The following is a 126,809-nucleotide window of genomic DNA, read 5'->3' as shown; positions in this document are numbered from 1 at the left end:
GTCTGTGCTTCTCAGCTGGATATGGAAATAATGTAAAGGTGTTGTTTTGACATATGTGTTTAAGGTGTGTAATGCCTTTTTTCTACCCATGTGGAGATGTTTGTTATCTTCATGGTATTTGAGAAGTCAGGTTTGTGTCATATGGGAGTATGTTCAGTTAATTGGAGTGGTTTTATAAAATGTCCACCAAACGGTTAAAGTCACTGCAATCATTGGGTTCTTTAGAAGGAGGGGATGGCTTTTGATAGCTGTGCTGATGAATGGTAGATCAGAGATTGTGAATTCTTTGCATAGTGCTTGTTCAGTATCTAGCCATATCTCATTTGTCCAACTGGGTTTTATCTATTTGATTATATGTTGGAGTTGGTTAGTTTGGGGCATCAAGTCCTCCATGACATTTGGGTCTTTGTATGGTGGTTTGTTTTTCAAATAAAATTTAGCGATTTGAACCAGGAAGGGGGAGGTTGAGCTGGGATCATTGAAAATAAGTAATTTATTTTGGGTAGTATTGTCATTTTTATGGATGCTATTCTGCCAATAAGAGAGAGGGGAAGATTTATCCAGCATTGGAGATCATTATTTATGGTGTTCAGTAATGTGTTAAAATTGAGTTTATGCAGGTCTGACAGCTTGCAGAGATTTTGACACCAAGATAGTGATGTAGCCAGTGCTTATGTGGATGGGTAGAGATTGTACTGTAGTTTCTGAGAGTTTCATGTTGAGAGGGAGCATAGTGGAAGTTATAAAGTATAGTAAGTACAAATTTTCAGTTAACTTTGTCAAAGGTTTTCTCTCCATCAAGTGTTACTATTGCTGATTCTGGATTTTTATGTGTAATGTGTCAGGTTGAGGAGTCTACGCATGTTGGTGGCTGACTGTCTGCTTTTAATGAATCTGGTTTATCTGGATTAATTATTGAAGGAATTACTGTCTCAATTCTAGCAGCTAGAGTCTTGCTTATTATTTTTGTGCCTGTGTTGATCAGTGATAATGGACAGTAACTGGAGGGTAAAGTGGGGTCTTTGTTGGGTTTTAGGTGATATTCTAGTGGTATTCATGTCTTCTTGGCTAGGGTGTCTTTGGGAGCCCATAGAACCATCTGGTAAAAAATTGTGAAACTTGGCACACTGATTGGGGAGGGTCCAAGGAACATTCTGACCAAATTTGGGCCAAGTGTTGCCAACACTCTAGTGCCACCATTGAGATGAGTGTGTTAGAATATCTTAGCAATGCATCTACATATCATCAAGAAACTTGATAAGTATCTTCAAGACCATGCCCTGAATGTACCCAAGACATTTTTGACTCTGCCACTTGTGGTCAAGAACTGTAACAACTTTTTTTTTTTTTCTTATATCATTTGAAGAGTTTGTGATAAATTTACAGTTCACATTTCCTATAATTCCCTGGAGTATGCTGAATTGAACATACATCAACATCTGAAATTCAAGTGTACTTCCTGTTGACCATTTTTGATTGTGTTAAAAACTCTTTTTTTGGCTACTCCTGTTACAAATTTTCTCCAATCACCACCAAATTTGGCACACATCATCTTCAGAGTAAGCCTCACAAAAATCATCAAAAGAATTTTGAATATTCTAAATGATTTGTCCATAATGGGCCAACGAATCTGATGGCAAAGCCGCCAAACAGGAATTGAGGCTGCATCTTAGCAACAACTTTGCGACATAAAACTTGGTAGGCATATTCAGAACCATGACTTGAGGCTATGCAACAAATTTTGTGCCAGCACCACCTACTGGTCAAAAGTAACAATAATATGCTAAAAAATGCTTACATCTAACTGCCATTTTTGCTACTTCTCCTCCAAATTTTGTCTAATCTTCACCAAATTTGGCTCACATCATCTTGACACCTGTCTAAACAATGCTGCAGCAATGCCACCCTGCTGCCCATTTGTTCATCTAGACCTTTCCTCCTACAGTCAGAGAATTCCACCACTGTTCATGGTCAAAACATACACATCATAAGTGAAACTAGAAATCACTCTTGAATCCCTTTGCCTAAATTTATGGCTCTGCTAGGGGCATGCCAGCTCTCTTGAACCTCCTTAGGAAATACAGGTGCTGTTGTTCCTTCTTTACTAGGAAGGAGGTGTTCAGTGACCATGTCAGTTCATTGGAGATTTGAAGTTCTTCCTTGTTTCAATTTCTGTGCCGGTGATGAATAGTGGCTGATGAGGAGCTTTGGTGCCGCTGAAGTCAATGATCATCTCCTTTGCCTTGTTGACATTCAGGGAGAGATTGTTGGAATCACACCAGGCTATGAGTTGGTTCACCTCATCCCTGTATGCTGTCTCATCATTGTTGCTGATGAGCCTCACAACTGTGGTGTCATCTGCAAACTTTATGATGCTATTGCTTTTGGTGCTTTGCAATGCAATCAAGTGTCAGCAGGGTGTATAACAGTACACAGCCCTGTGGTGCACCAGTGCTCAGTGTGATGGGTTGAGAGGTATGTGTGTTGATTCTGACAACCTGTGGTCTGTTGCTCAGGAAGTCAAATGTTCAGTTGCACATTGGTGTGCTTAGTCCAAGTGCTGACAGTATTTCAATTAGCATCTGTTGAATGATTGTATTGAATGCTGAGCTGAAGTCAACAGCATTTTAACATATGTGAGAGGGCCAGGTGAATTGTGAATGCGATTTCATCATCTGTGTAGTTGTTTGTCTGTATGTATATTGTTGAGGGTCCAGTGTTGGTGGGTTGAATGCTTTGAGGTGAGCCATGACCAGTCTTTCAAAACACTTCATGATCACAGGGGTGAGTGTGACAGGGCAGTAGTCATTGAGGCATCACACTGTAGATTTCTTAGGCACTGGGGTGATGGAGGTGGATTTGAAGCACACAGTGACGACCACCTGCTTAAGGGCTTAAAATAAATAATTACGGAGAAGAAGCTAGCACCCTGGTATAGCGATCACACACAAACTTTAAAACAGACCACTCGAAAACTAGAATGTAAATGGCTTCAAACTAAATTGGTAGTATTTCAAATAGCATGGAAGGAGAGCCTTTTGAGCTATAAGAAAGCTCTTAGTGCTGCTAGATCAATGTATCTCTCCACCCTAATTGAAGATAACAGAAATAATCCTAGATTCTTATTTAATACTGTAGCAAAATTAACCAGGAATAAGACCACAATAGAAACACGCACACAATCATTATATAGCAGCAATGACTTCAAGAATTTTTTCAATGGGAAAATTGAAAATATCAGGCAAGAAATTCAGATTATTAATTTAAAACCAGACAGTTTTATAACTAATTCTTTAGATGATGATATAATAATATCAGATCAACAATTACAATGTTTTACTCCCCTTGAAGCGACTGAACTAATTTCACTAATTTCATCATCAAAAACAACCTGTATACTAGATCCTTTACCTACTTGTTTCCTCAAACAGATAATTCCTGAAACAATCAAACCTCTTTTAAAGATAATCAATTCTTCCCTTAGCATTGGCTATGTACCTAAATCTTTTAAATTAGCAGTTATCAAGCCCTTGATTAAAAAACCTGACCTTGACCCCTGTCAGGTATAGGCCAACTATAGGCCAATATCAAACCTCCCCTTTATCTCCAAGGTCCTAGAAAAGGTTGTAGCACAGCAGCTATGCTCATACTTACATAGGAATAACATTCATGAAATGTATCAGTCAGGATTTAGGCCTCATCATAGCACAGAGACAGCACTGGTAAAAGTTGCAAATGACTTACTACTGGCCTCTGATCAGGGTTGTGTCTCCTTGCTTGTGCTGCTTGACCTTAGTGCAGCTTTTGATACCATTGATCATGCTATTCTCCTCAATAGACTGGAAAATGTAGTAGGCATTAAGGGAACGGCCCTTTCCTGGCTCAGGTCTTATTTGACTGATCGTTATCAGTTTGTAAACATAAATGGTGACTTCTCTTCTCATACTAAGGTATGAGTTTGGTGTTCCACAAGGTTCTGTTTTAGGCCCATTGCTCTTTTCTTTATATATGCTACCTCTGGGTGAAATTATCCGTAAACATGGTATTAGCTTCCACTGTTACGCTGATGACACACAGTTGTATGTTTCAGCAAAGCCAGATGACAGACACCAGCTTCATAAAGTTGAGGAATGTGTACAGAAGTACTTGTACTAGGACCACATGCAGCTAGAAGTAAGCTTTCTGATTACATAATAACTCTGGATGGCCTTTCTGTTTCATCATGTGCAGCAGTAAAAGACCTTGGTGTGATTATCGACTCTAGTCTTTCTTTTGAAGCTCATGTAGATAATATCACTAGGACTGCTTTCTGTCATCTCAGAAATATCGCTAAAATAAGAAATATATTGTCACTACACGATGCAGAAAAATTAGTTCATGCTTTTGTTACCTCTAGGTTGGATTATTGTAATGCCTTGCTGTCTGGATGCTCCAGTAGATGCATAAACAAGCTCCAGTTAGTCCAGAATGCAGCAGCAAGAATCCTTACTAGAATCAGATGATATGACCACATCATCCCTATCTTATCCACACTGCATTGGCTCCCAATCAAATTTCGCATTGATTATAAAATACTACTATTGACCTATAAAGCACTAAATGGTCTTGCGCCACAGTACCTGAGCGAACTTTTGGTCTTTTATGATCCGCCACGCCTACTCAGATCATAAGGTGCAGGCTATTTGTTGGTACCTCGAATAGTGCGTGCTACAGCTGGGGGTAGAGCTATCTTTTACAAAGCCCCACAGTTATGGAACAGCCTTCCACTTAGTGTTCATGGCTCAAACACAGTCTCTGTGTTTAAGTCTAGGCTGAAAACATATTTGTTTAGTCAAGCCTTTAGTGAATAGTTTTTTCTTAGGTACAGGGGCAGGTCTGAAGGGTTCACAGGCATAGAGTGTTGTGGTGAACTGGGATGTTTGGATGCTGTAGCCACCCCACTCTCACGCGTTCACTCAGCTTAGCTTCTGGCTCTCCCTTTTAGTTATGCTGTCATAGCTAGTCTTGCCGGAGTCCCTGTTTGCACTCTGCACATCTGCTAGTTGGTGGGCACTTGAGTACGCTTTGTATACCATCTGGCTCGCCAGCTTTGTGGGGTTTCACCCTGAGTAGAGTCCTCCTAACATTGCTCATAGGAACAGAGAGCACTTGGTCACCTGGTGGAGGGGTAGACTTGACCACCTTCCTGGAGTTAGTTGCTTCAAATCGTGCATAGAATTCATTCAGTGTGTCTGTTAGAGAGGTGTCATACAGGTCAGGTGACTTTTCCGCCTATCATAAGTGACATGGTGAAAGCCTCTCCACATCCCCTGTGGGTCACTGTTATTGAAGTGTTCTTTTATTCTGGAGGTATTTGAGTTTTTGGCTGCCACGGGTGAGAATAATCCTGGCTGCTCTGAGTGCCACTCTGTCACCCGATCTGAAGGCTTCATCATGGCCTTTGAGCAGTGAGCAGACTTTAGCATTTAGCCAGGGCCTCCGGTTGGGATGTTCAGCGATTGTCCTAGTGAGTACAACATCATCCACACACTTACTGATGAATCCAGTGACGGATACTGCGTATTCGTCTAGGTCAGTGTGGCCGCTGTGTGTAGCAGCCTCCTTGAACATGTTCCAGTCAGTACGGTCAAAGCAGTCTTGAAGAGCTGAGCTTGCCCCCTCTGGCCAAACTTTGATGTTCTTGGTGGTTGGTTTCACATGTATAGTTATGTGCTGGTGAAACTTTGGTAATATGTTCCTGAGATTCGCTTGATTTAAATCCCCAGCAACAATTAAAAACCCTACAGGGTGGCTGTTCTGAGTGCATCTGATGGCGTTGTGTAACTCTCTCAGTGCATTCTTTACATTCGCACTCGGCGGAATTTACATGGAATGATGGTAAACTCCTTCAGCAAGTAGTGCAGTTGACACTTAATCAATAAATATTCCACATTCGTAGAACAGTAACTATTTATGATCTGAATGTTCATGCACCAACCTGTGTAAACGCACAATTCTCCTCCTTTGATCTTCTCGGACGCGGAGGTGAGCTCATCCAGTTGAACAGCCGAGTCAGGAATGTTGTAAGAAGCCACGTTTCAGTCAAAATCAGAGCACAGCATTCCCTTATTTCCCTTTGAGTATTCAGTCTGAGTCTTAGTAAATCCATTTTATTGTCCAGTGACCTCACACTGAATAAAAATAGTGACGGGACAGCTGGGTTGATGGGATTAGCCTTTAGCCTGGCCTGGATGCCACCTCGCTTGCCGCATTTCTGTTTGAACAGTGTGTTTGCTCAGGTGAGGCCGCGGACCAGGGCCTGCTAATCACTGAATGACGTGCTTGACTAGCTCCGCTATCAGTACTGGTGCCAGTTTATCCTGTAACAAACTGCAATTCTTGCCCATGTACAAAGTTTCTATGCTGTATGTAAGCATTGTGATGGTTTGTTTATGAACAAAGAAAGCAGAGAAAAACTTTTTTACTGTATTTTATACAATGTAAGACTGCATGTTCTACTGTATCTGTTACCCAAGTCCAATCAAGTGGGACATTGGAACAAAATGTTGTTTCTTCAGAACTATGGTGCAAGACATAACAGTATGCAAGAACACATAAAGTGTAAATACACAACAGTGTGAGATGAGTGCAGGACAAAAAATACACAGAACAAAAAATACACAGAACATGGGCTGTAAACTGTAAACTATTTGTAGTGTATCAGCAATAAGTATATTTTATTGCAGCAATAAGTACAGCATTCCATAAAGTGTCTTACAAAGGCAGCTTTGTAAAGTGCAGTGTGCAGTGGTATTGAGTCATACTGGGTTAGGTGTTTGACTAGCCCTAGTTGGGAGGCAGCGTGTTGCTGAGTAATCTGACTTCCTCAGGGAAGAAACTGTTATGGGGTCTGCTGGTGGTGGCACAGATGCTCCTGTACCTTCTGACAAATGGCAGCAGGGTGAAGAGTCTATGAGATGGGTGAGAGGGGTCGTCCGCTATGCTGGTTGCTTCGCGGATGCAGTGATTGTTATAAGTGATGTTGATTGTTATAAGTGACGTTGAGCAGTTGATCCTTTCAACTGTACCCAATCCACTGTAGGGTTTTGCAGTTATAGACTGTGCAGTTCCCTTTCCACACGGTGAGACAGCTGGTCAGGATGCTCTCTACTGTCCCTCTGTAGAAGGTGGTGAGGATGGGAGGGGGGGAGTTTGGTTGTCTTCAGTCTCTGCAGGAAGTGGAAGTGCTGCTGGGCCTTCTTGGCCAGGCAAGTAGTGTTGAGAGTCCAGGAGAGGTCCTCTGTCATGTGCACGCCAAGAAACTTGGAGCTTTTCACTCTCTCCACAGCTGTTCCATTGATGTGCAGTGGTGAGTGGTCTACTTGGGTCCTCATGAAGTCGACTATCATCACTTTAGTCTTATCAATATTAAGAGATAGATTGTTGTCTCCATGCCATTCTGTGAGCTGGTTCAACTCCTTTCTGTATCCTGACTCATCATTGTTGTTAATAAGACCCACAACTCTAGTGTCATTAGCACACTTGATGATGTGATTTGAATTGTACTTTGCAGCACAGTCATGAGTCAGCAGGGTAAACAGCAGTGGACTGAGCACAGAGCCCTAGGGAGCACCGGTGTTCAGTGTGCTGGAGTTGCTGTTGCCCATCCTGTTAAACTGGGGTCTCCCAGACAAAAAAGTCCAGGATCCAGTTGCAGAGGGGGGTGGTCAGACCCAGCAAGCTCAGCTTTATCAGTTGTTGTGGGTTGGTTGTGTTGAATGCTGAACTGAAGTCTATGAACAGCATCCTTACATAGTTGTCCTTTTTGTCCAGGTGAGTTAGAGAAAGGTGGATAGTAGCAGATACTGTATGGCATCCTCTGTTGAACAGTTGGGATGGTAGGTGTACTGAAATTACTGCTTGTTGAAGATATAGCTGATCAGTGTATTCCCTGAGCAACTGGCCAGGTATGTTGTCAGGACCAGCAGCTTTCTGTGGGTTAACTCTGGACAGAGTCTTCCTGACGTCTACTGCAGACAGACAAAGTACTTGGTCGGTGGGAGTTGGGGTGGTCATCCCTGCTGGCATGTTGTTCTGTGCTGTGATCCGTGCATAGAAATCATTCAGTGAGTCAAGTGGGAGCAAGGCATCACCATCATAGACAAGTGGTGTACAACTACTGGCAAAAATTATGGAATCACCACACTTAGAGGATGTTCACCCAGCTTTTTTACTTTATAGCAAACAAATCACAGATATGACCCAAAAAAGGTTTTGTTCAATAGCTTAACATTCTGGCTTTGTGAAACATACATCAAAAAATTCAATGACATTTTTTTAATTAATGGCATGTCTTTTTCCACATTAAGTAGAGGAAAAAATTATGGAATCACTCAATGTTGAGGAAAAAATTATGGAATCATCTTTTAATTTCCATTTCTAAAACAAATATTGGGACAAGTCTAAAAATGCTAATTAGTCAGCAGTTAAAACGGAGTGCTTACACACCTTAACGGGCTGTTGGACTTGGCTAATTGAAAGGAAACATGGCTCCAACGAGAGAGTTGTCAGTTGAAACAATGGATAGGATTATAAAACTCCTTCAGCAAGGAATTTCAACACGGAGTGTGGCCAAAGAAGTTGGTTGCTCCCAGTCAGCTGTGTCTAAAATTTGTTGCAAGTATAAACTTAACGGGAAGGTTATAAAAGGAAAACATACAGGCAGACTAAGGAAGACGTCAAAGCATCACGATAGAAAACTCAGAGCAATATGCCTTGAAAATAGAAAATGCACGACAAAACAAAAGAAAAACAAATGAAAAACAAATGGGCGGAAACAGGAGTCAATGTTTGTGACAGAACTGTAAGAAACCGGCTGAATGAAATGAGATTTATATATAGAAAAGCCAAAAGAAAACCAGCACTAACACCAAAACAGAAGAAAACAAGGCTACAGTGGGCTAAGGAGAAGCAATCATGGAGTGTGGATGATTGGATGAAAGTGATATTCAGAGATGAATCACAAATCTTCATTGGCCAAGGAGATGATGCTGGAACTTTTGTCTGGTGCCATTCTAACGAAACATATGAAGATGACTGCCTGAAGAAAACAATCAAATTTCCCAACTCATTTACGATATTGAGTTGCATGTCAGGTAAAGGACCAGGGGAGATGGCAGTCATTACCTCAGCAGTCAATGCACAGTTGTACAGTGAAATTTTGGACACTTTTCTCATTCCATCCATAGAAAATAGGTTTGGTGATGATGAAGTAATTTTTCAGGATGACAATGCATCTTGCCACAGAGCAAACAGTTTTAAAGCTTTTTTTCAGGAAAGGTATATCAACTCAATACAGTCCGCATCGCAATCCAATTGAAAATTTATGGGGGAAATTAAAAAAACTGGTCCATGATAAGGCTCCATCCTGCAAAGCTGATCTGTCAACTGCTATTCGAGAAAGTTGGAACCAGTCTATGCCTCAAAGAATTCAGGCTGAAAGACAATAAAAAAATGTCAGTGAATTTTTTTATGTATGTTTTTTTTATGTCACAAAGCCAGAATGTTAAGCTATAGAACAAAACGTTTTTGTGTCATATCTGTGATTTGTTTGTTTGCTATAAAGTAAAAAAGCTGGGTGAATATCCTCTAAGTGTGATGATTCCATAATTTTTGCCAGGGTATGTAGCTTTGTAGTCAGTGATGGCATGAACACCTTGCCACATATGCCATGTGTCCTTGGTGTTTACGAAATGACTGTGGATTCTTTCTGCATAGTTGTACTTTGCCTCTAATGATAGCCCAGGACAGATTGGTCCTTGCTGTACAGAGGGCTGCCTTGTCAACAGACCTGAAGGCAGTGTGCGCACTTTCAGCAGTCATCCACAGTTTCTAGTTTGCACGTGTGGTGATGTCCTTGAAGGAAGCCACATCATCTATGGTGTCCCCGGTGACAATGAAAAATCCGTCAGGGTGAGCTGTCTGTAAGTTACTGATTGCCTGTTCAAGTTCACTTAGTGCTTCCCTTGAATTAGTGCCAGGTGGAATGTACACTGTGACAATATTAAGAGATGGTGGTAAACACTCGTGGAGGTAGAATTGCCGGCACTTTACTATCATAAACTCCACTAGCAGTAGCTTGAGACCACAAGGAGTTTCTGCATTTGTTGTTTGTGTAAACATACAGACCACCACTGCGAGTCTTTCTAGACAGCGGTGTGATATGCGGTTAGCCTGGCTAGCTGAATGGCTGTGTCCGGAATGCTGCCGTTGAGCCACGTTCCCATAAGAACAAAGACAGTTCTGAAGAAGTCCAGTTTATTGTCAAGGGAGCAAACACTGGAGAGGAGGTTAGCTTTTAGCCTAGCACGTTTGCCAGCTCACTTACCACACATCGTTTCTGGTGCCCTCTATCCTGGCCGGCGATATCAGGCAATATCACAGTCCTGGGGACTGGTTCGTGTAGCAGCCTGAGGCTGCATAGCTCTTCCCACAGTCCATTGTTTATTTCTCCTTTGCAGAAATATACAAATTCCAGATATAAATTTTAGATTTATTAATTTATTTCTAATGATCATGCCAGAGGTGACAGTGGCAAGGAAACGATAGTTAGTCCAGGTGAGTCAGTCAGAGAAATGTGGATAGAAGCAGATATGGCATCCTCTATTGAGTGGTTGGGATGGTAGGCCTACTGAAATGGGTAGTGGGAAGATTGCTCTTTATGTATTTCATGATTAGCTGCTCAAAGCACTTCATGATGATATGTGGGAGTACAATGGGCTGGTAGTCATTCAGGCAGGATACAGATGATTTCTTCAGCACAGGGATGATGGTGGTCATCTTAAAGCACAAAGGGAGCCACAGTTGAGTCATGTTTCCAAAAGAATGAAGACACAGCAGTCCCTGAGTTCACACTGGGTAGCTAACTGTAGTCTGAAGAAGTCTAGTTTATTGTCAAGGGATCAAACATTGGAGAGGAGAATGGATGGTAGAGCCGGACGGCTAGGGTTAGCCTTTAGCCTAGCATGGATGCCAGCTCACGTACTGCGCTTCCGCCTCCTCGCACACCGTTTCTGGTGCCCTCTATCCTGACCAGTAGTATCAGGCAATACTACAGTCCTGGTTGTTTTGCAGCTCCAGAGCAATGTATTGCCAGCACACAAGAAAATACAAGGAATATATGCAGAAGGATGTGGCTACTGTGGAAATAAGTGTCACGCCAATTGATCTCACTGTCTTGCAAGAGGGAAGGCTTGCAAAGTATGTCATAAATTAAACCATTTTGCCAAAGTGTGACGTTCTGTCCGTGAGAAAAGGGTGCATGCTGTAAGAGAAGAAATAACTGAACAGTTTGAAGAAAGTGAAGAGCTGTTTATCAACTCAGTGACACATGACAGTGAGGTCTCTGATGTAGAGCAGGCTTTTGTTAACATAAAAGTAGACCCAAACAAACTGAAATCAAGTTCAACACTGGACATTGGATCATCAGCTAAAGTCATTCCTCTGTATGAGTACACCAGATTGAACCCCCAATACACTCTGCAGGTGACATCTCTCCCCCGTTTGGCTATGGTGGTAAATGCCTAGCTGTAAAAGGCAAATCTGACCTGAAATGTAAGCACAAAAACGATGAGATGGTCATGATATTTTACATAGTTGCCACAAATGCACCTCCAGTTTTAGGTCTAAAAGGCTGCATAGATTTTGGCCTCATCAAGCTTGTTCTGTCAGTCACAGGACCACAGGCCATCTCAAAAAGGAGCTTAAGAGCATGGAGAAGCAAGGTGTGATTGTCAAGGTCATGGAGCCAACTAAATGGGTTAACTCCATGGCGGTGGCTGAAAAACCATGCACATGCAAACTAAGGGTGTGTTTAGACCCGAGAGACCTTAACAAAGCCATCAAGTGGCCTCATTTCCTATTACCCACACTCGAAGATATAACATCCAAGCTAGCTGGAGCCTGCTATTTCACCGTTTTGGATGCTAGGTTGGGCTAGTGAAGTCATCACTACTATATATTGATGGTGTGCATGCTTCTGCATTGGTCTTTTTCCTAGTTAACTTTACTACAGTATTAAAAAAAAATTCTAGGATTCTTTTTGTTGTCTTCTATTATGGTGGAGAGATGTTGCTCTAGCAGCACTAAGAGCCTTTCTATACCCCAGAAGGCTCTCCTTCCATGCAGTTTGGAAAACTCCCAATTTAGTTTGAAGCCATTTCATATGTTAATGGTGCTCAAGAGGACAGCCACAGTGTTTTGACATCTTGTCCTGTGTCTGTCTTTTTGCATATTTTTTTCAAGGGTGATCCAGTTCGGATTCAATATTCAAGGGGCATGCTTCTCAATATGAGGAAAACTACAGGAAGGTCAGTGCTCAGAGTTTTTTTTTTTTTTTAACTCAACCCATGGATTTATTAGCGCTGTTCCTGAAGTGTGCCGCCGCATCTTTCCAAGCTGTGCAAAAAATACTGAGAGGCAAGCGTGCTGAAGCAATGGTGAGATTTAGGACAAGAGGCCTGTGATCTCCGTTCCCGGGAATAATTTTGTCTAACCTGCGCTCAATTTGTAACAAGATCAATGAGCTCATTATACTTGCAAGCACAAAAAGGACTTTTCACTGACTAAAGTTTACTGCTTCATGGAGACATGGCTGAGCGACACAATTCTTGATGCTACAGTGGAATTACCAGGATTTCAACTGTACAGAGTGGATCGAGTCCCTGATCTTTGCAATAAGAAAAAAGTAGGAGGTGTGTGCTTCTATAGTAATCAAGGCTGATGCAAAGACGTATCTGTCATCTGAAAAATACGCTCTATCAATACGAAGGTAATGTTTCTCAAATGCAAGCCTTGTTACTCACCTTGTGAATTTATATCTGTTACATTAGCTGGGATTTAAATCCTCCCATTGGTTAATGCTTACCAGACACAACAAGAATTAGCAGACGTGGTCACAGAGATTGAAAAAGCACACCCAGACTCTGTGGTAATTCTAATGGGTGATTTTAACCATACAACATTTAGTCTAGATCCCCCGTCATTCCACCAGCACATTAAATGTGCCACCAGAAAGGGAAAAACTTTGGACCACTGCTATAGTCCCATTAAGAATGCATACCATGCCACTGCCTGTGTCCCTCTTGGACCATCTGATCATGCTGTGATTTGACACAATCCTGCATATAGACAGAAACTGACAACGGGGGGGGGGGGGGGGGGGGGGGGGAGTCATAAAGACATGGACTATTGAAGCAATTGAATACCTATAACACTGCGTCAGTGCCACAGACTGGGTCATGTTTAAATCAAGTACCCACAGTATGTATGAGTATACGGACACAATCACATCTTACATCAGCTTCTGTCAGGAAAACTGTATCCCCCAAAAAACTATCACCTGCTTCACCAACAACAGACAGTTCAATGCGGAGCTCAGACAGCTGTGCAAGAAAAAAGAAGAGGCTTTCAAGACAGGAGACAAGGGAGAATTCAAAAAGGCAGAACACAAGTTTGAGAAAGCTATCAGTGCAGCCAAACAGCAATACTTTGATAAGCTGAATCAACAACTTTCTGCTAATGATTCCTCCTCATTCTGGGAGGGTCTTCAGGCCATGTAGACAAACTACAAAAAAAAGTAGGGATAAATTCATATATTTACAATATATTTTTTGTGAGTCCATTTATTTCTGTAAAGCTGCTTTGTGACAATGTCCATTGTTAAAAGCGCTATACAAATAAAATTGAATTGAAAGACCACCCCAATACTGTTGACACCCATCTTCCAAACCAGCTAAATGACTTCTACTGCAGATTTGAGGGGCAGATCAGGTGCCTCACCTAATCACCCGGTCCTCTGTCCCAGTCCTGTCAACTCCCTGTTCATCACAGAGCAAGAGGCAAGAAGACAATTTAAAAATCTAAATGTAAAGAGGGCTGCCGGCCCTGATTCTGTTGCTGATCTGCTGCCCTCGTCTTTACGGACATATTCAACTGGTCATTGGAGCTGAATACTGTTCTGACATGCTTCAAGACATCTGTCATGATCCCAGTTCTTAGCCTTAATGATTACAGACCAGTAGCCCTCACCTCTGTTATCATGAAGACATTAGAAAGACTGGTGATGGGATTTCTCAAATCCAGTACTCAGGATTTTCTGGATCCAGTGCATTTTGCCTACAGAAGCAACAGATCTATAGATGATGCAGTTAATATTGGGCTTCACTTTGCATTAAAGCATCTAGACTCTCCAAACGCCAGGATTCTCTTTGCAGATTCCTGCTCGGTCTTCAATACCATCGTCCCTGAGGTCCTACAACATAAACTCATCACCTTGCATGTACCTGATTCCATCTGTATGTGGATCACAAACTTCCTTTCTGACAGGAAGCAGTTTGTGAGAATCAGTCAGAACATTTCTGAACTCCGCTCACACAGCACTGGAGCACCACAAGGTTCTGTCCTCTCACCCCCCTTATATTTGCTCTACACAAATTGACTGTGTTTCCGGTGATGTATCTGTGAAGTTGATCAAATTTGAAGATGACATTACTGTGATTGGTCTCACCGCAGATGGTGACAAGTTACAGTACCACCAGGAGGTTCAACAAGTAGCCTCCTAGTGTAGCTGGAACTACCTTGACCTCAACACTCTTAAAACAACAGAGATGCACATTGGCTTCAGGAAACGCACATCTTCCCCCTCCCCACTTATCCTTAATAATTCATGGGGAGTGAAGGCTATACCGTCTGGTTCGATCCCACAGAAGAGCTACTGTAGCACTGGTCACTTGAGCGTTAGAACTAGACCATGAAGCAGTGGAAGAAGGTGGCCTGGTCTGATGAATCATGTTTTCTTCTACTTCATGTGGATGGCCATGTGTGTGCATAGTTAGCTGGGGAAGAATGCAAGTTGGCGGAGGCAATGTGATGCTCTGGGAAATGTTCTGCTGGGAAACCTTGGGTCCTGGCATTCACATGGATGTTACTTTGCTGCAGACCAAGTATACTCTTTCATGGCAACAGTATTCCCTAATGGCAGTGGCCTCTTTCAGCCCTGCCACACCGCAAAAATTGCTCATGTAATATAAATTACTACTGAGTCTACCATTTCCACTTAAGGTGCAATAATTGTATATTAGGATGGTAATTGTGTTGTGTTGTCTGTGATGTGTGTATTGTAAACTGTGTTGAATGTATCATGTTGTGACCAAACACCAAGAAAAATTTGTAATACATGTAAATGTATATGGCTAATAAAATTCTATGTTCTAATTTTCATGTGAAAATTATAGTTTCAAGTTTAGACTTTTATGTAGGTCTGCTTTTATTGAATTCATGCTTCTTGATTTGGGAATTATTTAGTGTCACTACAATTATTAAACAGTTAGAACAAGCCCTTAATGGTAGACTGATTTTGTGACTAAGAAAACTACTGAAATTTCTATTTCTGTCTGAAGTCAGTGAAAGAGCTTGTTTTAGTTCCCTTCCACAAAATAGCAGAAGTAAGTTAGTGGTTACAACTTGCCTCTGGATTTCAGGCTGGATTAAGCTAAAGAAAGTGCTCATAGAAAATGAGAGAAGATATATGTTGATGGCCAGAAACTTTACCAAAAAGTAGGAGATTGTGAGAATGTGCTACACAGATAACTGGCTTGGAGAATGACAGGAGAGCATGAGCTAAACCACGCGAGTTCTAAAAGCAAGGACAACCAATGTTTAGCAGTGCCTGAATTCACAAAGTAGTGCAGAGTAAGTGTAACATTTTTGAAGCAGCTCTGGATACCAGGACACTGGGCTCAGTCGATGACCAATATAATTCTATATCAACAGATCTATTGTAAAATACACCCTCGTGTGAGAGCCAAGAATACAGAAACTGTGAGATACACTAGATCATTAAGATCATTAAAATCATTATGAAATATTACCATAATAATAATAATAATTATTATTATTATTATTATTATTATTATTATCGTATTATCGTAATTTTACAGCTAAGAAAATGTGGGTATAAGATTGAAAGATAATCACTTAGATCACAGGTTCCCAGCCCTGGTCCTGGAGAACCCCCTGTCCTGCACCTTTTAGTTCTTTCCCTGCACTAACACATCCACTTCAACTCAGCTGGTGCTTGTAATTAGCTGTTTAGTTAAAAATTGTGTGTTTAGCCCCTAATTTAGCCCCTAATTTAGCCCCAAATTTAAATATGCAATTTTAATGGCAACAATATTGTGTACAAAAAATATTTTGGTCCACAGAAGTACTTCAAATTATGTGAAAATTTCATAAGGGAAAAACAATATTTGCTGGCACAAAGATTACAAAATATTAGGTGTGCCATATCTTTCCTTAAAATAAACTAACAAGGTGAAAACAACAATAACAGGGTAGAGCAACCGCATAGGAGTGAACAGATAATATATATTTAGTGAACTGGCAGTGATTTACAACACTAAATGAACCATTAAAGAATGTCATCATACTTAAAAAATAGTTTAGGAGGCTCATCAACCTTTGAGTTTAGGAGGAGGACTGGGGAAAAACTTGCTCAGTCTACTGTATTCCAGTTTGCTGTTTAACAGCAGGAGGTTCTGGCACATAAAAAAACTGTCAGTCATGAGTGATTTCCAGGCTAAATCACAGCTAAATCACACAATCTAGTAGAGATTAATCCATCCAATGGATCCATCCATCCATTATGCCATTGTTAAATCGGTAACAAATGATGCATTGAAACAAAAAGGATTAAGGTCACAATCCTGATATTATTCTGCATACATGTAAAATGCATACATGTGATTACCATCATTACCTTTAAAGTGATGCTTAAATTTGAGCAAATGTTGAAAGCTTGTGCGTCACCTGGTGGTTTATTACTGTTAGTGCACAGAACACAGAAAGATTAAAAGGTACTAATAGCTTTGTATTTTTAAATAATAGTATTTTCACAAATACATATACCAAAATTATTGACAGCCTAAGGAATATTCTAAATGAATGAGAACAATTTGTCATTCTTAAACAACTTGTATTTTTGTTTGCTCTTCCCAGGAACTGTTGTTGTCCTGTCTCCCTGAGGTATAAATATGAAGTTGCACACATGTAAAATCATGTTGTCTTCCATTGCCATGTAGAAACCAAAGAAATTACAACAGAAAAGAGACAAGTGGTTACTAAGCATTTAGTAATCCTTTTATATACTGTTTACAAACATCAGCCTACTCAGAGTCTGATGTCATGTTGTTAGGTTACTAATGCTTCACGAACATAGAGGTGAAGTGAATGATTAGACCGTTATGCTGTCACATAACTTAAAAAAGAAAGAGGAGTCAATAAACATTCATCTTCTCAACTGGGTCAGATTAATAACAAGAACACAATGAAATGAATGTCCAAAAAATAAAATTCTGTCGATTCTTACTCATCGGAACACATTCAACAGAATTTCATTGTTTTTGTTTTTTTCTTTCAAATTCACTCTTTATATGTCTACGAGACAGTTGAGTTACCTGTTTAAGGTAACAATAAAAGCGAATATTGAGCACAATGAACCAGTAGTACAGTTTTACTTTTACAGCTACAAATTTAACGAATTTTGATTGTAAATGTTCCAAGTGCTTAGATTACAATCAACTATGTTAGGTATTTAGCCTGGCCTGCCACATACCCACATACACTAGACAGGACAAGACCATGACAAAGCATGTGTTTTATCTTTTTTTTTTCTTTTGACATTTTTAGCTCAGTAACTTGATGAATGATGAGTAGTGCTGGTGACATCAATGTCCAGTTTTCATGCCAATTTCAAAGCTATATTTCAAAAACTGAAAGCATCCCCTTGTGAACCTATTATGTCAAAAACACTCCTTGTCATCCCTTGAGATAAATGGAAAAGTTGGAGACAAATTTATGAACACTATATATTGGAATTACAATGATAAATGTGTGTAACTGTGCGGTTGAGCCGCCTGTTACAGAGCTGCTTTGTTGATTTAGAGATTTGGTTTTCCAGATGAAAAGCAAGAAAGAAACCACTGCCTTCTGCATATCACCAAGACTACTCAAATAGTCATAATGGATTTGTATGTAGTAATGCATGTTTTATTTTGCATGTGTTGGGTTGGGGAACGGGGCAGTCAGGGCTCTATGCTTTGGTTCATGTGTGACATGGGAAGGAGGCCCTGCTTAGGTATGCCCAGGGGCCAAGGATTTACTAATCTGTCACTGGTTTCAGACCTGACTTAATTGTAGCAGGTTACTTACTGTAGCCTATGTAACTGAACGATAGGTTTATATTAATGTGCTCATTCTAACACGTTATCGCTTATTCACATGGATTTGGAATCTAAACACAGCCAATCGTTGTTACTGGCCCAGGACAGTTTTGCTCACTGAATTTTAATTTAAATCTTGAACCTTTGTCTGCCCTTTTGTTTAACATTTGTCAACATTAGGAGTGTCTGCCATTTCGTCCCAAAAAGCAGCTAAGCTGCTAGCCAAAGATTAAGTAACGGCTAGCTAGCTAGACTTCTAACAAATTTCAGGGTTTTTTCTGCGCACAATGCACCAGTCCACACTCCGTTCGCTCCCGGTGAAGCCGTGCGTCTGGGTGGGACATTGATGCATTGAAAGCCTGTTGTCCAATGAGCGTTAATCGTTGGTCCCAGTAAAACTGCGACTACACGAACACCTGACACACAGTAAGTGTCGCACGGGCTTCAGCAGCTGTGTATTAGCGCTGTGGCGGGGCCTTCAAAGGAGATTTTCACGCAGGCTGCACTGTCTGCTGAATAGAGTTAGAGTTTAATGAATGAACACTACAATTAACACTGCGCTGAGATATTGGATCATTTGATTTGCCTAAATATTGAATTGGGCTAAGATGGATGAATAATATAGACACTTTGGTAAACATTTCATTGCGGCATTTTAATAACATTTTGGGGGAAGCTGGGCTTCTCAGGTAGCCTTAAAGCAATCGTCTGTGGTTCCAGCGGCCCTGAGCAGAATGCCTCTGGCTTTAACCTTTCACGCACACCGCGCGCCCGCTGGCTGTGCACTGGGTGCGGCACGTGAGCACGTTTGGCGTGTGTGTGTGCTGCTTTCATCAATGGGAAGTGTCCTTTGACTCTAGTTTGACTCTCAGTTTCTTTTATTTTGAATTTTAATAGTTATTCCCATTACTGGTTAATATTATTGATGTGACAAACATAACATGGGTAAAAAAAAACAAAACAAAGATCACTACACAAAAAAATCTATACAACAAACAGAATAAGCATGGTGTGAAAGCTCACAGACAAACATTTCATAAAGCATTATCATTAAACTTTCCATAAAATTGTGTTCTAAAAAGTGCAATTCATGTTTAAAAAAATGCTTTGGACAAAACTTTTACATGGCTGGAGGTGTAAGGTCTTAGCCTCTTTCTGCTTCCTCTCTGTCTTTGACTCTTTGACAGGTCACTTGAAGATAACACAGCAATCTTTTAACAGCTTTTTTATTTTCTAAACAATAGTGTACAAATATTGACTGAAAAAACTAGATTGTAAATAGCCCATTTTAAAAGCATGATACATGATAGAGAAGAACAGAAGTTTAAAGTGTTTTCCATATCATGGAAAATCAACATTTTCTTTTTTTTTTTTTTTTTTTTTTTTTTTTTTTTTGAGCAAGAGGTAGATTTGCTGTCTAAAAATTTCAAAGTTTCTTTCACCCCCAATCCATACAGTCCATATATGGGAACTAATCAGTCAGCAAAATAAACCATTTAATTATTCATGGATTTGACTCACATTTAGGCCGCCACTATTAAGTCAATAGCAGTTCAGAGCTGCCCATTTACATTGAAGTTATGAGCAATATTTCATCCTAGATTTATTTTATTTTTTTAATAAAGCACAATACAGGGCAGTCAAGCAGAACAAAGGCCATTTAACATACAGTCAGGTCCATAAATATTTGGACATTGACAAAGTTATTGGTATTTTAGCTGTGTACCACAATATATAGGAATTGAAATTAAATAATGGACTTCATATTGAGAGTTAACAGCAACAGATTCCAAATGCAATAGCCACACATGAAATCAACTCCCAATATTTTATCTATTTATTTGTAAGTGAAATAGTGAGGGAATAACACACACTTGGCCATGGAACAGCTAAGCAGCCAATTGTAAATATATTTTTGGTCCCTTAAAAAGGGAGGGGACCTGAAAGTCTGCAGTTTGAGACATTAGCAATAGCTAATTTCAACTTTAATATATTGTGGTAGACAGATAAATTCACAATATCTTTGTCAATGTCCAAATATTTATGGACCTGTCTGTATATCTGTCAGGCACAGTTTAAAAAACAACCTGTTGAATTCTAGGGGATAAAGAGAAATTGGAAATTGGTAATGAAAAAGTAAATGACTGTTTTTGGTACATAAAACCACACATTACAGCATGATAAGTGGACACTGAGGATAAATGTAGAATGTGGCCACTTTAAACATGCTAAAATTCCTCTACTTAGTGACATAGGAAACAGGTTAAAATGGAGTAATAAATACACAATTAATAAATCAATAAATGAGAATACATTTCCTCATGATATCATAAAAAATATAATCTAAATTTTCATTTTCAAATATCATAGATAGTGGTCGCACCACATGATTTTTGGTTACAGCACAAGTTCATTACAAAATGTAGATATGATTTAATTTTCATTGTTTTCTTGACATCATACCATAAGACAACCTTATTTGGCAAACAGTAATACTTAAACGTGAAAGCTTTTCAAATTTGACAGCTTGGATTAAACATGGGGGGCCAAAAATTATACAATGATTACCCAATCTGACCTTATTCAACAGCCTACCACTAACAACACATGTTGTTTTCGTTCCGAGGCAGGCACTTCTATCAAAGTGAGGTGTGGTAGTATATTAGACTGCAGTATCCCTATAAAAACAAACCACTACCAACTCTCAATTACATACTGTAGCATGTACATACTGTAGCATGTACTGTAATCAATTCAAGATGAGGCTGAGAATTTAAATATTTCAGTTTAAAAATTGAAGGACATTATAGGCTGCTTTTGATGTTTTTGCTTTTTCACGTTATAGTGCAATGGGACAATGGATAATTTTTTACTGAAACATGAATCTATGCTGTTTAATTTTTATTCCAATTTAACTGTACTTCAAAAAAGATAATATGAACAACACAAATGATAACAAAACATCATAGAGCAGATTAGGACTTGAATAATATTAAACATGAATATGAACATGAAGGTCCAGGCATTTAGAGGTAGGCCTAGTGCAAAGCTAAAGGCTTCTTTAATTCAAAACAAGGTGCTTGTTTGTTTTACCTTAAAACTTGGCAGTTGTACTTCTCCAATGTTCACGACCATCAGTAAACTGACTGATGTCAATTTTTTTTGTGTATTTACAGAATAGCCAGGTGGTTCTGTGTACTTGGGCCACATTTAGGTCTGGATCAGAAACTGTTACAACCACTATCTGTTGAGAAATTGCAATAGGTGCCATGTGAAATTTGTGTGCAACTGGCTTTCACTGTGATGCATTGTATATATTTATTTTGAAATGACCAAACGTAAGGTTATGGGTTGGCTAACTAATTTATACTGTTATTCCATGCTTTTTAAAGTAATGTCATAATTCAAAGAAACATACTTAAATTGTGTGTGTGGGGGGGGGGATGTGTGAATGGGCAATTATAGCTGAATATTTTAAAAATTATGATTTTAGGCTGTTTTGTCATAAATCTTTGTCATGATATTGAATTTATTTCAGGGACCTAATTGATTTTTTTATGTTTTGGACTGTTTTGCCATGTGTAGCTTTACCCTTTGCTTAGGACTTGCCCCTCAGCTTTACTTTTTGGGTGCCCATGCTTCTAGACTTTTCCAATGGTCCTTGGTGTGTTGCTGTATGATGCCATTTTTTGTCACTGAATTGTTTTCCATAGGCTGATGCAGTGTTCCTCACAGCTCCAGGGTCCTAGTTATGATCTTGAGCTGAAGTGAATGTCACTGTGGAGTGTTTGTGTGGGTTTCCTCCAGATTATCCCACCTCCCCAAAGCATGCCACTAGGTGCATTGGAATAAATACCCCCTAGGTATGAATGTGTGTATGGACTGGTGTCCCATCCAGGGTGTATTCCCTCTTCCAGCTTATCTGATGGGCTCCAGATCCACTGCGAGCCTGATCGGAATAAAAAGGTTACTGAAAGTGAGTGAGATATAAAAGTATTTTCTTTTCTTTGGACAATTTCTGTTAATACATAATGAAAGAACAAGAAATACAAATGCCTTGCAGTTTTGGTCAGTAATGTAAAATGTTCCCCCTCCCCAATTTTCTCCGGAATTTAGTCCCTAAATTCCAACCCATTAGGCAGCTCTCTCCATCACACGACATCTACCAATCAGAGAGAGCAAAGGCCATCACGTGCTTCCCCAGTCGACTGCATCCTTTCAAACTGCTGCTCATGCAGCGTAACACACTGCGTGACAGTGTGTTACAGACAGTAACACAGGCGGCATAACACACTTGGAGGATAGCTGCCCTTCTGCACGTGTGAGCTCACAGATGCCCATGATTGGCTACTGTCACTGTGACTGACAGGGGAGAGAGAGAGCACGGCCAATTTTGCCCTTCCTGAGAGCACGGCTCTCTTGGACTTGAAATTATGCCAAATATGGCAAAATAAATAGGAGAGAATTTAGAGCAATTTTTTTTTTTCACCAATATTTACATTTTTCAAACAGTTGAAGATTGGCAAAAGATGAGGCGACGTGTTTCCATTCTTCAACTGACCAGTTTCAGTGATCCTGTGCCCACTATTGAAGGTGAATGAAGGGCAGGGTGGTGGCACAGGGGGTAGTGTTGCCAACTCACAGCTCCATGTCTACATGTCTATCTAAAATATACTGTAGAGAACAAAAATGTGAAAGGTCCTGTACTGTGCTTTATTTTTTGGTGTGTTTTGTGTGAATTATGTCTGTTAAAAGAAAGTTTGGGATGAACCAGTAAGCTTAACACTCTGTATACACCATAAGGAAAAAAATACACAGATCATGGGAGCAGAGGGCATGAAGTACTCACTCTTGCCCAATATAACAAAGTTTGAAGTACAAAACTGCAACACCTCTCATAACCCTGCTGAAAATCCAGCTTAGTTTGACCAGCTACCAAAACACAGATTGGCCCGTTCAAACCAGTAGACCATTTTCAGCAGCTGGTAAGTGCTGGTAGAAAGGAAACAGTTTCTGAATTACTGCTTCTAATGCAAAATCATAGAGAAGCAACACTAAGGCAATTATAAAACCAGAAGCATATACTGATCAATTTAGCCAAGTAATACTGAAGCTGGAATATATCATCCTTGCTGGCAAAGAAGGTCTAATAGCTTGACCAGCTTGGCCTGCGTTTTGGCAGCCGGTTGCTGGTCAGTCCAGACTGGATTTTTCAGCAGGGAGGTCATTATCCACCTCTCAAGAGTTCTCTACTTAAGCAACTTCTAATTTGGGTAATGTTAAAAAAAATCAGCTGACTATTATTAATTATTCACTAGCTTCCCACCAAATTAGACGACAAATAAATACTTTACCTGTTCAGCAAGTCCGAGATGTTTTTTTATTTTATTTTATAATTTATTGACTTGTTTCAGCTAGGCCTCACCTTGACTGCTGGCTGCAGTCGTATCCGGTTGCAGTTGGAGAGAAGATGAAAAGACAGCCTTCAAGGTGGACAGATTTTTACATAAACTACTGCCAAAGACTGCAAGCATGAGTCATGGCTGCTATAATCAGTAAAAATAAATGGTAAAAGAAAATGTGACCAGACAAGTCCTTGCCCTTTAGACATTTACATTCTTTAAATGCCTGACTTCCTTGAAATGTTTAGGTCATTAGCTTTATATAAATTTCATAAGTTTGCCAGAGGTGCATAAACTGATAATTAACCATAATAAAAATATGATTAGACAAACTAATGGACACATTCATTTAACATCTGAAGCAGTTAAATAGGAGTTGTGATGACTCCATTGACTGTTCATTAGCATCATTACAGCCCAATCGTTGTGTCACATAACATGTTTTGCACTGAATAACATTTTTGCACAATAACGGCATCATGACTTTTATAAAAGGTATATTTAACGAGCTGCATTCTGAGTTATGTTATCTATCCACAAATAACACTTTGGAACTGGAAAATATTTTGGGGGGTGCCTGAAGTTCAAACTTGAAAAATCCACCCCCCTTGTTATGTAGCTGGTTTCAGTCACTGTTGGACTTGGACTTCTTAACTTGTGCCATGTGTTACCAGGATTGGCTTTGGAGCCACCATGACCCTGACCAGGATAAGGTGTTTGCTGAAGAAGAATGAAATGTTACTAACTATAGAAGCATGCTTAAATGAACGACCAAGACCAAGTCTTGCATCAGTGTTTGCATCACTTTATTCCCATAAATATTCATACACCAGCAACAAATTATGAATAAGAATATGCCATTATAATCCAAAACAATCACACATGTAACATTTTACATAAAAATAAAAAGTCACAATTCCTAGATCTAAAACGTGTCATTTTAAATAACAGTTTTACCTATGCATAAAAAACAGCACAAATAATGGCTTTAACCAGGTAGAGGTTGTGACCATGTTAAACTGGTTAAAGCCAAAAAAAAAAAAACAAAAAAAAAACAACAAAAAAAAAAAAAAATTCTGCAAATGGTTCAGTGCATTTACCCAAAAATCAAAAATCATGTCTGGGGAAAACCCTACATAGAGTGGCTGAGCATAAAACAACCTCCAGCAATTGCCAACAAAAACTTGCATTTTGCTACATTGTTCTGCCAAACTTAAACTGTACAACTTGAAGCTTGGAGAATAGAAAAATAAAATGTACGTTCTAAGATGAGTCATTGAAAGAACCTTAAACAACTTTAAAACATGCATGTCTCCTTGTGCTACCAGAGGTTTATGGCTAAACAGCAAAAACATTTTGTCCCCCTTCTTTGAAAAACTTTGGGGTAGCATGAACAAAAGCATACTGCAATTTCAGACCTTCTGCAAGATAAAACATTGAGTCTTATCTTACAGAAGTTGGGCTTCTCCATGGGTACCAAATACACTGACTCATTTCAATTCACACTGGCAGTGATGACTGCAACACCCCCTAGTGTCAGAGTAAGGATACAAAGTCCTTTAATCGTCTTCCTCATCATCCTCTTCATCTTCCTCCTCCTCATCCTCTTCATCATCATCGTCATCGTCATCATCCCTGGATTTCGCTTTGCCTGCTGACATTCCACCACCCATTTTCCCCTTGCTCTTGTAGTCTGCCATGTCCTGACAAGGAAACACAACTGAGTGTCAAGCCAACTTTTAATCACTGGCTGGAAATTAAAGCTGCATATTCTATACATAGAGGATATTTATATTAATAGTGAAGATGGTCAAAAGAGCCAATGAACTGGCAAGCTTAGGAGACTGGTGGAATACAAACAGGTCTTTCCCAGTTTCCAATCAATACTGTTCAAAACATCATAAACCTTTTCTCTTCCAACCAAAACATGGTAATAAAATTTCAAATACAGCATCTACTTTGAAGCTAATGTTTACACTAAAACACCCCCATCTGTCATTTTGCCAGCATTTCAAAGACACAGCTGGATCAAAATTTCAATATCGTCTGGGAAAAGTTAGTTCCTGAGCTGCAGTCATGTTGACTGGGTTTTCTAATACACAAGATGCTCAACCTTACCTTCTGGTATTTGTCCTTGAGTTTATTGGCCTTTGAAAGGAAGGGTTGCTTCTCAGAGTCTGACAGATTATTCCACATCTCACCAAGTTTCTTTGCCACATCGCCAATGCCCATGCTGGGATTCTGAGCTTTGATACTGGGCCTGTGTTCAGAGCAGAACAGGAAAAATCCAGACCTACAAAGGCAAGAAGAGCTCATTTAAATATTGTACTGCCACAACATTTGGATGTTTGCATATTCAAAAGGCCATTGTGTTAAACAGCCTCTTCATCCTAAAGACTGGCAGGAGTACACATACGGTGGCCTCCTTGGTGCACTGGGGTCCTTCTTTGTCTTTCTGCCCCTTTTGCCTGGATTGTAGTTCATCATTTCTTGGTCATAGCGAGCCTTATCCTGCTTGGCCATCTCCTCAAACTTGGTCTTCTCTTTTGGAGACATAACCTGAAAAGGACAGCAGGAGGAGTACAATTTCTTTGCTTGAAAAACAACATACAGGCGGTCCTTAAAAGTAACAGGTCAGTGATTACACTTTTAAAGAGAGATGGGAGATGAGGTACTAGCAATTAAAGCTTGAAATTAACTTTGTAGCCCACAAGCTACTGCAGATAGACAAATTAACATTCTGCTCTAGTTTGGAAAAATGTTCAACCCATTTAGGGTTCTTGTCTTTCCAGAGTTATGTAACTTTTATTTAGAAGTTACTATTTCAGTATTAAATTCACTTAAATACTTTTCACAGGAAATTCATGTCACATGTCCAACTCATTTGACACTTTGGTAAAATGTGCTTTTAATATATGCTATTCATCTGAACAACATTAGGGAGCCTGATTTACCATAGCTCTAACGGTTCTACAAAGCTTTAATCAAAAATATGGTGTAATACCACAAAATAAATAAATAAATAAATAACGTCAGATTACTGGCTGCTTTGCATAGCTGCCCCATTACTTGTGCGTTAAGCTCAAGGGTTTTGAAGACAGATTTCACCAAGGCGACAGCCCACTCACTTTCCATCTCTCTGAACACTTCTTGGAGAATTCTGAAAAATTCACAGAAACCCCAGGGTTCTTCTTGTTGTGCTCCTCACGACAGGTCTTCACAAAGTAGGCATAAGCAGACATTTTGCCCTTTGGCTTTGCTGGGTCACCTTTTGCCATCCTGAAGGCTGGATGACTTTCACTTATGCAATAAAGTGTGCACTCCTAAAAGGACAAGTAATACAGTAAATATTAAAATATTAGCAGAGTTTTATAAGATTTTAAATACTTTACCACCCCCTTAAATAACTGACAAAAAATAGGCTATAACTTTTCACTCTCTATAAAAATTAAGGCTATAGAGTGTACAGCAAATAAGGCTTAAAATTACACCAACATACAACACAGTGAAAAACGAAAGACTACAAACTAGCCAGCTAAACGCCCAAGACACCTGGTGTCTACAGGGAGTTATTCATCTTCCATTTTGTGAAATTAAAAACTCATTATAGAAACTGGTATTAAAATGACATATGATTGGATTTTCTTTTTTCCAATTTCGGGGGTAAACTTTGCTGAAAAAGGGAACAGAAGAAAAAGAAGACAGACCATGTAAACACTTTTACAACACTTAAAACACCTCCCTCCCTTCCTCTCGCTCTCTCCCTCCCTCCCTCCCTCCAGCAGAAGAGCGACGCTACAATAGGACTCCATTCATTAAAATGGCCTCTCGGCTAAAGAAGGCGGCTTAAGCTAACAAAGCCTCTCACACACGGCTATCATACACGAAGGTCTTCAGGGTTTATTTTTATTTTATTTTATTTTTTTGGTGCGTTTCAGTAATTTAATAAACGTCGAAAAGGTGAAAACTAGCCATATGCAAGTTAAAGATAGAGAAACTTTTGAGCACCGCAGTCTCTAACAAAAGCAGAGGAAACCAGCCATGACCGGCAAGAGAGCTTTCGGGCGCGATTTAACGAATATCTCGGCTTTTTTAAGACAAAGGCGATAGAAAAAATATACAACACAATGTTCTGATACATGTACACCGAGAATACATTAAGAACATCTGAATTTATTTATTTTTTTAAAATCTGTCGTTGTTACCTGGCGTGAGGCAAATGTTTTACACGCCCGGCCATTTTAAAAACACGTCGGACACACGATGTAGTTGACGAGTCTAACGGAAAACCAACCATCCAACTTACCGGAGACGAATGAAATAGTATAGAAGTATACAGGTGGTCCACTGAATACTTATTTCTGATTTTGCTACAAAAGCTACAAATAAACGCACATTTGCGAATACATGCTATAAACACATAAAATAAGCCACCAGACACTACATATAATTCATAAAAGCTTTCTAGAGGTTCATATAAGTACTTTTTGGTGCTGAATCTCGTTTCTACTCACAGAGGTATCTCGCTGAACGATATGGTCTCTCAGGTCGCACTATGGCTACGCGCTTCTTCCCGACAGAAGACTACACACAAGCCTCGCGCTAGCTCACCACGAGAGCGTGCTGATTGGTCAACTCCGGCACGCGTTTAAAACGACCTCTGCAACTGAGGATTGGCTCATAGCCTCATACTTATTCATGACGTGTTTCTGCTATTGGTCGGAAAGGAGAAAGCCACTTGGCCAGCCTTTGAATACAGCGCGGGAAGGCAGGCAAAACCCCGGAGTGTCAATTTAAAGGTCTGTAAGATCCGCATTATAGAGAGGAGGCAACAATAACAGAGACAGTGACACGTTTAACGGCACGAATCACGACGAGCACAAACACTGGACGCAGGTCAGTTATTATAACTATTTAAACTAGTCTACCTAGTAACTCTAATCGAGGACATTCGGAGTCTTTAGCAGAGCAGGACAATGTAAAGCGCTTAACGTGGCCTAATGGACTAAAACAACGACCAGGAAAAACCATTTTCTCTCACATTTCTCTTGTCATAAACACTATCTACTGCTAAGACAACGGCATCGTCATCCAAATATAAAGACAATATTTTTTACATTAAGTTCTTTCTCCCCAAAGAAACCCGTTATAAAGAAAACGCTTAATGTGGATAATGGACTAAGACAGTGATATTAAAGACCAAATTCAGTATACACCTTAATAATAATAATAATAATAATAATAATAATAATAATAATATCCTGGGTTCATCTGCTTGCCTATACATAGTATGTTTTAATAATAAGGTGTATACTGTATTTGGTCTTTTAATATCACTGTCTTAGTCCATTAGGCCACGTTACGCGTTTCAGGTTGTCCCGGGTTAACAAACCCAGTCCAGTTAACAAACCCAGTCCAGTCCTACACATTAAAAAAATTCCCAGACAATGTAGAGTTATCACTGCAAACGCACGCGACAGTGTGACGTCATATATCATTACATACAGTGCCATGGGCCAAGCAACATGGGCCAAGCTTTTAATGGTCTCAGGGACAAATCATTGGTCAGGAAATGAGGAAATACACCTTAAACACATAGATAAAGTAAATTAGTATGGGATAGCTCTTCCCTTTGATTTCTTTAAATGTTGTAGCCTTGTGGGTTTTACAGGATTCAAATCTGGATTCTAAACCAGGCCACAGGATGAACTAGATGGACCTGTTCTCAAGCCACGTCTTGGTGGTCTCTGCAGTGTGGGCAGGAGCATTGTCCTAAATAACACATTTTCAGTTGTGGGAAGCAAGCCTTTTTGCAATATTCTCCTGTACTCAAAAACATTAATAGACTTTTCACAGTGAAGCAGCCCCACCAGTACCAGCAGCTAAAAAGGCTCCCTACACCACTACACATCTTCCTCCATGCTTAACTGTGATAGAGATGCATTCACTATTGTACTTCTCACCAGGTTTTCAAAGACATCTCTCTGGATCATCACCATACAACTCAAACTGGGATTCATCACTTCACACAACTGTGCTGAATCAGTCTGAATCAAACTTTCCATATTCTTCCAAAAACCTAATTCTGTCTTTGATGTTTTCTCAGACAGCAATGTCTTTTCAACACCACATCTAGACACAAAGCCTGCATTACTTTCTGGTAATTGTTGTTCTCTAAAGAATCTCATTTTCTGAGATCTTGAATTCTTCTGACAGTTTTTGTAGGCTTTTCCCCCATCTATAATAAGTGTAAATTACCTGTTGTTTCAAAGTGCTGACTCTTAGTAGCTGATAGAGAAATAGGGATTTTTCCCTATTTTTCGCATTTAGGGTCTAATAAATGTCAGAATAACTACAGTTGGCTGGACGAAGACCGGCTATGAGATTTCTGACAGCAGCCCCTGCATGATATTTTGCTTTTGGAGCAGATTTTCTTACTACTTTACCATGGGTCTCACAACATTTCATATTGTAGATCTCTCCCTGCTCCATCAGTCTTGATTCTATATGTGAGCTCTTTATCAGGCCTTTGATGGGCTGCATCAGGTGGGGCAGATCACCAAACAACAATTTATCTTTTTAGGGAAAAATAAAAAAAACCCAAAATATATTTTTGGAAATCTTTGTATATCTAGACATGAGTTAATTGGAATTTTATATCAAACAACATTTTAATCATTATCATGATTTTACTTTTGTGTACAAGGAGACTATATAAGTGAATTTTCCGTTTCCAGCTTTTAGCTAAACAATTTAACTGTAGTAAAAGTTACCTAGCAAATGGTGACACGGAAGACCAGTAAAAGCTTAAAGTTTTGTGGGGCTTGGGCTTGGCTCCCTGTTTTTGCACAAGGACTGTACAACGACTACACATTATCCTAGTAATAGCTACTACCACAAATAAAGAATAAAGATCATTTGACTTAGTTACTGATGGAGAACATCTTATTTCTGTTGATATAGTTAATTCACTATAATTTAAGCATGTAACCAATACTATAAGCATAATATCCTATATTTTCATTTTCAAAAAATCAGTGTAGACCAGTCAACCAAGTACTACTTTTGGGTCACTGACAGGTTAGTCCTGACTGCTTCATTCAAGGTAGGAGATGTAAGATATCTTGGAAGTACCAGCCTCACCTTCAGTCTGCTCAAGCACAAGCATTTTGTGACAAATGCTGCTCTTTAACTATTATTGATGTCTCAGCTCCATTTCCTGAGTTACTGCCTGTTAAAACATGGTCCAATTAAAGGCTGAGCATTTTTAGCACAATTTAAGGCTAAAATGACTAGACTTAGACTCATAGCTGTTAGCCTGCCATTTTATTAAACAATCATAAAAAATAGGCAAAGTAAAAGCATACATTTACTACCAAATATTTACTATCAGGATCAAAGGAAGTAGGCATTAAAATGCAGATGCAGATTACCTCCCTCATAACGCTGCTGGTAGTGGGAGTGTGTAGTCTTGGTCTTATCCAAAAAAAAAAAAGAATCAGATTGTGAACAGCACCATGTTCAGTTCAGCATTATATATTTAGCAGATAAAACCTGGTTTGGTATACTGCATTTCTTACACTTCTGGTGAATTGTGCTATTAATGAGGTTTTAATACGATTAAAGTTGTATTATTAATATTACGAAATAAAGCAAGATAGCAAGTGCTGTTATTGAAAAATAATCAACGATGTGGTGGTGTGATGCAGCTCAACATGAAGCATGCAAAGTTGAATATTTTCTGATCATGGCACATTCTGAAGTGCTGTATTCCTCTTATACCACACCAGTTTGCCACGGAGTACAACTTTGTATTAAATAAAGAATGAACTGCTGTACTTTATATCGTTTATAGTAACATTTAATACTGTGGAATGTCTTCGATAAGAGTTAGAGTAAGACAGTGTACATTGTCTTTAACCATTATGTGATAATGAGCAATTTAAAATTTATATCCGGAGTTTACATATTTCTGTAAAGCTGCTTTGTGACAATGTCCATTGTTAAAAGCATGATACAAATAAAATTGAAGTTAGTTACTCTGATCACTTATGTAATAAACAGTTGTTCTCTCATCAGTCTCTTTTTTCTTTCTCTTGAAGTTAATAAAATAGAAAATGTAGCTTGTCATGTTACTGAAAAAAAGGCACAAAGTCCTCTGTCTGAAGAATCTCCCATGTCAGAAAAGGTAAAGTTATAGCTTTTCCTCTGACCATTAAAAAATGTCAGTGAAAATGCTAAAAAAAAATTGTCAATGATTATACACATTTTTTAATCCATTTTTTTGTGGAGCAACCACCACCTGGCACTACTGTCAGAGCTGAGAATATTGCAGAGTCAGTCATGTCTCTATGTGTATCAGACAGTGGTTTGCATAGCTGTTCCCCCAAGGTCTGGAGATGAGGAGAGTGACCGAGACGAAGAAGCTTCTCTCTGGAGCTCCTTCACTTTTCTCTGCAACTCTGTCTTCACAACTAGCAGTTCTTTCAGATGCTGGTGAATAGGCACCTGGCAAAAAGAGAGAAAAAGAGGGATTTTATAAATGTAGGTATTTTAAAATAGGGTAACTGGGCCTATTCTGTGAAACCTCTACCATGCAGTTCCCACCTGTGGCATCATGCGAGGGTTCCAGCGTACATAGTAGCTCACCCAGAGTTCCAGGTGCCTTAGACTGGCCATCGGGTACAAAACATGATGTTCATAATTTACATAAAGTGGGTTGGTGAAGTCCTCAGCCTGACTGTTTATGTATGACCACAGTGACACAGTCTTAGTAAACACCCCCTGGAGAGAGACAAAAATGCATTTCTTTGCATAAAGATATACTATATGACCAAAAGTTTGTGGACACCTGACCATCACATCTATATGTGGTTCCTCCTCAAACTTTTGCCACACAGTTGCAAGCACACAATTGTCTAGAATGTCTTTCTTTGCTGTAGCATTAAGATTTCCCTTCACTCAAACGAAGGGGCCTAAACATGTTCCAGCATGATAATGCTGGTATTGAGGTATGGAGGAACTTGAGTGGCCTGCACAGAGCCCTGACCTCAACTCCACTGAACACTTATGGGATGTACTGGAACACTGACTGTGCACCAGGCTTTCTTGCCTGACATCAGTGCCTGACCTCACTAATGCTCTTGTAGTTGAATGGGCAAATCCCCACAGCCATGTTCCAAAATCTAGTGGAAAGTCTTCCCAGAAGAGTGGAGGTTATTATAACAGAAAAGGGGGACCAACTTTGGAATCGGAAGTTCAACAAAACACATATGGTTGTGATGGTCAGGTGTCTACATACTTTTGGCCATATAATATTATAAGTATATAGGGTATAGTACATGAATGTACACTCGCTGGGCACTTTATTAGGAACACCTGTACACCTACTAACTCATGCAATTATCTAATCAGCCAATCATGTGGCAGCAGTGCATAAACTCATGCAGATATGGGCTTCGGATAATGTTCACATCAACCATCAGAATGGGGAAAAAACGTGATCTCAGTGATTTTGACTGTGGCATGATTGTTGGTGCTAGACGGGCTGGTTTGAGTATTTCTGTAACTGCTGAAAATCTGGGATTTTCACGCACAACGGTCTCTAGAGTTTACTCAGAATGGTGCAAAAAAGAAAAACATCCAGTCAGAGGCAGTTCTGCGGACAGAAATGCGTTGTTGATGACAGAAAATGGCCAGACTGGTTCGAGCTGACAGAAAGGCTACAGTAGCTCAGACAAATACTCTGTACAATTGCGGTGAGCAGAAAAGCATCTCAGAATGCACAACAAATGAAACACTGAGGCATGAGGCAGATGGGCTACAACAGCAGAAGACCACATCAAGTTCCACGTCTGTCAGCCAAGAACAGAAAGTTGAGGCTGTAGTGGGCACAGGCTCACCAAAACTGGACAGATGAAGACCGGAAAAATGTAGCCTTGTCTGATGAATCTCAAGGCACACAGATGGTAGGGTCAGAATTTGGCACCAACAGCATGAATCCATGGACCCAACCTGCCTTGTGTCAACAGTCCAGACTGGTGGAGGTGGAATGTTTTCTTGGTATATTTTGGGTCCATTTATACCAATCAATCATCACTTGAATGCCACAGCCTATTTGAGTATTGTCACTGACCATGTGCATCCCTTGATGGCCACTATTTACCCATCTTCTTATGGCTACTTCCAGCATGATAATGCTCCATCTCACAAAGCAAAAGTCATCTTAAACTGGTTTCATGAACATGACACTGAGTTCAGTGTTCTTTAGAGGCCTTCCCAGTCACCGGATCTGAATCCAATAGAACACTTTAGGGATGTGGTAGAACGGGAGATTTGCAGCATGAAAGTGCACATGAAAAATCTGCAGGAGTTGCATGATACAATCACATCAACATGGAGAATAAATTTTTCCATAATCTTGTGGAATCCATGCCACAAATAATTGAAGCTGTTTTGAGAGCAATGGAAGGCTCTACTCATTATTAGTAGAGTGTTCCTAATAAAGTGCTCTGTGAGTGTATGTTTAGGGCATTACTAGCAGGAGCATTAATGAGACACTTCTGATGAGAGTGAGAGTAAGCTGCAGCAGGCAAAGCTTGGTCTATGAATTTCCTAAAGAGAGTCTTTTGTTGTGCTTATTCTTGTAATGCTCTAAAACTTCTCATTTTAGTGTCATCTTTACCAGTGATGTAAATATATTATTCTACTGTTGCAGTCTTTGCACTCTTTTGCATAAAACAGAGCATGACTGTTCCCAATTTTTCAGTGTGTCCAATGACCATAGATGTGTGTATATTCACATGTCATGATATTAAGGTCTAATATAAATAAATTCATGATACAATAATATGATCATATTGCTGTGTGTTGTAAACATGAAAACTGGGAAAAGAACTTGTGTGTGGTCATGGTAAAACCTACATTTGCCAGATATGTGAGTTTTAACACAGAATGTGCATTTTATTACAGATACCATCCTCACTGTGAACAGGTGATAAACTATTCTACTGTTGCATAAAAATCATGATCTCTCATGATCTTGTTGTCAATGCAATTCAATTCAAGAACAGTGTTGATTCTGTAGCCTTTGCACTCTTTTCGCAGAGCATGACTATTCCCAATTTTTCAATGTGTCCAATGACCATAGATGTGTGTACTACATGACCTCGCATATAAACCTGAAGTACTGAGTTTACAGAAGAAAAAGGGGAGAAACAACATCAGAAATCTGTGAGCAAATTTTAAAATGATCTAAATGCCCTCTTTAATGAGAGGGACCAAATATGTCCTAAAATATTTAATATTATATTCTGAATATTCAATTGCAAATTAGTAAACAAACAACAAATAGATGCATAAAATAAATAAATGGAGCACATCTCACTTACAAGTTAGAGCACATTTTTAAGACAGATTTTTATGTCATTATATGTCATTAAATACTATTAAGATATATTTTATATATTCTGTTGAATAAACTCAGAAAAACACAGAAATAAAGGTTAATTGAGGTGAAATTTAACACATTGCATGAAAGCATGACCTGCAGAAGACTAAGACTGACCTGTGATTGCTTCTTTCTGGGGGAAAAAGAACTAAAATGCTATTATTAAATAGAGGTGACATCAGCCATGTTCTTTTGTTATTTGCTCCGCAAGCTTTATTTACCGCACGCATAAGAGTAGAAAACATCCCGGTTAAACCCCACAGAAGAAATCACATATTGCACAGATAGAACTCTGAATGATGGTGGCAGTGAGAGGGCAATCAAAGAAAGCAAGGCCTAAAATACTAAAACTGTTCTGAGTTTTTCACTCAAAAAAGTACAAGTATCATGCACTGCTATGGCCTTTCGTAGCAGCAAGTCAGTGATGCACAAAGATTTAAAACAATAGCTCCTATGTGAAACAGATAGGATAATGGATAATGTTGTATTGCACATTTAATGGAAGGGGCTTGATATTTTTATAATGGTAGGGCAAAAGTAGTAAAGTATGTTGAACACTGGCTTCATATTTTAATGAGATTATGGTTAGGGTATGCCTGTTTCATTTTGGCTTATGTAGAACACCTTGCACTTTGTATATTCACATATGTCATGATATTATGGTTATAGTTTAATATAAATAAAATCGTGATACAATACATGATTCATGATACAATTGCAAACATGAAAACTGGCAAAAGAACTTGTGTGTGGTCATGGTAAAACCTACATTTGCCAGATATGTGAGTTTTAACACAGAATGTGCATTTTATTACAGATACCATCCTCACTGTGAATACGTGATAAACTGATAGTTTTGGAAAGAGTTTTTAAATTCAATACCAGGCATATCACTGAGTGGTGGGGACACTTCCCCAGCATATGCTGGTTTCCTTTTAACAATGGGAGGAAACAATGTACTCTTGGTATCTTTATATGTAAGCTGTGTACTAAATAGCAGTTTTGCTCAGGATACAGGCTACTGCAGTACATATGTGCCAATATTTTTCCTTAAAAAGTAATCAGAGAACTGTGAGTAAGAATGGTGGTCTCAATTCTAATCCACAATATTGCAAATCCTAGTTAATCAAGAATCAAGCAGCCATAGTTGTCATTTTGGCTCCAGATAAAACTGTGAGAATTACTCTGATAAAATTGTGTTTCTTGCCTTTGAGATTCGCTCCTGCTCGCTGTTGTAGAGGAAGGTCCCAAACAAGCAGCTGTAGAGATGATCTAATACAGTAATGAGGAACAGCTCATTGAACTCAAATGCTGAGGGAAACTGAGGAATGAGAGCAAAATAAACATATCAAGGTGACAAGTTCATGTGTTTAGGCACATTTTTAATTGTGATTATGCTTCCTAGCTGACCTCCGCAAAGACATATATTCCACAGATGTAAATACAGCCTATGCTATGTGCATAGAAACCTCTTGTTTTTATTATTATTATTACTATTATTAGTAGTAGTAGTAGTATGCATTAAAATGTGATGGGGATTTTATACTCTATGAACTTCTGAAAACTATGGGTTTTTTTTTTCCTTACTGAAATAATATGTTTCTCCTGTGCAGGCATTTCATCCAGAAGGAAAGTTAGAGTATTTTTAAAAGCAGCTTACCCCCGAAAGCAAAAAAGGTAGAGAATCACATTTAAAGATTCCATTCTGACTCCACAGACACCAAAATACTGTCTAAAAATAACTGCTATTTATTGATTTTATTTAATTTAATATGTAACAAATAAGACAATCTAATTATAATAATGTGCATGAAATCTATGTCTATCTTTATACCAGCCTTTATTCATGGCCGAAAGGCTGTCAGGCTTTTCAGAAGTTCCTCTACATTTGTAGCCTTATCTTCTTAAAGAAAAACATTAGTGACACTTTATCAAATAACTATAACTTTATGATGAGAAATGTATAATCACTTTCACGATCAGCCTCATCCACATTAGTCTCTATTCTTATGACCTGAATTAATATAAAAAACCTTGTGGTGTTAAACACGAGAAATTGACTGAAGCATGACATTTATTCACTGTGTGAGAAAAGCACACTTATCTAGCAAGATCTAAGACATCATTAGAAAGACTAACTGTTTTTGCTACCACATTTGTTAAACAGGCTCCTTACCCAATGTGATCTTTACAGGAAGAGAGCCTAAGCAAGATTAAATGAAATCATTTCCAAATATATATATATATTTTTAAAGAAAGCGAGCAAAGTACAAGTAGATTTTTTTTTTGTCAACCCAATTTTTCATCATTTTTGGTTGTTCACTAGACCTCACCCACAGCAACATCCAACAGGTTCTTCTCAGACTGCCACATATACGTAAACAATATGGCATCCACATGCCAATCAATTCTACTGTGGTGGAGCTTAATTTGCTCAAACAGCTGTAATTCATGATTAGTTGTATGGATTCACATGAAACCTGAAAGCAATGTTCAGAATTTAAATTTATTTTAATCCTCAATTGTTATACAAAGTATGTTGAGATTGGAAATTTAATATGGCTTCCACATGCCAATCAGTCTGTGTGGGATTGATCTTAATTTACTCAAACAGCTGTAACCCATTATGTTGTTCAGGAGAAGATTCTCAGGACATCTGTGAAGTTTGGGGTGTGGTCATCCATAGAGGATGGACTTAACTTCAAATAGTTTAAATCAAGCTGAAATTTGGTGTACTTTTGTAAAGTCAGATTTCATCAGGCATGTGAGGGTTAGCATTGAGCTATGTACCAAAACAACAACAATGTGTTCTTCTATTGTCTCTTTAATGTTCTCTGTAATTTGGAAAGTCCTGGCTACTGAGGGCACAATTTGTGATTGAGGTTCATTCCTAGGAGGAGCAAGGTGGCCAGCCATTGATTTGGTTTGTATTTTAATTGGTAAAACAGAAAAGAAAATGCATAGTGTCGTCTACTTATTATATTACAGTTTCATCAGTAATTTTAACTAACATAGTAATTACCACTAACACTATATTCTGATTATTGCAAGTTTTGTTTTTAAAATGGCCACTTTAAAGCCTTTCTGAAAAGGAAAATTTGCCAAAAGCTCTATACAGTTTTAAAGTCCAGTGCATTTCATTTCATCATGGTTTTGTCACGTATTAGTCAAGACCAGTGGGTGGACTGAAACATATAACCATGGGGAAAAAGAAAGTATACCCTCCTACAATTCTGGGTTTTATTTATCAGGGCCCACTCCTTGGAAGATCGGCAACTATCTTCAAGGCTGTCCATTTGTAAACAGTCCTTCTCTCTGTAGAATGGTGAATTTCAAATTGTTCGGAGATGGCCTAATAACCCTTCTTAGATTGATGAGTAGCAACAATTGCTTCTCTGAGGTCATAGCTGATGTCTTTTTTTTCTTCTTAGCATGATGTAGACACACACCTGAGTGCTCCAGAACACCAAACTGCCAAAGGTTCTGCTTTTATAGAGGTAGTTTTATAGAGGAAACATAGAATTGAAGTAGGGTGTACTTTCTTTTTCCCATGACTGTATTTACACCAAAGCAACAGCACAGTCACTTTCACTAAATACCAGTAATATTGCCTGGATATGGTTTGAGTCAAAGCGCAAAAATAGTTAAGCGCATGGCTAGTCTGCATAAATCTCTCCAAATAATTTAATGCCACAGTTTGACAGCGTAGTATACTTTGGTATAAGAATAACAACCATGAAAGGTGATGTCAAAAATTCACATTATTCAAAGTAATTGTGTTAGCAGAATATTGTACTAATTATTTTTCAGTAAATATGAGCTAACACTAGAAAGGAAGTAGAACTAGAAGCAGGGATGTTTGGTCCTGTAAGTTTAGCACTGAAATATTCTTCTTTAGGCATACGAGATATATATATATATATATATATATATATATATATATATATATATATATATATATATATATATATATATATATATATATAAAATGTGTGATTTTATTAACAGAAAAATGCAAAAAAAAAAAAAATCATTTATCCATCCATTACATTCTAACCTTAATTTCCCTACATTACCCAGTTTTTAATCACACTTACCCAGCATTCCCCTGAAGTCAACATTCTCCACATTTCTCATTTTAATTGCCCCAATTTCATTGTCCCAAACTGATTCAGAAAATTAGCATAGCAAACAGGGGTGTAACAATGCACAAAATACATGACACAATACCATATGGTGTTTTTGAATCCTTCATTCACCACTATACTGAGTGGAGTCTCATATATGCAGCTATGTCCCTCAGCTCTGTGTGCAAGGCTACCATGATTAATGTTGTGATTTTTTTAAAACACTTTTTACAGCTGTAGTCTTTCAGTTTAAAGCTACAGTGCCTAGGATTCTTTGGTTAAAAAGTGAGTCAGAGAAGGACACAGCCCAGGCTATGTTACAAAGTACAACCCCTGGCAAAAATTATGGAATCACCACACTTAGAGGATGTTCACCCAGCTTTTTTACTTTATAGCAAACAAACAAATCACAGATATGACACAAAAAAGGTTTTGTTCAATAGCTTAACATTCTGGTTTGTGAAATATACATAAAAAAATTCAAGGACATTTTTTTTTATTAATGGCATGTCTTTTTCCAAATCAAGTAGAGGAAAAAATTATGGAATGAAAATGAAATGAAATGAAAAACAATACTCCCCATCAATCTGGTTCCAACTTTCTCGAATAGCAGTTGACAGATCAGCTTTGCAGGGTGGAGCCTTAACATGGACCAGTTTTTTTTACTTTCCACCATAAATTTTCAATTGGATTGAGATCCGGACTGTTTGCTGGCCATGTCATTGAGTTGATATGCCTTTCCTGAAAAAAAGCTTTAAAACTGTTTGCTCTGTGGTGAGATGCATTGTCATCCTGAAAAATTATTTCATCATCACCAAACCTATTTTCTATGGATGGAATGAGAAAAGTGTCCAAAATTTCACTGTACAACTGTGCATTGACTGCTGAGGTAATGACTGCCATCTCCCCTGGTCCTTTTCCTGACATGCAACCCAGTATCATAAATGAGTTGGGAAATTTGATTGGTTCAGGCAGTCATCTTTATATGTTTTGTTAGAACGGCACCAGACAAAAGTTCCAGCATCATCTCCTTGGCCAATGCAGATTCATGATTCATCACTGAATTTCACTTTCATCCAATCATCCACACTCCATGATTGCTTCTCCTTAGCCCACTGTAACCTTGTTTTCTTCTGTTTTGGTGTTAGTGCTGGTTTTCTTTTGGCTTTTCTATATGTAAATCTCATTTCATTCAGCCGGTTTCTTACAGTTCTGTCACAAACATTGACTCCTGTTTCCGCCCGTTTGTTTTTCATTTGTTTTGTTGTGCATTTTCTATTTTCAAGGCATAGTGCTTTGAGTTTTCTATCCTGATGCTTTGACATCTTCCTTAGTCTGCCTGTATATCTACCTTTCATAACCTTCCCATTAAGTTTATACTTGCAACAAATTTTAGACACAGCTGACTGGGAGCAACCAACCTCTTTGGCCACACTCCATGTTGAAATTCCTTGTTGAAGGAGTTTTATAAACCTTTCCATTGTTTCAACTGACAACTCTCTCATTGGAGCCATGTTTCCTTTCAATTAGCCAAGTCCAACAGCCCATTAAAGTGTGTAAGCACTCCCTTTTAACTGCTGACTTATTAGCATTTTTAGACTTTTAGTCCCAGTATTTGTTTTAGAAATGGAAATAAAAAATTGATTCCATAATTTTTTCCTCAACATTGAGTGATTTCATAATTTTTTCCTCTACTTGATTTGGAAAAAGACATGCCATTAATAAAAAAAATGTCCTTGAATTTTTTTTATGTATATTTCACAAACCAGAATGTTAAGCCATTGAACAAAACCTTTTTTGTGTCATATCTGTGATTTGTTTGTTTGCTATAAAGTAAAAAAGCTGGGTGAACATCCTCTAAGTGTGGTGATTCCATAATTTTTGCCAGGGGTTGTATACTTCTTCAAGTAGCTCTCAACACCAGAGAGGATGAATTTCCTCTTGCTTTGAATACACCGCCTGCTCCGTTGCAGTACCACTACATTCCACTAGAGGCCCACAGACTGAAAGTCACTGATTACTTGCGGCACTTCAGAATATAACTAAATAGGTTAATATTACAGACATTTAATTCATCTTATTATTACAGTCACTACCACAGAAAAAAATTAGGAGGGAGTTTGAAAAAAAAAAAAAAAAAACAGGGAGTTGGAAAGATCCATGGTGCCTAACCATTTAGGTGTTGTATTACTGATTTATTTCATTTTTAAACTGAATTACAGCATTTTAAATAACTATGGTAATGGTATTGGTAACTATGGTAACTCTAGTAATATGCATATGGTATAAAATAGTCTTAAAACCATGACTTTGAACCTATTTTGTGGTATCACAAACTAAGCTCAAATGTAACACTCTTAACACTCTTAAAGTTTTTGAGAAAGTCTACTTTAAATGAAAAATTTAGCCCTATGTTAAGACATTTAACCTAAATTCAAAATTGTGTAATGAGAATCAGCACTCCAGAGCAGTTACCTATTAAAAATATGATTTTTTTTAGTTCAGGGTACTTTATTATTTACATTAATGTAAAGTAAGCTCACCTGTCTGGTCATTTGCCAAACACAGTCTATGAACTGCAGAAACAGAGGAGAGCGCTCCGAGTTAGCATGATTCTCATCACCATGCCCTACACGCTGAGGAGAGACAGAAAACACATAATTAGTGTACACCATCTCCAAGAGTGAAATACATACTGCCAAATTCTGTCAGCTTAGAGGGGGGAAAATATATAATATATATATATATATATATATATACATACACACACACACACACACAGTGGGTTCAGAAAGTATTCAGACCCTTTACTTACTTGAATGGATATAATTGCCATTTTTACCCATCAGTCTACACTTAATTGCCCATAATGATGAAGGAAAGAATGATGACTGTTGTTTTGAAAAGGGTCTGAATACTTTCTGAATCCACTGTGTGTGTGTGTGTGTGTGTGTGTACACGTGTGTGTGTGTGTGTGTGTGTGTACACGTGTGTACAGTCAGGTCCATAAGTATTTTGATTTTTGCAATTTTACATTTTTTATAATTTTGCCTCTGTAGACCACCACAATGGATTTGAAATGAAGCAATCAACATGTGACTGAAGTGTAGACTTTCAGCTTTATTTCAAGGGGTTTAACAAAAATATTGCATTAATCGTGTAGGATAATAGGATTAATCATTGTGTCACTTTCCAAATAGTTATGGACCTGACTGCGTATATACACTCATATATATATATATATATATATATATATATATATATATATATATATATATGGGAAAAAATAGTGGCTGTTATGCTGTAGGGGAATTGTGTTGGTCCACATGTCCTATTAGAGGAAGGGTCACCTTATCCTTTGATGAAATAATGAAACATTTCTATCTTGAAGGGATTCGTCTCCTCCAGAATGGCAACGTCCCCAGTTTAAAATAATTTAATAAAATATTTCAAGTGTTTATTTCTAGAAAGAAGCAGAATGATCTGCCAAGATATACAGTATACAAGTATTCTTATATTTGTTTATTGTAATCTCTTAATGAGAAATATTAGAAAAAACTTGCCTACTTTCAAGCTATTTAGTTCACTTGCTAAGGTATAATTTTTGCAGTATACTGCAAATGCTTTACAACTAAAATATAATAATAAATTACAGTTTATATCATTTTGTATTTTAAATTATACTAGCTGCTTCTTTAAAAGCAAAAGAATAATTAAAAATCATGAATTAGGTATTTTACACAAGCAAATCTTATACCATTTTAGACACTGAGATGATCATACTTCACTTAAAATTGCTAATATGGCAAATGATAAATAGGATCTAGAAAAGACCAATTAGCCTGAGGTAATAGCATCTGATTGCAGTTTAGACAAGTAATGCATATTGGTTACTTTGATGTAATACAATTTTGAGACATCTTTACACTAAATTCAAACCAAGGTTTTGAAAAACTGTTAATTCTAAGACTTTTTAACTTGGCTAAATAATCCTGAAAATTCTGTGCTGCTTAAACCAAATTTGAATTTCAAAACATTAATAAGATTTTTTTTTTTAAAACAACACATCATGTATGATAAGTGGTTATTTCTACTCACCGAGGAGAAACGGTGTCCTAAGCTGAGCCACTCCTTCTCCAGCAGCACCTGGAAGCCCCTCAGTGAGCGGTAATACGAGTCCAGCATCAGCATGGCCAGGGAGGTGAGCTGAGCTGTGCGGTCCCAGCCGTCACTGCAGTGCACCACCACTGAACTCTTCCCCGACTCAATTCGATCAGCTATCCGCACTGCACCAGCTAGCAACAGCTATTTACATGGGAATTTTAAATCATTTTAACTTGTCTTGAATTTTGGAGAAGTCCTCATGTTCTATAGGGATAAAATAACCTGTTTTAAAGTTTTTAAATTAAATTTAGCATAAGTAAGTGATCTGTCCAATATTAAATGATTAACATTGGTGAGGTGCTATAAGGACATGTTCCGAACCCTTGTGACAACTTGTGACAACTAATATGTGGCCTCCTCTAGTTCAGAAGAAAACCACCCTGGCAGTTTGGAACTTAAGTAAGTAGAACAAGTGGTAACTTGGAGGCCACCAGGCCACCAGGAAGGAAACAAGCACACAGGACAAGAAGTTACACATGAATACATTATGTTAATTCTAAACACCCTCACCCTGATGTACTCCAGCCAATGTGTGGCATCCACAGAGGAGAACCACCGCTGTTCATCGATGGCAGGATACACCACTTCCTTCAGCTTGCGTAAGGACTCCCTAATGACGTGCATGTTGGGAATCTCCAGGAAGTTCAATTCTACGTTGGGATAGAAACTCTCATTCTCATAGCCACCATCTTTGGCCTGTAAGAAAAAATACCACTGTGGTTGTGGATTTTGAACATTCAGGCTGTCATTTTTTCCAAATGCTTTTTTTTTTTTTTAAGAATAGCTAACTAAAACGAATGCTCGGAGAAAAAAAATCACTCTGCATTTTTATCCAAGTATGGTCGAGCCTTCATTTAAAGACCAAGAAGGCTTCATTCTTGGCACATTTTTTAATTCACGGCCTCCATAGAAGCCACATTAGGCTTACAGACAAGGCAGAAAAAAGACCCAAAAGTAGCAGTGGGGAAACAGCCAGTGAGAAATTCTACCCAGTTAAAAACAAGTTATCTAAACTCTTTGCTGCGTTACTGAGCTGGTTTGCTAAGCCTCTGTTGAGCTTCTTTAGACTAGGCAGGAGGTTGTTGTGGAAATCAGTCTAGCCCTACGACACACTAGCTCCCTGACCTCTGGTTGCAAAAAGAAATACATCAACATAAGGAATCAGATCACGTGTCTCAAGCAATTTCACGGGAACTTTAAAAACTTAGATATTCAGTCTCAGTTTTTCACAACTCCACACATTTCATGTTACCATACATATTTTGGCAAGTCATTTAAGGCATCTACTTTGTTCACAAGTGTTAATTTTTAAAATAATTACAGACAGATTTATTTCAGCTTTAATTCACTATATAAGAATTCCAGTGGGTCAGAGGTTTATATATACCAAAATTGACTGTCTCTTTAAACACTCTGGAAAAATTGATTTAATGAATTTTAAAAGCTTGTGTTTGGCATAACTGTTATAATTAGGAGTGCACCTGGCTGTAATTGGCTGTAAAACGGCCTACGTTTAGAGACAGTGCCTTTTTGCCCTTGATACCATGGAAAAATCCAAGCAACTCACTTAAGACCTCAGAAGAAAAAAATTGTAGACCTAAATAAGGCCTCCTTACGAACAATTTCCAAGTAACTAAAGGTACCACAAGCAACCATACAAACAATTGTATGTACACTGCAGCGCTCAGTTAAGAGGCACAAATTAGCTCCCAGGCATGAACAAACTTTGGTCTGAAAGGTTCAACTGAACCAAGACAACAAGCATCTGGAGGCATCATGTACCAAAGTATGTACATCTACAAATAAGAGTCCTACATCGCCATGGCCTGAAAGGCTGTCATGCAGGGAAGAAGCCCCTACTCTAAAACTGGCAAAAAAAAAAAAAAAGCCAGACTGAAGTTTGCAGTTGATCACCAGACTTTAGGAGGAGTGTTCTCTGGTCAGGTGAAACAAAAATTGAACTGTCTGGCCATAATGATCAGCACTATGATTGCAACTGGGTATTCCAGCAGGACAATGATCCTAGCCTCCAAAGTTGTAAAAAAAAAATTGCTTAAATACAACAAAGTGAAAGTATTAGAGAAGCCATCACAAAGCCCTGACCTGAGTTCCATAGAAAATTTGTGGGCTGAACTGAAAAAGTGTGTCTGAGCAAGGAGGTGCACAAACCTGACTGAGTTACACCAGTTTTGTCAGGAGGAATGAGCAAAAATTCTGGCAAAGTATTGTGAGAGGTTAGCTACCCTTAGCGTCTGATTCAAGTTCAAATGTAAGGTGAACTTTTAACCAACTGAAAATATGATATAGTAAATAAAAGCTGAAATAAATCTGTGTGTTAACTATGATTTTGTAATGACCTCTTATAGAAATAAAGTATATAAGCTTATTGACTTAACACAGGGAATGTATTGGTAACATGAAATGTGTTGAGTGGTGAAGAATTTAACGGAATTTCTTTAGCTTAGGTGTATGTAAACTTTTGGCCTCAACTGTAAATATCACTATACTATAATTGTTGAGATCTCATCTTAAAGGTATCCTTAAATTGATTTCAGAATAAACCATTTCCAGCTGAACTACCTTAAGCGCAATCCAAAGAACCCACTAGTGTTTGGTGATTAAATAGCTTCAACACATGTTTATCCATTTTAACTTAATTAATGTAATTTTTGATATTTACATACATCTGTCTCAACATAACTTCCATAGGTTTTAACCAGTTAAGATAAACCAGTAAGTCATTTACAACTCACTTTGTTTGTGATAGCCACGCTGCTTTGACGGGCATCAAAGATGCAGAGTTTGTGTGATTGGGCATTGGCATCCAGGATGGTCTGGAGGTATCGTTCGTCTTCCTTACAGCGGCGGTCTAAGGGGCCCACCTGAGGCTGACCACAACGCACTATGGCTGCCTGACTCTCTGGATGGATCCATGAGAGTACCTGAGTATAAAAAGATAATTATTTTAAATATAATGTTACTGTGAACACTGTTTATAATTATACAACAAAACGATGAGTATCAACGTTAAAATTAATACACTAAAACCACTCATTTGCTTTCAATAACCACTTTATCCTGATCAGGTCAGCGGTGAATCTGAAGCGCATCCCAACAGCACTGGACGTGAGGCAGGAATACACCTTGAATGGAATGCCAATCCACTGAAGGGCACCATGTCCACACATTCACACACTCATTCATGCATCCGTTCACACATCCATTCACATCTAGGGGCAATTTATCTTAGCCAATCCACCATGGGACCCTGGAGCTGTGAGGGGGCAACTCTACCTGCTGCCACACCAGTTTGATTTGGACTATAACACTGTTTATAATATTTATCTATATTATACAACAGATGTTATAATAATATATCATCATGCTTTTTTTGAGGTTATTCCATATCAGACACAATTTCATTCATATTGGTTTGATGAATTTCTTTCAGCATTTTGTTTATATTAAACAAGTATTAGTTTTATTGATCAGGATGGAAACTTGGCTTACCAATAGTAATAAAAAAAAAGCTTTAATTAAATTTATTTTTTCCCCAATCTTCAACTGTCCAGTTTCAGTTCCTGTTCGTGGCTCACACAAGGCATGTGGGCTTTTGCTGTTCTATCCCATTTATCTCAAGTTTCATTTCGTTTCGAGATGTTTTTCTCTTCCACAGTTGTAAAGAACAGTTATTTGAGTTACTATAGGCTTGAACCAGTCTGACCAGTCTCCTCTGACTTTTCAAATCAACAGGGTATTTCTTCCATCCTGTTCCCTGGATGTTTTTCGCACCATTCTGTGTAAAATCTAGAGACTATGAGTGAAAATCCCAGGAGATCCTGAAATACTAAAACCTGTGTGGCACAAACAATCATGCCACAGTCAAAGGCACTGAGATCACATTTTTCCCCATTATGATGTTTGATGTGAACATTAATTGAACTGCTTGACCTGTATCTGCATGATTTTATGCATTGTGCTGCTGTCATATGATTGGCTGATTCGATCATCGCATGAATAAGTAGGTGTACAGGTGTAAAGTGAGGGTATATGAGGGTAAATTGCTGCAGGTCATATGCATGTGATATGTAAATAAGGGACTCGTGGGCAAGAGCTGAGGCTGATCATCAATTGCACTCAAATCACTGTTCATTTTGATGTCATACGACAGAGTAATGAATCAGATACAGATTCTTTCATCCATCATTCAATGTGCTCAAATCTACAGTCATTTATACGAAACTTTGTGTGGTAATGTGCTAGTGTGTTATGAACCAGATTATGCCATTATTTTTTACCCATTGTTTTCTTTTTTCACAATTAAATTTGTAAGCATTAAATGAAAAACAAAAGCTCTACCTAAATGTGGCACTACTGCTTTGTTATGCGTTTGTCGCAGCTTCAACTTCAGTACATTATATATCGTGAAAATATCTTCAGTGCATCATGTTCAGGATGTTTTTGCCATATTACCCATCTCTAATGTATGTATATCATATGCAGAAATTCTGTGTAAATATGGTTACATTACAATATACAGTTATTGAAAGAAGCCACAATGATTTCATATATATATATATATATATATATATATATAAAGTGTGAGCTAAAGAAAGGGAAACAGTGCTCTAACTGATAGCACTTACAGGAAAGCGACGTTTGGCCCTGAAGGCAGCGACTCTCCTGAGCTCGTCTTCATTGATGCTGGAGGGCAGGACAAGCAGAGCTGGGTATGTCTCACACACCTCGTAATTGCTGTTGATCTTACTGATAAACCAGCTCTCATTGGGCAGACCCTGTATGCAGCAAACAAACACACTGGGTCATGTAATGATATGCTTTTCTGAACATACTGCAGAGCACTGACCAACTGAGTAATTTAGAGTAATTACAGACTTTATATACTGATCATGTTTAACTGCTCCACTGTTACATGTATCACGTATTTCATATATTTTTGCCACAATACCTGCCTGTACACACGCTGAACTCTGTAAACCAGGGATGGGCAAAGTACTACCTGTGCAGCCAGTTTTAACCAGGTGTTGAGGTCAGAAAAAAATTAATCAATATTCACAATCATTTATTTTTGATAGTTCATTAGTGTTATTAACTGATGATGCATTCAAGCCAACTGGTGTCACTCATAGTGCTGAATGAGGAATGACCTCAAGTATTGCAAGATTTAAAGGTTTTTGGTCCAAAAACCAGCTTGGTCTCTTGGGTTTACTTATCTGCATGAAATATTATCTTTGAAACATACAGTAAAGTCATATTACAGTAAAGTCACACTGCCAGACTATCACATCACAGACAACCCTCATCAAACAATCATTCAATAAATTTGCCAAATAGTCACAAATTAATAAAGCAAGAAAGTTTCGCTGATGTCAGATCAGTGAGAAATTATTTTTATATGGTAAAATTTCTGTACCACAATAGACTAACACACACAACAACCATCACATTATGTTTGATAACCTGCATAAAAAAACCCTTAATCTCATGACACAAATGGAAATGACTTCACTGGTGCCAGTTTTCTCCCTGAGGCACAAAAAGCATTCAAATAAATGAACCGCATGGAGCAGAGCACTGGTCTTGAAACATATCGCCAATTGTAGCCAATTTTTTCCATTATACTATGCACACTGTCAACATTTTAAAAACAATTAGAACTTGACGCCAACGGCATCGACAGGGATGCCTCCGCCACAACCAAGTCTAGTCCTTCATGTTACTAAGTTGTATGCCAGAAATATCATTAAATTATACTTTAAACAGAAAGGAAGCTCTTGAAGATAAAATATTTCAAACACTTGACCTTGACCCTTTTTCTGTTCCAGATTCTAATCTGTTCGAACATTCATCCACTTGTTCTTGAGATATTGCACTAATGAGAATCTCGGGAATGGCCGAACAACTGAAAACATAACGCCTCCGCCACTTATTTGCAGAGGCGTAATAAGTAAACCAAAAAAAAAAAAAGAAACTAACAGCCAATATTTTTGGAATCCTGCAAGAATCTGTTAAAAATTTAACAAGAAACATGGAAATTCAAAAGATGAAATATTAGCCAGCAAATAGTGAGAGCAAGTTATTTACATAATATTATTTGATGCTTTCTGATAGAAAGTGAGGATAAAAGCAGAAAGCAAATTATACAGTGACATGCAGGGTGTTGAGTTTTACAGGAATCCTATCCAGCACAGATGCATCATTTAGTGAACTGAAGTCAGACACTAATTACATTATAAGTAATATCTATTAGATGATCCATATACAGTAGGATCACAACACAGAGCATATTTACATATCAATCATATGAAATATTTGTTTAAAAAAAAACAAACAACACTCTCTGTGTTTGCTCTTTTCACCTGCTAATGTGTCATGTTTTTTGGTGTCACTGATAAGTTGGTAATCAAGGTCATGTGTGATGAAGTGCTAACAACTTAAAATACTGCCCAAATGTATTCATGAAAAAGGTACTAGAGCCTATAATCCACTGTGTTGTGAATGGTTCGACAATCTTTCATGATTTAAAAAAAACAACAAACTATACATAGAATACAGAGATAGTGTACAGTGCTATACTGCAATTATTTAATTTCTTTGCTGCAGGTGTGGAATAGGTATTGCCTCTGTTTCTGATATGACTGGGCAATATTCTAGGTGCTAGTAAATTTATTTTAATAATAGTCTGTGTCATTGTTAAGAGTCAGTGTCTTAATTAGGTCCCACTATCCTGTAATTCACACCATGGACAAAAGTGATAAAATCTTTTATTTTATTTTATATATATATATATATAGTCCCATTGAGTGTGTCGAAGGGATTAAAATCTTGTTGTTTGTTCTCCTGCCACAGTAAGGCTTAGAGGTTTTTACTTGGAATGTATACCTTTTTTCCTCTGTAAATAATTAACTTTTGAAATATAAACATCTGTTTAACAGGATATTTTAATTACATGACCATACAATGCAATTTCTAATGAGACTGGCCTAACAGTGGAGGCTACAAATCTCATGCACCCCTGTAAAAACACCTGCTCAGAGGGGTTAAAATAAAAATATTGTTAATAGTCCACTCCTGTCAGTGAATCTGGGTTTTTCACATGCTTTTACCTGTCTCTTGTATTCAGCTATAGGATCATAAACCTTCCATCCATCTTCTGGAAACTTCTCCAGGTATTTGAATGCAAAGAGAGGCTGCAGGCCAAGAATGCACAAGTTAGCACTAAAACTCTGATTTACTGTGTATTTTTCATAACACTGCTGGCAATATAGCTAAGTGTAATATTGCATTTAAAGAAAAATCAATAATGGAAAGCAAGCACATTTCTATAAAACAAATTACTGGAATGTTGGTCAAATATGACATGTTTATATGCATCATATACCTACTGGTTATAATTTTGGAATTTGGCCAGTTTTAGCCTAATTTTAAGCCTAAATGTTGAGAAACTGGCAAGGTTTAGCCTAATTAATCCTGATAAAGCCTTGTGTTGAAATATAGTCAACATACTATATAATAAGCCAAATGAATTCTAAAACATCAGTAAGTTTTGTTTTGTTTTTTTACTTCTTTAGTAATTCTACTTACTTCTTCAAGCAACCACATAATGCATTATACTGTAAAAGCTCTTGGAAAAACACTGGTAAAGCATAGGCATTAATCGGTTAAAATACAGTCATCTTGGACCTTACCAAGTCATGGGAGAGAGGGAACGCATACTTGGATAACATCTCAAAGATTTCCAGCTTGCTCTGTTCTTGCTTTTTATAGGCAAATCTTGGGTTCCTCAAGTCCTTGCAGTGAACATTAACATGGAATTTAGACACATTTTTTTGACAGCAGTTCACTTTAAATTACATGCATGCAAGTAGCAGGGACACACTCTTACTTTGCAGACTATCTCTAGGCCTCGAGTGTTTTCTCCGTGGCTTTGCACCCCAATAGTCTCCAAGCGGCTGATAGCGCCCAGGTTTACATCCAGTACAAAAGGAGGATTCTAGCAGAAGTAGAATCTGATTTATTTTGCCATGTGTGTTACACATAAGAGGACTAATCTACAGTGGTCAGTAAGCATAATACACACTAACAGACAGGCATGTATGCAGACAAGTACAAGACAGAAACAGATAAGGGAATACATGCAGATAAGTATAAGAAATAGATATGGGAATAATTTAACAAACACAACAGGTAGGAGCACTAAACAAAGGCAGTGATTTGAAATGGTATCTAGAATCCAATCATGTCAACAGTTCATATCACCTCCTTTACATTATCACATAGTTCTTTTCATGTAAAAAAAAAAATGTTAATAAGCCAGATATTTTGACCATTTTCTCCATTAAACCTTTATTGTTAAATGTATTACTCTAACATGAAATAAGGACATGGTTTCAAAATGGGGAGGAAAAAAAAATGCAGGAACACATCTAAATATCCTATTAGTGTTATTCACTGCAAAAAGTCATACAGACTTTCCGTTTAAGAACCTACTTGCTCTTGCTCCAGAATTGTTCTTAACCAGGTACTACAGAAAAAAAAGGTAGACTATATGCATTTATTTTTTCATCCTTGGTCAATATTCTTTTCAAGTGGAAGTATTTAGAATTTTTTCTCATGCCAGGACTGCAGTGATGGAGGTCTATGTTTAGTCCAGTTAACTAAGAAACACTTTCATCCAATAAATAACTTTTGAGCTATAATAATATCAAATGACGTAAGTGGAACCATTTAATGCACCAATCCCAGAATAAGAAAACATGGATCTCTAGCAAATCTACATCTACGCTGTCCTGCTGGAAGATCCAACCACAACCCAGTTATAGCTATAAAGAGGTTAGATGTGTCTCAGCTTTCAGTGTGATACTAAGATAATTAAACACAAAGACATATTCTCATAAGCTTTTTTTCCTTTACTATCTTTACCAAGGCTTCCAATAATTCTGAAGCTCACTGTAAACTGGGCAGAACCAGAGGGAACGACTGAGTGTTCCAGGAGCATGTTTGCATTTAGGACACATAAAAGAGTATTTTAGAGTTTGTGCTGTTAATAATACCGGGGATACAGTATAAACAGTGGAAAATTCTGAATTGTTTTTATAGCTTTATCGCAAATAAAAACATTACGCGTAGCCTTTTGCATAACACGTAGCCTTTTGCATAACCAAAATGTCTTTCCCAAATGTTTATCAGAGAAGATAGATAATCATTTAGAAGGGTCAAACAATTCAAAGTAGAATACTCAGACAGTGAAACATGACATGATTAGCTTTTTTTAAAAAAAAAAAAACTTGCACGAGTGAACACTGAGCTGATCAGAAAGAAGCAAATTAAAGGCAGGCAAATTTGATCGCACTTTAGAGGAAGATTACTGACAAAGAATAATGTTGTCTTTTACATCATTAATACACATGAATCTAACTAAGCACTAACAAGAGACAACAAGGTAAAAACAAAAAAGGTCAGTTTTGATTTAAGGTTGTCTTTAAGCACATTAACATGTCTTTATCCAAGCTGGTGTTTAAGAGTAGGAAGATTGCCTTACTCGAACGAGACTCTTGAAGTAAAGCTTGTAGTCGGTGATGGTCAGTGTGCCACTCACAGCTCCAGAGAAAGGACAGATGTACATAACATTTTTGGCTGTGAGGAGAGAGTTTCTCATGAGAGTTTCTCATATCATACTGATAAAAACCAGCACCTGCCAAATTAAGTGAAGTGAAGTGAAGTGACGTGTGGCCAAGTATGGTGACAAATTAATAATTTGATCTGAAATGAGAACCACAGCAGACACTAGGCTGACCTCAGAAAACTAGGGCTTGCATGTACATATCTGCATACAGTATTTCTTCATTTTTTTCTGTGTGTTAGATCAAATTAGAGAGAAATAGGTTTATAAAACATTTTTAGCAACACTGGAGGAATCCTGTAAATTGATGCATGTTCTTAATTATGTGGTGATGAACAAAATGTAAAAACTCCAATCTGTGAGATTAAATACATAGTAATATACAGTCAAGTCCAGATATTTTTGGATATTGATTTATTGTTTGTTGTTGTTTTATTTATTGTTATTTTAGCTGTCAACCACAGTATACTGGAGATGAAATTAAACAATGCACGTTTTTAATGACAGTGACTTTCAGCTTAAATTTGAGGGTATTTACAGCTAAATCTGGTGACTTTAGCTGTAAATTCACAGCTAAAATTCACAGTCCCCCTTAAAGGGCTCAAAGCAATTGAACAAATTAAAAATCATAAATTGTCAATTTTAATACTTGGTTTCAAATGACTTCCAGACATCACCAGACACTGGGTTTCTTCCCTGGTAATGCTCTGCCAGGCATTTACTTCAGCTGTCTTTAGTTATGGATTTCCTGTAGTTTTGCCTTTAGCAAGTAAAATGCATACTCAGTTGGATTCACAACAGGTAAATGACTTGGCCATTGCAGAACATTCCACTTCTTTGCCTTAAATAGTCTTGGGTTGCTTTCAAACTTTGCTTCATGTCATCTGTCCAACTGTGAAATGCTGTCCAGTGAGTTTTAAAGCATTTGGCTGAATCTGAGCAGATAATACAGCCCTATATACACTTTAGAATTCATCCTGCTACTTTTATCACCAGTCATATTATCAATAAATACAAGGGAACCAGTTCTATTGGCAGCCACACATGTCCACGCCATAAGATCCATACTCTTCTCTTCTCCTCATTCTGGTAAAAGTTGACCTTTTTCTTATCTGTCCATAAGATGTTGTTCAAGAACTGTACAGGCTTTTTCAGATGTTTTTGGCAAACTCTAAACTGGTCTTCCTGTTTTTGAGGCTTACTAATGGTTTACATCTTTTGGTAAAACCTCTTATTTAAAGTCTTCTTTTGATTGTTGACTTTGACACAGATGCCTACCTCCTGGAGGGTGTTCTTGATCTAGCCAACCGTTGTGAAGAGGTTTGTCTTCACCAGGGAAAGAATTCTTCTGTTATGTCCAGATAGTGATGTTGACTCACTAGTAAAATCATGAAAAACTGTATGAAATATGTTTAAAATATGGTTATATTATGTTGTCTTCATATTCAAACTTAACAAGATATCAGCCCATGTTTTGCCTAGAATCGACTGTACCTATTTTCATAAAATGGACAGAGAACGTATGGCTTAATAAAGTGCTACATAAATTAACTCAAAACAAAAAAAATGTGAAAAAACACAGTTCAAGCTCAGAAATAACAAATTATAAAAACAATACATTATTATATATGAACCTATGTAGGCTATATACATGTTAGCACTGTTCTCAAACATTTGGAAATAATACTGCTCATGTGGAGCGTTGATGATTGTTATGGATGTCACTAAATGTTTGCAAGGAAATTCTCAAAGGCTAGTCCGATATCTGTGCTAGTCTTCTGGTTGACCGTGTACTGCCGTCCTGGTAGTGGCTGGGGCAAGTATGGCACACAAATCATAAATCAAAGGTACCCAGAAGATGTCCTTAGATGCAGGGCAGTTGAAAGAAACTGCTGGTTCACTCGGGTGCATGTCAGCCTTGCTTTTACTTTCAATTACATTTCCATCAAATTACATTTTTTATAACTTACTTATAACTAGTTTAATACCAAAAAGTTTATTCAAGTAACATACTTAAAATAATATTCTAAAGTCTGAGATCCAGTCAAACAGTTTACCGTACATATGTATAGTCGAATAGGGAAAAATAAGGCTCATATCTGGATAAATGTAAACATGAAGACAAAATGGAAGGATGTTGCAACTTAACATGACCATATTTTAAACATATTTCACACAATTTTTCATGATTCTACTAGTGAGTCAACATCACCATCTAGGCATGTTAAAATAGCACATATTTTTAGACCTGTAATTTTTCACTAACTTGACCTCAGATTTTGATATAAAGTCAATGAAATATAGTAGTTTAAGCACAAATTGTGCCTTTTAGCGTCTGTGTCTATTAAAGTGGGGTCCCTAATATCATTTACATTAGAAAATTTTTGACTTTTTCCCATTTTGAGAAAAATGGAGAAATAACTTTCCTTCTGTGGTGGCCTCTGAGCATTTAGACAGATAGAAATCAAGTTTGTCTTTATGTCTGCCAAATTTCATGTGACTCAGAATAGTATTTCTGGAAATATTAAATCCTAAACAATAAGATGTTTTTAATTAGAAAATATTATATTTTTCAGGGATGTGAAAAAATGTGACATTAGAATTCATCCAAAATTCTTACAGACTTTGGATTTAGGTCACAAGCAACAAATAAAAGAAAAAAAAAAAAAAAGAATGAACAAAATTTGAGACATGCAGCAACAACCCTATCTGAACTAACACAGAATGACCCAACTTAAAAAACATTATCAATGTGCAAATATTTATGGACCTGAGTGTAACTGTTGATGAAAATAAATGTGATATTTTAATGAACAACTGTTGTGTTTTTAATTATAACAGAAATTAAGTTGTTTTTTTTTTTTTTTTTAATCAGTACCATCAGATTACAACATTACATTACCTATAGCTTTGATGGTCTCCCCAGGTACACGAGGAGCCTCCTCCAGCATCGCTTGCTTATTGCCTTCCCTCAGCGCCTAACAAAGAAACACACATCATTAGGCTAAATACACGTGTATTCACACTGTGACATGAGTCAAATTCTTTTGTTATTTTTTACACAAACTATGACCACACACCTGTAGTATGGGTTAAATACCACAGAAAAAGAAGACTAAGGGAACCACACGCAAGTCAATGCATGCAAAAAGGCAAGAGCAATTAGTGAACTATGGGAGAGAGTGTGAAAAATAAAGAAGCATTTCTAGTACAATTGTGATATGACACAATGCAACACATATGGATTGAGGAAACTGCCACTTGTTAAATCTCAGGGCTTAAAAATGAATGGCAAATGAAATGTGAGAGACCAAAAGAATACTGCACAATGTTTCCCTTTGCAGCTACTCCAGTTCCCTTACAGGGTAAAGCAGAGGCCCTGCCCAATGTCTGGAGGGCAAAAATAAACAAGGAAAAAAGGCTATAATTTTGCCTGTAGATGGCTGCTCAAAGTCAGAGCTGTTTAAAGACAAGAAGCAGCAAAGTTTTTAAAGATCATTTCAGGTTTATGTGGTCATGAACTTTGGTGGAAAACAACACAGAAAGCAAGAGAAAATACAAACGCAGTCTTCTAGACACCAAGGACAAGATATTTATTCCACCGTGGACTATAAAGAGTATCTACCTATATTACAGGAGGATACAAAGGATACAAACTGGAGGAGGTTATAAAAGCAAAGGATTTACATACAGTTTATTAGAGAATAGAGAATAATGATATAGGGATCCAAACCTTAGAAATGAAATAACTGTTGACTAGAATAACACACATTATCTGACCATTTTTGTTACTTGTCATAATTTGTAACATTTGTAAAATGAAAACATACTAAATGTCTTGTTGCTATGAATTAGGTTTCTTTGTTGTTTTGATTGTATTGAAAGTTCCTGACAAAGCGTCCCCTCCATTCCCACTTCACTCCCAGTGTTCCTGGATCCACCATGACCCTGACCAGCATAAAGCAGTTACTGAAGATGAAAGAATGGAAGGTCCTCACAGATATGATAGAGAAATTCACCTAGAATAACACCAGTCTTTGACAGTCTTAGCAGGCTGAAGAGAATGCAGCCTTTCAATTCACTGTACAGCTGTGTGTCAAAGGGCAAAACTGGATGCTGTCACTACCAAGAACACAATGGTGCCTTCATATTAGCCAGCTCTGGCTATTATCATCATGCTAACAGGTTCGTCAGCATTAGGCAGATGTTACATGAGTGTATGTATATATATATATATATATATATATATATATATATATATATATACACACATACACACACAAACACACCACAGATTAGCAATAACATGAAAAACACTGACAGGAGAAGTGAAAAACATTGATTATCTCACTGTTAAGGGGTGGGATACATTAGGCGGCAAGTGAAAGAGTCAGTTCTTGAAATTGTTGTGTTGGAAGATGGGCAAGCGTAAGGATCTGAGCGACTTTGACAAGGGCCAAATTGTGATGGTTACACGACTGGGTCAGAGCATCTCCAAAATAGCAGGTCTTGTGGGGTGTTCCAGATATGCAGTGGTTAGTACCTACCAAAAGTAGACCAAGAAAGGACAACCGGTGAACCGGCGACAGGGTCATGGGCGCCCAAGGCTCACTGATGTGTGTGGGGAGCGAAGGCTAGCCCATCTGGTCCGATCCCACAGAAGAGCTACTGTAGCACAAATTGCTGAAAAAGTTAATGCTGGCTATGATAGAAAGGTGTCAGAATACCCAGTGCACCGCAGCTTGCTGCGTATAAAGAGGTGTAGCTGCAGACCGGTCAGAGTGCCCATGCTGACCCCTGTCCACCGCCGAAAGCGCCTACAATGGGCACATGAGCATCAGAACTGGACCATGGAGCAACAGAGGAAGGTGGCCTGGTCTGATGAATCACATTTTCTTTTACATCATGTGGACGGCCAGGTGTGTGTGCATTGCTAAACTGGGGAAGAGACGGCACCAGGAAGGACTATAGGAAGAAGGCAAGCCGGTGGAGGCAGTGTGATGCTCTGGGCAATGTTCTGCTGCGAAACCTTGGGTCCTGGCATTCACGTGGATGTTACTTTGACACGTATGACTTACTTAAACATTGTTGCAGAAAAAATACACCCCTTCATGGCAACAGTATTCCCTAATGGCAGTGGCTTCTTTCAGAAGGATAATGCGCCCTGCCACACTGCAAAAATTGTTCAGGAATGGTTTGAGGAACAAGTCAAAGAATTCAAGGTGTTGATTCCCCAGATGTACAATATACATATATACATTATATATATATATATATATATATATATATATATATATATAGTGTGTGTGTGTGCGCACGTGTGTGTGTGTGTGTGTGTGTGTGTGTGTGTGTGTGTGTATATATATATATGTGTACACACATACACACACACACACGGTATATGTCTGGGACATGCATAAACTGAAACATGATAGCCAAAGTCTGTAAAATACCTGCAACCAGCTGATTACCTTATAAAACTCCATGAGTGAGTGTACCTAAAAGAACTGATGCACTTTTAACGGCAAAAGGATAGTCACATTTGTTTTCTACTGTTCACTGAACTGGGGAAGAGACGGCACCAGGAAGGACTATAGGAAGAAGGCAAGCCGGTGGAGGCAGTGTGATGCTCTGGGCAATGTTCTGCTGCGAAACCTTGGGTCCTGGCATTCACGTGGATGTTACTTTGACACGTATGACTTACTTAAACATTGTTGCAGAAAAAATACACCCCTTCATGGCAACAGTATTCCCTAATGGCAGTGGCTTCTTTCAGAAGGATAATGCGCCCTGCCACACTGCAAAAATTGTTCAGGAATGGTTTGAGGAACAAGTCAAAGAATTCAAGGTGTTGATTCCCCAGATGTACAATATACATATATACATTATATATATATATATATATATATATATATATATATATAGTGTGTGTGTGTGCGCACGTGTGTGTGTGTGTGTGTGTGTGTGTGTGTGTGTGTGTGTATATATATATATGTGTACACACATACACACACACACACGGTATATGTCTGGGACATGCATAAACTGAAACATGATAGCCAAAGTCTGTAAAATACCTGCAACCAGCTGATTACCTTATAAAACTCCATGAGTGAGTGTACCTAAAAGAACTGATGCACTTTTAACGGCAAAAGGATAGTCACATTTGTTTTCTACTGTTCACTGATCTTTATAGTATTAGTTTATTAGTTTATGTTTGATGGGCACAGGGGACAACAAACACACGCACACACAAGACTTGCCAAGGAGGAGTCTTTATGCTGAGCATCGCTGTCCAAGAAAATTCCACCATCATAATCCTACATCAGAAAATGGAAAGAAATTGGGCAAAAAAAAAAAAAGATGGACAGAGGACAGAGGAAGAGGAAGAGAAAAAAGAAGAGAAGGAGATAGTTACAGTTCCACCGCACAGTCAGTGCTCTGAATTGAGAACAATGAGAACCATTCATACGGCAGTGAAAGGAACAGACTGAGGAGCACGACATGAAATGTCACAAGACGTTGTGTAGACAAAACCAGGAAGTACTAGAGAGTTCGAAAAATGCCCAAAAAAAAAAAAAAAAAGAGATTATATTTAGGGTTCTTTCTCTTACTATGATCAGTTTTAGGCTTTTCCATCCCAATAAATGCACAAACTCATTTTTCAGTTCTTGTTTTTGTTTTGTTTTTTTAAGTGGTCACATGCATGTGAACCACACAGATAAACTTTCAGTGCAAAAAGTGCAAGATGTGGACGGAAAGCGTGTATAGATTTCATGCGAAAAAGTTTGCTGAGAGAAGTTTAGAGATCAGGTGGTGGGATGAAATTCCATGCTGTCTTTAAAGCATCACTGCTGCTGAATACTTTACATGAGTGATGAAGTTTATTTCCTGTGAATTCTAGAGATACTGTGATAATCATCCCAAATGGCATTCTCAAGCAAAGTAAAAAGATCTTAATACAGACCAGAAAGGGATAAACACAGAGATGTGCACACAAAGTGAAATCAACTATATTAAAGCAGAGTAAGTCTGGTCAAGAAAATCACTATTATCTACATGGCTGGAGTTCTAATTACTGAGTCCAACATTATTTTAGGGAGAAATACCACTTTAAGTATGACTCATATCCTTTTCTTGCAACCTACCATTAATAGCAAGTTGCGGGTGGACTTTGGATTGCTTAAGGGCTAATGTTGAGGGGAACATTAGGTCTTACTCCAAAGAAACTTTCACATACATTCACAGCTGCTAGGGAGTACTGGGGTTTTTTTATTGTTTTTTTTTTTTTACTTTTTGGCTAAAAGAGTTCACGTGTGAGGCAATTGTTTACATACCATTTTAAGAGGTACAAAATTCTTGCTATGTCTGAAACAAGCCTTTAGTAAGCTTAAGAGCATATAAATTATATTCATGACATATTCATGTCTCTTTTGTTTTTCCTTTGACCCTCTTGACACCAGCTGTTTCTTGCTCTCACGTCTAGTTTGCATCCTCGTAAGATTTTAACCACGTACTGTACATGTACACTTGTAGTGTATTTTGAAGTGTATAATCTACAGAATATCCATATATAACTATGATATTCAAGTTGCAAGTGGGTCAGTCCATCTCGGTGCTTGACTGGTTTTAATTTTTCTAATTCTTTTTGAGTGATTACCTCTATGTATTGGCATTGCCACCATTTTTTTTAATGTTGGTTTAACCACGAAGGCCATCTTTGTGTCATGGCACACAACGAATTTTGGTTATACAGCTGTTTACGAAAACCTAAATATCTTGGCTCAGGATGGTCTGAGCTCCTTGGAACAAAAACTGATTTCTAGAACACATTACATGGTACATGGAAATATATAAATATTTTGCATTCTTGTTCCATAGACTTAGAACTTAAGTCCTAATGTATTGCTCAAGATTGCTCACAGTTCCACTGTTAGGGTCAATTTATAATGGGAAAGGTTTGAGTCTCAGTCTTAATTTTTTTATGAAGTACTTGGGTAAGTATAGTGTACATGCAGAACATTTCTTTGAGACTTCTCTTATTATTTTTTTTTTTTATGGGGGCAAGAAAGTGAAATTTTTAAAAATTCCCCTCATTTTCAGGTTGAATATCTCTGGCAGGGGACCAGATATGAACCTGAAATTTTCAGAAACAAGTCCTCTATAGTCGCATTCTGCTTTAACATTTTGAGTTTGAGATTCCACTGGTTACAGAGGTAGGGCTAGTAAAAATCTGGGGAAAAGTCTACTTTACTCATGCATTTTGAGAAATGAACAGATGTAATATAAACATAACAAATAATAAAACTGAACAATATTTTTTCCTAATAACTTTTAGCAAGTTAAACATTTTAAAGACTGCAAAATGAAAACCAAACAGCGAGACTGTCTGCAACAATAGATAAGAGTGATATTTTGGTAGTGGTGGATATCTGATGTGTTTGTGTATGCATGGCTGTGTGACCAGCTCACTCACTCACTGTCTGTCTCACCTTATAGTCTCGAGACATGGCCTCTGAAGTGATGGCTCCAGGATTCTGACTTGACATTGTGGCTGCAATCAGCTGTTTGCACCATTCAACATGAGCACCTGTAGGACTGCAACGCAATCAACAGGCAAACTAATAATAATAAATAAATAAATATAATTATGAAGATAAACCAGGATGTTTCACACAAATGCCTTCAGTTAAAATTCCACTGACACAAGCACAAGACAGTTCATCTCTACACAAACTCCCTGACACTGAAACACTGTCTCCTCACTCTGACAGAGGTTGATGGGTTGAAACAAGAGCATTATGTGTTAAGAAGTTGAAAGCTCCTCACCTGTCTGAAGTGTCCGTGCTGGACCCAGCACTGCATGAACTCCAGGGCTTTCTGCTCGAGGCTGTCTGACCCGCCGCCGCTTCTGTGTCGTGGTGTCCAGAATTCAAGGGCTTCGTGTCCATTCCTCTTTGCCCAGAGTTTCTACATGCGTTTATAATTTTGCTTTGTAAACGTTTCTCTTCTATACTCACCACTCCTTCGGACCGACTTCTCACATTCTTCTTCGATCTCCCGAGAGCTGGAAGTCGATCCCAAAAGAGTCGGTTCTCCGAATCCAGGAATTAGTAATCGAGAGTCGAAACCAAAGCTTGGGAGTCGACTCCACCCAGAGAACCGACTCCGGCTCCACGTCGCACGCAGACAATAGGAGATTCCGGGGCTGTTGTTTATCTGCTGTTGTTTTTTTGTCTGTTTGTTTGTTTTGTTTGATTTGATTTTTCCAGGGTTATTGTTTTGTTTATTTTTTCACAGAAAGCAAAAAAAAAAAAAAAAAAAAAAAGGAGTTGACATGGGAGTCGACATGTTTAGTCCCTTTTAGCTAGCGCTCCAAATGACATTGCTAACTGAACTGCATTGTTTTTCAGGATTGTTCAGGTTAACTAAGACAACAGACAGAGTAAATTACAGGCTCCATCCATATTGATTCCATATGAAACACATGGAACGTCAGGTTTTATTCAAACGCGGCTCATTTCATCGTCGTGCACAACTGACTCTTCAATTCGACTCCATTTACATTCAGCACATGGAATCAAACTCAGAGTCGACTCCAACATTTTTTAAATGAAACAGCCTTAAGATCTGACACAGCCTGACGCCAACGTCATCGCGGTAAATCTCTGAAAGAGTGCCTTACCCAGGATGCAACGCCAGGCTTTTCCTTCTGTATTGTTATTCTGTGTATATGTATATTTATACAGAATAACTATATATATATATATATATATATATATCCCATTTAACCATTTAAAGGTAAGCATTGTTACGTCTAATACTTCCCACGTTAGAGCGCTCGCGAGAACATAGCAGGCTGAACTCGGGATTAAAATGAAGACGTACAGTACGTCTACAAAAACTGGAATTAAAGAGTTGTTTGGTTAGTGCCTAGTGCGTGCCAGGTACGTTCATGGCCAAGTAGGAAAGTAGGAAAGCTCCAACTCGTAATTCCTACTCGGAAAGTCAGCTTTTGGTGAGCTGCGACTGTGATTCCGTGACGTCACTTCAACATGGCGGCAAAATGTTCCTCACTTCAAAATGTTAATTTGCTTTCTGCAAGATGTTTTAATGTCATGTCATTTTTGGCGCTGTTAATTGTTAATAATCTCATCCAGTTATCTCATCCACTAACCAAACAACTCTTTATTTCCAGTTTTTGTAAATTTTCAGTTGTGAATACATTTAATCATTCACTTATGCTTTGTTTATCCAGTTACAGTATGTTTCAAATGAATTCTCTATCTTTGGTTAGATTTACAGATTAACACTGCCATGACTGTGGGTCATCTGCAGTGCGATGAAGTCTTGCCCAGGACTTTAGATATTTCTCCAGGTTGAAAAATAGGTGCCGGTACTCCCCTTGTTTGCATGTTGGCTATATAGATAGCCAACAGGGGAGTACGAGCAAATATTTTTCAACCCAGAGAAATTAGGGCTGGGTATTGTTGACTACATCATATACTGTAAGCATTACGAGACAATATAGCACAAAGCATCATATCCTTTTCACATATTACATCAAGATTGTTACTGCTCAATACAAATTCTGAAATAGTTTTCTATTTAAATGTAATAAAAGTTAAAATTTTATTAAATGACAGTTGACACCAGTTAAGGAAAAGCAGAAGCCAGTAATTGCAATACAGATTTTTAATATTTATTTGTAACTTTGCCAACACAGTATCTCAGTGTGAATATTTAACTACTGATTACTTGTTAATTAGTTGGGGAAAAAGATAAGCCCATAAAAGAAAGAAATGAAAAATAAATTTAAATGTGGAGTAAAATATATATATACATATAGAGTTTAAGATCAGATGCCGTGAGTGGTAGTCGAATGCTGTTACATTCAGGTAATCAGTTTCATAATGAACATTGAATAATCTTATGATATATGTGTGTAGTTTACATGGCATATAAACATCTTTGTCAATTTCCTAAAGTACAAATCAGAATGGTTACAGTAGTCCATAAACAAAGAAAACAAACATAAGCTGTGGTCTCCAAATTCAGTTCCTATACTGTTCTTTAAAATTCAAAATGCATAAGAATTACTACAGATTTAGAGCACCAAGGTTTGTTTAATTACATTTACACGAACTTGTTGATGAACTAAATGGTATGATTTTTTCACAGAGTTTAGCTTGGATATGGGTGTCAGGCCAATTCCCATAGTCTCAGAGAACTCGATTTCCCAGAACACACTGCAGCCTACAAGTATGGCCACCATAGACTACACCTCCCAAGAAGGGACTTTGTCACGTATACAGTCGCCTAACTTTTAATCACACACACCTGAGTACATTCACACTTCACAGTATATAAGGGCCTCAGGTTCATGCACTCATTTGCAAAGTAGTGCTCAGTGTGATTATACCTGACTTACCCAGCTTTTGTAGGGTTTGTACATTGCCTGAACTACTGCCTGTTTTTGGATTATGATCTTGACTTCTGATTTGGATTTGTTTGCTGGTATGTTGTACAATAAACTCTCACTGCATTTGAATCCGTCTCTGCCTATATCACAGGTGTCACTACTACATTAAAATGTTATATATAATACCAACTAATAAAGTTTACCCTTTCAAGACCATTTTGATGTGCAAACAATTGGCCTCATTTATCAAGTTGGATATGAATTTATTTGTAAATTGTTCATAGGAGCATTTCCACAATAAAAAAAATCTAGTTCATTAAAGCATTCATATCCTACAAGAACTGAGTTTGTGTAATTGTACGTATGTGTACGGACTCATTAATGTGAATGATTTATAGGCTTCGACTCATACTCTGAGGTATGAGTTACTGATATTTTATATGTGGATCATCTTGACAAGTTTAAATAGTTTTTATTTCAGTTGCACACATGAATGTAATAATTTTGTGATGAGAGGATCTTTATTGTCCCACTGGGGGAATTTTTCTTTCTAACCACTTGCTTATTATTACATTAAAAAAAAAAAAACCATAAGTTCTGCACAATTCAGTCGTAATTGTACATACACGCATACATATATACATACCACTATATCAGCTTGATGCTTTATGCAGGTACAAAATAACCAGATTTTTGAACTGGTTTTATTTACACGTTGGCATTGAAAAGTTACTGCCCAGAGGAAGAACCTGGTACTCAGAGTACAGATGGGTTCAGAATGCTCATAAATCAACTCAAGAGAAGAGTGTTAACTCCCATTGGTGTACTGTAAAAATTACCAAACCAAGCTAGAATGCAATACCTTATGATGTTCTCCAATATCTCCCTGTAAAAGTTTGCGAGCTTCTGTTCTACTCCAAAAATCTGCAGTCTTTGCAGAAAGGATAATTTTGCTGCAGTCTAACACAAAGTTTAGCAAAGTATGTCTTCCACCACACTATGCTGTCAATATCTACACCCAGATACTTAAGAATATCATGTAAGTAATAAGAAATAAGAAACTTGGGACATGTTTTTTTTTTTTTATAAATAGTGGCAGGCCTGTGGTCAGCAATTCCTTTTGGATCAAAAATAATTTCCTTTGACATCTTGACATTCAGCTGAGATGGTTATCATCACATCATTGCAAAACTGTATCTCAGAACATTGCTCGAAGGCTTCCAGATCTATCAAATGGGAGAAGCTAGATGAGCTACATCATATCTTAAAAAGCAACTGTTCATGACCAAGGTTCTCAGCTTTCTTCACAGACACCAACCAAGTCTAGGTGTTTACATGATTTTGACTGTAGACACATAATAAAGGGTAGTGCAACAATTTTGATTTTAAATACTTGATTTCTTTTTACTCAGTTATAACAGAGTAAAAACAAAATGATTGAGTAAACTGCTTATAGACAAGAAAGGTCATGATAGAGGGATTTTTTTTTTTTTTTTTTTTATTTCTTTCATCACCTCATCTGCAAGTCTCGGAGTGACCGCTTTAATAAATCAGCATTTTTGCTAATATATCCTAAAATCTTACACCTACATTCAAAATAAAAGGTTTTTGAAGCAACACTGGTATTAGATATATGATGTATTTAATTTCTAGTATTGTAAATGAGCAATATGGGATTAAGAAGTTATTGCTAGTAAAGGGAAAACATTTGGTGCCAGTGAATAAGAAGAATAACTGTGAAAAAAAGAATAGTCATTGATACAATCATTCACAGATCTGTCAGTATGTCAGTAAACTGACAGCACTTCAAGTCTCAGTGACTGCTAGAATAACTCAGCCACAGGATCAGAAGGTAGCAGATGTGCTGGAATCCTTACCATCCACACGTCTTTATGGCCTCTTGAATACAGCGGCTGTGTGAGCCAGCGCGGACTGGACAGTCTCGTGAGGTATTTTTGGGCAAGTCCAGTCAGGCAAGCTGCTTTTTCCAGCTCTCTCATCTGCTCTGGAGGGACATCTTCAGAACAGAGCCATGTTTCCCCAACATCCACAAGACCTGATCAGCAATGACAAATTTGTGTAAACTGGGGATGCACAATATATTCAGGCTCTCATGGCCAGACTGTGTAACAGTTTCTTCCCCCAAGTCATCAGACTCCTCAATACTCAAGAGACTGGACTGACAACACACACACACACACACACACACACACACTCAGCTGAACACCATCCCACTCCCTTCACAATTCTTGCACATTTCTGTATTGACTATCTGCATTTTTGCTGCTACTATATTTATATAGTCACTACTATACTCTCTACCTGGCTGCTACCCCAACAAGTGCTATATATATATATATATATATATATATATATATATATATATATATATATATATATATATGGTATAAGCTTATCTGCTAAAATACTGTCATAGTATGTTACATTTACATTCACAGCATCTTATTTTATCGTTATTCTTTTGCACTACTGTTATATCTGACACTTTCACACTAGAACTGTGTACTGCTCAGCGCTGCATGGTCTCTTACTGTGCCTACTGTCTTGTTTTAGTAGTTATTGTCTTGATTTAGTAGTTGTACTGTTTTCATAGTTATTGTCTTCAGCTGTTTGCCCGTGCACAAATTGGGGGCAGTCGTGGCCTAATGGATAGAGAGTCAGACTTGCAACCTGAAGGTGAACCCCCAACTGCTCCCCGGGCACCGCAGCAAAAAAGGCTGCCCACTGCTCCGGATGTGTGTTCACTGTGTGTGTGTGTGTTCACTACTGTGTGTGTGCACTTGGATGGGTTAAATGCAGAGCACAAATTCCGAGTATGGGTCACCATACTTGGCCACAAGTCAAGTCACAAGTCACTTTATGTAGTAATGTGGAGTCTCGTGTAGTTCTGTGTTGGTTTATGTAGCACCCTGGTCCTGGAAGAATGTTGTTTTGTGTCACAGTGTACTGTACTAGCTGTATATGGTTGAAATGATAATTAAGTCGCTTGACTTGATATTGTTAAAAAAAAAAAACTTGCTACTGGTTTTTGTAATACTGATATTGCAGCATGCAGGAATATGCAAATCATTTCACCTGCCACAACACCACGGCCATATCTTTCCCCGGATTCCAGAAGCTCTTCTACTTCAGACTGTTTCATGGCCAAATTCTCCATGAGGATGTTTCTCCAGTCGTCTCCTTCCCAGTCCTTCTGTGCTATGTGGATGGCCAGAGTGCAGTTCTTCATCTCCGCCAGCAGAGGGCGCCAGCGTGTCTCTACAGATTTCACACCATTCAGCACGAGACCTGCGTATGGCTGTCTAAAAGACAAGCAAGCAACCTGCAGAGCCATTAACTAAACAAACAAACAAACAAACAAACAAACAATGCGAGGAAACGTTTCTGATTCAGACCAGATCTGAGTGCGGATTCCTGCATGTAAAGCTCGTTTCTGGAGATCAGACACTGCTCATTACTGTTAGTATAACATCAGTAGGATGAGAATATGGCGCAGAACTTGTATTTATAACACAGATCTTCTGGCTTTATATTATACATGTGTAACGCTTTGTATTTCTAATCAACCACAGCCAAGCCTTCTCTGTGTATTTCTTCTTCAACCGAATCGAAGATAGCTCAGAAAAGACTGTATCCCGTCTCCAAAACTCACAGCATGAATAGAAACTAGTGCCATCTGGCGTCCACATAATCACTCAGACCCCATCTCATTCAGAGAAAACAAGACATGAGAACAGGACAGGACACTCAGACCCCATCTCATTCAGAGAAAACAAGACATGAGAACAGGACAGGACACTCAGACCCCATCTCATTCAGAGAAAACAAGACATGAGAACAGGACAGGACACTCAGACCACATCTCATTCAGAGAAAACAAGACATGAGAACAGGACACTCAGAACCCATCTCATTCAGAGAAAACAAGACATGAGAACAGGACACTCAGAACCCATCTCATTCAGAGAAAACAAGACATGAGAACAGGACACTCAGAACCCATCTCATTCAGAGAAAACAAGACATGAGAATAGGACAGGACACTCAGACCCCATCTCATTCAGAGAAAACAAGACATGAGAGCAGGACAGGACAGGACAGGACATCTCAGAGAAAACAAGACATGAGAACAGGACACGCAGACCCCATCTAATTCAGAGAAAACAAGACATGAGAACAGGACAGGACACTCAGACCCCATCTAATTCAGAGAAAACAGGACATGAGAACAGGACAAGACATGCAGACCCCATCTCGTTCAGAGAAAACAGGACACAACACTCGGACCCCATCTCGTTCAGAGAAAACAGGACACAACACTCGGACCCCATCTCATTCAGGATGTGTGTAGAACACAGGACATGCTTCACTGCAACACTGCTGTAGAAAGGTCAACTGGCTATAGGTGTGAAACCACCAATCACAAGTTGTGATATTACTTTTTACTTACTGCATGCAGGGCTGGGAGTTTACTTTAAAAATGTATTGCATTACAGTTACAAATTACTTCATAAAAATGTCATTAGTGATGTAATCCATGTATTACAATATGAAAGTAATGTCATCTGATTACTTTTGGATTACTTCAAGTTCACATATGTAAATAAAGTCAAGAGAAAAGCAATACGAACATCAGCAACATCACGAAAGCATTTCCTGCTTATAAATTAGTAACAAGGAGTAGACTTGGTGGTGGTGGAGGCATCCCTGTTGACTGGCATCGAGTTCTACTTGTTCTTGCTCAATATGATCTCAAGAGAGAAGCTCTGTTAAGTACAGTGCCACTGTCTGAGAGTTTGATGAAACCACAGTATGAAGCGTAGCAGATGAGTGCTCAATCTTACAGAAAATGAGAGAAAATCGAATTACAAAAACATGGCATTATTTTATTAATTCAACAACTCAAGAGCATGGTAAAAATAGCTTATATCCCACACACTAAGATTTCATGACCTCGAATTGCAAAATAATGTACTTGATTTTGGATGTACCATTCATATTAATGTCTTGGTCATGTGATAACTTCTATGATTTGATGAATACTGATGAAATATGGTAAGAATACTGCCCTGATGATGTAACAGTTGTTATGATGATCACCACTTACATGAAATTTTGTTTTTGTTCTTTTATGTACATCTAGTGTAAGTAGATGAGTATTTTAGGAGTCAATTGTGAAGCATTAGAAATGACTCAGTTCATTATCTTATGATAATTTCTGTTGCTTGTTAGATCTTATTGTTGTGTATTTCTAGGCAGGTGTTCTTAGGAGAGAATTATAAAATTCCTATAGTGATTACTGGCATGGTGGCTTAGTGGTTAGCACTGTTGTCTCGCACCTCTGGGGTTGGGGGGTTTGAATCCCGCCTCCGCCCTGTGTGTGCGCGGAGTTTGCATGTTCTCCCCATGCTTTAGGTGGTTTACTCCGGTTTCCTCTCCTAGTCCAAAGACCAGATGATTGGCATTTCCAAATTGTCTGTAGTATGTAAGTGGGTGTGTGATTGTGCCCTGGCATCCTGTCCAGGGTGTCCCCTGCCTCGTGCCCCGAGTCCCCTGGGATACGCTCCAGCCTACCCCACGACCCTGCGTAGGTTAAGCATAACAGAGAATGGATGCATGGATGGGTAGATACACAGATACTAATATAATTCAAATATAATTCAGAACAGTGTTAATACTTTCTGTTGATTTCTACATCCTTAGTTTCACAGTGCAATGGACATTCTCATTAGTAAGAATACTATATTTCTCTGATCTGATGATCAAATGAGTCAACTCTCGCTCAGCTGCCTACAAAACAGACACCAAAACACACACCATTCTACAAAAGTACAACACCACCAAAGACAGTCAAGATTTGCTGTAGTACAACCATCAGTAAAACAGAGAACAGGACAAGCATTGCTGTTTGCTACCATAACTGTTTAACCTTCAGGTGAGTCGTGGCTAACAGTCTTATCTGCTACATTACATTACCAAACCATGCTCCTACAGTACAGTCCAAACAAACCCCACAGTTTTGCTTAATGTCCTTCGTTGTCTTTGACTGTACTAACGATAGTTCATCATTTTATCTCTCTGCTGATTTGCTGTTGTGTCAGAGCCTCTGGCAGCTCAACCCTCCCTTTCTTTCCTCTTCTTCTTGTTTCTGTGTGAATCTGCAGGACTTCTCTCATTGGCAGAAATGATGCCGGTGCTCTCTGTCTCCCACCTACAGGATCTGAGGGCTCCCCCTTTATTTGTTGTAGAGGACAGAAGTGCCTTCTTGACTGTGGATTAATTTAAAGGTTCCTGAGTTGCATTAATAGCTGCTCTCGTGGCCAGTAAGGATATAAAGGTTGCTCATGGCAGACGGATCATCCGTGGGAGTGCTTTGTAAGATGATATCCCTATAGAAAAGAGGATTTAACACCATTTAAGCTTGTTTTGAAAATTTGTTCAATATTCTTGTTTCTTATGTTCCTGTGCTAGAATGGTTGTGTGTAAATGTTGTAGAACATACTTATTTGTCCCCAGCACCTGGAAGACACGACTCTCATCTGTGATCTCCTGCACTACCTGCAGGAAAGAATAAAGCCTTTCTAAACAAGAATTTTGCCAAACCCTGTCTTATTCAACAATCTGATAACAAAAATCATACTATTGGGAAAGTGAGCCGTCGCTTGTCTGATTTAAAAGCTGTATTGGACTGGATTGAGCTTTTAGGTGGGCTAGAATTTGAAAGAATTGGTAAGTATTTTGAATGACATCAGATATACCTCGCCACTTTGTAAGCTCTTTCCCTTAAGTCCATGTTTCCAAAAGGCAAGAACACTGTCCTGCAAGCACACTGTGGGGAAACATTAATGGTTTTAGTGCGCTGACATCAACAAAATAATACGATTACTCATAAAAACATACAAGAAACATACTAGAATCAAGGAAACGATATCATTAATAGCATTAAGTAGTTGATTTCATGGGAATGGATGTCAATGTATTTACTTTGTTGTCATTCATTACTATTTAATATTAGTATTAGTTTGTATATATATTAATATTTATTTATTACTGAGCCATGTATTTATTGGTGAATCTCTGCTGAATATAGTTTCAGTAAACTAGCTCAAGTGGGGCAACACCCTGTGCTCACCAAGTGTCTCAATGGAGAAGTCGAAGGTGAGTTCTGAAATCAAGCCTTTGCTGGAGCAGCCCTGCAGATTTACAGCTTTCACAGTGTCTGCAGGGAACAGACCAATGAGTACTGATTTAGTACTATACAGATAGTTTTAACCATAAAATATGCATTTTAAAACAGGATAAAATTAATATACCTTCCAGAGCTATGAGGACTGTGTCTCTATCCAGTTGAGTTACTTGTTTCAGTTTGAGACTCTCACCATCTGTGAATCCAATGATGCAACTATATGAACCTGCATATTTAGTCTACTGTATATACACTGAGACTTATATCCCATCTCCACAACATTGTAATTAGTAGGATAACTTTACTGGAAACACTCTAAACTGTCCTGTGGAGCAAATAACTCTATCGTTTTATACATATCAAGAAGGTGATTACATTTTATTGTCATGTGTGTGTGTGTGTGTGTGTGTGTGTGTGTGTGTGTGTGTGTGTGTGTGTGTACCTGGGTGTCCTCTAGGTGAATCATCAAGAGGGATGATGTTGAATTGTAGATGATCCATGGCCTCTCCAGAGTTGTGATTTCTGTAGTGCACCCCCACACACACTTGTGGAAGTTCCTCACTCTCCTGCACCAGAAGCTCAAAGATTGGCAAGGACTCAGGCAGATTCAGAGGTATGTGCTGAAGAAGAGAGAGAAGTAGAGAGATAAGAAATAAAAAAGGCATTGTGTTGTCCTTACAGTTACAACAAGGCTATTTTAGGGAATAAATAAAGTGTAAAGCACACACTATATGATATCTCAAGCTGCAGGAGCTCACACTGTACTACACATACTGTGGGAAATTACTGTAGATGACCTACTGTAGATGAGACTGAATGTGAAGACACTACTACAGATAACCTGAGACTGAATTTCAGAACAGTCTTGAGGAAACCGGTAAATGACATTTTTTTTCCTCTCAGTTTGGTCATCTGACATTTCCCAATCACAACCTCTTATTATAGTCACGTTAAGAATAAAACACGACAGGGTGTGCTGTTATAGGGAAATAATCAATGATGGACTGGTGTGATGAGAAGTGATTTATTGTTGCCACCATGATGTTGATTATTTTCATATAACAGCACATCATGAAGTGGTTTATTCCTCTTATTCCACAGCAATTTGCAAACATTAATTTTTTTAAATCAGTTAAAGAACACTACATTTATTTTTGTCCATGAGACAGTTCCTGTTATAACTTACATTATAGCTTGAAAAGTTAATAAGACAAAAACCCAGAAACTGGAAAAGTGCAAAGTCCTATCATGAAGACTCACCAGTGTTGGAAAACCTACTGGCTTTTTACAACGCTCTGACACTACTAGACACTCCTTCCGTAAATGTTAACTAAACTTCTACTAAAAGAAGGCTTCACCACATCAATGATCATATTTTTTTCTTTGTTAAATTAAATTTTCTAAATCAATTTATCATTAGTCATCATCCATTGTACAAGCCCTTGTGAATGAGTTGTTACTATAGAAACAATAACGTATTAGAACATGCACATTAATATAAACCACTATCAGAGCTGCCGTTATAGAAAATTCATTAATACCTAATTCAAGAATTCAACAGCACAGTTGTGTAATAAAAATTAATTCACACCCTCTGACCTATCAGAATTGAGAGTGCTGTGGAATAATATATATAAGCAAGGCAGTAATCCATTATGGAATATTTTGGTGCTTTATCAGTCATTATGGGATGCCAAAGATGGAATTTCTTTGTTGCAAAAATTACATGGCATATTATAAGCATACTCATCTTCATGAATGTGGGCTTTCATCCATCCATCCATCCATCCATCCATTCATTCATATTTGCCGTTTCATCATTCACGCTTACTTTGAGTTGCATGAACTTCTGCATTGGCTCATACCACAGGAGAAGAACCAGACCGCTTGGCACTGCGGCACACAAGAATACGCTGTCCGTATAGGGGTTCCGTACTGAGGCAGAGAAAAAAGAATATCAAAACAATATATGAGAGACAAGGGTTATGTGTCAACAGTTGTTTCAACAAATTACAGTGTTGTTCTTTACCTACACTACACCTTCTACAGCCCTTAGTGTCCGGGATCTTCACAGACATGGCATACTTCCTGCAGAAACAAGAATATATAATATAAGAACATAGACTTTAGCATGGGTAAACAAATAATCCTAACCTTGGTTAACAAGCATCAACTGCTGAGAGACTTATGGCAGTTAATAAAAATGAATATGCTTTATGCCTATAGTGCTGCAGACCTTGAGCTGATTCTCGTACTCAGGCGGTGGGCGTTGATTGACAGGTGACCTTGGCGCCGTTGCATGTTTTCACGGTGCTCAAAGAGTGCAGACAGACTGTGGGAGGTCAGCTGTGAGGACTTTCCTGTGGACCACAGAAGATATACACAGACTCCAGATTTACATGTTTCGATGGGGTACAGTACAAAAATGCTAATGGATTCAGTATAGTTTGAACATACCTGAGACAGACATTAGCACATTGTTCATGATATATAGCCAGCTACATCTCTGTGGGAGCAACTGGCAAATAAAATTAAAAAAATAAATGTTATCAAGTATAAAAGGATAATCATTTCAATCTGACTGATGATAGAGGAGTGAGTCAGAATTTACCAGATATTACCACTGCTGCAAAGGCAATATATAGTCAGGTACTATTTAATTTATGATTAAGTTAGTTTGACCATTTAGTTTTGGTCCATTAAAAAGGGAGGCATATAATTTCTAAGTGCTATAATTTCTACACTGCTCACCTGATTGTGATGTAAATACCCTCAAATTAAAGCTGAAAGTCTGCACATTTTTATTTATTTATAAATATTTAATTTAAACTCCAATATACTATGGTAGACAGCTGAAATAAAAACAACTTTGTCAATGTCCAAATATTTATGGACCTGACTGTATTAAACATGGTGTTTAAAGCCACTATTTAAATTCCACTTCAAATGTAATTTAAGGCAAAATTTGCAGAAAAGAATTTAGAAAAGAATAAATAAAAATATTCACATGAAATTCAGGACATGCAGTTATAGAAAAATAATCATCTTTGTTTTCAGTCTAATATGATATCACTTCTATAATAACAGTTAATTACATAATCACATAATCTAGGTATAATGATCCACATTGTGTTTTATTCTTTATCATGTATAGTGCCAACACATGTTCATAATCTACATGTTGCAATGGTGTAAAAAAGTATTCGCTCCTTCCTGATTTCTTCTATTTTTTGCATATTTTTCACAGCTAATTGTTTCAGATCTTCAAACAAAAATCAATATAAGACAAAGACAACCTGAGTTAACTCAAAATACAGTTTTTAAATGATCATTTCATTTATTAAAGGAAAATGTTATCCAACATGGCCTGTATGAAAAAGTAATAGCCCTCTTAGTTACTCAATCAACGAATTAACCAAATTTAATTTAAAATTGGGTTCAATTAGGCTTGATTACTCACAGCCCTGTTGAATCTAAACATCACTTAGACAGAACCTTGAATAGGTTTCCAGCAATATGAAGTAGGCTAAAAGGTCTGGACAAGCAGCACACTATGCCACAATCAAAAGAAATTCCAGAAGTGATGAGAAAAATGGTTACTGAAATATATCAGTCTGCAAAGGGTTGCAAAGCCATTTCTAAGGCTCTGGGATGAAAGTAGACCATTTTGGAAGACATGGGTCCCATTACATCTGGTGTAAAGCTAACACAACATTCCACAATAAGAACATTATACCAACAGTTAAACATGGTGGTGGTCATGTGATGGTGTGGGGATGCTTTGCTACTTCAGGGCCTGAGTGACTTGCAATAATAGACGAAAGCATGAATTCTGCTCTCTATCAGAAAACTGTAAAGGAGAATGTCCAGTCATCAGTCTGTGATCTGAAGTGCAAGTGCAATTGAGTTATGCAGCAAGACTACGATCAAGAGCAGGTCCACCTCTGAATGGCTCAAAAGAAACAAAATTAAGGTTTTGTAGTGGCCTAGTCAAAGTCCTGAATTGAACCCCATTGAGATGCTGTTGCAAAACCTTAAATGGACAGTTCATGCTCAAAACACCCTTCAATGTGGCTGAATTGTGCAAAGAAGAGTGGGCCAAAATGCCTCCACAGTGATGTGAAAGACTGATCTGCAGTTATTGGAAGTGTTTTTTTGCAGTTGTTGTTGCTAAAGTTGGCACAACCAGTTATTAGACTCGTGGGGCAATTACTTTTTCACATGGGTGGTATACACTCACTTTATTAGGAACACTCTACTAATACTGAGTAGAGCAAGATTATGGTAAGATTATGGTTCATGTTGACATCACATGTACCTGCAGATTTTTCAGATGCACTTTCATGCTGCGCATCTCTTGCTCTACCACATCCCAAATGTGTTCTATTGGATTCAGATCCAGTGACTGGGAAGGCCACTGAAGAACACTGAATTCATTGTCATGTTCACGAAACCAGTTTGAGACAAATTTTGCTTTGTGACATGGAGCATTATCATGCTGGAAGTAGCCATAAGAAGATGGGTAAATTGTGGAGATGAAGGGATGCGCATGGTCAGCAACAATAATAAAATAGGCTGCTGCATTCCAGCAATGATTGCTTGGTATTAACCGGCCCAAAGTGTGCCAAGAAAACATTCCCCACACCATTACACCACCTCCACCAGTCAGGACTGTTGACACAAGGCAGTTCAGGTCCATGGATTCATGCTGCTGGCACCAAATTCTGACCCTACCATCTGTGTGCCTCAGCAGAAACTGAGGTTCATTAGACCAGGCTACATTTTTCCAGTCTTCAACTGTCCAGTTTTGGTGAGCCTGTGCCCACTGCAGCCTCAACTTTCTGTTCTAGGCTGAGAGACGTGGAACCCGATGTGGTCTTCTGCTGCTGTAGCCCATATAGTGCATTCAGAAAGTATTCAGACCCCTTCACTTTTTTCATTTTGTTATGTTGTTAGACAGGTGTGTGCCTTTCCAAATCATGTCAAATCAATTGAATTTGCCACAGGTGGACTCCAATCAAAGTGTAGAATCATCTCAAAGATGATACAGAGAAACGGGATGCACCTGAGCTAAATTTAAAGTGTCATAGCAAAGGTTCTGAATACTTTTGTCAACGTGATATTTCAGTTTTTTCTTTTTAATAAATTTGCAAAATTATCACAAATCTGGTTTTTGCTTTGTCATTATGAGGTATGAAGTATAGACTGATGTGAAAAAAATAATTTAAAGCATTTTAGCATAAGGCTGCAACATAAGAAAATGTGAAAAAAATGAAGGGGTCTGAATATTTTCTGAATGCACTGTATGTCTTAAGGTTCAACGTGTTGTGCATTCTGAGATGCTTTTCTGCTCAACACAATTGTACAGAGTGGTTATCTGAGTTACTGTAGCCTTTCTGTCAACTTGACCCATTCTGGCCATTCTCCGTTGACCTCTCTCATCAACAAGGCATTTCCATCCACCGAACTGCCACTCACTAAATGTTTTTTCTTTATTGCACCATTCTGAGTAAACTCTAGAGACTGTTGTGCATGAAATTCCCAGGAGATCAGCAGTTATAAAAATACTCAAACCAGCCTGTCTGGCACCAACAGTCATGTCATGGTCAAAATCACTGAGATCACGTTTTTTCCACTTTCTAATGGTTGATGTGAACATTAGCTGAAGCTGCTTGCTTGTATCTGCATGATTTTATGCATTGCACTGCTGCCACATGATTGGCTGATTAGATAATTGCATGAATGGGTAGGTGTACAGGTGTTCCTCATAAAGTGTTTGGTAAGTGTATAGGTGTTGCATAATTTTTCTCCTTCAGTAAATGAAGTGATCGTTTAAAAACAGTGTTGTGTCTTTACTCGGGTTGTCTTTGTTGTATAATAAATTTTGTTTGAGGATCTGAAAACATGTATTGTGATAAATCTGCAAAAATAGAGGAAATCGGGGGGGGGGATTTTACAGAATTAAACTTTTTTTTTCTTCTAAATTTATAAAGACCTACAAACACCCTTATCAAAGTTTATAGTCAGTGATTCAGATTAAGATAGATAAATTAGCTTAAGATAGCTGTTTTGAAATTTAAAGGAGAAATGTGTCAATTCTAGGCACATGATGGTACCTTCTCCATAGTGTCCTCATGGAGCTCATTGAGGTTGAGAGTGTAAATGCCCTCCTCTGCACCCAGGATTAGATGTTGATCTGTTGGGTAAGAGGTCAAACATATTACATTTTATAACCATCCATGGAGAGAAACCTTTAGAAGCAAATAGTAGCAGTTAGTAGAATGAAAATGAGCTGTACCTCTGGTCTTTGGTAAAACCCAAGTACCAGCACAGTGAATCTTCAATGGACAGCCATTAAATACTTTGGAGAAACAGGCCCCCATCTGGAACACACAATAAATTCTGATGTTCAACACATTTATGATGCACAGATATGACTATATTACCTGAAGTCGAAAAGTATGTTAAATGACACATTTTCTTTAAAGAACCAGTATTTGATAGCACATGCAACTTACATGCACTTGAGGTGTAGGTGGCAGTCCATGAATATCATCTTTCTAAAAAGGAAAGACACTCATTTTTAGAAAGAAGAGAAAAAATAGGCTCAGGTTTTTGACTCTTTGTTTTTTTTTTCTTTTACTCAGGGCTTGGCCCATAGATTGCTTCTTTTATTTGCACTAATGAACACGAGTGATACTGCCAACGAGACAAATCCCAAACAAATATGAGGATAGTTTCCATGTTAAAATAGCTAGTAAAAGGTTTGCTCACAGAGTCTTCTGTTTTTCTTCTAAGCGTGCTCCATTCAGGTGAGAGTGGCTGCCGGGGAAGAGAGTGACCTCTGTTCCCTCCTGGCTCAATAGAAATGGGGCTTCCAGTTATTAAATCTATCAAAACACAAGCATATCTATGTTAAAATTAAACATCATCTTTTAAAGATGTACACACAGGAGTCTTTCAGTAGATACTTTTATGTTCTTAATTTGTAAATCCATATGTGATTTGTTAATATATATTATAGCCTTTATATATAAATGTATAGCCTTTTTTTGTTTTGAGTTCAAATTCTCAAAATGCTTTACATATACAAAGGGGTCCAAAAGTCTGAGAAAATCTGGGATTGTTTTCATTTAAAATTAGAAATATACAGGTTTGAGAATACTGAAATACTTAAAACAATGAAAGTAAATGTTCAATTTATTGAATATTTAATATTCAAGATTCTGCACTATTTCTGGGTCTCTATTTAAATGTAGGCAAATTTGCTATATTGACCATGTTAACTTCTTTAACCAAAAGATCAGATGTTCTTCATGCCTAATTTCTACTACTGAAGCATTTATTCTGACGACACTGATGGATTTGATCTAAAATGGATCATATGTTTTTTGCACAAACTTGTGGAGTCCATCCCAACTCGAGTGCACACCGTCATTAAAGCAAAAAGGGGACAGACCAAAAAAAAAAGAAACTCTGAAATTCATGTAAATATTTCAGAGATTCTACTTTTCACCCAAGTAGTTGTCAATAATATAATTTGTAATGAAAATTGTTGCATTAAATTAGCAAAGAATGCAAAATAGAAGTATTTTCACAAGACTTTTGGATCCCACTGTATACAAACCCCAGGAGGGGAGGGAAAAAAACATTCCATGCCATAATACAGATTGTCCACTCATCCAATAGAAGAAATTGTCTCTGTTCTAACAACAAAAAATATTAGAAGTACTTTTTAAAAAAAAAATTATTAATAATAATAATAATAATAATTACATTTTAATAATAATTTTCTCTCTTAAATGTAATTGTCACTCTTGGGGAAAACAATTCTATATTTTTCATTTGTTCTTCATTCCTAGGAAATTGTGTTTAAACCTATCCTATTTCCCTGCAGTATAAATATGAGATTAGACACATTTAAACGCCCTTTCATCCATTAACATGGGAAAAGCCAAAGAACTTTCAAAATAAACAAAATATACAAGCAGTTAAAAATAAACACGATTAGGGCCAAAAAGGTTTCACATCGGTCACAACTGGAATTTTGTTCAGAAAACACAGAGAGAGAGAGAGAGAGAGAGAGAGAGAGAGCGAGGGGATGGTTAAAAAAAAGAGCCCAAAGATCACCATTTTAGAATTGCACAGTTTAGTTGATTTTTGTGATCAACTAGTCTCAAAATCAACTGTTAAACAACTGTTAAGCCCCTACTAAGAGCATCTCACAAAGTACAGTGCCTGAACGTCACCAAGCATCATTAGAACTACAAGTGGCATAATGTGTTGTGGTCAGATGAGAGCAAAATCAAATTTGGGTCATGCACACCATCAGCATGTTTGGTGAAAAAAGAGGGAAGTCCACATGCACTGACCTAAGATTATAAAGGAGCTTAAAGTGTTCTGTGGCCAAGTCCTGAACTGCTCATTCATGCAATTATCCAGTTAGCCAGTCATGTGGCAGCAGTGCAGTGCATAACGTCATGCAGATACAGGTCAAGCACTTCAGTTAATGTTTACTGTAGAATGGCCAGACTGGTTCGAGCTGACAAGAAGGCTGCACTAACTCAAATAAGCACTCTTTACAACCATGGCTGGCAGAAAAGGCATTTCAGAACACACATGTTGAATGGGTTATAACAGCAGAAGACCATATCGGGTTCCACTCCTGTCAGCCAAGAACAGGAATCTAAGGCTACAGTGGGCACAGATTGGAAAAATGTCACCTAGTCTTTTTTGCAATCTTCAACTGCCCGGTTTCAGTTGTCTGCAAGTAGCAGAACCAGCAACATTAAAAACCTATAGTTCAAAAGACCTAAACTGGAACTGTAAATACCAAATGCCATATGATAAATAGAAGCACCACCTCCAACATGCCCATGTGCACATGGGTATCAAGTTGGGGTAGACTAATGGTTTAGACTCATGGGGTAGACTTAAAACATTACAATCATATGTTTTCTGCGAACACGAAGATTATAGTCCCTCAACAATTACATAAAATATAATATATACAAAGATAATCTTTGCAGTCAGAGATTGATTTTTAGTAAACCCAACAAATTAGAGGCCAAAACATTTCCAATTACAGGGCAAAGTATTGCCCTGGTTTGTTACACTTGTTTGATTAGGAAAAGGATTCTGTTGGTAGACATCCACAACAGAGATATCAGCAGAAATGTAATCATGATAATACTCTCATTATATGCACTTTTGCAATCATAAAGGTTACACTTAAATCAAATACTGGATAAATACTGGGTATTATACATACCCTAATCCTGTCTCTACTAGTCTTAGCAAATAACAAACTTCCATTCAGGCATCTAGATACACAGGAGGCATCTAAGGCAATGTAGCCCACACAAGGATGTAGCCCATATTTGTTGTAAACTACAGGTCTCTGCTGAAACAGATTGTCAGTTTGAATAGGTGTGCCTGAAAACAAAGTAGAGACTATCCAGTGCACTCTTAAGACACCACAATAAGCAGTTTACCAATGATGTACCTTATCACCCATGGAGTATATACACATACTGCACTGCATTGCTTAGTTCGGTAATAATTATACATCAACATAGTGCAAGTCTATTTAAATAAAGACTTGAAAGTTATGCATTAAATTGTTTGCCACATTGAATTACTTTGTGCATCTCCATATGTTTGTTTTATGTGTTGCATTTTACCATCGGTTGGAGACATGCAGAGGGAACCCAGACTGGTGGAATCGTTTAACAATGAGGAGTCACTGATGAGGGAGATGTTTGTGAGGAGGGAAAGGTCAGAGGCGGTTGAGCCAACCAGCAACGCTGACTCATTAACAAGGGAGGGGTTAGCATCTGTGTGGGGTGTTGATCCAATGAGAGGGGAAGAACTTGGAGAGGGGGTGGAGGCGGTTTTATCCTGATTTGCAGGGGAATGAATTTTAGCTGCCTGTGGTTGTGGGACCACCCTCTTCACTGTGCCGTATTTGTCGTCTTCCGTTGGTGAGTCCTGCGTAACAGAAACACAATAACTAAACATTGTCCCTTTGAAACAGGACTGCAAATAACACATCAGCTTACAGTGTCACTTACCTCAGCCGAGGGCGCTCTCTTCATAGTTAAGCTCCTGAAAAAAGACACAGGTGGGCTGTCATTTATTGTGAATCTTTTGAATACTGATGGCAACTGAATCACTTTGTAAGCACCATATCCCATGTGTTTTAGAATGTGTGCAGAGGTTTTGCAAATACGATTTCAAATTTAAAGCTGCTGAATGTAAATTTTGGAATTTCACCCTCTCTGGTAGAAAAATGCTATTGCATGGAATGTACTTGAGAAGGAACGTTGCATAATGTGTATTGTGTTGTGCCCTTCTTCAGAATGCAGATTAATGCAAGCCACATTCTACACACTAAATAGGATGGCTAATCAGCAATGAAACTATGGGAGTACTGACATGCTATTTAGTAGCAGTATGAGGTTTGGGACCTAAGATAAACCGGTCGTTGTAATTATCTTCTGCTTTTATCTTCGTTTCCACAGTATTACTGAAGTGTTACAGGAAGAAAAGCTTTATCATGCACACCAATGTGACTGTCAGTTACTGGGTACTCAGTGATTGAGCAAACTGTCTCTCCGTTAACAAGGGTTTGTCTTTTAGTTAACACGCTAAGATAGGCCCGCTAGCGTGCTATCATTGGCAGTTTTGTGCTTAATTGTGACGCTGCAGTGCTGTTTGAGAATCAGTGATCTGATTGGCAATGCTGCTGTAAATGTAACTGTGTTCATTCTGTGAAATCACAATGCTGCACAGAGCCCACAGTTGTTAGCTAGCTGACTAGCTAGCTAGAAAAAACAAAAGGCCTTGCTGAAGGTGAAAAACTACGCCGTTATAATGGGTCAGCTTGCTGCTCGCACAGGCCTTCAGAGAAAGCCTACGGGGCTTTGTGCGTCTCTGAGGACAATGCTGACTAACTTAGTGTGAATTACTATTCACATCATCTTTTTGAGTATTTTTTTAGACTGGATCCTACACACTGTAGCTGTAATATTAACTAAAATATAAATGACCTCAGGCTGAATATACCATATGTGGTCCATTTTCCATTTGGAGAAGTTATTCTCACCTCTCAAGCAAAGCTTCCTCAACACACTCCAGTAAACCTCTGCAATAAACCACAAAAGAAACAGAATTCACAAGACATTCCATAAGACCTTATACCATCAGCTCCATAATTATTGACACACTTGGTAAATCTTTTGGTTTTATTAGCTTAATAGCACCTATAATTTAAGTAAAGTTATTCTCAGGAAAAAACAAACATGTCACAATTATTGGCACCCCTGCATTTAGTACTTTGTGCAACCTCTCTTTGCCAACATACAATAGCAGTAGTGTGTTCTCCTATAATGCTTGATGAGATTGGAGAGTACAAAGCAAAGAATGTGAAACCACTACTCAGTAGAGAATCTCTCCAGTTCCTCCACAGTCCTACATTCTCTCTTGTGAACTTGTGCTGGGGGCGGCCCCACATGGACGGCCTGAAGATCATTGGGATTGCTGGGGATGGTGCCACCTGGGGGCCATGGAGATGGTTTGGGGATCTCATATGGGCAGCTATACTGTGATGGCTTGGGACTGCGATTGCTGCGGTGGCTTTGGGGCTGCGGTTGCCACGAGCGGCTTTGTACTCAGGACTCCATCAGTGGACAGTGGAATGTTTTAACAAACCAGACTTCTTGTGAAAACTGTGATGAATTAACTGGTTGCACAATTGCACTGTTTGTCCACATAATACACAGTTATAGAAGGGAATTATTTATAATTGCATTATCCGTTAGCACCCCGATGGGGACGGGTTCCCTTGTGAGTCTGGTTCCTCTCAAGGTTTTTCACGTCATCTCAGGGAGATGACATGTTTGTCAGGAGTTTTCCTTGCCACCGTCACCTCTGGCTTGCTCATTAGGGATAAATTCACATATTTACAATTTTCTTTCACAATTTACAAATTTTTGTAAAGCTGCTTTGTGACATTGTCCATTGCTAAAAGTGCTATACAAATAAAATTGAATTGAATTGAGCTCACCTCTCAAGCGCACCTCTCAAGCTCACCTCTCAAGCTCACCTCTCAAGCTCACCTCTCAGGTTTTCAATGAGGTTTAGGTCAGGGAACTGGGATGACCATGTCAAAAACTTGATTCTGTGGTCTTCTGTGTGGATATGGACGTATGTTTTGGATGAATGTCAGCCATTTAAAATCCCCTGCTACTTCATGGAGTCCATGAGGCCACACATCATCACAGATCCTCCACCATACTACAGTGCGGATTAGGTTATTTTCTATATAACCATGTTGTTGTTTTTTTTTTCAAACACCAAACCCACCTTAAGAATGTTTTGCAAAAAGACTATTTTTGTTTCATCTGGCCATAGACCCTAGTTCCCATCAAAGGTCCAGTAGCATCTACCAAACTGCAGGCACTTACATGATTAGATGAAAGAAAGGGCTTTCTGCTTGCACACCTTCCAAATAGTTTGTTGTCCTGGAGGTGGCATCTAATTGTAGATTTGGAGACTGAATGGCCACAAAATGTCCTCTGTAAATCTCCATACATGGTCCTTGGACAAATTTTTGCTTTTCTAAACAATTTCTCTTCCAGGCAGGTTTGGTTGTTTTAAATTTCTTAATTATTGCCCTAACAGTGCATGTGGACATTTTCAGGCATGTAACTATTTTTTATAGATATTGCATCAACCATGAGGGTCAACACACATTTGTCTCATTTCTCATGACTAAGGGAATGTGGCCTCTGTCTCACCTCACATTTATACCACAGTGAAACAGGAAATGAATTACACCTCAATTACACCTTAAGATATGAAAATGAAAACAATAAAATAAAAAATGGGAACTGAATGCTTCAAACATATTTTGACCATAAGAATTTCTAAGGGTGCCAGTAATTGTGACATATGTGGTTTTGTTTAAAAATATATATTTTTTAACTTTTTTAAATTTTCTTAGAACAAATATACTTCAGTTAATGGTTAGATTTCTCTCATATCAGTGTAAGATTAGGTTAATTATGTTAATAATTATGTTAATAATTAACTTACGGAGATTCCTCCTCATCTCCAATAGAGCTCCACTCATCACAGGATCCCTAGTGAAGATTTCAATAAAATAATGTATTACTGTAACCATTAGTATTAAATTGTGTAAAATTTAATTTTACATTAGTAAAACTGTGATAAAAGATTAAAAGATTACATAAAGAGTTAGAGGGACAGGGGCGTTTGGAGGATGCAACTAAGACAGTCTGGGTTGCCGTTCTTACCAGTGAATCAGGGCAAGAGTCTGTGTCCTTCTGCATGGATGGTCCAAACTTTTCAGGGCCAACTGGAGGCAGAAATGAATCATATGCATGTAAGTGTTGCATGTGTTGTCTTTCAGTTCACACTTCCTAAGAGCTACCAGTACATACTACTTCCCATTTCACTTACTCTTTCTCACTAAAGAACTGTTTGATTCCAATAAACCAAAACTAACATATATGTTTGGATTACATCCCTCTAATGCACATCAGGCTGAATAAGCAGGAATATAACAGCTTTAACATATAATAGTGTTTTTTTGTCTTATTAACTACAAGAGGGAGAAAAAAAGACAGACTGAATGTGAATATGAATATATATATTCATATTACTGTGTACAATATTTACTAGTAGAAATTCTATTTTGAGATGATAAACCTGCCCTTGAGAATGTTTGAGCTTACGGACTTGTTGTCTTGGTAACAAGTCTGACAACAGCCTTGAAGAACAGATCCAACAAATCCAAGGTCATGTTAAAACTTCAACAATCCAATACTGCTAACTCAGTAATCCATGTAAGAAAAAAGGGCTTCAGCTCTACAATAAATACATGTTTAGCATTATCAGTCTAGCTTTAGTTTGTTGCACTGTGGGTAAATGGTTGTTTATTACTCAAACCATGACCTCACAGTTGCAATATATTGAAAATTAATTTCAATATATTTTACTTTTAACAATGATATTCAAAACTTCTTGCACTATTTAAACTTCAGTAAATAATAGATGTCTAGCTTGCAGTCTATTGAATAATACTCTTTAAGATTAATAACTGAATGATAAACCAGGACATTTAGGGGTTAATTATACTCGGGGAATATAACATTAGTTAATGAAGCTGTCATTGCAATAAAACGTATTCTGTTGCAGACCAGCAGTATTTTGATCTGCCTCTTGTACAGCTTAAACCCAAGAAACAATTTAAGATTAGACACTGGCTCTTGAACCAGCACTTGCACTTTGTTGATGGACGAACGGTTAACAGATATTTTTTAAACAATGTGCAATGCCATATATCCAGTAAAAGTACCGTTTGAACTACATTTGATGTATGGATGAAATACCTCATGTGTTTGAGATAATTATACACTTACACTGCTCTTCAGAAACTCTTTTTCTGACAGGCAGGTGTTTCCCTAAAGATGTAATCTTATCAGGAAAAACACTGCATGTCTGTTGAAACACACAGACACACACACACAAGCACAAAAGCCAGCTTACTGAGTGATTCAAAGCACACACAACTCAGAGACATAATTCAGTATGTCCAAAGACCTCAGTCTGCCTCGGAGACCTGAGTCTGAGCTTTTGGCTCAGCTTATGCTATTTCATTTTTGACAGTTTGTACATAATAATACATAGAAGGTTGTTTCTCAGTAATGTCATTATTGTCAATTTCATTAAAGATAGTCTTAATTTAAGATAAAACACACCTCAAGATCACTGTCATCCATAGACTGAGAGTGCTGAAGATCAGGGTTGTTGGCAGTGTCCAGTAACTCTATGACCAAATTACGTGTCAACAGTTGGGTAATAAAAGCATGCTAGAGAGAGAGAGAGAGAGAGAGAGAGAGAGAGAGAGAGAGAGAGAGAGGTAGACAGAGGACAGAATATATACATTTATATAAGTTATATAAACATAAATTTTTCAAGAATAGTGAGATTCAATACTAAGATCAATAATAGCTTGACCAGTTCAAGGACATCTTAATTCATACTAAGCGTATAAGTTACACAGTCAAACCTTTGTAAAGCCATTTTTAAAAGATGGGTTTTTGATCAGGATGTTCTCTGCTCTTCTGTAGGTCACCTAACAGTTAGTAGGTCAAAAGTCTGAAGTGGCTATGATATGAGTTTTCATATTCTCACAATTGCTGATACTCTGATGTTCACTTCAGTATCAGGAAGCCTTGTAAAAAAGGTACTGTGCTTGTTTCAGTATACATGATTCATTTATATTGTTTGAAATAAAGTCAATGGGAATATCTTAACTCATTGTGAAAAGCTGTAGTAAAGGGGACCATAGAAGAACGCTTGCGGTTTCACACCTTTAGACATCGATTATCATCACGTCAACCTCCTGATGCCACAGGTGTGAATTTCAAAAATAGTATACTGTAATTGCACTGCTACACAATGCAGTGGAGGCAGTATATCAGACTGGTGAATGGGTGATACGTCACAGTTAAAGATTGATCAGCATTAACTGATATTAGGGGTTTTTTTTGTATCACACTACTTTCACGATTGGTGAAAACGCGGTCAGTGTCAGAGTGCTTACACAACTTTGCTAGTGGCTTCTCTGAAAACAGAATTGCAAAGGCAATAAAAGGTATAATAATAAGTGATACACTATACAGCCCTATTTCCCACCCTTTCATAGAACCAATGCAGCCTCTCAGACTATATTTGATTAAAATCTGTATTTTCAGATTTGAATTCAGATCGCAGTGTGTTGAGATACGATATTGTACCTGCAGCAGTTTCTCAGCTGTTGGCCTCTTCCGAGGACTTTTGGTAAGTGCCATCTTGACAAAATAGTGGAATTCTCGGGACCTATAATACAAATGCAAAATCATAGACATTTCGTAAAAATATGTGAACGGGACTGAGAAAACTAGCCCATGATTCTGCAGATTTACCATTTGGTCTTGTCCTTCAGTTTGGGTGGCTGGAAGCTGCTTTTGGACATCAGCATTAAAGCTCTGGGAAAAAATAATTCAACAGCATAATTTTTCACATGACTAGAGGTGAAACAATAAGAAATAAATCACTATGTGATTATGGTACAACCCAATACCAAACTTTAAAATAGAATGGTATTAAATTAATAATATACATTATACTGCCATATATTGAGACCAGCTGAGCTTGATCAATGGCTTGAATGAAGAAATGGATTTTTCATGTTTTCTTTGATTTTTTTCTTTTTTTTTTCTTCTGATGTAGTTAGTTTTTGTAACTTTATGGTGTAGTTTTTGTGTTTTTGTGGTGTATTTCTATATTATATTTTCTGGAACTGAGCTCCATAACTAGGCGTTCCTCTTGATCAAACTCAGCTGGTCTCAATCTTCAATTATGTGTCTATTAAAGGGATGAACTGTTGTTTGTTAGGTGAGCACTGAAGAAAGCTATGGCCTGAAACGTTTGCTCACTGGTCTGTTTTAACTCACTGATCTTACGTGTTTTTCACTACGCAAGTTTAAAATAATAAATATATATTTTGATAGACCTTTGTGGTCTGGTTTTCATTCAGTGTGTGTTTAAATGCATTAAATGTAGTAAAATGTAATGTTTTGGAAAATAATATTTGGAATAATATAATACCTGGGTTTACTGCTGGTCTGTTTAGAAGAGCCCAACATTTTTTACTTGAACTCTTACTTTGTGCTTTTTGCAGTGCATATTCATATTGGAGGATTTGGATACTGGATGTGACATCACTGACTTTAACAACCACTGTTTATCCATTGCACTAAAAGTAAAAGTTCAATACCAGCAACTGAAACACCTAATTAACATACACATGTCCTGATTCATACTGGTCAAACTGTAAAGTGTCCTGGCTCTTTCAGTAATTTTGATGAATACCAGAACCTAAATAATACCTGAATCCTAAATCACTACATTACAATACACATTATCAACTGGTTGATAACCATTAGAAGCAAGACACTTATGTAGCTTAGCAAAAGGAAGAATAAAAAAAAAAAATTATAGCACTTACCTTTTTTTACAGCAAAAACTTATACAGATAACTGAAAAACCTGAATTCCAATCGCAATATCTAATACTAAAATTTCAGTCACAGTAGTAAGAACTATCAGAAGGCTGTAACAGTGATACTTTGTTAAAATATGAATTAGTTGCTGATGTCTTTTTTTTTTTGTCAACTGATTTTCCTTCCATGCTTACAGGTAAAGCATCCATTCCAATTTCTCTTTTATAAATCAAAACACCACTATGTAGATACAAATATCCTGTTGGGGGGGTGGTCTACGAGTGGTGATGTAAGCAGATTGTGACCTGTTACAGTTATGCATCTTTTCATGTGAGCTAAACAGAACCGTTTTTAAAAATCAGCAGTGGTAAAATAAATGTTTTTTTTTTCTTACACAGAAAACGTCTTTCCAATGATATTATTTTTAGAATGGCATGCAGAAGGAATCTGTGTTTCTTTACACTGAGGAATAAACAGGACTGTGAGTGGACAGTGAGTCCAGTCAGTGATCGTGACCTTCTGGACCATCTGATCACTTCTCAGAACAGTTCACGTCATCAGGTAGCTGCACTCCAGCAAGTCACTGCACATGCGTATCTCTGATGAAACGAGACCACATAGAGAGCGCGAAGAACCTATGAGTACAGCGATGAGGATGAAAAGAGCATGTAGTGCGGCCATTGCTGCAAGTTCAATTCTGTAGCACTTTTTCTGTGGCCAGATGGATATCCTCTTACACATTAACACAGCCAGCTAACGCTTAGAGGTATTTTTCTTCTGTTTTACACAGAGTGAATAAAACAATGTGGTATAAAAGTGCTCCACCTAATGAAGTGCTGGTTGTTTGTGGATGTAAACTCCAAATGAAAATACTGAAATTGACCATCATGTTAAGATTAGTTTTAATTATATAATTAAACACGACAATTGACCAATGTGGCTGATCTCCTAAAAGGTATTATATGTATGGCCATGTGAAAATAAACATTTACATTAAACCTATTCTCAGACTGCTGCCCTAATACAACACAGCATAATAAAGCAATATCAAGTGTTTCCACAGAATCGGATCTCCACTTAACCAGGGAGTCACAACTCATCGTCTTATATAGATATCTGTGATGACTGTAAAGTTACTTTGGCATTACAATGGCAATCAAGAAATTCTCCTTAAGAAGTACAGTACCATGTGCAATTGTACCCGTATAAAGTTCAAAATACTTGAAAATGTTATTTCAAGTATAAATGATTATATTTTGGTTTTCTTTTTTTCTGCAAGACTATGAATCTCTGAGAAGAAACACTGCATGGCTGAGCCTGATAGAGCGGGGTTAAGCTTCAGGTCATGCCCATCTTGAAGTGGTGCATAACAAGACATAAGTAATTCACAGTCCTGTAGAATTACGAGGTTTTGGGCAGTAAATTCCTGGTTATCACTGTAATTTAGGAGAGTACCCTGTGGTTTACTGGTCTCTTTTCATCCAGTGTCTTCTTTTAAATAGAGTCAGCCTTGCAGCTTGTTCTTATATTTACTCACAAATGTTCAAGTTCTATCACATGAGAATCTGCATGCCAGTTGAGAGGTCTTGATTTATATCCCTCATTAACTTGTTATCAGAAAAATGTAATGGCTCTTCTTACTCTGTAACACCAGAACCTACTCAGATGTCATGCTTACAAAAAGGAAACGATGGTAAAGACCTATTTGGGTACATATTTTGCTGTGTGAGATACAGCATCTCCTTTAGGACAATAAATTTAATCAACTGAATAAATATTTAGATGTTAATGTAAGTGTGTGTGTGTGTGTGTGTGTGTGTATACATGTCCTCACCTCATTGGGTGTAGATCAAACATTGGTGGCTGCAGTTCTGCTAGTTCTATGGCTGTTACACCCACTGCCCAGATGTCACACAGCTGGTTATAGCCACCTTTCCTCTCTACAGCGGCCACCTCAGGAGCCATCCTGACACATATGAAAGGGCCAAAAGGAAAGAGAAAGAGAATTTTCAAGCTCATGAAACTAGTAACTGAATAATCTCTTCTCTTTATTAGCAAAACTGAGGTTTGTATGCGTGGATGTTTGAGCAGGATTAGTTCTTTGTTGCTTTGACGCTGTATTTTGAGAGGATTTTGAGAAGAAATACAAACATAAGAGTAGCAGGCTGGCCAGGATCTTTTACTTTACTCTGCTGCTTTTCATACAGAAGCTGTGTACAACAAGCTTCTGGTAGAATGATTATAACTCTTATTTAATGTTTAGAAACATTTCAGTGTGTGCTTTCTGATCATTCTGATAAGAATCTGTCAGTGTGGTTTGTACCCTGGTGTACGTAATTAGGAGTTACAGGCAGAGGCTTAAATATTTTCTTCAAAATCTTTCTCAAGGATCTTGCTTAATCTTTGAAGTCTAGTAATCTTTCATAATTTATCTTATGGCTTGTCTGTTAACGTCACTGAAATAGAAAAAGCTGTGTTTTCAGATCAGAACACAAATATTTTATAACATATTACTGCTCTGTCATTCTCCAACACGTCCAACCCCAGCTCACTGCTCACGCATTATCACGTCCTCCACTGCCAGCTATTTCTCTTCCCATTTATATGCTCAATTACTGCACGTGTCTCTTCTCAGCTGAGTGCAGAGGAATTAGTCACCCTCTTTCACTTGACCTGCTCTGCTGTTCTTGATGAGACTTAAAATCCAGCAGGAATGCAGAAAAGCAAAGCAGAAATTCAAAAAAGATCAGCTACATATATCCTTCAATATCTTCAAAAACTCCCTTGCTGCTTATCAGCAGGCTGTGAAGACACCACGTACCAGGTATTTTTCAGACCTCATCTCTGCTAACTGCAATAGCCCAACTTTTTAACTACAACACAATTAGTGCTGTACTAAACGCCCCAGTTATCACAGTCTCAGTGTTTTTCCTGAATTCTGTGAAGAGTTCAAGAATTCTTTCTTGAGCAAGATTGAAACCATCAGATCTCACATTACACCATCTAATCCTGAACCTTCAGTAAACATGGGGTGCACTACAATTCTCTGGATATCTGTACCTCTGAAAATGTTCAGAGGTACAGACTTCCTTAACCTTAAAAGACACACAATACAAAGAAAAACGAAAAATGTAAGTTTTGGTGTTTCCCAAGATTTTGAGTAGCAACTACTACTCACCAGTATGGGGTCCCAATAAAAGACTTTCTCTTCACAACCGATGCATTTATCTCTGCTGCTACTCCAAAATCCGCTGAGGGAGGAAATGGAATAAAGAGGAATAAAATTAAAGGAGTGTATAGCTTTGTTTGTGAGGGTGTGAGGCAGCTTGTGTGTGAGAGACAAGCGGAAGGCCTGACTGACCTAGTTTGACATCTCCTCTCTCGGTCAGAAGAATGTTGGCTCCCTGTAGAGCACAAAATAAAACAATGAGTGCACACAGGCCACTAGATTCTTACTCATTCCCAAGCACACACACACACACACACACACTTTGTTGCACACTTTGAACATTTTGTTGATGTGACACAGCACAAGTGGCATGACTGTTGGAATAAAATGACTGGTCTTACTTTTATATCTCTGTGCATTTTTCCCATCATATGTAAATAATGTAGTCCCTGTAAAAGAGAAAATGGTATCATTAACACGTTTACCATATCACACTATAAAGCATTATGATCTTTTGAGAAGGCAGTGCTTAAGGATTAATCTTTACTCTAATGCTGTGTTTAATCTCACATAATCACATATTCACATAATCACAAGTGCTAGTACTTTTAGTACAAATTACTGCTGACCCTAATCCCAATGCAAATCCAGCCCTTGCAACTTCATTCAATTTAACATCCTATAATCAAACCCCCATTATAACTATCCTACTTTCAGACTATGGTAAGACTAATACGCTATATGGCTAAAAGTCTGTGGACACTTGATTATCACCCCCATATGTGCTTTCTGAACATCCCCCTCCGAAGTTGGGTCCCCCATTGTTGTTTTAATAACCTCCACTCTTCTGGGAAGGATTTCCACTAGATTTTGGAGCATAGCTGTGGGGATTTGCCCATTCAGCCACAAGAGCATTAGTGAGGTCAGGCACTGATGTCGGGTGAGGAGGCCAGGGTCGCAATCAGAGTTCCCTATTCATCCCAAAGGTGTTTAATCGGGTTGAGGTCAGGGCTCTGTGCAGGCCACTAGAGTCCTTTCACACCAACCTTGGCAAACCCTGTCTTCATGGAGCTCACTTTGCGCACAGGGGCACTGTCATGCTGGAACAGGTTTGGGACCCTTAGCTCCAGTAAAGGGAACTCTTAAAGCTACACCATACAAAGGGATTCTAGACAACTGTGTGTTTTCAACTTCTGCATCAGTTTGAGGAAGACCCACATATGGATGTGATGGTCAGGTGTCCGCAAACTTTTGTCCATATAGTGTATATAATTACATATAGATTGTTATTAATGTAAATAATTTAATAATGTGCTCAAAGTTTTACAATTTTGACATTAAACTCATCCTCACCTGTAGTGTTTCTCTGCATACATATGCTATCTGTCTCTCTTTCAGGGGTCCAGTCACTGTAAGAACACCAGTCACCTCATTTACAGACTTATTTAGGGATTTAGAGAAATCAGCATCCTAAATTAGTGAATGTTTGCAAAATGAAATGTATTTTACATTCATTATTATTCAAGAAGTCACAAGACCACAAATACTCAGAAACTACAGTACTACAAATGCAAACTATAGTCAGTTATTGCATTTTTGGAAACTACAGAAAAAATGCATTATGCTTGTGAAACTGGTCAACCATCCTAGATTTCCCTATACAGTGCAGCCGACAAACAGAAACTTCTAAAAGGTCACCACAGCAGGAAGGCTGGTATTTAGTGCAATGGAGCCTCCCATCCTGCCAATTCCTCTCTGTCATAATCAGTTTAAGTTAGGATCTGAGATTCTGAATTTTAAAACTATATACAATAACCTTAAAAGCACCACCGATGTGGAGGTAAATGTCAGCAATACATTTGTAAGTCCTGTTAAACATTACCATGGTAGATGTCTTGCAGTGACCCTCCTCCACAGAACTCCATGCAGATCCACAATTTGTTGTTTCTGTTCAATTTGGAAGTTTGAGTCTCAGCGTCACTACCATCTATATCCAGTTCAATAAATATAATCCAAAAGTATTTGAATGTCTGTCTGAGAGACAAACCTGAGGTAGCTGCCAAAATAGGCCACAATGTTTTTGTGCATGCAGTCCTTCATCATGGTGATCTCCTGCTGAATGCTTGAAATGTCATCTCCTGAAACACAGACAGTCTTAATTCCGTATATTCTGTATTCTGAATAATAAAAATGGTATGTTTGAAAATAATGTTATGTTTGACGGCCTGTAAACACTGTGACAGTACAGTGACTTGAGCTGAGGGAGACACACTAATATGCGTGGTACAGTAACAAACATTTCTTTGATTAACTGGGACAAAATGACATTTAAATGCATACTGCTACAAGCTCTTAATAAACATACTGTTTGTTAAATTGTAAATGAACAATCATTTGATTTGAAACTATTTTTAAAAAACTATTACTCATAATTTCTCCTACAGGTTGGGTATATATATTATATAACGTTCTCCCTCTGCTGCATTTTAGCACCATCAGTCCAGTGGTGCATGGATATGCATGTCAGATGTACAGAAATGTCTGTCACTGCTACTTTTTTTCGACTGGCAGCACTATTGGGCACCAAACAAGGTGCTTGATTTTGCCAAGTGACAATAAAAACACCTGACTGACTCATCTGATGGAGCTCCTAAAAAAAGTTTGGGTGATCTGGTGGGGAATAGCCTATGAACTAAGAAAACTTCAGTCCATTTCAATGAAACAGCATCTGACCTCCTCAGATAATCAGTTTTGTGCAGGTATGCTCTTGATGCACTTAATAGTAAGAAAAACCATAAATTGTGTGGACAATTTTAACTTCTCAGGTGCTTATGACCTACCAGCATCCAGTTTGACTACTTTGATGGCTGAGATGATCGATGTCTTAATGTTACGTGCCTAGACAGAGATTGGCAAACAAAAAGTAGGAGAAGTATTAAAACATTGCAAATATATTTCAGACATACTACAAGTCATGATCTACACTGGCTGCCAGTGTTCATGATATGCTGATAGCAAACATTAGCAATAGCTTCTTTAAAAAAGCCTTGAATGTCAACAGCTGTTCCATGTTCCTGTACTGTATGTGTACAGTGGATATAAAAGGTCTACACATCCCTGTTACAATTGCAGGTTTTTGTGATGTAAAAAATGAAACCAAGATAAACCCTGTCAGATCTTTTTCCACCTTTGATGTGATATAGCAAGCAACACATTTCTAGTGCAAAAAAATAAAATGGTTTTAGAAAAAAAAAGAAAAAAAACTTACCAAAAACTTGGTTGCATAAGTGTGCACACCCCTTAACTAATACTTTATTGAAGCATCTTTTGCTTGAAATACAGCACTCAGTTGTTATGGGTAATATAACATGTCTACCAACTTAGCACATCTTGATTTGGCAAATGTATTCTACTCTTTCTTGCAAAAATGCTCCAGATCTATCAAATTACAAGGGGGTCTCCTATGCACAGCTCTCTTCAAGTCCTTCCACAGGTTTTTGATACGATCAGATCTGGGATCCAAAGCACTGATCATCTTCTTCTGAAGCCATTCCTTTGTTGACTTGGATTTGTGCTTTGGGTTTTTATCAAACTGAGAGCAGATGCCTGCAGGTTTGAGCCAAAATTGATTGGTGTTTGGAGCTACACAGCCATGATTCCCTGTAGCTTGACTAGAGCCCTAGTCTCAGCTGAAGAGAAGCAGCTCCATAGCATGATGCTGCAACCACCATGCAATACCGTGGCTGTGGGGTTCTTTGGCTGTGGTGTTTTTTGGGTGGATTTATAAATAAATCTCTTCTATGACTCTGTACTACATGGTCAAATAGTGCAATTGGGTAACCAGAAAACTCATTACAGTTTTCACATGAAGTCTGTTTAGTTCACTGATGGAGACTTGAGCCAACATTGCATAACTGTTCATTTGAATTGTGGTACAAAGCCATCTTCATGGTTTTTAAGTGGTACCATCCAGAGTAATCTCAACGATCTTTAGGCTGTCCGTGTGGGGCCATCCTCAGCAGCTGCGAGTGATTTCCAAGTGATGAGAAATCCAACCAGAAGCAGGGCATCAGGATGGATCAGGCAGGTCCTGAGACTTCACACATTTGACCACGCACAGGTGATATTAGCAACACGTCAGATTTTGCGTATGCAGTGTGTATATATATGTGTGTGTGTGTGTGTGTGTGTGTGTGTGTGTGTGTGTGTGAGACAGACTGTTATGCCTAACATTCTATCTTGGTCTCATCAGATCAGACATGTCAAGAAAATCCTACAGAAACAGCCGATCTCTATTTGGGGTCAGAATTACTTCATTGATGGCTGTGTATGATGATTATGTTTGAACATGAGTTTGAATGTGATTGGTTAATTCTGTGCACAGTCACATGACCCATTATAAAAAGGTGTGCACACTTATGCAACCAGGTTACTGTAAGTTTCTTTTCCTTTTTTTGTATTTGGTTTTTATTATTTCGGTTTTCAATTGAATTTGTTGGTTGTTATATCACATTAAAGGTGGAAAAAATTCTGACATGATTTATCTTTCTTTCTTTTTTTTTAACATCATAAAACCTGCAATTTTAACAGGGGTGTGTAGATTGTGGACTTTTTATATCCACTGTATATGTACAATGTATATATTTGGATACTGTGTTCTCCTGGTGTAAGGTTTCTCTTTAGAATTGGTTGAAGCTAGTGGTGGGATATATAGCAAATACATCACAATACCTGGAAACATTTGCATGATAAAGGATTAAAGATTTTCTTTCTTGATTAAAGAATAAGCTATCATCATGCAGTTACCTTTATAAAAAAGTTATCTTTTTTTATAGTGGCAACGACTGTGGCATGTGCCAGCAGAACTGAGAGATCTGTTAAAGAGAAGTTCTACATAAAAAGGAAGTGTATGTTTGCTATCTTAATTTCAGCTCCCTGCATCTTACAGTAGCAACATGTTACTGTATTATAATGTAACCATGCCATGCTTTAGTCTTTTGACTGTAATGAGCCAAAGAAGAACCCAGGACACACAAATTATATTCCAAGCACACACCTTAGTATAACACAAGTAGAGCACATGCATGGTAGTCATCACATTACTAACCACATAAACCTATATCTTAGTAACATTGTTTAATACTCATTAGACATATCCTGAGAAGTAACTGGGATCAAAGAAGTAAATGTAAAAAAGCCCCAGTGTAACTACTCAAAAAAAAGAAGAGATATTCAAATTATTTGAAATTAGTTTAAATGTAAACAGCTCGTAGGCCTGTACAATCTGCTATTCTCCCTGCAAAACTGTTTGTTCCGAAGCTTTGTAAACTTCATGCACTATCAATATAAAGCCTATTTAGCTTATACTCTTCATCAGGAGGAAGGAGCTGCCTGCTTGTAACCATGGTGATACCAGCACCAATGAGGGATCAGCTGCCACAGGGAGGGTTACATCAGTAGACAAAAAAATAGCAGCACCACTGATTTCCTGTTTTCTTTCCTGTTCTACCCAATCACATCCTGTGACATCTTCTCCGTATGAAATTAAAACACATGGTTCAATACTGTCTGCATTACAAGCATTATAATGATGGTCAGACGGTCACGGTCATGGTCAATCGGTCATAACAAAATATTCTTGCAGGTTCGAGCTAACACATAGTTTTATGTGCAATGGAAAAATTAATGCAAGATTTAAAAAAAGAGATTGACTTTTACATAAGGTGAAATCATACATTGCCAAAGGCCTGTTTTATTTCTGTGGACAATATTTGACCTGACAATGACAGATCACACATTCTGTCAAGAAGAGCACATGTTGCTGTCAACTCTCCCTGACACCCCATTTAGTCACTAGTGTGCGGTTTTCCTGTTGCAGCTGACTTAATGTTTTACCAAATGCAGAAATGTTCACAGGGCGTTAGTGTCATATTTATGCCCAATGCACGTCTTTTTTTGAGGCAAGGCATATTTGAAAGTTCAATGTAAAGGAAGTTTACAGCCTTCTATATTACTTCAGACTAACATCTAGCAGTCTAATATCCACCCTTAAATCAGGTGAACCTCATGGAGCCATATGATGAAATCGGGGTTTCCTGTGGTCTAACAGTCAATAAGCAAAGCAGTTCGTCAAACGTTTTGCACATGAATTCTCCTGAATCAGTGTATCTTTCATTTTATTTTTCCAATATGTATCTTCCTAAAACTCCTAAGCCTTATTGAGTTTCTAAAATGGGTGTACTTCGAACCCTCTCTGATAAAATAAAATTCAACAGACGGCACCAGCAAAGAACCTTTAGACAAGAGAAGCGCTTTAAGATGAATACTGGGATAATAAGCCTGCAGTATGGAGGATTATGCACCTGTGTGTGTGTGTGTGTGTGCATATATATATATATATATATATATATATATATATATATATATATATATATATACACACACATACATACACACATGTATACATACACACATGTTTTATTATTTTTATTATTATTACTATTATTGTGTGTGTGAAGTATACAAAAGTGTGGCAGTTTTATCCAACTTTCTTTTTTTATAGAATAAACAGCTGATACACTAATGGTCCTGGAGTACATGAGATGTAGTAAACACTTAAACTAGCTCCAGATTTGTCTCAGTTAAGTGCTAACACTGCAAGTAACATCCCAAATGGTACAGCTCTTCTTATAAACAGTCTACCAGTGATGAATTCATCATTATCTAGCTTAATAAGGGTTCAGACAAAACTACACTGATCCAAAGCCGCATAGTGTAGCCCAGTAAACTAGTCAGGCTAGTGGTTTTGACCTGGTGAAGTCTGGAGCAGCTGTAGGTGAGACAGTGTGAGAGTGACAGCTCGCTAGCCCAGGCTCAGTGTGTGTACCTTGAAAACATCTCCGTAGGTGCCGCTCCCGATGCGGTGCAGCAGCTCGTAGTCGTCCAGCGGGTTGCTGTTCAAGACGCCGATAGCATCCATGGTGTGCAGTGTGTGTGCACTGCTAGTCTGCCATACATACACATACACATATACACACAGACACACATACACACATACACATACACACAGCGTTTCTGTTGTCGAGCTCTCGTCTGTACCAGTGTGTCACTCAGTGTGTCGCCACTTCCTCGTTAGCATCAACTCTGCTGCAGCTGTACTCAAAATGGCTCCGCTAGCTCTATTCCGCTATTTTAGCGTGGTGTCCATGAATTACATTATAACCCGAAACCTTAAAGAAAACGTCCTGGTTGTTGAGAAAATAAGCAGACTGAGAGCTATGACACAGCCTGCACTTCTCTCCCTGCAGCCTCCATAGCAGTGTGCTGGTGAAGCTACATGGCAACAGCGTCATGCACTAGAGCTGAAAAGAAAACAACCAGCTTCTTAACTGTCTTCATTTTCAAGTCGGACTGATGTGGTCTGAAGTGTACTTTCACCCATGTAAATAAGGTTCCACACTGCATATATAATGTGTTTCAGCGCGTAGAGGGCAGTGTTTAACACTATAAACGACTTCTGTAACGATATTTAAGGTTCTTGGAAAACATCTGTTCAGACTTGGCAGCGTGTGATTATGTGGCCTGCAGTGCCACCTGCAGGAGATTCACAGTAAATACCCCTGCAATAGAAACCATTCCAGAAACTCTAATGGTTTCCACTACAAATACCTTTACAAACCATCAGCTAACCATTAAAACCATTACCATTACCATTACTGGTCCTTAATGGTATCCACTAGACATAACATACACCAATAGAAGGCAAGACATTACCAGTAGAGACCCACAGGGACCATTAGAGTTTCCATAAAAAACAATACAATTCCCATTACAACCATTAAAACCATTACAAATTCTATGAGGGTTTCTATTGTTTAGTTTTTTTTTCAGCAGGGAAGCTGTTGTAAATAAAAGTACATGCATTTGTCTAATAAAAAGACACTTTATCATCATACCTTGATGCATGCAGCACCTCTCTACACCTCCCCAGAAAGCGAAGTGGCGTTGGATCAACACTGAATCGCAGTTAGTATTGTTGCCATTGTTTGATGAAGTCAACATTGAATCATATTGGTTGTTTTTTTTTTCTCAGTTGGAAAGATAAAATTATTGTTGTTTATTGATTGTGAATCAACAAATTGTCCACAAAGGTAGGTAAAACTAGGCTATGCATTCTTCTACTTCTTCTTCTTATTATTATTATTATTATTATTATTACTACTATTATTATTATTATTATTCATGGCTGTCTCCCACTAGCAGCCCGTCTCTAGCACATACGGGATCTGTGGGATTCTTATGCAGTCAGGATGGCCTCTTCTGTGGGCCTGCACACAGCTCGAGTGGGAAGCACTCTGAGGTCTGCTGGAGATCTGATGGTGTGGTTCTGATCTATCCAGATGTTTAGTGGCTGTGGTGCCATGTGTCCACTCTACTTGTTTTTGCATATCTCTAGATTCTGAAACCTGTACCCTCCTTTTCAGGGCTTATTTGGCTGGAGGCCCAAAAAGTGACCCTTGTACGTAGGGCAGGATCCGTAGGGTTTCCATGCATGCACCCATTAGCGTTGTCTGAGCTAACCATACCATGCCCTGCATCCTGACCCGAGTGTCCCACTGTTAGGAGTGCAGTTTCAATAAATTCCATCACAGAGGGTTCACTTGCTGCTGACTGGAGCGACTGGTCCACTGCGAGCAGCAAAATTACCAGTGTAACTTTGTGTGCCATGTATGATGCAATCTTGAAAACTTTGTCAGAATATCATCTGTGCATCTGATGAAATCATCTGATGCATCATCTGATGAAACCACCAAGGAGGTGACACAAGCATTAATGGCAGGCATGCAGCGCAGGCCGACTTGCTTATCAGCAGTCATGCGGCTAAGACAATCACCACCGCACCGGGGCACTGCACCATCACTAAATTAATGCCTGTTTTAATACTCTCAATGCAGTGCTTCACTGGGGCACAGCAAAAAAAAATATCGGCCAGAACTGCAGTGGATTTGGAGGTGTGAGCTGCAAATCCTTATCCAGTCCAATACAGACCACAGTACCATTTTAAATACAGAAGTGTTCAGAGCTGGTTACCTTAGCCTGTGGGCTGGTAGAGGCTAAATCAGATCCACTCCTACACATTGCTGGAGCCAGTGATGAAAACTGTGGTTCAGCTGGCAGTTCCCTGTCAGACAACAAGTTCCTGGATGAGGACCAAGAAAAACTGTTGTGAAATTGTAAAATTCACTTGTGAGTGGAAGTTAAAGCATGACCTGATAACTGGAAAAAGATATTGTGTAACTTTTATATCTATTGTATATAGATTAACACAAATATTTGACAGGCTTATTGTTGACCAATTGTCACAAGATGTATTATCATAATTTCTATATTCTGTTATATATTCTTTGTTGTTTACAACTTGCATCTTATAGAAGTGTGTGCTTTAGAAGGTCTTTTAGGAGCCTTGTTATCTATTGATAGGAACAGCAACACGGAACAGCACTCCCCGGAGTTGAGTTTCCCTCTATTTCCTCAGTATCTCTGCCAAGTGAGTTCTCCCTCTGTGCTTCACAATAAAAATGCTGTTATCTAGCCATACCTGCCTGGATAGTTATTTAGCTAGATATACGAAGCACTCACTCACACTGGATCTGAAGCCTCTCTTGGAAGCACTGGGTTTGAGGCAGGAATACACCCTGGATGGGACCCCCATTCATCGCAGGGCACCATTCACACACGCATTCATAACTAGGATCAATTTATCTTACCCAATCCACATACTGGCATGTTTTTGAGAGGTGGAAGGAAACCAGAGAAGCTGGAGGAAACCCACGCAGACATGGGGAGAACATGCACAGAAAATCCACACAGACAGTCATCCAAGCTCAGGTGTGAGGCTTAGAGGGTTTTAAGTTTGTAAATTACCGTACCTAACAAGTGTTATTCTTAGTGGTTACTGGCAGGAAACTAATTAACTAGTAAACCTAAATCCCTAAATGAACAGACGTAAATCCATCCATCCACCCACCCTCTGTACTGCTTATCCTACACAGGGTCACGGGAAGCCTGGACACAAGGCAGGGGCACAACCTTGACGGGGTGCCAACCCATCACAGGGCACAATCACACACACATTCACACACTATGGAATTTAGAGATGCCAGTCAGCCTACAGTGCCTGTCTTTGGACTAGGGGAGGAAACCAGAATACCCAGAGCAATCAAACCCTCAACCCCAGAGGTACAAGGCAACAGTGCTAACCTCTAAGCCACCATGTCCTCCGGAGATAACTCCACTAAAAATAAATAAAAATTTAAAAAAAATTCCCACATCATAAAGATCTTGCCAAAATGAAAAAATAAAATATCATTTTCCATACAAGCACTAGACATTTGTGCCAAATATAATACTAAATTTAAATTCTTATTGTCATCTGATTTTATTTATCAAATTGTTATTTCATGGCCATAACTAAAATAGAAAGGACAAAATAAGACAAAGAAAATCCAAACATTTTATTTTCTGCGGTGTTTATAATCTATATATATATATTAAGATTAAATAAAACAAAATTATATATATATATGAAATTTTGTTTTATTTAATCTTGCTTGGACGCGCTTTAAGTATCATCTCGTGGCTTTTTTTATTTATTTATTTTTTAAATACTTTTTTCCCGCACTTTGCCTTTCCGTTGTTCCTCCCTCGGCTTGGGCCAGGAGCATGCGCAGTGCAAAGGAACTTCTGTAATGGCTGCCAGATGGTATAAGTGAGACTCGATACAGTTTATCGTCTCCTGGAAAAAAAACTTTGGCTATAACAGACCGTTAACATTTAATAAACCGAGTTAAAATGGTGTATGTCTGTACGGAGACATACAAGAAGACTGTACTGAACAGTGATAGAGTAAACTGATATTATGTAAGTACTATCGCTGGCAGTGTTTTTGTGAGCGGCGGAACATCTTGGCATCTGAAACGCTGCTAACTGGGCTGGGGTTAGCCGCTAAGCTAACGGCCACGGTGCTCGCAATTATAAACACAAGCCGAACTAGGAAGCGACTTAGAAAATTTTGAGCTGTTTGAACTTCCAGTGATTCTCAGGCTAGTATATAACGGTATATGTTACACTTTACGTTTATTGAAGTGAGAATTAAGAAACATTTGTGACGCTCGTCATAGATACCGAGCTGCTAAGCTAGCTGTTATTATCCTGCCTCAGGGCAGCTTCGTTAAACCGCTACTCCTCAAGCTTGTGCCCTGTTTACAACTATCAGCTTATAATGCTATTCCCTGCCTTGTTTCTTCTGCACTGAGTTTGTTTCTGTTCAGTTTCTTATAAACACTTCCGGCATGCTTTGTTTAGGGGATCAGTTCTGAGTTTGTGGGGTTACTATAGGTCATGATAGCTGTGGTTGGTGAACTGTGGAAACGGACACAGGGCTGCACTTCTTAGAAACTTTAAACCACATCTTCTTAATAGTGTGTTAATGACTAAAAATAAAATGCAGTGAATGCAAATGGCAGGTAAACAGTTTGTGTGTGGTTTGAGGGGTGAGTAGTGTTAGTCTGTATACATGGTTAACATGGTGTCTCAGGATAGATCTGTGTGCTGGCTCAAACCCACCACAAAAAGCAACCTCATAACTAATAAACAATAAATATTAGTCTACAATTCTTGCCTATGAAGCAGTATGAAGTGAAAAGAACCCAGAGTGACATGACATTTTATAATAAATTCATTGTGCTGTTTATGATCTTGTCACTGAGGCATTAGAGGCATTAAACTGTGTTCCTGGGCACTGCATTTTAAACTGCTGTTTACTTCAAATATCAGTGATTTTAAAAGTGAATTAGAAGTTTATCTGTCTTATGAGCCGTGTCCTGTAGTGGACCAGCAGATCCTTCATTCTGACTCGCTCGAAACATTAATTCTCTTCCTGTTTTACATTGACTTCAGGCTTTTATTTCCTATTGTGGCTTCAGTGTGGTGTTCTAACTGTTTCTGTTTGGGTGGGTTAATCAGATTAAAATATAGCTTGTGTCTTACTGAGAAACTGTTTATTTATGAGCCCTTATTAATAAGCTGGGCCACTTCTGCATATTCCTTCAGTGCTTTATGCTCTACACACATTGAATATACTGTTTTTTTTTTTTTTTGGCATTTAATTTTTTGTCCAGTTTTTGTTAATTATGAATGCAGACTTTTGTGACCTCTTTCTGTGAAGAGTTATTTCGTTTAATTCAGGTGTGGAATGAACATGCATGCTATCTGTTGGCCTTTGTAATGTTTTCAAATGCCATTTCTCACGAAAGAAGCAACGTAATGAGAGGCTGTCCTCAGTTGGCCTTCACTGGCACAAATTCTTTAATATTGGCTTGGTATTTTGTGGCCCTATAGGGTCCTCAGAGGACTAGTGGTTAGGCCTGGACGCTGTCACCCGCCTCGGCATGGGTTCAATTCCCAGCCAGGGAACCAATACGACAGTGCTCTCCCAGTGCCGGTCCCAAACCCGGATAAAATTGGGGAGGTTTGTGTCAGGAAGGGCATCTGGCGTAAAAACTGTGCTGAATCAAAATATGCGGATTAGTGATCCGCTGTGGTAACCCCAAACGGGAGCAGCCGAAAGAAGAACAGCATTTTACTTAGGTTTAGTCCGCATTTTGAGGCTTGTGTGTTTGGCTACAGCTCTTTCAGCAGATGATGATAAATAAAGCAGTAATATTCTTTGACACTTCAGTTGTTCTTTCTCTTTCTCTTTCTCTTTGGACAGGCAAAGTTGGCCATTTATTTCAGTAGAAAGAAAAAAAATAGAAGGAGTTTTCAACTGTGATTGTTTGCCAGTATTCAAGTGTTTGGTCAAAGAAAGGATAATGATGGAATATAAATACTATATTAAAATGAAGGATGTGGAAACATTTAAAAGTATATGGGACTTGAAAGCTGTTTTATTCTCTCTAAATTATGGAGAAATAACTTTTGTAAATGGCCGTGGATAAAGATGTGAAAATAATGTAAAGAACTTGTATGAAAGAAAAATGGTTTTGATAAAGTATTGTTCAAATCCAAAAAAATCTCTCTCGCTTTCTCCTCAAGCTGGTGGCCATGGCGGTGTGGGAGCGTGTGGAGGCCGTGCTGAACGTGGGCCTCCGGGTGCCCAGCATCATGCTGCTGGAGGTGCTGTACCGCTGGGATGTCAGCTCTTTTTTCCAGAAGATCCAGAGGAGCAGCCTGAACAACAACCCCATCTTTCAGTACAAGTACCTGGCTTTGTACCTGCATTATGTAGGTATGTAGTGGGACATACTGAGGATGTTTTAATTATGGACTTATTTATTTTGGGACAAATTTATCTTTCCTCCAATTTCTTGGTTAATTGCAGTTTACAATTTAGATTGTAAAAATTTTTTACAAAAACAGTTTACAATTTAGATAATTAAGCTCCATCTGTTTAGGGTGCTTTTACATGTGCAGCGTTTAGACTGTTTGAATCAAGCTCGGGTGTGATTTCCTGTTTGGAGCAGGTCAGAACAGACCGAGACACCTGGACCAAGACCATCTGACCGAGGTGATCTCTGTCTAGTTCCAGTTGAACTCTATCACAGTTTGATTGCTGTGAGAAAGTGATTCGATCCTGAATGGACCAAACATGCCATATTTTTGTGTTATTGGTGACATTTTTCTAGACATGAGTTACTAAAATGAGGTGCAAACTGAGCCGAGGGACAGAGCTGAAATGCTGTGGAAATGCCATGTGTTCTGGATATTTGGATCAAAGAACAAAAATATAAAATAAACACTAGATGTGATACACAAAACAGTTTAAACTAGGTATTAATATAATTTTCTAGTAATTTATATAGTGCTAGCTATATTATTATATAAGCTTCCAGTTGTTAAAATGTTTGTTCGTGTGTTTCCTGGCTCGAGGTCTCCTGTAATGGGCCCGTGGAGACACAGGATCAGTATTTTTCTTTTAGTCACAAGACGAGCTTGAACTAGTCATTAAAATGATTTAAGTGTGTCATCAAGTAGATCTTTGTCATCACAGCTATATGTGCAGTACACACTGAGATGAAATAACGTTTCGGCAAGACGCATGATACATGTATGACGTGCACAGTGTTGACAGGATATAAATAAAGTGCAGTAGAAATAAGAAGCATGCAGGAAGCGGGTAATGGGAAACAGTGGGGTGAGTACACAAGGGGGCAGTGGAGCATAAATTCTCTTATACTTCATATACGTATTAAGCATATTAAGCGTTAACACTACTGTATTCTGAGCTGAGGTAGCTGCTGTATGGTAGAGCAAGAACTAGATTTCTTTTTTCCTCACTCGGTCTCTCTCTCGCTCCTCACGATGATAATCAAGTTTAACCTAGGGAAGAAGCCTGAGAAAAGTTCATTAGAATACTTTCCAGTCCAGTTATGATGATGATATTGTTAGAGATTATATTTAGGGATATCTAGCTGGTCCAAGACTGGTGAAAAAAAATCAGCTAAACTTTCCTCCTTTTTGCTGATGCACCTTCAACGTGGACTTTTTATATTAAGTTACGTAAACAAGCATCTCAGTGCACCACTTTGCTGATTTGGAATGGAAAACCGGCAGACGCAAACGATTCCATGAGCACAGAATGCCGTCCAAGTAGATTATCTGATAAGCTAAACAGTTTAGGAAGAAGACACATTATCCAAAAATGAATACAGAGCTTTTATTTTGTACTGGTTTCTGTGGACAATAGATTCCAGCATCCGGGCTCAGATTTTCCGTATTAGTATTGCTTGTTTATCACATGTGCAAAATTTGTTAGCATTTCAGAATTGTACAGTTGTGTATGCAAGTTGTATGCCGCTTATTAAGTTTGAAGTATGAAGCTGGTATACAAAATGGTAAAACTGGCAGATGGTTCTAACACAAACTGCTTCATCAGGAGCTTGGTTCTGAGCTCACGTCCCCAATTTGTTGCTGTTTGCCTCTTCATGGCCACGGCATTATGAGACACTGGACTTTCAACCGCAGTAAAAAGATATTGGTGTAGTAATAAAAAAATACTTTATTGTTGAAGGTTGTAGCAACAGTTGAAATCACTTGGCCTGCATTGCATTATGGTTGTTATGATACCATAATTTTGACTTTGATACTGATACCAACTTTAGTATTGATGGTTGATACTAATATGATACTTAAAAAAAAAAAAAAAAAAAATGATGCTTTACAAGTTAACAAAATGGAAAAATAAACGGTGGATGCAATACAAAAAAGGTTTTAAACTAGTCATTTCTGTAATTTAGTAATAGATTGAGCGCTGCTCCGTGCTTCCTGTGCTCGTGTGTATTTTTAATGATTGCACTTGGTAAATGTTTGTTTACCTTTGTGGTCAGACTGTAGATTAACATCAGTTTTTAAGCATTCATGTTAAAATTTACAGGGAAAGTTGAAGACATGTACCCAAGAGTAATAATATTTACATCTATAACCCGAAGAACCGAGAGCATTTAAAGTTCTGGAGTTGAACCGTTTTAGATTAAAAAAAGTACAGAAGTTTCGCTGCGCTGTGCACACCCCTGCAGTACATATGTCATTTAATTTTTTTTTATTGGACTGAGCAGTGAAATAAATTCCTTGCCAATGCTGTAGCACAATCCTTTGGCTTGCTTTCTGAATTCTGCAGCATTTTGTAAGAAAAAAAGGGTGGATCTCGCCCCAGAGCATTACTGAGAAAGCTGGTTTACTTGAGTAAACATCTTATCTTGAGTAAACATCTGGTTTCTTTACTGGTCCTAACATGTGGTGATGTCTTTTCCCTAAAGTGTGTCGAGCCCTGTTTCACAGCACCAGATCCCAAAGACCAACGTTCTTAAGCTTTACACTGTATGATATTTGGGCCGATTTTGCTGTTGCTATTAAACGCAAGCATCAGCACAATCGTCTGTTCAGCACATTTTCCTTCTTGGCCGTCGACTGTGACTATGTCACTGCCAAATACAAACACACCTCATAGTATATTTGTATGTCTCATAAAGAGAGCAGCCTATTCCAACTTTTCGAGGACAAATGTATCTACATCTACGTCAAATGTAGCTTTTTGTTTATTTCACAACTACATTCAGAAATAAATGAACGATTAAGGGAAAAAATGTCTACATTCAGTTGAGCATTTCCTTTAACATTTTTGCATTTTCCCAACCATTTATTTTATTTATCTTAATTATTTGTTTATCTCCTCGCACATTTAATTTTGTATACAGTGCCAGTCAAAAGTGTGGACACCACCTCCTTCAGTGATTTTTCTTTATTTTTATTATTTTCAACATTGTACATTAATACTGAAAACATCCAAACTATGAAAGAACACGTATGGAATTATGTAGTGAACAAAAAAAGTGTTAAACAACCCAGATTATGTTTTATATTTTAGATTGTCCAAAGTAGCTACATTTAGCTTTGATGACAGCTTGGCACACTCATGGCATTCTCTCATCAGATTCATGAGGTAGTCACCTGGAATGGTTTTCAATTCATAGGTGTCCCTTGTCAAGAGTTAATTTGTGACTTAAGTTTTTTGTGCTTTAGACCATCAGTTGTCTTGTGCTGAGGAAGGGAGGGTACAGAGTCAAATCCATATTATGGCAAGAAACACTCAGTTAAGTAAAGAGAAAAGACAGTCCATCATTGAAGGTCAGTCAATCCGAAAAATCTCAAGAACTTTGAATGTATCCCCAAGTGCAGTCGCCAAAACTATCAAACACTATGATGAAACTGGCTCTCGTGAGGACCGTCCCAGGAAAGGAAGACCAAGAGCTACCTCTGCTGCAGAAGATACGTTTATTAGAATTACCAGCCTCAGAAACTGCTGATTTATAGCACCTCAGATTACAGCCCACATAAATGCTTCTCGGAGTTCAAGTGGCAGACATATTTCAACATCCACTGTTCGGAGGAGACCGTGTGAGTCAGGCCTTCATGGTCGGTTTGCGGCAAAGAAACCAGTACTTTGGAAGAGCAACAAGCAGAAGAGGCTTGCTTGGGCAAAGAAACACAAGGAATGGACATTAGATCAGTGGAAAACTGTCCTTTGGTCTGATGAGTCCAAATTTGAGACTTTTGGTTCTAACTGCCATGTCTGTTAGACGTAGAGAGGGTAAACGGATGGTTTCTGAAGGTGTGGTTCCCACTGTGAAGCATGGAGGAGGAGGTGTAATGGGGTGGGGGGTGCTTTGCTGGTGACCCTGTTGGTGATTTAGTCAAAACTGAGGGCACACTTAACCAGCATGGCTACCACAGCATTTTGCAGAGACATGCCATCCCATCTGGTTTGCACTTAGTGGGGCCATCATTTGTTTTCCAACAGGACAATGACCCCAAATACACCTCTAGGTTATGTAAGAGCTATTTGTCCAAGAAGGAGAGTGATGGAGTGCTACATCAGATGACCTGGCCTCCACAAGCACCTGATCTAAATCCAGTTGAGATGGTTTGGAATGAGTTGGACCGGAGAGTGAAGGAAAAGCAGCCAGCAAGTACTCAACACCTCTGGGAACTCCTTCAAGATTGTTGGAAAACCATTTCAGGTGACTACCTGATGAGGCTGACTGAGAGAATGCCAAGAGTGTGCAAAGCTGTCATCAAGGCAAAAGGTGGCTACTTTGAAGAATCGAAAATATAAAACATATTCTGGGTTATTTAACACGTTTTTGTTTACTACATAATTCCAAATTCATAGTTTGGATGTCTTCAGTATTAACAAACCTGTGCTGCATGGGTGTGCAGCTAATATGACAGAATGTAGTAACTATCACCATTATATAATCTGACAGATTATCACACAGTCTGGAATAGAATTCCTAATGGGAACATCTCATACAGTGTGCCAAGTAATAACTGTAAAAGGGGAATTTCAACAGCAAATACACAGCTACAAAATGCTGCCTGTAGCTGAAGTCAAAAACAAACACTGGGGGAAAAACTGGCTCACTCTGAGTTAGACTGTCTAGAACTGCCTAAACCCGTATAGCTTTTAATGATACGTTTATCAGTGTTTTTGTTTTTTTCCTCTCTCCACAGGCTACATCCTCAGCCTGGTGTTGCTGACTCTGCCACGGCAGCATTTGGTGCGCCTCTACCTGTATGTGCTCACCGCTCTGCTGCTATTTGCTGGACACCAGCTCTCCAGGTGTGTCCACATGCAGTGACACACCACTAGTGCTGGATGTGTGCTACAAAACTGGCAGTAATTCACATTGGATAACGCTGAGATCTGGTCTTCTGAAGTAGCAATAAATAGGGAAAATAAATAATACAAATTGGTGCTAACAGTGAGTTTCCTACCTGCACAAAACTGAAAATTCTTGTCCAAAATTAGTGAAGTGTGGCCAAGTATGGTGACCCATACTCGGAATTTGTGCTCTGCATTTAACCCATCCAAGTGCACACACACAATAGTGAACACACACACGGAGCAGTGGGCAGCACACACCCGGGGAGCAGTTGGGGGTTCGGTGCCTTGCTCAAGGGTCTCACCTCAGTCGTGGTTTTGAGGGTGGAAGAGAGCGCTGGTCATTCACTCCCCCCACTTACAATCCCTGCCGGACCTAAGACTCAAACCCACGACCTTAGGGTTACAAGTCCAACTCTCTAACCATTAGGCCACGAGTGCCCCCACGAGTGCCCCCACGAGTGCCCCCACGAGTGCCCCCACGAGTGCCCCCACGAGAAACTGAAAATGATTTTTACATATAGAAAATTGTATGAATTTATTTTGATTTATATTTATTTAAATTATTTGAACAACTACTTGATTATGAAGAAAAAAATAATTTATGCTATTTCCAGTTCAGATTGCATTTTAAACGTGCTGTAGTTGATCATAAACAGGGTCCGCAACTTTGACAAATTACAATGATCAGGCTCACATGGCAGTTTGGAACAAGTTACTGTTAAATACGAGCAGTGTAAAAACTAGGGCATAATAAAGGAAAAAAAAAATCGACTTTGCCTTTTTGTTTGTTCCCCCCTGAAATTTCAGCACATCCCCATCCCTAACATCTTCCTTGCCTACTATTCTACTGAGTCTAAGGGTAGAGATGTACAGTATGCTAAATGTTACTCATGTTCTTTGCAGGGATTATGTTCGTAGTGAGCTGGACTCTGGCTATGAAGGTCCTCTGTACCTGGATCCACTCTCCATGAACCGATTCACCACAGCTCTAATTGGTAAGTAATCAATTCTTGCTCCACCAGGCTCCAAATAAACAAGTGGTTCACCTTTAGTATCTTCAGTGCTCTCAGTCAGTATGGTTATTGTCTTCCCTGGGGCATTTGTTGTGCTTCTGTTTTCTCACCATTCTAGGTGGGAGTTATTGTAGTGATGGGTTTCAAATGACTTACTTTCAATTCCCATCCCTGACTGTAAAGGTTAACCACAATGATACACAAAACCTGAGAGGAAGGAGCCTAAATTTCACTCTGAACAGAGGGCCTGTGAACAAAAAGCCAAGTGCAAGTCAGTGAGCTGTCTGAAAGGGAGGAGGAATTGTCTCATAGTCTTGTTCATGGGAAACATGTTGGAATATGTCGGCAATGTCACCTCAGTGGATCTTTGGTTAGGGGTCTCTGGTTTAATGTATGCATTCAGGAGATTAGGAAGGAAGACAGTGTAATGTCTTTATTGTATGGGTTTTCAGATAAATGATGATAAACAATAATTTATTTCAAATGGGACCTTATCCATACAGGTGTTCAGTCAGTTGAACATGCCACAGGTGGACTCCAGTCATGTTCTAGAGACATCTCAAAATAATCAAAGCAAACTGGATGCACCTGAGCTCATTTTGGAGTGTCTTAGCCAAGGGTCTGAATAAGTATCTAAATGAGATATTTCAGTTTTTGGTTTTTAATAAATTTGCAAGCATATCTAAATACATGTTTTTTGTAAAAAAAAAAAAGTGAAGGCATCTGAATATTTTTGTCTTCGACAAAAGCAACCCTGAAGTTTATGTAGTTATACTAGATTTGTGCAGCTTGGTCTGTAAATCCTCATATGGAATGTGTTTAATTCGTTCCTGTCTGACATCTCATGTCCCTTGAAGGTAACAGCTATCTACTTTGACTTGCAGGTTTCATTATTAGTTCAGATCAGTATATTATTGTTTTAAGTTAAATTATGGTGTTTTATATTCTTACCACTTTCTTGCATAAACTGAACATATTTGCTCTAATATGTCATTTTGTGATGATGAAGTAAGAAGTGGTTGACTTGTCTTTTTCCTCTGGCTGTTTGCTCTCTGATGAGCATTTCCTCGGTCCTCATTATAAAGTGATGGCATGTGTTATGCAAGTTGGCAGTGTATGTTTGCATGTGTAGTGGATGCAGATGGAGTCTGTTCAAGTTTCATGGCAAACACATAGTATCTCAAGTAATCTTGTGTGGAGTCTTGCATCTGTGTGTCCTCTCCAGGTTATACCCAAGTGTCAGTGGGAACTGTAAAGACTGTGTTTTTATTTATTTATTTATTTATTTATTTATTTTTAACAGGTCAACTGGTGGTGTGTACACTGTGCTCTTGTGTGATGCAGACGAAACAGATCTGGCTGTTCTCGGCTCACCTTCTCCCCCTGGTGGCCCGTCTGTGCCTTGTCCCTTTGGAAACCGTTGTCTTCATTAACCGCTTTGCCATGATCTTCACTGGGCTTGAAGTGATCTACTTCCTTGCATCTAACCTGCTGGTACCCTACAACTTGGCCAAGAATGCCTACCGGGAGCTTGCACAGGTACAAGATACTCTAGGATACATATCCTACTAAAATCTTCTGTAGTAGTCTGTTACTTTCTTGTCCTGTAAAATCTGTATTGTTTTGTGCGTTTTAAATATACACTCACTGTTCACTTTATTAGGAACACCTGTACACTTGCACATTCATGCAGTTCTCTAATCATGTGGCAGCAGCACAATGCGTGAAAATCGTGCAGATCCAGGAAAAGAGCTACAGTTAATGTTCACATCAAACATCAGAATGGGGGAAAAATGTGGTCTCTGTGACTTTAACCGTGGTATGGTTGTTAGTACCAGATGGGCTGGTTTGAGTATTTCAGAAACTGCTGATCTCCTGGGATTTTCACACACAACAGCTTCCTGTGAGCGGAAGGTTTGCAGGCTGAAACACCTTGTTGATGAGAGAGATTCTTTTTCTTGGCTGACAGGAGGGGAACCTGATGTGTCATCTGCTGACATTTTGTGCATGCTGGGATACTTTTCTGCTCACCACAGTTGTAAAGCGTGATTATATGAGTTACTATATTCTTCCTGGCAGCTCAAACCAATCTGGCCATTTTCCTCTGACCTCTCTTATCAACAGTGTGTTTCCATGCATAGAACTGTCGCTCACTCAATGTTTTTTTTTTTTTGTTTTTCACATCATTCTGTGTAAACTCTAGAGACTGTTGTGTGTGGAAATTCCAGGAGATCAGCAGTTTCTGAAATACTCAAACCAGCCCATCTGGCACCAACATCCATACCATGGTTAAAGTCACACAGATCACTGAGATTCTGATGTGTGATGTGAGCACTAACTGAAGCTCTTTTCCTGTATCTGCATGATTTTATGTATTGTGCTGATGCCACGATTGGCTGATTGGATTGTGGCATAAATGAGCAGGTTGACAGGTGTTCCTATTAAAGTGGATGGTGAGTGTATAGACATACAATGATTAAAAAAAAAACTGAAGAATTCCATTTCCATGTCAAGGAGTTGTCACCAAATTTGTTTCTAACTATGTTGTCTCTCTCACTTGTACTCTCACTCACTTACTCACACTCTCCCTCTGTCTCTCTCCCTCTCCTTCTCTCTCTCTCTCTCTCTCTCTCTGACACTCTAGGTGGTGGAGGTGTATGGGCTGCTGGCTCTGGGTATGTCTCTGTGGAATCAGCTCGTCTTGCCCGTGCTCTTCATGTGCTTCTGGTTGGTGCTCTTCACGCTGCAGATCTACACATACTTCAGCACGCGGGACCAACCTCCCTCACGCGAGAGATTGCTCTTCCTCTTCCTTACCAGGTCTGAAAGCGAAGACAGCTTAGAATGTGTTCACATTATCCTTTGTTATTTCTACCAAATTGTCTCCCCAATTTGGTTATTTGCTAATTCCCACCCACTTTTAGTTCTCCCTTAACATGTGAAAGCTACCAACCAGGGACGGGGCAGGCTAGCACATGCTTCCTCAGAGACACATGAAGCCAGCCAATCATGTTTTCAAACTGCTGCTCACATGGCATCATAGGACAGCTGAACACACTAAGGTGGAAAGTGCTGTTTGCCCTTTTCCACATTCATGAGCTCAGACACACCCACAATTGGTTAGTACTGCTCTGATTGACAGGTGAGAGAGTAACGCACCTCCCCACCCAGAGAGCACGGCCAGTTATGTTCCTTTGGACTCATGGTCACAGATGGCTGTGGCATTTATGGGATAAATGCTTAGGATAAATGCTTTTCTGTTGTCCCACATGGGAGCCCAACTTTAGCCATTTTTATACAGCAAAGGTTTTGCCAGCACCCTTTGTGTTGATGTAGAGAAAGTGGCTCAGGTCATGTCCACAATGTTGCAAGTTAAATAATTATGTCTATTGAACAGCAAAGAGTGTTTTTGTTAAAAGCAAATCTTACTGGATACTTAAGACATTTACCAGACTTACCACTAAACATCCGAATTGGTCCCAGGAAACAACCTGAATTTGGAATTGAAAGGGTTCTTTACTCACATTCTAACAATACTGCATTTTCCATTGCCACTTTGGGTTGTTTTAACCCTCTGAACCCTCTGCTGTTTGGTCAGGTTATTGAAAAGTAGCTTACAAAATGTGATATCTCCACAGCTTAAAGAGGCAGGTTTTACTTTGAGAGATTCATTCAAAACACATACAACAGATGTGTAAAAGAGTTAACACTTCAAATACTTTAACAATAAAACTCTTGTTATATCTTGTTTATAGCTTTGGTATTGGGCTATTTTGGGGAGGGTGATTTTGAAGTGATATTTGGTTGCTTTTGGCTGATCTGGCAACATGGAATGCAATCAAAAGTGGCCAGATGTGAAAGGCTATCTGTCTCAGCTGTCTGTTGTGATCATATCACCTGAGGCAGGTCTTGATATCAACAGTGCCTAGAAAAAGTATATGAAGATGTATATAGTGATGAGTTAATAAAGTCATTCAGATAAATCACACGCTAAGACCCAGGAAATTGTAAGGGTTGTTTTTGTGGACTGTGGATGTAAATCACTGTTGTATGTGTGTGCAGCATCGCAGAGTGCTGCTGTTCTCCATACTCACTGTTGGGGCTGGTCTTCACCGTGTCTTTTGTGGCGCTGGGCGTCCTCACACTCTGCAAGTTCTACCTACAAGGTTACCGAGCCTTCATGAATGACAATGCCATGCACAGGTAAGTTTTTCCTCCACCTGTGGTAAATCACTCCAAGGCTTTTTTTTTAGTATGTGCATGATCTCAGATATAAAGAGTGTGATATCTTAATAATGGCGTAATAATTTGAAGTCTATTTATTTAGTAACATGAATAAGCAATTGATATATTTTGTTGTTATAAAATGTATGTAGACGACTGTTGGTGCTGTACAGGTTATTGATTCTCTCCCTCTCTTTTCTCAGGGGAATGACAGAAGGAATCACTTTGCTGATTCTGTCTGTTCAGACAGGGCTAATTGAGCTGCAGGTAATCCACCGGGCCTTTCTCCTGAGCATCATCCTCTTTATCGTTGTGGCCTCTATTTTGCAGTCCATGCTGGAGATTGCTGACCCCATAGTGCTGGCACTGGGGGCTTCCAGGGACAAGTGAGCATCTTGTCTTACATAAGAGCACACACATTAACAGAGTCTCCTCATAATCATCCTAATTTGCATATTATATGACTGTTACTGTCCTGTTACTGTGCCAAAATGCCAGTGCAAACTAAATATTATAGCGGGAAAATATGGGTTACATTCATTGTAGATTTTTGGTTTTCCATGCTAGGCATGCTACAGCCAGAGAACACCTGGCTACATAACTAGATAGCTATACATCTGGTTTCACTGCTTTGTGGGGCTTTTTCCAGTTTAATTAACTAAATGCTTCTTGTATTTAAAAAATATGAATAATCAATAATCATGACTTAAAACTAAAATGAATTGGGGAGGAAAAAGCACAATACTCAGATGGATGATACTTTTTTTTTTATGCCTACGCCACTAGGTGCATCAACCACACGTCCTGAGATATTGTGCTATCAAGAATCATGGATGGATGGACGCACAGACAAACTGAAAATATAATGCTGTCCATCCATGATTCTTGCTAGCACAATATCTCAGATCGAGTGGTTTAACGTTTATATGATTTATAGGGAATTATCATTGTAACCAGGAGATGAGCTCATTAGATTTTGGAATTGATCCAAAACAGGGTCAAGCACAACAAGGCCAATTGTCTGAAATGTTTTTTTTTTTCTTGTAATAGCTTCCTACCTGGTTGAAGTATATTTTAAGGGTATTTGAGGCATAAAAATTAGTAACAATAAGGAGTAGACTTGGCGTAGAGTTCTATTTGACATAGTCATGGATTTTTTTTATTGTAAACTGTATTTGTGTCTGTGTCTCTTATAGGAGTCTGTGGAAGCATTTCCGAGCAGTGAGCCTGTGTCTGTTCCTGCTGATCTTTCCTGCGTACATGGTCTACATGATCTGCCAGTTCTTTCATATGGACTTCTGGCTGCTCATCATCATCTCCTCCAGCATCCTTACCTCACTTCAGGTGCACACACTATTTTTTATTTCAAGTCAGTTTTACATCTAGGCAAGAGGTATGAAAAATTAGACATTTTACAGTTAGGTATAAGGTTTTCAATTATCCAAAAATAAATAAAGTAAATGTGAAGTTTGAACACCTGTTATCAACGCTTCTCCAATTTGAAGTTTAAAATAAGTACCAGAGTTCACACACATGCACATACAGCCAGTTCTAAAGCGCCAGCTCTCCCTCAGGTGCTGGGCACGCTGCTGATCTATGTGCTCTTCATGGTGGAGGAGCTACGCAAGGCACCGGTTGAGAACATGGATGAGGTCATGTATTTTGTGAACGGCACCTATAGATTCCTGGAGTTTGTGGTGGCACTCTTTGTGGTGGCCTATGGTGTGTGTGAGACGCTCTTTGGACAGTGGAGTGTGATGGGTTCCACCATCATTCTGCTGCACGCCTACTACAACGTGTGGCTGCGGGCACAGCTCGGCTGGCAGAGCTTCCTGTTGCGTCGTGATGCTGTACACAAGATTCAGAGCTTGCCCACAGCCTCAGCACTGCAATTACAACAGCACAATGATATCTGCGCCATTTGCTATCAGGTGTGTGTGTCTGTGTGTGTCTGTGTGTGTCTGTGTGTGTCTGTGTGTGTGCATGCATTTATGTGAGAAAGAGAGAAAAAAGAAATGGAATTTTTGCAAGTTTGTCAATGGCACCGTTTCTTATTCATAATTAGGAATATTTTAATAATTCATTAGACCATGTACCATACTATTCAACACTTAGCAAGAGTCCTGTTCACCTTCAGTACTGTTCCATCTGTCCAAGCTGAGAAGCTGGCAGTTGAGGGCAAGTTTGTGGTGCACTAGAAGTGGTGTCGTATAAATGGCAGTATGTATTTTGTTTCACACACAATCATAGTTTACAGATAATGAAGTGGTAGTGCACATTATTATGATAGTGTTAGCTCTACAATCACAAAGTATAATTTTCATAGAAGGAACTTTTGCTGTTTTGTGTTCCAGTTTGTGTTTGCCTTGGTGTGTTGTGTTTCAGCTTCTTTTTCCACTTATGCTGAATTTTATTTTCTCCTTTTCTTGTGTGTGTAGGACATGAAGTCAGCAGTCATCACACCTTGCGGTCACTTTTTCCATGCAGGCTGCCTGAAAAAGTGGCTTTACGTGCAGGAGTCCTGCCCCCTTTGCCATGGCCCTCTCAAGAGCCAATCACCATCCACCAGCACTCCTGTCCCAGCTCCTCCTAATACATCACCAGCCAATGCAACTGCAGAACAGGCAGAACAGCAAGATTTAGTGGCCGTAGAGGAGGCAACACAAGCTGGAGAGGCCTTCCCAAATGTTGCAACCCAATCAAGTCTTCAAAGTTCATCTGAGCAAGAGGTTAACAGTGGCAAATTTCAAGAAGAATCCTGCAAATGTGATTCAAAAGTGGATAAAGAAAACATGGAAGAGGCTAGAGCTAAAGAAGCGCCACAGTCCATTTCAAGTGTCCCTCCATCCCCTTAAGCAGAGCTGTGCTCTGTGATTTTCTCAGTTTTGACAGTTCAGATTTATCACAGTCGCAGTCACAGTGGTGACAGTTCAGATTTATCACAGTCGCACTGTAAGGGTGCCAATCCTGAGAAGTCCTCTAATAAGATGACTTATTAAGAGTCCTGGAGGTTGATGGTCTAAACAAGACACACCCACTTTTTTCCACGTTATACACACATTTCGACTGTTATAAATCCATTGAAGGAATCGTTTTTGGGTGCTGGTGAGTTTTTCAGGATTGTGAATTATATCTGTTTTTTAAATTAATCTTTCTAACTGAACTTTAATTCCACATAGGGGTGGATTTTTTGTTGGATTTTTTTTTTTTTTTTTTTTTTTTGGGACAATTTGCCATAATTTCTTTAAACAGAGTGTTCAAATGGTCCATAACTTTCTATTGCACTACAAATGAACCACATTTATTTCAAGATTTCTTAAACATTCTAAATAAGAAAATTCTAAATTCTAAAGTAGAATTAAGAAATGTTACAGTTAAATATTTTAGTGTACATATGAAATTTTGAACTGATTTTGACAGATTCCTCAACCCCAGAACTTCAATCTGGATGCTCAGACATCTGCAGGGTCAAACAGGATGTTTCGCTTGTATTATCAACAGAGGCAAGCACTGGCAAATTATGTTGGAATTATTGCACTATGTTAGCTGCTTTTGAGCCATCTTAGCTTCTTTCATGTCTACCATAAGGGGCCTCACAGCTTTAAATAATTACCTGAGAAACAGGTAGACTTATTGTAGTGGGGATGTCATTTATATGTAGCTTGATGCCATGCCATCCTGCTGTGACTCTGACATATATGCTTCCAAGTCAGCTCTGTCCTTACCAGCATGTAATCCTTGTGTACATGAGCTACAGCCCCTCGAATATATGTGTCCATATATATGTTCACGTATATATATGTGCACATGTGTACATATGTACGCACATATACCTATCTATATGTCTACATCTGTACATTTATAAAATACTTTAAATGAGTTTTGTTGTTTGATATGCCGAACAGTATTGAAGCAGCATCAACCGTTATGACGTAGCATTTGGGTTCGTGGGAACACTTTGATGTCCTCTACAGGTAGAAGTGGGATTGAGCCTAAAGATGCTGAACGGGGTTTTGCTGCTTCTTAATGTCAGATTGACAGTATTAAGATATTTGGTCAATTTGTGTAGATGAATACATATATAATGTATGAACACAAACAACCAAATGAAACTGATGGTTAGTGATGTCTTAATTTTGCACTTTTTGGAAGAAAAATAAAACACAAAATTAAGTAGCATTTCAATTTGTGTACAGTTTACTTTGTGCTTTCATCATTTTTTTTTTCTGTTCACATTATTCTTCAAATCAAATTGCTTTGAGTTGACCTTTTCATAAACAACCAGTTTTTCCTTACATGCTTTAATTAGAATGCAAGTCTGCTTGAAAGAATTTTTTTCAGGGGACATAAATTAATATTTATTGCTTTCTCTAAAAGTGTATTTGTAAATCTGCATATTTATACTTAAAAGATTCAATAAATATGAGCCATATAAAATTTCCATTTAGAGAAAAACTATCGACCTGTTCACCCTTTCCTCTATTCGCTTCCCAAGTTGAATTTCTCTTTTGATTACTATGAATTCAGGTGTGAATATCAGGGTTTTTTTTTTATTTTATTTTTTTAATGTAATTTCATTTACATGAAACAAAATATTTCTTCATGACCATATTGCAGCACACAGCAATGAAAGACCGTGGCTCAAAGGACCACATAAAGTGCAAAAAGGTCAACCATGTAAGAACAGTGAGTGCAGCATAAATAAATAAAATAAACACGGTGTATAGGGCACTGTGCAGTACCCAGCAACTCTACAGGGCAGCCTCGGGAATGAAGCTGATACAGAATATAGTAACATTGGCCTGAATGCTCCTGTACCTTCAGCCAGATAGCTGTAAAGTGTCCATGAGACAGGTGGGAGGGGTCATGCATAGTGCTATAATAGAGGGAAGAGATACCCTGAAGATCTCTGCTGTTTTCACTGTGAGCTTTAGGGTTTTACAGTTCGAGTCATTGAGGTTCCCATATCAAGCAGTGACACAGCTGCTCAGGATGCTCTCTATGGTTCTCTTGTTGAATGAGGTGAAGATGGAAGGTTTGCTTTCCTCTGCTGAAAATAGATCTAGTGCTTTTTTCGGCTATTATGGGTTCAGTTGAGCTGCTCTGCAATGTGCACACCAAAACAGTACTTGACCATCTCCATCTCCATGACCATGGAATTGATATATAAAAGAAGTCAACAATCATGTCATGTTTCATCAACATGACATGATTGTTGCTTCTTTATCCTGACTCCTCATGGTTGCTAATGTGAGCCCTGCACTATGGTCTTATCGAACGTGTTGATGTAATTTCAGCTGTGTGCCTGTTACTGCTGGATGATCAACACAAATTATACATGGAAAAAAGATAATCTATAGTCTCCAAATCATGCATGGACAAACTACGGCCTGCCAGTCCAATTCCAGCCTGCTGTCCTACAGTAAGTCAATATGTACACCAAGCATTAGTGTGATTTAAACCCATACTCCAGACACAGGATGATTAACTGTAGCCCAACTGTTGCTATGCACAATTTGTCAGGATCCTGTTTACCCCATCCACCAATGGAAAGGGACCACAAAAAAAAAGGCCAGCACTGAACGTATACAGTCAGGTCCATAAATATTTGGCCATTGACAAAGTTACTGTTATTTATCTTAGCAAAAACATTAGATGTGGCCAAATCGACTATTTGCTACGTTCTTAAAAAGACAGAACACACTGGTGAATGACAGAAGAATTCTTTCCCTGGTGAAGAAAAACCCTTTCACAACAGTTGGCCAGACCATGGACACCGTCCACAAGGTAGGCGTGTCTGTGTCAAAGTCAACAATCAAAAGAAGCATTCACCAGAGAAAATACAGAGCTTTCACCACAAGATGTTTACACACGTAAAAAGCTTGTACAGTTCTCGAACAACATCCAGGTGAGGATGCCCAGGTCAGGAGAGGTGAGACAAATATCAGCTTGTATGAGAATGATGAGAAGAGGAGAGTATGGAGAAGGCAAGGAACTGCTCATAATCCAAAACACACCACCTCATCTAGTGGCGTGGACATGTGTGGCTGCCAGTGGAACTGGTTCCCTTGTATTTATTGATGATGCGACTACTGATGAAAGCAGCAGGATGAATTCTGAAGAGAACAGGGCTGTATTATCTGCTCAGATTCAACCAAATGCTTCAAAACTCATTGGGCAGCGCTTCACAGTGCAGATGGACAATGACCCGAAGCATACTTCAAAAGCAGCCAAGACTTTTTTTAAGGCAAAGAAGTTGAATGTTCTGCAATGACCAAGTCATTCACCTGTTGTGAGTCCAACTGAGCATGCATTTCACTTGCTGAAGGCAAAAACTGAAGGCAGAACACCCCAAGAACAAGCAGAAACTGAAGACAGCAGCAGTTAAGGCCTGTCATAGCATCACCAGGGAAGAAACCCAACATCTGGTGATGTCTGTGGTCCCAGACTTCAGGCAGTCATTGACTGCAACTAAGTATAAAAAAATGACAGTTCACATATATAAAGTGATGTAATTCCTACACTGTTCACTTGATTTGGATATAAATACCCTCAAAAGTGAAAGTCTGCACTATACTCTAGTAGGCAGCTGTAATAACTTTGTCAATGCCGTAATATTTATAGACCTGACTGTATTTTTGGGTGATCGACTCTGCAGTTAGATGTGGATGTGGTTGTGACTTGATAGGTTGTATTGTTCTGATATGAGTGTTCTGGGGTTATTCTTTTAAACACTGTGTGTACTTACTGGCCACCTAATTAGAATGTATATGATTTATATAGATTAATTTGCCAGTTGTCCTTTAGCTCTTCATCAATGCTCAGTTTTTAACTACAGTGTTGTTCATTCTTTCATCTCCAGTGACAACTTTACCCTGGAGTCATGGTGTATCCAGAGTTTATCCTAGGAATACTGGATGCAAGGTTGGATACATCATGGATGGCACTACTGCAGGGCACCATATACACATTCACACCTGGGGGGATGGATTTAGTGCAGCCAATCCACCTTCCTGTTTTTGGGAAGAAACCCACACGATCATGGGGAGAATATGTGAAACTCCAAACAGACAGTAGCCTGAGTTCAGGAACCAGGGATGCTGGAGCAGTGATACTGTTGTTGTTGTTCAATTTTTTTTATTATTATAGTGCCTATAAATAAAGGGATTGTAACAAACCTCTGGAAAGTGGGATTATGTTTATTACAGTATGCGGTATGACTATAGCAAACAAGCTGCAAAATGTTTGGTATGATCACATTGTTAGTATCTCTGGGTACTCCGGTTTCCTCCCCAGAGGAAAATGGATGGATGGATATTGTTAATCTGAGTCATGGGATGAGCACAGGAGAGTCTTTATGATTTTTAGGAGGTGAAGTCTGCAGTATTGAGGTGAGATTATCCACTGAAGCAGGAAGGTGAATTAAGACATAAACTTTTAGGATATCTGTGTGAGATTATCCATGATTACAGGGTGTGAATCACAAGTACAGAAAGCTGCAGAAGCAGTAAGAACAATGCAGGAGCAGAAGTTGTTGTTTGAATATGTTTGGCTGGCAGGTGTTACACTGAGGTGTTTACCAATCCCATCAGTGCTGCTGTGCACCAGCACAACACACACTAACACACCACTACCATGTCAGTCTTACTGCTGTGATGAGAATGGCTCAGCTTGTGTGTCAGACTCAAGGCGATATAAAGAGGGTTTTTTCACAATAAACAGAGCACTGTACCTTTCTGAAGCTTGGTGTGTGCTGTAGATACAGTGGTTGCTTTATGGACAGGCAGGTTGTAGAAAATAAATTCTTTTTATCACGTTATTATGCTCAGACAGAGAGTATCCCACATGGCATTGTTACTTACTCCATCAAATAGCAAAGTGTCCTAATAGAAAAGGGGTTTGAATTTCACCACACGGTGGCGCTGTTGCAGTTCCTAAAGCCCCTCTGAGCGAGCTGGTTGAGGATCCGCTGTAGAGCCAGCACACAGAGCAGAGCAGCCTTACACATCACTCTTCCTCTTCCTCTTCCTCTTCCTACTGTCTTCTACATCTTCCATTCACATCTGCTGAATGCACCAGACTGACTCAACAGTGCAGTAAATAATTCACCAGTCTTCCTCTATTTCCTCTTCTGCTTATTATTATTATTATTATTATTATTATTATTATTGTTGTTGTTGTTGTTGTTGTTGTTGTTGTTGTTGTTGTTATTATTATTATTATTATTTCTACACTGACAGAAATTTGGAGAATTGTGAGTTGTGAAAAAATAAACACCCTGTATTAGCCAACTGTTTCCTTCTAACTGTTTCAGCTGTAACCTAGATGAAATATGTATGTATGTATAATTTATTATTATTATTATTATTATTATTATTATTATTATTATTATTATTATCGTTCAGTTTAATTGATTCTTATTAGACCTGTTTTATGTTAAAAGAATACTGCTTGGTTATTCAGGGTCTAGTTCCATTTACAGGCTAGATGTATTTGTGTGTAGTAATGCAACACGGTAAAAAAAAATAAAAAATACAACAACATTAAATAAATAAATAAATAAACGGGAATCCTCTTAGACTTAATATGTCCATGTATTTATGTCCATGTATTTAATGTGTTATGTTTATATATAAAACATTAATACGTAGACAAAATATTATATATATATATATATATATATATACATATATATATATATATATATATATATATATATATATATATATATATATATATATATATATATATATATATATATATATAAAATTATATTTTATAATTTTACCGTCCTTTTTTATAATTTCTCTCAAAGGTCCTATAGCTGAAGACACACACACACACACACACACACACAGGGACCAGTGTGCACACACGGTCATGTTTCTCCTCCAAGCAGCGGCGTGAAAAACCCTGAGTACACGAATGTTCGCACGCGCTCACATGTGGATTCTATTGTACAAAACGCAGACTTAACGAATTTATCTGCAGTTACTGCTTCAGCCTGCTGCAGTCTAGCATTACTATTCCAGAGTTTTACTTAAATATACAGTATACATCAGTGCATCATAATTTTGCTTGAGGGTAATGAGGGTTCTTGCTGTCTTTACACTTTACTGTTTCCAGGATTTCACTGCTGGTCTGTGTTACAAAAAACAAAACAAACAAAAAAAACAAACAAGAAAAAAAAAACAAAAATAAAACAAACGACCAAAAAAAAACAACAAAAAAAACAAAAACAAAACAAACAAAAAACCAGAATTCGTTGATATTCGATTGTGCCATATAAATCCGCAGGGCTTTGGGTTTAATGATGTGCTGTATTTTTCCTTGGTGTATCTGCACTGTGTTACAGGACACACTCACACACACTCACACTCACACACACTCACACACACACTCACGCGCACATTACTCAACCCTAAAGTTCAACATTCATTTACAGTGAACAACTTATTTTAGATTAAAAATAATTTATCTATGCGACTGATCTTTTATCTTTTGTCTGCTGTTGCTGAAAAATCATGTTAATACCCTGTGCAGTAATGCTACATATCACTGGCCCACTCCTGCAGCACAGCTTCGACTTTACAGAATTAAATATAAAGCACAATCCTGGTTGAGATCACTCAGAACTATTTCTCTATAAATACACTTTATTGATTACATATTTAATATATTTCATATTTTGTGGTTATGACTGCTGAAGCCAAACAAATTCTATAGGATACATTCTACAGGATAAATTCTACAGGATAAATTCTACAGGATAAATTCTACAGGATAAATTCTATAAGATAAATTCTATAGGTCAGTCAATCCACTGAATTCGCTTTATGGATTAAAAAATGATTTAAGCAAAGTAAATCTGGGTAAATAATTGAGTATTTTGTGATGATCTCGGCTGCAGGTGTGGCTTGGGGAGCCTGTGCTGCTGCTGCAGTGGTCAGATGAACAGCACTGTCCGGGCTGAGAGCTTTACTCAGGCGTTCAAGGCGGAAGTGCAGAAGGCGCGCGGCGTTTTGTGTGAATTCTGAGGTCCGCGTCTGAATCCAGCCTTGTCTGGCGTGTGACTTGTGGCAGCCTGCTTGAGTAGCCGGAGCAGAGGAAGGAGGGATTAAATATGTAATGAGGCGGAACTGACACGGGCCTTTAGGCTTTGCTGGAAGGCGGTGCGAGCGGCTGCCCCGCCCTGCCCCCTCAGGCGCAGTGAGCTCGCGCGCGCTGGGCTCCTCGCGCTTCCAGTCAAAAGAGCAGAGTCCTTTGGGAAGGGCCACAAATCCCTCAAGTCTGAGCAAGAACCAAGGGGCAACGCCAAACTCCTCATCGAGCCTCATCCTGATTTTTTTTTCATTTCTTCATTCTTTTCTTTTCTTTGGACGGAGAAAGATGCATTCAGATGAGAAAGGCAAAAGAGGAGAAAACTTGGTGGAGGATGATGATGATATGTAGAGTAGCACACTCTGTCAGGCTGTAGTAATTCAGTCCCTGTCATTTCTGCGAGCTGTCAGCACTCAGCTCTCCGCGCGGAGGGAAGGAGCGGTGACACAGCCCTGTGCTTTCCTCTCGGCTGCTCTTCTTCCTCCTGGAACTGTTTCCTGAAAGGTTCTTTAATTCCGCTCCTGCCGTTCGCTCCGTTCACCTCATCTCCCGCTCTGTGCGTGTGTGTGTGTGCGTGCGTGGGTGTGTGTGCGTGTGTGTGGGTGTGTGTGTGTGTGTGTGTGCGCGCGCGCGGACACTTCAGCTCCTCTGGTGCTCGGCGGCACGCGGACAGCGGAGAGCGAACACGCACGCGCCCGTCCGGTGGTGGAGGAGGAGGAAGAGGAGGAGGAGGAGGAGAGGGAGCAGGAGCGAGCAGGAGGGAGCGGGGAGATCTTCAGCTGTGGGCTCTTCATGTTCGGGATAGCGGAGAGTGTGCAGCGCGCCGGAGGAACTCTGAAGCAGGAGCCGCTGGGCGCCGGGATGAACGCCGTGAGGACGTGGATGCAGAGCGCCGGCGTGCTGGACGCCAACACCGCGGCGCAGAGGTGAGGACACACACACACACACACACTCTCACACACACACACACACACACACACACACACACCGCCAACTCCCGGGACCAGCACAGGCGCTTGAATAGGTTTAAAAAAACAACAAAAACAAAAAGTGTTATCAGATGTTCCACACTCCTGCGCGCGGGGACTGACGGGCTGCTTGCTTTGCTTTGCGTTAGAGAAGGAACTGAGCTTCAGGCTCTACACAAGTTTTATATCCCGCTGTTTATCCTTCATTTCTCCTGCTGCTTCATTCCTGCGCGAGAACACAACATTTCCACCACAGCAGAGAGACACGCAGCTTCCGCTAGCACACCAAGCAACACTCATGCTTTCTGAATAGTTACAGCAACGTCCTGGAGCCAGACACGCACTGTTTTCATTATTATTATTATT

General features: G+C 38.6%; 6 protein-coding genes across 15 annotated transcripts in view; 2 read left to right on the top strand and 4 right to left on the bottom strand.

Moving 5' to 3' along the window:
- Window positions 1-24,443: 24,443 nt before the first annotated feature.
- hmgb3b (high mobility group box 3b) lies at window positions 24,444-28,330 on the bottom strand. 3 transcript variants are annotated; one of them, XM_026941356.3, is made up of 5 exons: window positions 28,174-28,330; window positions 26,788-26,982; window positions 26,076-26,218; window positions 25,778-25,952; window positions 24,444-25,362 (listed from the first exon to the last, which is right to left on the bottom strand). In XM_026941356.3, exons 2-5 carry the CDS (start codon window positions 26,935-26,937, stop codon window positions 25,219-25,221), a joined length of 612 nt encoding a protein of 203 aa, XP_026797157.1. In that variant the 5' UTR covers window positions 26,938-26,982; window positions 28,174-28,330; the 3' UTR covers window positions 24,444-25,218. The 3 variants fall into 3 exon arrangements, with proteins under 3 accessions (XP_026797157.1, XP_026797158.1, XP_034167014.1); XM_026941357.3 differs by having other exon boundaries at window positions 28,144-28,285; XM_034311123.2 differs by lacking the exon at window positions 28,174-28,330 and adding an exon at window positions 27,966-28,079.
- Window positions 28,331-30,980: 2,650 nt separating this feature from the next.
- On the bottom strand, window positions 30,981-62,681 carry mtmr1b (myotubularin related protein 1b). 6 transcript variants are annotated; one of them, XM_034311121.2, is made up of 16 exons: window positions 61,872-62,681; window positions 61,535-61,632; window positions 59,306-59,362; window positions 55,945-56,020; window positions 52,962-53,056; window positions 51,306-51,413; window positions 51,109-51,210; window positions 50,527-50,610; window positions 48,046-48,195; window positions 46,153-46,341; window positions 43,910-44,095; window positions 43,334-43,540; window positions 41,779-41,871; window positions 36,316-36,429; window positions 32,267-32,443; window positions 30,981-32,167 (listed from the first exon to the last, which is right to left on the bottom strand). In XM_034311121.2, exons 2-16 carry the CDS (start codon window positions 61,589-61,591, stop codon window positions 32,018-32,020), a joined length of 1,845 nt encoding a protein of 614 aa, XP_034167012.1. In that variant the 5' UTR covers window positions 61,592-61,632; window positions 61,872-62,681; the 3' UTR covers window positions 30,981-32,017. The 6 variants fall into 6 exon arrangements, with proteins under 6 accessions (XP_034167012.1, XP_034167010.1, XP_053096300.1 ...); XM_034311119.2 differs by having other exon boundaries at window positions 61,535-61,640; window positions 61,872-62,680; XM_053240325.1 differs by having other exon boundaries at window positions 61,535-61,663; window positions 61,872-61,998.
- Window positions 62,682-63,738: 1,057 nt separating this feature from the next.
- Window positions 63,739-68,089, bottom strand: zgc:110222 (uncharacterized protein LOC550336 homolog). Its single transcript, XM_026941455.3, has 2 exons — window positions 67,561-68,089; window positions 63,739-66,520 (listed from the first exon to the last, which is right to left on the bottom strand). The coding sequence occupies exons 1-2, from the start codon at window positions 67,817-67,819 to the stop codon at window positions 66,288-66,290; spliced, it is 492 nt and encodes a 163-aa protein (XP_026797256.1). The 5' UTR covers window positions 67,820-68,089; the 3' UTR covers window positions 63,739-66,287.
- A 503-nt stretch (window positions 68,090-68,592) lies between these two features.
- Window positions 68,593-99,488, bottom strand: map4k6 (mitogen-activated protein kinase kinase kinase kinase 6). Its single transcript, XM_026941206.3, has 32 exons — window positions 98,801-99,488; window positions 94,755-94,812; window positions 93,962-94,052; window positions 93,797-93,861; window positions 93,268-93,323; window positions 92,316-92,363; window positions 92,107-92,149; window positions 91,924-91,996; window positions 90,580-90,711; window positions 87,667-87,729; window positions 87,499-87,580; window positions 86,458-86,568; window positions 86,119-86,197; window positions 84,991-85,052; window positions 84,770-84,816; window positions 82,779-82,817; window positions 81,745-81,778; window positions 81,355-81,661; window positions 78,446-78,561; window positions 78,190-78,231; window positions 77,970-78,054; window positions 77,788-77,867; window positions 74,129-74,189; window positions 73,908-74,031; window positions 73,701-73,759; window positions 73,503-73,606; window positions 72,114-72,291; window positions 71,799-71,867; window positions 71,618-71,704; window positions 71,244-71,314; window positions 70,988-71,043; window positions 68,593-70,874 (listed from the first exon to the last, which is right to left on the bottom strand). The coding sequence occupies exons 1-32, from the start codon at window positions 98,891-98,893 to the stop codon at window positions 70,787-70,789; spliced, it is 2,703 nt and encodes a 900-aa protein (XP_026797007.3). The 5' UTR covers window positions 98,894-99,488; the 3' UTR covers window positions 68,593-70,786.
- Window positions 99,489-102,624: 3,136 nt separating this feature from the next.
- On the top strand, window positions 102,625-119,559 carry rnf145b (ring finger protein 145b). Its single transcript, XM_026941188.3, has 11 exons — window positions 102,625-102,834; window positions 105,010-105,202; window positions 109,984-110,092; window positions 111,041-111,132; window positions 112,454-112,689; window positions 113,795-113,970; window positions 115,213-115,353; window positions 115,578-115,760; window positions 116,571-116,718; window positions 116,949-117,305; window positions 117,813-119,559. The coding sequence occupies exons 2-11, from the start codon at window positions 105,019-105,021 to the stop codon at window positions 118,227-118,229; spliced, it is 2,043 nt and encodes a 680-aa protein (XP_026796989.1). The 5' UTR covers window positions 102,625-102,834; window positions 105,010-105,018; the 3' UTR covers window positions 118,230-119,559.
- A 6,075-nt stretch (window positions 119,560-125,634) lies between these two features.
- ebf1b (EBF transcription factor 1b) overlaps window positions 125,635-126,809 on the top strand; it is a 108,511-nt gene continuing 107,336 nt past the window's right edge. Inside the window, exon 1 of one of the 3 annotated variants that reach the window (XM_053240068.1) lies at window positions 125,635-126,401. In XM_053240068.1, the coding sequence (XP_053096043.1) occupies window positions 126,268-126,401 (134 nt within the window). In that variant the 5' untranslated portion in view covers window positions 125,635-126,267. The remainder of the gene's footprint in view (window positions 126,402-126,809) is intronic. The other 2 variants (XM_053240066.1, XM_053240067.1) reach the window with 2 other exon arrangements.

Source organism: Pangasianodon hypophthalmus, chromosome 15, assembly GCF_027358585.1.
Source record: "Pangasianodon hypophthalmus isolate fPanHyp1 chromosome 15, fPanHyp1.pri, whole genome shotgun sequence".
In the NCBI taxonomy this organism is placed as follows: domain Eukaryota; kingdom Metazoa; phylum Chordata; class Actinopteri; order Siluriformes; family Pangasiidae; genus Pangasianodon; species Pangasianodon hypophthalmus.
This window is presented reverse-complemented; position numbering and strand designations above follow the sequence as displayed.

Bases quoted from the DNA above. Each gene is read 5' to 3' on its own strand.
- rnf145b (XM_026941188.3), top strand. From the start codon at position 105,019: ATGGCGGTGTGGGAGCGTGTGGAGGCCGTGCTGAACGTGGGCCTCCGG. The intron at 115,354-115,577 runs GTAAGTTTTTCC...CTCTTTTCTCAG, and splicing joins AATGACAATGCCATGCACAG to GGGAATGACAGAAGGAATCA. The intron at 115,761-116,570 runs GTGAGCATCTTG...TGTCTCTTATAG, and splicing joins CTGGGGGCTTCCAGGGACAA to GAGTCTGTGGAAGCATTTCC.
- map4k6 (XM_026941206.3), bottom strand. From the start codon at position 98,893: ATGGATGCTATCGGCGTCTTGAACAGCAACCCGCTGGACGACTACGAG. The intron at 81,662-81,744 runs GTAAGTGACACT...TCTGTTACGCAG, and splicing joins AGAGAGCGCCCTCGGCTGAG to GACTCACCAACGGAAGACGA. The intron at 71,044-71,243 runs GTATATCTGATG...TCTTTCCTGCAG, and splicing joins AGAGCTTACAAAGTGGCGAG to GTAGTGCAGGAGATCACAGA.
- hmgb3b (XM_026941356.3), bottom strand. From the start codon at position 26,937: ATGGCAAAAGGTGACCCAGCAAAGCCAAAGGGCAAAATGTCTGCTTAT. The intron at 25,953-26,075 runs GTATGTGTACTC...TTGCCTTTGTAG, and splicing joins AGTGCACCAAGGAGGCCACC to GTCTGGATTTTTCCTGTTCT. The intron at 25,363-25,777 runs GTAAGGTTGAGC...TTTCCTTGTCAG, and splicing joins TCAAGGACAAATACCAGAAG to GACATGGCAGACTACAAGAG.
- zgc:110222 (XM_026941455.3), bottom strand. From the start codon at position 67,819: ATGGCTCTGCAGGTTGCTTGCTTGTCTTTTAGACAGCCATACGCAGGT. The intron at 66,521-67,560 runs GTGAAATGATTT...ATTGCTGATCAG, and splicing joins TGGCCGTGGTGTTGTGGCAG to GTCTTGTGGATGTTGGGGAA.
- mtmr1b (XM_034311119.2), bottom strand. From the start codon at position 61,993: ATGGACACGAAGCCCTTGAATTCTGGACACCACGACACAGAAGCGGCG. The intron at 51,414-52,961 runs GTAAGGCAATCT...TACTTCTGCTAG, and splicing joins ACTTCAAGAGTCTCGTTCGA to AATCCTCCTTTTGTACTGGA. The intron at 46,342-48,045 runs GTAAGTGCTATC...TTTTATACTCAG, and splicing joins GGGCCAAACGTCGCTTTCCT to GTACTCTCATGGATCCATCC.